This window comes from Diospyros lotus, chromosome 2 (genome assembly GCF_014633365.1).
Source record: "Diospyros lotus cultivar Yz01 chromosome 2, ASM1463336v1, whole genome shotgun sequence".
Classification (NCBI taxonomy): domain Eukaryota; kingdom Viridiplantae; phylum Streptophyta; class Magnoliopsida; order Ericales; family Ebenaceae; genus Diospyros; species Diospyros lotus.
The window spans coordinates 14,498,713-14,639,818 of NC_068339.1; the positions used below are offsets into that span (position 1 = coordinate 14,498,713).

The following is a 141,106-nucleotide window of genomic DNA, read 5'->3' on the forward strand; positions in this document are numbered from 1 at the left end:
AAGATCGTGCCTAGGCTGGAATGAAGTTTAGAGATCATAACGAGATTTTTGAATTTTGCAGAGCATATGCTTATAGTGTGAGTTTTCCTATTAGAAAAAGAACTTCAAAAAATGGTAGTGATGGGTCATTGAAATATGTGACATTTGCTTGTAGTTGAGAAGACTTGAGAAGTATTGATACAAGTAGCTCATTCAAGCCTCAACCAACCAATAAAACACAATGTTTAGCTAGGTTGACAATTGCGATAGATGTGATTGGAACATGATGCGTTACCAAACTCATTTTAGAGCATAATCACAAAACAAGTCCTTCAAAATCTAGGTTGTATCAATGTAATCGACAATTGAGGGAACAGGTGAAACGAAAGCTTGAAGTAAATAACATAGCTGGTATTTTGATGCACAAAAGTCACAATTTAGCTATTGTTGAAGCGGGTAGATATGAGAATCTATCATTTGTTGAAATGAACTGTAGAAACTAAATTAATAAGATTAGGCGATTAAGACTTGGGGATGGGGGAGATGCAATTGTGATACAAGTATACTTTTAAAAAATGCAAGCATAATATCCTGGTTTTTTCTTTAGGGTGATACAAGCATAATGCAAGAATGTATTCTAGGTGGATAATAGGTGTAGGAAAGCATATAAGGAATTTGGCAATGTTGTAACATTCAATACCATGTACTTAATGAATAAGTATGACATGTCATTTGCCCCTTTTGTTGGTGTGAATCATTATTGACAATCGATGTTGTTTGGATGTGGTTTAGTATCCAGTAAGGATACTGAGATTTTTGTTTGGCTGTTTAAGACTTGGCTGGAGTGCATGGAAGGTCAGGCGCCTGTTGGTATAATAATTGATCAGGACAGTGCAATGCAAAATGCCATTCAAATTATTTTTTCGAACACGAGACATAGATAGTGTTTGTGACACATACTTAAGAGGTTGCCTGAAAAATTTGGGGGCCACCCTTATAAGGGTTCAATACTCTTGGCTATGCATGAGGTGGTCTACGAATCACAACGTACAGAAGAATTTGAACGAGGTTGGGGTTTATTAAATGATATGTGCACATTGCATAACAATGCTTGATTGTCCAAGCTTTTCAGAGAAAGAGGCCGTTGGGTACCTTGTTATTTGAGAACAAGTTTTTGGGTTGGGATGTTAACAACGCAATTGAGTGAAAGTATGAATTTGTTTTTTGATCGGTACGTCAATTCAAAAACCTCGTTGAAGCTATTTGTTAAACAATATGAACGGGCTTTGAGATGTAAAGTTGAGAAGGAGTTCCAGACAAATTTTAAGTCATATTCACAGATGGTACCATGTGCAACTAGGTACTGTATGGAGAAACAGTTCCAAAAGGTTTACACAATTTCAAATTTCAAAGAATTTCAAGCAGAGCTCACTAGAAAAGTATATTGTGATATTATCTCTACCAAGGTTGGTTATCTTGGATCTAGGTACGAAGTCCAAGAAGATATCATATTCAATGAAACAACGAAGAAAAAGAGGTTTACGGTTATGTTTGAGGGAGAGAAGTGTCACATTATTTACAATTGTCACTTGTTCGAGTTTTGAGGGATACTTTGTAGACATGCTCTTTTAGTATTGATTTAAAACGATGTGAAATTTACTCCCGAAAGTTATATCTTGAGGAGATGTAGGAGAGGTGTGTGTAAAGCATACACAAGGGTTAATATCAATTGCAATGGTTGGGTTGGCACTCCTAAGCAGGTAAGATACGATCAATTGCAAACTTTATTTGCCAAGGTGGCAAATTTGATAATAGATGATGAAGAACGCAACCGCAGGTTCACAGAGTTGCTCAAAAATCAATTGAACAACTTGACCATATTGATACCGAGAACAAGTTGTGGCAGTAATCTCCTTTCCCAAGGCAGTGTTCAAATCTCCTCTGATTGTGGTGAAACTGTAAGGACATCATCCAGTCCCATTTGGATCCACAATGCATGGAAACAAATGGAGCTCTTAGAAAACTTCATCAAAAGGGATCATTAGAAACGAGTACCAATAAATACAAGGTATGTTTACAACTTTATTTTAGTTATCTATTATCTACTGGTAGTATCAAATGTTAGCATATAATGGCCCATACTATTTTTTTGCACATGTAACTTCAAAGTTAAGTAGAGGAAAACATCCAATGGAAAATAATGCACAACCTGGTCAAGCTCTAATACAAGCAGCAAAAGATGCAGTAAATCCTGTGCTAACCCTACTCACTTACTCACAAGAGTTGATGGTGCATGATTGTTATATCGTAAACTTATACATTATACTTTGTCATTTTTTGTAGTTAAACTAAATTATTTTATCCTCTTTGCAGGGTGCTTACTATCAAGCTTATGGAGTGAATTGGGTCTGACTTATGGGATGGGTCAACCATTTATGCTAACCTATGTGCCACATCGACATCCAGAGGAAGACGAGGTGAGGATAGAGTTGATGAACACCAATTTGCTTAAAGAGATGTTGCCTTGACCAAATTCCATCAGAAGATGAAGGAAAACAATTTTTGCTTTAATCATATCTATTATTTTTGCTCTTGCATTGTGGTTAAGATCGCTAGTTCAAATTAGATTAAATTGGTTTCCTAATTAATTTTGCAAATTTTTCTAGACAGATGTTGAAATACATGTCAATGATATCATGCCAAAGTTTTACGCTCTTGGAAACTAATTCCATACCTTTTTTTTGGCATATTAAGATGCATTTGCAGTTGTTTTCATGTGTTATACTTCTGAGTTTATTTCTATGTAAATGAACATCAATATGTCACATGTTATGATTAGAAACACAGTTATATATATGTCTGAATTTTGTAATGCACATATCCATATTGCATCCAAGTTTTATCATGAATATGCATTGTAGTTACGTCACACTGCAATCATGTTCTAGCTAGCAATGTGATGTAACTACAAAGCAAATGTTGGGTTCACAAAAATAGTTGCTAATAAATACTTAGTTTTATTATTTTTTTTCCTTGTGTTTTATTTCTATGTTGCATCCTGTGTTTGATATTTCACTCTAATACTACCTTGACCAAATTTAGAGATTGAAATTTTGGTTAACTTTTTGTCTTCATGTGCCATCACTGTAGTCACTAGAGATATTGAAGACAGTGGCAGGTTGTCAGGAGGGCTATAGTAGTGGAGGTGGAAAAAGATTTGAAAATGGGTCAATTGGAGTTGTGTTAAAATGATTGTTATGAGGGATCAAAGATGAAACTAAATTTTCTTTTTTTATTAGAATATTGTATGTTCTAAAAAATAGTTGTTTAACTATGTTGAAATGATTATCATGAGGGAACAAAATGACATGTGAGTATAATGAAGCAAAATTTGGTGTCAACTTCCATAATTATAGGATACATACTGAAGACAAAGAGGAAGTAATGTAATGGCCCACCTCCCGGAGCCCCCGTGCACCAAGAGGATCCATGAGAAAATTATTATTAAAATGATATCGAACAATAACATGATTACACTCTTACTAAAATCACAATCTTTTTATCATAGCACATCACATAATCGTCTTTACAAAATCATTCATCACTTGGGCCCACCTGAGCTTACATAACATACATCAATTTAAAAAAAGAAAGTAAACATTAACCTTAACGTAGGCACCATGACTCTCAGGATCTAGTTTCGAGAGAGCTCTGCACTTGCTACCATGATATGACGGCCTGGACCCAAACCCCGTTGTACATACCTGCTATCACAGGCATTTCTCTTTCCTGGAACGATGTAAAGCAAACATGAGTCGCGAGACTTAGCAAGCTCATGAAAGAAAGGCTAGAGGGTATAGACGAGACTCTTCTCATAACACCCCATGCAATTGATGCCAATGCAAACATCATGTCATGCCATGCCCAATACTTGCCTTATTTTCATATGCATAACATATAATAAATTTCATATAAACGGTCCTTGGGGCCCACATTAAAACGCACATCGGCACCCAAGTCCCACATACATACTTGTTGGCAGCCTTCTATAGGCTACCATTCCATTTCCCTTACACGTCCATTTCCCTGTCACCATCGTTTTATCCTGTTGTTGCCGTGGGACTCTAACCCCCGGTCTTGTTGTTGCTGTGGGTCTGACCCCAAGGTCTTATCGTGGACCACGCCGCTGTAGGTCTCACCCTAAGGTCTTATCGTGGCCACGTCCACCACCCATACTCAACACTTAAAACCGCACATTCTCATCATGCAGTGCAACAAATTGAAAATGCAACGGCTTTTGTAGCATAAACGTGATGACAAGGCCCCCATAAACCAAGCACCAGGCCCTGCTACGCCCACATAGGAATACACACATGCGGTATGCTCTAAATGCATATGCTCACATAGGGTTCCCAAGTTGGCTCTTAGACCAACCGGGTCATGCAAATGTTCACACATCCCATCACACACAAAGCATGTCCCCACGTGAATGCAACCCAGCCCCTTGTAGCACACACATCATAATATGCACAAACTAAGGCGAGAATTTGGAGTACCAGCTCTTCTGACCTGTCTAGCACTTATCGTAACAACCGATGACTGGCGCCCATATATCCAGCCATCAACTGCCACGATACACGGTCGACAGTCAGTGGCTTTGTACCCATACCCTTAAGACACACTTACTAACACTAATAACTTTATATTTTCTAAACTTAACATTACACCACATTTCCCCATAACCACATAACATCATGATACCATTCTCAATCTCATCTCTTATAAACATGGAAATGAATCACTCACTTTTTCATTTAAATTCTTTAATATAACCCCATAAGTCATATCGACTCTTCTAAGAACCTAACCCATCGGGTTCGGCATCATTCCTAAGGAAAGCGGAGCGATACGAAGCTCCATAATGGTTAAAATGAAAGACACTAAGATAATTTTGCTTAACTTATTCCATAAAAAATAACCTCATTAATAACATATAAATCATATGGTGGTTGCCACGCGGAGTATTATTATTAATGCGTGGAACCGAATCAATGTGAGGGAGGGTTTATAATATCAAAAATAACGAAGACTCTCGCAGGAAATAAAGATCATGAGGAGAGGGTTAGGAGCGTGCCTGCAAATAGCTGATCCTAGCTTCTCTCGCACTCTCACTGCAAAATAAAACGTTTAACAAAAAATAATAAGTTTACGTCCTATATTAATCAAATCTAACCGTATAAAATCCGTGATTTAAACGTATAATACTTATAATAATTTTACCTACTTACCTGAATATTTTAAACACTGATTAATCCACAAAATCCCTTAATTTTCCTCACTTTTCTTTCCATTTTTAACTGTTGAGCGCCTACTGCTCTTCTCCTTCAATTTCTCTCTTTCTCTCCCTCTTTTCCTCTCTATTTCTCAGCAGCAAAAGTGGCTGAATTAGCCTTCAAATTGCCTTCAATACTTGCTGCCCAAGCCTCCCCTGATATATATCAACTCAAGTGGCTTTTAAGCCACAAATTGAAATGGCCAAGGATGGCCACGCCATGCATACACACACACACACATATATATTAAATAATTAATTTAATTTAATTTACTTTTTTTATTATCATTGTTATTATTATTATTATTTCTATTATTATTATTATTATTATTATTATTATTATTATTATTATTTTTACTATATTTTATTTTATTATTTTCATAAATACTTCCAATTAATTTAATTAATCACCTTAATTTCCTATTTCTTCAAAATATTATAGATAAGTATTTTCTCAAAAAATTTCAAATATTCTAAAATATCCTCAAACACCCAAATTAATTATTTTTATTTGTCTTCAAATTTTTGGGATGCTACAAGTAAACTCCTCACAAATTATATTTTTAATGTGCACAACTATAACTAAAATTGCCCACACCTACAACTTTTCTTTCCCCTTCTCGTGCACAGTTCCATTAACCTTTCGAATGGTTATGTTAAGGGATATCTCCACATTGTCTTCATCACTTATCTCTGCACACATTTTCAATAGTCAGGCCAAATCTTCAATGTCGACCTTATTGCCTGATTTATTCGAGCCACATCGATTTCCCTTCATCCCACTTAAAAAATCTACAATTCTTGTCACAGGAGAAGAACAACTTCCCTTGGTTCAGTGATATCTTCTCCAACTCTAACCATCTTACAAATCATTGTCCACAGTCTAAGCAATGCCATTTTTTCAAGTAGTCATCTAACTAGTGCCCCAATTGTATACAACTGTGCCATAATCCATAGTTCTTTCTCATCATTATAGTTCTCGTTACAGTTCCTGTTGCTCAAAGGGAAAAATGGTATTTATTAACCCAAAGTAATCAAATCAGCAAACAATCTACTAATAGAAGATAAATCAATATAAACAATCTTTACCCAACAAATTTACTTGTTTTCAATTGGAGTGAAATTTTCGGGTATTGGCAAAGAATTGATATAAATAAAAAAAATACCACCGAATTCACTTCCCTTACATTATATTTACATTATGTTGTTTTTTGTTTCCCAATGAAGCCCAAGGCCATGACGAAGTTTCGGGTTTATCTTCATAGACTTCGGCTCGGGATTGAAGTACCATCCATAGTTCATACCACCCATTGGCAACCCATTAAAGAAATCGGGCCATAAGCTCTTTATTAAGCCTTTGGAGGAGAAATGGACCAAGCTCATTTGCTCAAGGCTTAAGGAAGCCCGAGCCCAAGCCAAATTGCTCCTCAGCCGTGCCCTAGCTGTGTCATATAAAAGGGCATTTGCCTTTTCTGGTTGCCCTTATTATCGGCTGATTCTCTTTCTCTTTCTCTCTCTCTTTGCTCACCCGATCGCTTCCATGTATGGCTAATCCGATGTGTTCCCATTTCTTTCTTGGTTTGATCCTTCTTTCCTTGCTGATGTTCGCGTTTTTCCTTGTGAATGACTTGGACGATCCTCGGATGTCCTCTATTAATCCATTTCGATGGCCTCCCTTAGAGGTAAGCTTTCGATCACTGCTCTTCATCCCATATCTTAGTGATTGCTCTTGTTCCTTGGTGGATCTTGCTATGAGCGTAACCTGTGTGGTTTGGGTAAGAGAGTTTGCGTTTTGGCCGAGAAGGTTTGGGGGGTCCGATTTGGGGGTTCTCGTGGCTTGGTTCTTGTGTGCTTCCGTGAGGCTTGATGTCCCTATTCCTTGGAGTTACCTGGGTGGTACACACTGGACAGATCCAAATCTGAGCCTTGAAAAGATATTTTACAAGGAGTTCTCTTTGTTTACTCTTTTGTGATCTTGGTTGTTTCGATATCTCTTTGGTTTTGCTTATAATCTATTCTAACCCTCTGCTTTGGTAAGTGATCTTCCGCAACACATTCTCTGAAAACAAACCCTAACTTGGTCTATCATAATGTTCAAGAAACATGTGTGTGCAAAATCTCTCAAACAAACCCCATTGATATCACCTCATCTATCATTATGTTCATAGGCAACTTGCTAAGTACCATAGTATCAAATCAAAAGCCAAACAAGGGACATTGTAAACTAGTGATATCAATATAACATGTGAAGTATTATTCATCTTTTTTTAGATAACTCTTAAGCCTTAACACATCATCTTTTGCAGTTCAAGTTAGGTACTCTTGCATTAATTAACAAACATTAATTCTTATTAGAACAACATAACATCTTCAAGATTATCTTATGAAAAACGTTAAAATGCCAATAATTAACCAACACAAACACTTGAGAACAATCGGCTGAATTTGAAAAATTAATCAGCTGAAGACAAATAGAAATAAAATCAATCGATTGAATCCCAAAAATTATAAATATATAATAACTAAAATTACAAATGTATAATAAACCAAACTCATGCACCGAAGGACTGAGGACGACCAGAACACTTCAAAGGGTAGCCGGAGACGCTCATGGGTGCGTTGGGGGGGGGGGAGAGAAAGAGAGAGAGCAACGCTCGTAACGAGCCTTTGGGATGCCGAAGAGAGATTGACGAGGGAGATACCGACGGCCAGAATGAGCCGAAGGCATTCTGGAGTGTACACATGAAGATCCTGACTTGATAAACTAAATTGAATACAAGAGTTTAGGTAGAAAGACAAGCCCCACTAAAAATAAATCTTTTTAAGGGTCGATTAAGAGAATAATTTATATTAAATTAAAATAAATAAATAATAAAAATAGAAGATCAAGCAAATAAAATTTTTGAAACTAAGTTGTAAATCATAAGGATTGGCAAAGAGTATTTATAGGAAATGTTTTTAAAAGAAAATTCTCAAATTATAACATAAAAACACACCTTAAAAGAGAAGGTCAAGGGAGATAAGATAAATAATAGATGGATTCAATTGAAGAAGAAAGAAGAATGATGAAGATGACAAACAAACCCATTTGAATTTGATCAAAGAAAAACGAAGAATAGACAGCAATGGATTTTTCATCCATCCCCCCCGTATTCTAAAGAGTCAATCACCGATGGGTTATCTACAAGTAATGGGTTCTTTATCAACTAGAACTCTTGGGTTCCAACTAACAATTGCTTTTATTTTTTTATTTTAAAAAAATTAATTTTTTATATAAATAATTGAATTAGTGTTATAAGGTGTAAAGGTACCCAACTTTGACTTTCACTTGTAATTAATGCCTAACTCTTAAAATTAATTAATGAAAGATGTTTGCATAAAAAAAAAAAAATCAAAATGACAAGACAGGAGAACCTTTCATATTTTATATAAAATCAAAATTTTTCTACCAATCAACATTAGCCAACAAAAAACCAATTGTGATTGAGCAGCTGAACCTCACTTGGTTATTGGCTTGGGAGGGGTTGCAAAATCCCACCATGGGGTTGTGATGGGACCAAAATGCATTTCCAATAGGTCTAGAATGCATCGGGAGGAAAGCCAACTACCATTATTGGCATTGCTGTGGGAAGAGGAGATTGATCTTCGTGGAAAGATACTGGAAAAGTGAATGTAGGGTGAGTTTGATTGATAATTTTTTTTCATGAAATTTTTTTATTTTTCATTCAAATTTTAACTTTTGAGATATTTGATTGTTTTTTTTAAGTAATTTATTTTTATAAGTTTTGTTAATGTGACCTGATTTTCCTCCAAACGCTAAAAAAACGTTTTTCACCTTCGCGTGCGACAATAGGCTGAGTTTTTCACCTCCGCAGCCCGTTGCTGCCGGTGGATAACTCTGCAACAATACTGGTCAAGACATTCTTGATACTTTATTTTCATAGAATCAAATGAGTTTTTAATTTTTTTTTTTTTGTCGTTTTTATGATAATGAGATTTGTTGTTTTCTTAAAATAAAATTAACAAACTATTATTCATAAGAACGGCATGATGAGATAAACTTTTATTCAAAACAAAAATTCCTAAATGGTGAAATTTATTAAAAAAGAATCTTTATCGAATCAACAAAAGTTATTGAATGATCGATCAAAACTCAACAATAAACATATTTTTTGAAGATTGTCAAAAAAAAATTCCCTTAATATGTCTATTCAACCAAACGAACGTAATTAATAATCGACTAAAATGAGGGAATTAGTTTGCTTTTCAAGGCTTAGTTAACACTTCACTTATAGTTGACAAAATATAAGTTCTACTCAACTAAAAAGTCTTCAGTATATAACGTGGAACTAATTATTAGAACTAATATAAAAGATTATATGTTATACTTTAGTCAATCAAAGTCCTCCAAAACTAATTTCGTTCACAATAAAAAGTTCGTTTAGTCAACCAAAGGTCATGTTGATCAACCATGGTGCTGTTACTTTTAGAAAATTGTTTCCAAATCCTATACCTATCTGTGAGTTTTAAAACCAACAATCCCCTCTTCACTCTAATTTTTTTTTTCTTTTTTTATGATATTTTTGTTGTCAAACAAATGATTTCCTCATTTGGTACATAAAACAAAACCTATATTTTTCTCTGAAGACACTAATATACATCTCATAGAAGTAGCCACCACAGTGTGAAAGAGTGCTTTTAGCCGCATATGTTCTTTTCATTCTTGTTTTTGCAAGCCAAATCCTAATTAACTCAGAAGTACACCCTTTTCATATTCATGAAATTTCTTAATGATTTGGTTTTCTCTTATCTTTTATGTTCATAACATACGAAAAATGCTTATGCTTTTCTAATAAAAGGTTGCAGACCGGCCAGCCGGCTTGGTTGTTTCTCCTCCTGTTTAAATCATTAATTATAGATGGTTTGATAATATATATTTAAGCTAAATTTCTCTGCAAAGTTGGAAGATATATAGTTCATTTCTCAAAGATCTAATCAAATTTCAAAATGATCAAAGATGATCTTTCTCTAAACAATTGGAATCTTGAGAGTTTGTATATATATACATAATCCTCAACCACCCACATTAAAGACACTAAATTTAGCTCTTATAGCGCATTCAAAGTAGAAGGTGTTCAAATCTTCTCAAAGCATTCAAGTGTGAGATTTTTTTTGCAACAAATATCATTCTTCTTTGTTCTAATTTAAATGGTTATAAGTCTATATATCTTATATTTAACTCACGAGGTGGTCTCACTTTGCGACGGTTCGTTTTTCCTTTTTTTTATTACAAATGTGATCTTGTCAACAAAATAACTTGTAAAGAAATTCTAGTTCCTGTACAAAAGTTGGTATTTGTTTCATTTACTCTAGTGAAACCTTTAAATTTTTAACTAGAAGAAAGATAACATAAGTTCTTAAAATTAAACCTATATATATAAAATCTTGTATATTTGTGTTTGATCATTTTTGTTGCTTACTATTATCCATTTAAAGCAAATCGGATATTGAACTCAACTTTGAAATATGAACAAGTAAAAAAATTATTAAATCTCATAAGACTCAGTTCACCTCTCTCTTCTTGAATTATTTTTCTAGGCAACACTTCCTTTAAAAAGAAAAAAAGATAGTGAATTGGAAACAATGAATTTCATGTAATTTTTAACCATATAAGGGATGTTGTTATCATAAAATAATTAGAGAAATAAATTGTCTCACAAATTAAGTAATCTTAGAACAATAGTGGAGAAACAAGATTAAGAAGGTGCTTAAATAATAAAAATATATACTTTAATACACAAATTATACATAAATAGCATATATTTGGTCATTAAAATAATGAGTTCCACACATATCCTATGTACCTCATGCTAGCTAGTATATGAATATACTCTCAATTAAATGTACACACATATAAATTAAATATATAAATATATTTTTAATTATATTATCTTTAATATTATACACAAACTATTTATGTTTCATATTTTATACAAATTTTTTTATTTTGTGTCTTAAAGACACAAAATATGAAGAATTATTACAACAAAATAAGTGATATTATGTTAAACGTTTTTGTTTTTTTTTACCTTAATAGTTTTTATTCTTTTTTTAATAATTTGGGTGTTTGGGTTTTGCCCGTTTAGTCTTGGAGAAGATTGGCTTTCCCTCTTAGTTCGGTCTCCGAATAAATCGGATACAGTCACAAACTTATATATTCCTAAACAGATACCCGATCAATCTTCATTAAATGAAACATTTCTGCCTCCATCAAAAATTAATCTCCCACTAAATCATATTATAATCTTTCTTATGTATGTAATTCTTCTAAGGTACAAGATAGCAGGTTCAAGGCAGGGTGACTTGTTTCAATATTATCCCTAATAATGGAACATATGTTGGAGAGGTAAAATAGTTCAAAAATAAAAACAATTAAAATAGTGATAAGTTTTATAAAAACAGTTTTTTTCGTAACTAAGTGTTTAAAAAAAATAGTTACTTTTAGAACTTTTAAATTTTAAAATTATTACAAATATTAATAACTAGGGTAAATTACATATACATCTTCTTGTTTAGCCCATTTTCATGAACATTTTCTAGCTCAAAATTGGTCCTAAAACTCCCTATAGTTACGCTTTTTTGCATACGCAACCCCTTTGTTATAATGTCATTACTCAAAAATCTTAATTAAATTAAATTAGTTAAGATTAATTAAGTTAAATTAAATGTAATTTTATTCACAATTAAATTTAAAAAGAAAAAGAAATTTTTGGCTATAAGTAAATCCATTGGCCGGATAGAAAATCAAAAAAGAACAAAAAAAAAAAAAAAAAAAACGAAGAAGATTGAAGAAGAACCCCTATAGGTTTGCTCCAGATTTGAAATGAACCCACGTAGGTTTGATTGAAGAAGAACAAAGAAAATCAAAATTGAAATCATTTGGATTTGGTCAAGATCAACAAACCCATATGAGTTCAATTAAATAAGGAATAAGAACAATGAAGATAAATTTGAATTCATTCCAAATCTAGATATGTTTTAGATTTGGAATGAATCCAGATAGGTTCTATCAAATACGAAAAGGAATAAAGAAGAACGAACCCATCTTCATCCATCTAGGTTTGTTCTAGAGATGGATTCATTTAAAGAAGGAACAAGAGATGTAATACCAAATAATTTTAGAATATTTAGATGTTTAGGGAAATAAATTTAGACTTAATTTTGAAAAAAAAAATTATGTGGCCAATTGAGTGTGTCAAATCGTTTAAATATATATATGTACAATATATATGTATTTATAATTATAGTAAAATTACTTTTAATTTAGACTATTTTTTTTTTTATAATTTGGGTCATTAAATGCTTTAAGTACCCATTAATAAAGTGTAAAGGAACAAACATTTGTTATATAGAGACATTTAAAATATTTCATAACACTGATTGTAAAAAATAATTGTAGTCCAAAGTAAAAGTAATCAATCTCATATAATAATTATATATATTGTACATAATATGAAGCCCTCTGCGTGGTGTCCCTTCCCATGAAAGTGACCCCACGGCTGGTGGGCAGCAAGAAAGAGTAGCAGCAGCTGCTCGCCTGCGCCAGGAGGCTGCCTTGGGTAGCTCCCGTTGCAACATTGGGGATGGCTTGGACCCTTTTCTTTCTTCGCTTTCTTCTTTCTTTCATGTGTATTATAAAGGTATATTTCACAATTGATCCCTTTCTTCTTTCTTTTTTTCCCTTTCTTCTTCCTGCGCCAGGAAGCCATCCCCCATTTATTCCTTCGACCCTTTTCTTTTTTCCCTTTCTTCTTTCTTTCATGTGTATCAAGGTATATTTCACAATAAATAAAGGTTGTAAAAAACAAAAATGAAACACAAATCTCTTGCATTAATTGACTTTTTATAGAAAAAAATAGGTGTTCTATAAATTGAGGGATGGTTTCCCACTTGAAGGAGTTGAAATAAGTGTAAGAGATGAGAAAAAATAGAAAAAAAATAAAGAAGAAAAAAAAGAAAAGAGAAAACTAGTATATGGAAGAGGAAGCTTGCCTCAAGATGAATAAGGAGGGGTTGGGTATTTAAGAAAAATTAGCAAAACCTTCTCCAAAAAGATCTTAAGGCAAGTTTTCTTTACCTACAAACTCTTATTTTTGTGTCTTTTACATATTGCATGAGAAATTAGTTTTGAAAATTTACTTTGTTTGACTTTTTATTTGCATCTAATGATCATATATTTGTTGAGAGAAAAACATGTCAAATCAACAATTCGATACAAGGATGTCCAAATATTTTGTTTTCTCCCTTATTGTGTGAATCTAGTAGGAGTTAAATCAAATAAATATAGAATAATATGAAATAAGTACATCAATCACTTAATCTAAAGAATATCAAAATTTTACGTGAAAACTCTCTCAATGTGAGGAGTAAAAATTATAGGACCAAAGTCTACCCAAAACTTTCACCATCAAACAAATCATGGGGATACACAAAAGTCTTCTTTAGTTTTCAATAACTAGATACACATAACAATATTTCTTTAAAAATAATCACTCTTGAAACTAAACAACTGTAATAAAAAATATGAGAGATCTCATCGAGTAAAAGTCGACAACTATTGCAGAAACCTGTTAACAGATAACTACAAAACTGATCTCTGCTGTTTAGATTATAGATTCGTGCGTTGTGAACTCGCTGACCAAATTTTAGCTAAATCAAACCACGGATCGAACCCCAAACAACCTCTTGATTAAAACTAAACTGCAATAACAACTACTACAAAAACCTATTAACAGAGAGTTCCAAAATTGATCTTCATCGTCCAGATTGTAGAGCTGTGTGTTTTGAACATGTTGAACAAATTTCAGTCAAATCAAACCACAGATCGAACTCCAAGCAGCTTCTTGATCAAAAAGGGATTGTACATATTTTTTTCAATTTCTGCACTTTTCTTCTTCCCCTTTTTCTTATATCTGACTGTCACATTAGGGGTGTCAACGGTTCGGATTGATTTGATTCTATAATAATCCAATAACCGAACCATTTTTAACAGTTCCAAAAAAATAAAAATCGTAACCGAATTATTACATATATAAAACCAAACCATGACCAATCCGTCACACTAGACTGATTTCGGTTCTATCTAATTAACATTTAACTTCTAAACATTTTGGCAAAATATAAAATTATAAACAAATTTGTTAATTAAAATAGACCCATTACTTCATTAATACTTCAAGTCTTAAAATAAAAATAGAACAAAATAATTCATAGACTACCTCAACAAATAAGATTACATTGACCATTTAGTATATATAGCAATAGCGCATAAAAGTTTAGAAATAAAAGAGTTCATAAATAATAATAAGTTAATAACCAACAACAAAAAATAAATAAACAAAAACTAGCAGATTAAAATTATAATATATATATAAGTATAATATCGGTTCTGGTTCTGTTCGAACCACGATTTGAAAAAAAAATCAATAACCAAACCAAATATATTGGTTCTTAATTTTTTAGAATCAGAACTTAACATTTGAACCATAGAACCAATGCAAAAGGCACAATTTGGTTCGATTCACCAATTTACAGATATTTTTTGACACCCCTAATTAAAAGGGTTTAAAACCCTTTAATTCTTGATATTTTATGGACGAAAATACCCCTAAGTCTTTGATATAAGCCTAACTCATATGGGCTTTACTTTACTTAATTAATGATTAAGTAAAAAATTAATAGGCTATCTCCACAAATGAGAAAACCTAGCCCAACAATATCGCCATGCTATTATGCTTTGCGCTGCTTAAGCCAAGGTGGCCTGGTTAAGGATCTTCCAATAGGCGCTTAGGGTACTAGCTCTAGTTGAGAATGCTCTTGAAATGATGCCGTCACAATCACAAGTGATATCATAGAGTAAAAACTTACATTCTTTTTCATGCACACATTTTATGTAAATATGTTATTTTGTGGGTTTTTCATGCACACATTTTCTAACTTGTGTTAATCTCTTGAAATATTCAAATGTTACAGGCAAAACAAGTAATTCAAATGGATAAGAAGTCCTTAAAGCATAGGTTTTAGAAACTTTATTATTTTTGAGCCATGACATGTATTGTAAATATTATATATGTTTTTATGTGACATGCTAGAAATATGTATAGGTTTTATTTTGGTTATATTACATGTATCAAACATGCCAAACCCGTTATACGAATTAAATTTGTATTTAAGTCATGTTATTTTATTTTGGTGGAGACAAATGACTACGTTCATATATTAGAATGTAGCCACTTATAAATCTATTTTAAGGGTTTGTAAAAATTTTTGGTCATGAGCTCGAAAAGTTTTTACTTTTTGTTTTAAACTCGATATTTTTGAATGAATTGAAAATTTAGAATGCTGTTATAAATTAAATAAGATTCGATTCGTAAAAATGAACATGCACATAAAGATCATGTCTTGATAAATTAAATTGAATACAAGAGTTTGGGTAAAAAGGTAACATTCACTAAAAATAAATCTTTCTAAGAGTCGTTTAGGAGAATAATTTATATTAAATTAAAAAATAATAATAATAAAAATAAAAAATCAAGTGAATAAAAGTTTTGAAAGTGAGTTGTAAGTGGTAAGTCTTGGATCAAGACCAAGGATCGAGTCTCGCAAGTGGCAGTGTGGGGGTACCTCTCTCCAAAGTAAGGGGGGTTCCTTGTGCACGGTGAGCCCGGGTCTACTCACTGCGTCCGACTGGGTCACCATGATTAACCTCCTCCCACGTCTTGTCGGGCCGGGTATGAGGGGCGCTCGAGATGAGCGATTTTACCTTTTGGATCAAAAAATATTTTCAAAAGAAAATTCTCTAATTATAACGTAAAGAGACACTTTAAAGAGAAGGTCAGAGAGAGATTAAGATAAATAACAAAAGGATTCTATCGTAAAAGAAAGAAGAATGATGAAAATAAAAAGCAGCAAACCCATTTGGATTCGATCAAAGCAAAACGAAGAATAGTCAGCAATGGATTTTCCATCCATCTCTTCATTTTGCCCCCATATTCCAAAGAGTCAATCGCCCGTGGGTAATCTACCAGTAAAGGGGCTCTCGGTCGACTGGAACTCGTGGGTTCCAACTAACAAGTAACAACTGTTTTCATTTTTTATTTTTCTATTTTTAAAAATTAATTTTCGATATAAACAATTTAATTAGTGACATAACGTGCAAAGGTACCCAACTTTGACTTGTAATAATAGATTAGATGCCAGTAACTCTTAAAATTAATTAATGAAAGATGTGTGAGTGAAAAAAAAAAATCATGATCACAGGACAGAAGGATCGACGTTAGCCAACAAAAACCAATTGTGATTGAGCAGCTGAACCTCACTCGGTTATTGACTTAGGAGGGGTTGCAAAATCCCATCATGGGTGGGACCAAAATGCATTTCCATTAGGTCTACAATGCTTCGGGAGGAAAGCCAACCACCATCCTGTGGGAAAAGGAGATTGATCTTCGTGGAAAGATAGTGGAGAAGTGAATTTAGGGGTATTTTAATTGCCAAGGTAAGTATGATCATCAGTCAAGGAGGAACGTGGGTGGCAGCTCTAATTGACAACATTTTTAGAGTCAAAACTGCAATAATAATAAGATATATATATATATTTGAGAACATTTTTAGAGTCAAAACTACAATAACATATATGTTTATATATATTCTCATAATATAAATCAAATATATTGATGTTAATTCAATGAGTTACAAGTTTAATTTTTTTTTATATAATAATTAAAAAATTAAATTATAATTTATCTAACTTAGTATAATTGAAAACTAATAATAAGAGAAGTTGCATAAGGGGTAATGATACCAACATATATATGTGTATATATATATAGAGAGAGAGAGAGAGAGAGAGAGAGAGGGGGGGAGGAGAACGTTCAGTAAAGCCTGCGATGAGATTGCGCTGCGGGGAAGAAAATATAAAACCACGTGCAGGCAAACGCGGTATCGTGTACGAATCTGTTGTCTGTTGATTCCGGAGGCTGAGTCTATCCAAAGCATCAAACCCTATAAAGAAGACCCCCCCGTTCCTCTCCTCATCCCTTTCAATTCCGTCCAATTTCATCTCTCTCTCTCTCTCTCTCTCTCTGCGAAACTAATCCCAATTTCATCCCCCCATTTAGGTAGGGCAATGCCATCCTTAAACATCCTCCGCCACGATGACATCTTCAGAGCCAACCCCACGGCTACGGAGCCGCCACCGCCTAAACCCTACCGGAGGTTGCTGCCTCTGCTCCTCAAGGCCATCGTCATGCTCGTTATAATCTCCCTCTTCTTCCTCTTCATGGGGATCGCGGCCTTCGCGGCGCTCCATTTGCTCATCCCCACAGGCGCCTTCCGCGCCCTCCACCGCCGCCGTCGCCTCGCCGATCCCGGTTACCCCTCCGGCGCCGCCGTACCGCCGGAGGAGCTCCTGAAGTTCCTTCCGCTGGTTAAGTTTGCAGCCGGGATGGCCGAGACGGACTGCGCCGTGTGCCTGGAGAACTTCAAGGAAGGAGATTGGTGCCGGAGCCTCCCCGATTGTCGCCACTTGTTTCACGCCAATTGTGTGGATAAATGGCTCACGAAAGCGGCCAATTGCCCCATTTGTCGTGCCCGAGTTCGGCTGAATTCCGGCGCCACCAATTCGGAGATGGGGGAAGATGAATGCAACTTTTGGTTGGCAGTTGGGTTTTGATCGGCCAATTACTAATTTGGCATTGACAAGCGCTAGACAAGCTGTGAAAAACGTCTGATAGTTGGAGGGGTTTGTAAGTTTTGTATGCTTTTTTTTTTTTTCTTTTTTCTTATGTAATTAGGAGTTTATATTTTGAGGAGAATAGCCCGAATGTTCAGGGTTCATGGTCTGTTCTCTGTTGGTCTGTGATTACATCTTCTTGATAGGTAGCTATATTTAACCTAGATAGATAGAAATATTGCAATGAGATAATTTGTATCACTCCTGCGAGTTGAGGAATTATGTGATGCAATTAAATACGTTGATTAGCCCCAAATAATGGTTTATTCATTGACGCCTTTTGGCTTTCCTGGCCAACCTCACTTAGCGGGATTCAGAGTTGTGATTGTTGTTGACATTGTTATTGCAGTTTTGGCTTTTTTTGATGTTTTGTGCAAGACCCGGTTAATTTAAAATTCGGAAGGAATAAATGAGATGGGAGGAGAAATAGTGGACAGTGCCCAATCCCTTAAAAGAAGTGGTTGATTCACTTGTCTGTGTTTTCCTCTGGAGATGTTAGGGACCTGACTTTGCAACAGACAAAAAATATGACTGTCAAATGATTTTCCCAAGATTATAGATCACCTAGTCTGCAGAGAGCAAGGAAAGGAAATAGTTACGTTTTGTCCCGAAATAGGGTTTTGGATTTAACTCACCCTAGCTCAAAGTGATGCCTCAACTGGCAGACGCATCCATGATAGACAACAATGTTTATTCATTGGCTAACCGTCTCCTTTTAATTCACTAAAACTGAAGTAAATTTGAGAATGCAATTATATTTTGAAGTAAATTTAGGAAGAACAATAAATTACTCTTATGAATCTTTTCTTTCTTTCTTTCTTTGTATTCGTCCGTCTTGAAATGAATACATGCTTGGAAGTTTTCATAATCCAAAGAAAAATAGCACAATAAGCCGTATAGATACAAAACTCTTGATGTGATTTGGAAACAACTGACTGTAAAATAATATCTACTTGACATGTCACTGTTTGTGGTGTCCGTGTGTCATAGGAGTTAAGCATTAGTTTTTTGACCTTGGAACTTGGATCATAACTTAGTTGGTATGGGTCCTTCAATTTTAGTTTTGCACATTTTGGCAGATTAGAACTTTTTTTACATGTTTACTTCTAGACACTCTCGCTGGCCTCAATATTTCAGGCATTGATTTTAATCCCTAGAAGATTAATGTTTGCTCAAGGTGTGGATTTCTCCATTCCCCCAATGGTTCAATGACATCAACCTCTTTATTTCACAGTTCAGATGATGGGGTTTGGCATGTGAAAGATCTCAGGGAACTAGCAGCTAACTGGGGTTGCAGTGTTCACATTTTGTAGTTTAGGGCTATAACAACAATCACAAGCCTTTGTGCTATTTGGTGTGGTCAGCTATATGAATTCTAGATCTTCAACTATGTTTGTCCATGGCCATGTCTTCTATAAGGCCTTTTTATCCTATGTTATGTCTTTAAGAGTTTTCACCAAGTTTGCAGCTGTCAGGGCCTCATGACTGACAATGGAAATTCTCTTCGTAAGGGACAGAATTAGGGCTGAGTGAGAGAAGAATGTGAAGAAGGAGAGAAAGAACAGAGGGAGAGACAGAAATCAGAGAGATCGAGGGAGAGAAATTGAGTGAGAGAGAGAGAGAGAGAGAGATTTAGTTGCTATGAATATTCATCAGTGCTTCTCATTCGGTTGGAAAGCCTTTTATAGCTTCTCCTTGGTGCTAACATACTGGCGGTTATCCAAGGTACAACTTCTGATAGCTGTTTTAGTACAACAGCTACTAACCACCTTACAAATATAACCCCAAAGGACAAAAATACCCCTAACACAACCATAGGGTCCCGACAATTACCCCCCCCCTAAAAAACTTTCTTGTCCTCAAGAAAGAGAAAGGAATGTGCCCACCCGAGGAAACTGTCGCAGCAGATCAGGGAGATATTCCCATGTGTTGTCAGGATGAAGATGGGTCCACTGCACTAACACCTGAGTAATAGGGGATCACCCTCCTATCCAATATTAAGGTTGGTTCCACTGGAGAAGGAGCATCGGAAATAAGTCAAGCAGAGTAGGAGAAATCTGCTGAGCTCCCATTGACTTCTTGAGCAGGGAGACATGAAAGACAGCATGTATGTGGGAAGTGGCAGGCAGTTGCAGCTTGTAAGCTGCAGTCCCAAATTTGGCCACAATAGGGAAGGGGCCAAAGAATTTAAGACTAAGCTTAGACACTTGGCCGTGAGTAAGAGCCCATTGGTGGGAGTGTCTCAACTTCAAGTAAACCATATCTCCCATCGAAAACTCCCATTCACTGTGCCTATGATCAGAAAATTGCTTTATCCTGTGCTGGGCAGTGGCTAATTCCCTTCATAATAGCTGTAACACCTCCTGTTGCTGCTGTAAGTAGTCATCCACAGCAGCTATGGATGTGGACTGCTGAGTAGCAGGAAGGAGGGGTGGCCTGTAGCCATACAACGCCTGAAAGGGAGACATTTTGATGGAGCTATGATAACATGAGTTGTACCACAAGGAAGTCATTTGTGCCAGGCCCGGGGTTGAGCAAAGCAAAGATAGTGCAGATAGGTCTCAAGGCACTAATTCACACGCTCTATTTGGCCATCAGTCTTCGGGTGGTAGGTAGTAGACATGTGCAATCGAACTCCCAAAGACTTAAACAAGTCTGCTGCAGTAGACTGGTAAAGACCTTGTCCCTATCCGAGACTATGGTCTGTGGCACTCCATGTAGGCTGATCACTTGGTCCAAAAACACGCTTGCCACCTCTTGTGTTGTGAAGGGATGAGAGAAACATATAAAGTGGGTAAATTTAGTGAACCTGTCCACCACCACCAATACGCAATCCTTGCCCTCTGACTTTGGCAGCCCTTTTACAAAATCCATAGAGAGACATCCCAGGCCTGCTCCGGTCTTTCTAAAGGCTGCAGCAACCCAAGTGTCGCCATTGTTTCATGTTTACAAATTACAACACTGACACATCTCACAAGACATCACATACTCCAGCACACTTCTCTTGAGGTTGGGCCAATAAAATAGCTGCATAACCTTGTAGTGGGTGTTCCTTATGCCCGAATGACCCCCCACAGTTGACCCGTTTAAGGTCTGCAGAATTTTGGTCTTAAGCTAGTCACAGTCCCCAATCACAATCCGGCCATGAAATCGGATTAACCAATTAGACATGGTATAACCTGGTCTGCTGAAAGGATCAAGAAGCAGCTGTTTCAGCAGCACCTTAGACCATGCAGCTAGAGTATAACTAGTTGTCACCTCCTGCAACCAATCAGGAACAACAGTGGTAATGATTGCAACAGTTCCTTCATCAAAACACCGGGATAGAGCATTTGTAGTCACATTTTCTTTTCCCCTTCTATACTGAATTGTGTAATCCAAGCCCATCAACTTACTCATCCCTCTCCTCTACAACTGAGTTGTAGTTTTTGCTGTAAAAGAAACTTCAAACTTTCATGATTAGTGCAGATTATAAAAGTTCCACTCTCCAAATAGTGCCTCCATTTCTCAACCACTATCAACACAGCCAATAATTCTTTATCATATATGCTTAGTCCCACATGTTTGGGAGCTAAGGCTTGGCTGAGGAAGGCTATAGGGCGGCCTTCCTGCATGAGAACCGCTCCAACCCCTGCATTATTACTTGCATCAGTCTCCAGAACAAAAGGCTGGCTGAAATCAGGCAAAGCCAGAGCAGGTGTCTCACTCATTGCCTTCTTCAATTTCACAAATGCTTCCTCTACCTGCAGGTTCCATGGGAAGCTATCTTTCTTTAACAATTCTGTTAAGGGCTTACTAATGACTCCATAATGCCGCATAAATTGTCTGCCCTAAGAATCCCTGCACAGCCTTTACATTAGTAGGCATAGGCCAAATCCACCATGGAAGCCACCTTTTTTGGATCAGTACTCACTCCTTGGGCTGAAATAATGTGTCCCAAGTACTCAACCTGTCTTTGAGCAAAAGCACACTTTGATTTCTTCACATACAATTGATTGAGCCTAAGGATCTCGAATGCAGATTTTAGATGGCTGAGATGTTTGGCAAAGATTGGGCCGTATACTAGGATGTTTTCAAAGAAAACTAGGATAAATTTCTACGGGTAAGGCTCAAAGATTTGGTTCATCAAGGATTGAAAAGTAGTCGGGGCATTTGTTAGCCCAAAGGGCATAACTTTGAATTCATAATACCCTTGATGTGTTCAGAAGGTTGTTTTCTAAATATCCTTTGGTTTTATTCAAATTTGGTGGTAACCGGCTCGAAGGTCTAGTTTTGAAAAAACGATAGCATGTTTAAGCTCATCCAAGAGATCTTCAATTATGGGTATAGAAAACTTGTCCTTGATAGTTATGGCATTCAATTGACGATAGTCAATGCAGAATCGCCATAAACCATCTTTCTTTTTGAAAAGGAGGACGGGAGAAGCGAATGGACTGTGGTTTAGCTGGATGATTGACTGTTGTAGCTTTTCTTTGACACGATTTTCAATTTCGGTCTTTTCCTGGGGTGGATACTGATAGGACCGAATATTGACTGGTTTGGAATTGGACCTAAGTGGAATGGCATGGTCATATGAACGTTGGGGAGGTAAGGACAAGGGTTCTACAAAGAGATCCCTAAACTCTTCCAAAAGCATATGCAAGGAATCAGATTCATGTACCTGCCAATTAGGTTGAGATGGGCAGCTTACAGTCACCAACAGCCTCCCTGCTTGCTGCTGCATCTCCTCCCAGTCATCAGTAGCCTGCAACGAAAACGGCTGCATCACCTGATCCAATTTTGTTTTTAGCAGCCTCTGCAGCCTCTTTCCGGTTATCATCTTACAAGGGCCTATGTCTGGCCTCTCTCAACCAAGGTTACTGCCTTCCCATCCTTGGTAATAGTAACCTCCAGCTTGTTGAAATTGAAGCTGATTGGGCTAATAATTTTCATCCAATCAACGCACAGCACCACAGCACAGCCCCCTAGCTTCAACAATCGCAGGTCAGTCATAAATGATTCTACCTGCATCTCCTAATGAAATTTCACCCAGGCAGATATGCTAACCATCTTCTCTCCATTTGCCATTATCACCGTCAATGGCTGCATGTTGGTACCCGAACTCCCTAGCTTCTTGCCGGTCTTTTCGTCCAAGAAACTGTGTGCTTCCTCTGTCAATAAGTACCACCAGCCTATGATTCCTGACCTTCCCTCCCGCCTTAATGGTTTTACTGTTAACCAAGCCTTGCAAGGCATGCAGAGAGATCTCACCATCCCCTGCTTCTTCCACTGCAATCTCTTCTTCCTCCAGAACTTCTTCTCTCTCCACCATTTCTTCATCTCCTTCCAGCATCAATAATTGCTTCCTACATTGATGACCAGGCACATACCAGTCTCCATATTTGTATCATTGGCCCGCCTGCCTCCTTTGCTCAAAAGTTCCTAAATCTGCCTCCCACCGGCTGATTCCCCACTGTTGTAGGTTGGACAGCAGTTCCTCTAAGAATTTGGCTGGATTTCACCATCTCGTTACCACTTCCATGATTTAGCACCACCTGACTACCTTGAAAAGAAAACTTCTGCTTCTTCGTTAAGGCTTCCACCATCATCTCCTGCAGCCGTGCACTTTCCGCAACCTGTTTAACAGACTTTGGCTGCAACATCTTAACTGTTGGCCTTAACTCATCGTTCAAGTCGTTGATAAAACTTGAAACAAAATAGGCCTCACTCCAACTGGGATTTAGCGTGATCTTAGGGACTTTAGTTCTTCAAACTTCACCTAGTGTTGCTTGACAGTCCCTTCCTGTCTCAGCTTATTGAATTCCTCCACTACATCAACCAAATTCTGATCTCTGAATCTAACACAGAATTCCTCTACAAAGTCCGGCCAATTACTGTTTGTTTGCGACCTGTTCCATCCTTGGAACCAGGACTCCGCCACATCTGAAGCTAAGGTGATCTTTTGATAGTCTAGAATCTGATATAAGGTGAACAACTTCTCATGGCGCCGGATCCACCACCGTGGATTTTGTCCTTCAAACAATGGGAGGTCCAACTTTGGCATAGGGAAATGAGGGTGAGACTGAGCAGCCTGCATTCCCTGCCTTCTGCCTGGCGCTCGTTCCTCCCAACATTTCTCCACTAACAGCAGGTTCCGCTTAAAAATCCAAGGAATCTGCTGCCCTAGGGCCTGGTCCAAGTCCTGGCAGGACTAGATCGGTCCTTTCCTTAGGAGGAAAATCAGGTGACAACCTCACCTGGTTCTGTAGAGCAAACATCATCATGAAGGATTGGATCTGTTCGCGAATCTGATTACTGACATCATCACGCATGCTGCCTATCTCAGCGCGCATCTGCATTCCTTCCACACGCATCTGATTCATCTGGTTGATCGCTGTATCGAGCTTCTTCTCCATCAACGACTCCATCACGCCTACTCAATTCTGCAACTCTGACACAGTGGTGGTCACCTGCAGCAGTTGTGACTCCATTTGCTTCATCCCAGTTCCATCTGCCATTGCTGCCGCTGATTGAGTCTACGTCTAAGCCAAGGAGCGGTGCTCTAATACCAAAACTGTCAGGTCCTCGTGACTGATAATGGAAATTCTCTTCATAAGAGAGAGAATTAGGGCCGGGTGAGAGAAGAATGTAGGGAGGGAGAGACAGACATTAGGGAGATCAAGGGAGAGAAATTGAGTGAGTGAGAGAGAGAGATAGATTTAGTTACTATGAATATTCATCGGTGCTTCTCATTAAGTTGGGAAGCCTTTTATAGCTTCTCCTTGGCGTCAACTTACTCGCAGTCATCCAAGGTACAACTTCCAATAGCTGTTTTAGTACAACTACAACTACCTACCTTACAAATATAACCCCAAAGGACGAAAATACCCCTAAAACAACCATAGTGTCCTGACAGCAGCATGATTAGTCTTTGTGCTTGTGAAATTTATAGAACTGCCTAATGCATTAGATAAATTGGATTGTGTTACATAATAATGTCCCTGAAATGCTGCAGTTAGTTCCATAGAACTAATGAATCTTTTTTTTTGTGTGTGTGTGTGTTCACTGTTCTGGTGCAACCATTGGCTAGTATCTCTCATGCAACAATATCTTTTTCTCAACTACGGTGTCTCGTTATATGTAACCAAGTGCTTTATGTTTAGTCTTTGTTCCTTTTGTGTGAAGAAGGAACTTTCTTCTGAGAACTATGAACCTGAAATGCTCTGAAAAGAGAGGAAAGGAAAGACTTGGATTCTGGTACGACTGTCTTAGAAAGAATTTGGTTTGAACTGGCAGGCTGCCTCATATTCATGTTGTCAATAGAGATCAAACATAGCGCTATAATGTAACGTATCCTTTGGTTAACTGAAACTGCCAATGGTATGTTGTGCTCTTGCTTATCCATAATGCATCTTTGGGCCATATGTTTTTAGGAGGTGGCTTGTGTTGCAAGTTTCAATGGGTTTCTGGGTTTTGCTTTGCTATGATTTTTGTTTCTATGCGCGAAGGAGCCTGCATTTTGAGCTTGTTTCTTTTGTATTTTAAGATTTTCTCACGACTATTACAGTTCTGAATGTTCAGCTGTTGCTCTGCTTCTTGGTTGTGATACCCTTTTCCTGTTGTGTTATTTTTAATATTACTAGTCAAAGGGGGTTCAAGTTGTGAAATAGAGCCTCTTCACAAAACAAACATCAATACTACTAATCTTGTGTATGGATGCAAGCCTCCCCGACCCGACGTAAAAAATTTTAGCAACTGGAGGTCCTTGTAGAAATAATTGGGTTGTGACTAATTGGGTGTTTGTTGGTTGGGATATATTGGCAGTAGCATATGGTTCTGTTCAACTTTGCTGGCTCTGAATGGCCTCACTTTTGTTGAGCTTTGGCGTTGATTCATCCATTGGAATAACAACTGTAACTGTGGTCCGCGGAAGAAGAAAGAAAAGGGGGGATGAATAAGGTAGGAGGAAAAGAATGATGATTGATGGATGGGGGATTCCAACAATTATTTTCCTCAATGATCCAGAGATTTGCTGTTCAGAAACAAAACTTCTTGATTCTCTAATCTTTCTTTAGTTCAAATTACAATTAATATTAAGTTTTCCTCTTCCTTGGTGTAGTTGGAGGGTTAATTGCATTCTATTTTTTTTTTTATTTATGATCATATTCATATGTTTAATAAAATTTTCATAATTTATATCATATTAAAAATTTATCACTAACTAATAGAAAAGCCAATTTTAGTATCAGGGAATTTTCGTGTGCTAAATAAAATATTTAAAACATGTTATTTAATGTTACAATAAAAAATGCTTTTTATTATTTCCCAAAAATGATAAATAAAATTACAAATATAATTTTTTACATTTAATAATACCTCAATTTATTTTTATTGTATCAAATATTATTGGCAAAAAAAAAAGTTATGCAAAAGTTAGAAATAATATACTAAAATAATTTTATGATTATTTTTTATGCCAAACAATCAATAACATATATGCCAAGTAAATTATATCTTAACATGTTTATTTAAAAATGTAAATATATAATTAATTAAGTTAAGAGGTATGACTAAGGGCATGAGGTTGTCCGCATCGTCACTGTTATCAGTGAACTAAAATGCGGCCTAGGCAATTGCTTAGGCAGAGCCAAGGCGCTAGGCGGTCGCTGGCCACCGCGATTATGGTCAAATCGGCTACCTTAGGCGCCAACCCGGCTAATCAATACCGGGCGGACGCCTAGCCGCTTGAACCGCCTGGCCGATTATGGCCTAATCGATCCCATGAATGGATTAGTATAAATTTATTAGGGTTTTGTTTCCCCTTACCCGTTACCCCTTCTCTCTCGCGTGCACCGCCACCGACAATCTGTTGCAGAGTCACCGTTGTCGTCGCCTCTCTCGTGCTCGCACGCAGCCACCGTCTCTTGCAGTTGCAGAGTTGCCGTCGCCGCCGTCTCGTGCTCACACGCTGTCGCCGTCGCCGTCACCTCTCTCGTGCTTGCTCGCACATCTTCCTCACTCACCCTGCGCCTCCTCTGGTAAGCAGTAAGCAAGCAGCAGCAGCAACGCTGCTGCTTGCTGTTGTCTCTCTCGTGTCGCATGCCGCCACTATCTCTTGCGTTGCTAGTTCTCGATCTTCTTCCTCCGCCGAGTGTTTTTGTTGCTGTTGCTGCTGGTTGTAATTTGTTGCTTGTATTTTGTTGAGTTGTTCTTCCTCCACCAAGTGTTGTATTTTGTTATTGTTGTATTTTGTTATTATGTCTTTATTTGATTTTATTATTTTTAATGCCTATAAATTGTGTTTCACAAAGTCTAAACTCTAAATTTAATAATCTATATTAATATTTCATAATCTTTGTTTAATTTATATGTGTATATTTGGGATAATATGAATTTTAATTTGTATGTACATTTAAAATAATATGAATTTTAATTTAAAAAATAACAATTTTTCTAGGCCTCGCCTAGGCGCTAGGCCCCAGCCTGACGCTCGACTAGCACTTAGCGCGTTTTAGAGCACTGACTGTTATCGTTAACCCTTATTATCTTTAAGCTTTATCTAAGCACGTGGTGGGATGTGGGGGGCGAAAACGAAGCCGAAATAGATTATGTCCGCACTATCACACTCGTCATTCTCGATTTTGCTCACTATCCAAATAATGAAGTTTAAATTCCTCATCTTTTTTTACTATTGTCATTGTTCACTACACCCATTGCCATCTCTTTTCACAACAGTCATCGTTGAAGACATCGCCATCACTATTGTTATCATAGTTAAAACTATCACTGTTAAAGCACGAAACTCAATCAAAGAAGATGAAGAGGACAAAGCACGTTGTAGGTGATTTGTTGTCGACTTCAAAGATAACTATTGAAGGCTGTCGGACACTACAAAAAAAAAAAAGCCCACAATTGGAGAAGAAGAGTCATGGCGAAGGAGGAGATGAACAGACGTGACAGAGATGGTCAGTCACAGCAAAACCCAATGAACGGCGAAGACGAACAAACACAGTGGAGGAGATGAAAAGTAATATTTATTATTAAATTAATAAATAAATATTAAATTTTTATAGTAGTAAAAATTATAGGTAACATAAAAAAATTAGAATTATAGTTTATTAATAAATAAATAAAATAGAGAATAGAATAGAAAGTGTAGTTGAAGTAAACACAATTTTTAAAATAAAAAAAATAAGGAGTAAATTTATTTATAATATAATAGAAAGTAGAATAGAGAGTGTGATTAAAATATCCTAAGCCTAACTCTAACGAGATTGTTATTCTGCTCGCCAAGCCAAATAATAGCGAGCCAAACACAAATTTTTACCTCCAACATTGCTCGTCATCACCAAAATTACTCGCCAAAAATTTGACAAAACTCAAAACTCTTACCAAATGCAGTGATTGAAATTTGCCAAGCTATCCTCGCCATTTCTCTCCCACAACGACCATCAATGTCGAATGAGACTCGACCAGACGCGACGAAGACGAAATTGATAGGAGAATAGAAGTTGCAGATGCGGCGACCAATAAATCTAAAGAAGATGACCAAAAAAGACAAGTTACAGGTGTGATGAAAAAGAAAATTTGGGTGAAAACCACCAAATTCAAAGGTGACGGCAACCAATAGAAGTGCCATTAACGACGACGAGCAGAATGAGCAATGAGCAGTGGGGGGCTCTTGCATGATTTGTTGTTCATCGTCTTGCACAAATTTGGGTTTGTGATTTTAGAGATTTTTTTATTTATTTGTGTATTGAATAAGTGATATTGTATATTTAGTTATTGGTTTGTATATTTGATTTTTGATTTTGTGTATGTGCATATTTAATTATTTTATATATTTGATTATTAATTTTATGTATTTATGTATCTTATTATTTTGTATATTTGAATATTGATTTGTGTATTTAATTATTTTTATAGTAGTAAAAATTATATGTAAGATAAAATAAATAGAATTAAAGTTTATTAATAAATTAATGAAATATAAAGTTAAATAGAGAGAAGCACAAGAGCGTGATGAAAATAAAAATAATTTTTAAAGTAAAATAATATGTCAATTATTTATAATATAATAAAAAATAGAATAAGGACCCGAGTAATGGAATTTGGATAATGCTATTCGGCCAGAAGTAGTACCCGAAGAAGTGCCACCCCATAACGAAATTACAATTTCACCCATAGTCCAATTAACAGAAATACCCCTGTTCTAATTTCAGTCATTCCCTCTCTCTGACGCTCAATCTCTTAGTTTCTTCTCCATTTTCTCTCATTTTCTCTCTCTGTGTTCTCTCTTGTTCGATCCTATCCATTGTAAAATCTCTCACTCTTCTCACTATCTTCTCTCTCACTTGCTTCCTCTTGTTCTCTCTAGTTCGACCTTCCTCATTACTCAAAGACAAACCAGCCGTAGTGGGAGCCTTCTTCTCGAATCAAAGAAGGGTCGTCGTCTTCTGCCCATGCGACTTTATCTCCGGCCCTCTCTTAGTCTCTTTCACTTTGAGGCACTCTCACCTTTCCATTGGCTCAGATCTACAAGGAGGGAGATAAGTCTTTTAGACATTTTAATCATCAACACATTTATGCGTTTTTTGGTTTTGACCAAGACTTTAATGTTAAATCTAGGGAGATTGGGCCGTTGGATCTTGTTGATTTTTTGGTATGATGGTTGATAGGCCCTTGGCTATCGGGTGGTCACCTATAATCGCCGGAAACCACCGGTTATGGTGGCTGGTGGTGGTTGTCAGTGCATTTTTAAATTTGACCAAAAATTAAAAATCAGATCTACTAAAATCTAACCGTTAAATATGTCCTATTTTTTTGTATGTTATCTCTTTTGACTTAGTATTTGTGATGGTAGGCTCTAATCGTGGAAAGTTTCTGCCAGCAGTGGTTGGTGGTGGCCTTGGTCGCGGCGATTATGTACATATATATTTTTACATATTCTGTTTTGTAATTATTTTAGTTTATATTGTAAATATTGATATTTAATTATGAATTTGTATTGAAGATGTTGAAGTTAAATTGAATTTGTATTTAATTTGTGATATTTGAATATTGTGAAAGTTAAAATTAAATTGATTTGTATTTGTTTTGTGAATTTTTGAATTAAAATAATTAAGCTTATTGAAGAATTGAATGGGAAGTAGTTTTTGTTAATTTTATTTGAAATTATTAATGTGTAGATATATTTTAAATTTATATTAAATAAAATTTAAAAAATAATTAAATAATTTTGTGTGATAATAGAGATTGAGTTGTACTCTTTTAAATTTGTCTAACCAGATAGATAGAGAAGGATCATGAGCGATACCAACCATTTTTGTTCAAAAATTTGTTCATTTGGGATTGGCTCTATTTTAATTTATCAAGTAAATTATGATCTCGATTAAAAGTTTATTTAATATTAAAATTCATAAATTATATATATGTACATAATGAGTATTATTAAATCATAAAAGAAGAAAGACACTTTTTTATAAATAAGGGACCTATCAACTCATTTTCCACCTTGATGGTAGAGTAATAGGTTGGTTTCCTCCTTACAGATAAATTAGGCCATGTTAAGTGACGGTAAATATAAATGAATCCAACGAGTGAATGTAAATATAAATTAGGCCATGTTAAGTGACTTTTCTTTTTACGAATAAAGAATTAATTTTTCTTTTAATAAAGTGTACAATACACTTTAAGTGTTTGTTTACTATATAATTATTATATCATTTACAAGAAAATTATTTTCACCATTAACTTTCACATTAATATAAATTTAAATAAATTATATTAAATAAATTAAAATTTAACTTTATACACATTAATAAATATAAATATAAATTTAATATTAAATTAATTTAAATTTAATTTAATAAATATCTAAATTCAAATAAAATTAACAATAACTACTTATCATTCAATTCTTAAATAAACTTAATAATTTTAATTTAAAAATTCACAAAATAAATATAATTCAATTTAATTTATTAATATTTAAACCTTCACAAATTCAATTTAACTTCAACATCTTCAATACAAATTCACAATTAAATATCAATATTTACAATATAAATTAAAATAATTACAAAACAGAATATGTAAAAATATGTATATATGTAACCGCTGCAACCAACGTCGCCGACGACCACTGCCGGCAGAAGCTTCCCATGATCAAAGCTTACCATCACAAACACCGAGTCAAGAGAGATAACATACAAAAAAATAAGACATATTTAACAGTTAAATTTTAATAGATTTGATTTTTAATTTTTGGTCAAATTTAAAAATGCACTGATAGTCATCACCGGCCACCGTAACTGATGGTTTCTGGCGATCAGAGGTGACCACCTGTTGCCAAGGGCCCATCAACCAACATACCCAAAAATCAACAAGATCCAATGGCCCAATCTCCCTAAATCTAACATTAAAGTCTCGGCCAAATCCAAAACCTATTTAAACGCACTGCCAATCGCCACCGACCACCATAGCCTGTGGTTTCCAACAATTCGAGGCAACCACCCAACACTCTTATCCCCATTGACCATACCCAAAAAGTAACAAGATCCAATAGCCGAATCTCCATAAATCTAAGTTTAAAATCTTTGGCCAAACCCAACACTCACATATACCATTACTAATAAAACTAAAGACTCACCTCTTTGTAGGTCGGACTCGGATTGAGCCGAGGCACGTCGGAGACGCTGTCACACGAGGATGGAGAGAGAGAAATGGCCGGAACATGCCCAAGGGAAAATTGGGGCTCGGTCGGACGTGCAAGAGAAAAAGAGAGTGAGATGGCCTTGGAGGAAGGGAGGAATAAGCCTCCCCGAAAGGGGAGCATGAAAGAGAGAGAGAGAGAGAGAAGGCTAGAATGATAGGAAAGAGAGTCTGGCAGAGAATATGGGGCCGGGGGGGAGAGAATTATTTTTGAAATTTCAGCTTCTTCTCTTTATTAAAGATATTGCGATATTTTGCACCAAAATTTAGCGAAAACTCTTGGGTGGCACTTCTTCGGCCGAATAGTATTATCCATGAAATTTATTCTCGGCACTAGTCAACCCTTCGCTCCATGTGTGGGTGTCTAACTGTCTATATATATACACAGAGAGACAGAGAGGGAGAGATCGGCCGAAGCATCAACAAACTACACAGGACAGCCATATATGAGCAGCAAGAGCTGCAGAAAATGTCTGGAAGAGACGACGATCTCCTCCTTCTTCCCCACCAAGCAGAAACTTGCTTTCTCCCCATTCTTTCCGCCCTTCTCCATTCCTTTCAGATCGTCTTCACAAACTTCACCTTCTTCTTCTCCATCTTCTTCCTCACCACCTTCCCCCTCTCTCTCCTCCTCTTCTCCCTTTCCCTCCTCTCCCACCCCATCAAATCCCAAATTCACTACCTCGAATCCCTGGCCATCGCCGCCCCGACCCTCTTCGAGGCCCGCCACCTCCGGGCAGAGTCCCGGCCCGCCGCCGCCGCCCTCCTCCACCTCCGAACCGTCTTCTTCCTCCCCTGCTACTCTCTCTCCCTCGTCGCGGCAGTCGCCACCGTCACCTCCTCCCATATCTCATGCTCCGGTCGGCGCCCCACCATGCACGCGGCGACGGCCACGGTTAGACTCGCGTGGAAGCGGGCACTGGCCACCTCCATCTGCGTCTACGTCGTCATGCTGGGTTTCGTGCATGCATGGCGCACTTTAGTGCCGCTGCTCGAAGCGCAGACATCCAGCCTCCTCGCCGGCTTCGCAGTCGGGATCGGTGTGGCGATGGAGACGTACTTGGCAGCGGTCCTGAGTTTGGCGATGGTGGTCTCTATACTTGAGGATCGGGCGGGGTGGGAAGCGGTTCGGATCGGGTCAGGCCTGATGGAGGGGAGGAGGATTAGCGGGTGGGTTTTGTCTGGTGGGTTGGGTTTGGTTTCGGGCATGATTAACCGGAAGCTGGAGGAGAAGATGGAGGGTCAGGATGTAATGAGGGGAGGATGGACGGCGGTGATGAAGTGGTTGGGGGAGAATGCGGGTTTGGTTGGTTGGTTCGGATTGGTAGTGGAGTGGAGCTACATTGTCACCTCTGTATTTTATTTTGAGAGTCGGAGAAGGAAGTTGGGTGTGGAAGAAGAAAAAAGTAGTGATGCAGTAGTTTAATTAAAGGAACACTTAACTTAGGGACGAAGAGAGATTACGTTTTTTTTTTTTTTTTTTATGACTTGGAACATCCTATCTGATTAGGAAGATCCTTTGTGAATTTGAATTTAATGTTTGAGGTCTCTTTAGTTTACTTTATGTATATACATATACATATATATATATGCTAAATTTTAAAGTACAATTAGTTTACATAAAAATAATTTTGGGTGCAGTTTATCATGAGCAAGTAGTTTGAGGCTTTGAGCTGATAGGAGGAGTTGTTGGACAAGCAGTAAACGAGTAAACCACATACCTGGTATGCTAAACTAAATCCCATGAGCTAGCTATCATTAAAATGACTTAAATATAGTGATCAGATATTACAGCTGAAAATACATCGAAACATATCATGAACCCAACAAAAAGTGGCCTTCATTTGATTGACATTTAAATATTTTTCTTTTTGTGTGTGTGTGTGTGAAAAGTGGCCTTCACTTGATTGACATTTAAATATTTTTCTTTTGTGTGTGTGTGTGTGTGTGTGTGTGAAAGGTCACATAGGAGCTACTCATAAGGTTTAATAGTTGGGAAGCATGAAAATTTAGACAATTAGATTAAGTCCATATTAGGTTAGAGAACAATAAATTTAATAAAAAAATAAATATTATAACAAACTTCATATTGGCATTTGGAATAGCATTTCATTAAAACTTTATAGAAGCATCATTTTAGGAAGATAAAGATGACTGATCCAAGAAAGGAAATAAAGTAAAATCATATGAGAGTGAGTGAGATGTCAGGGTTCTGAGAAGTGGGAAGAAAGAGCTGAATCAAAGAGAGCATCAGATGCCCCCTTGCTTTTTTCTTTTCTGGCCATCCAAACAAGACCTGGCTGTGGGATCGATCCGCTGGTGAGGTGTCAACCATAGACTTGGCTGCCTTTGCACGAAAAGTTCTGTTTAACTTAATCGGAACAACATATAAGTACCAGAATTTGACATCTGGGTGCAATGCCAGCAAGGATGTTACTGGTACATATAATGGTATCAAACAGGGTACATATATTCATATAACTAGAGTTGGGGCTTCATCAACGATTCTAAAGTACCACCAACATTAAACACCCAATGAAAACTTCTACAGAATGGTATTGACAAGTCACAAGAAACCACACCAACACACAAGCATCTTCATCTTCATCTTCATCTTCATCTTCTGTAGCTGATCCGGTGCATGTGGTCTTTGTCTTTCACAACTCAGCCTGGCTTCCTCATTCTCCCTGCAATAGCCCACCAGCATTGGGCTTAAAAAACTAACAAAAAAAGAAAAGGTCTTCTATTTGGTATTTTTCATACAAATTAATCCCAATAATCAGAAGAAAATTGATTTCAGCCATCAAAACCCACAAATAAACCTTCAAGATACAGATCACACTTTTCTCCTAAAGCCTATCACTGAGTAGGCAATTTAACTGTCTGTTATTAGCCAAAAATTGAAGCAATTAACTCAAACGACAAGCTTTTGTCCAATTTATATATGTGCAACATCAAAAAAGTGCAAACTCCTCAAAAAGATCTACAAAACTAAAGAGCCAAAATAAGACGATCCTAAAATTCTATGGCAGGAAATTAGAATGGCGTCCACAATGCATGAGGATCCCCATTTTAAGAGGGTCAGGGAAGTCATTTCTATATCCTGCCTTTACAAAGAGACTCTTTCCACAATCTATACCAAGAAATTACAAGGAAAAAGAAAATGCATGTGGTATCAAAATAAACTATTGCAATTGATGTGTCTTTTTAGGATTAGTATCATCCTTAGGGCTTAGGCACTTCATGCTGGAAAACCAAAAAATTAACTACTAGTCCCACATCACAATAAAGAGGAGCATAAAAAAAATGTATTCAATGCATTTTCAACTGGGTATGAATTCCAAACAGTGAGGTACAAAGTCACTCTCTTGCAGTCATTTGTCAAACTATTCAAATATTCTTATCAGCTAAGATTTTATTGCCAAATATAAACCATCTCTTCTAGTCAACCAAAAATGTAATGCTAAAAGTACTAATTAGAATATTATGGATTATGGAAGAACTAAATAAGGTAAATACTCAACCATATCTGCATACAAAAACAAAAAACAAAAAATCAATTTCCTACCACGAAGCAATGCAGACATGATAGAACTAAAAGAACCACCAAGAATTGTCAATCATTGATGTTCAAAAGAATGTTGAAAGTTACAAAATCAAGTATATCAAGCATTTTGGATCATTACCTGTCTAGGGATTGAATCATAACCCAAGACTCCATGAGCTCTATCAAGTAAATTTAGGCTTTCAATGTAAGGATTAGCAGACAGATAGGTTCCACCCCTACGAATTCCAAGATCCTGAGCCTGTTCAGCATGTGGGTCATAAGAAACTAGTTTGCCATCACTTGTTACCATCAGAAGATCCCGATTCTTCCTGATTCCAAACATTTGGGTCACTCCTTGAAATGGATCTATTTCTATATTGAAAAGTTTTGTCCAAGAATTATCCACGCCATACTTTTCCATCACCCAAACACTGTAACATCCATTGGAAGAACTTTGATGGTAGTGGAACAAAGAAAGCAATTCACCACATGCTGCAATAGAGATTGTCAGCGGACCCTTGTTGACCAATGTGTTTGGAACACTCATCTCCTTGAAGACCTCATCACTAAAATCAAAAGCCACAATCACATTAAAAAACCCACCGGTCTTGGTCAAACCGAATGCAGCCCAGTACACAACAGTATTCAGAGTAGCCTGTGATGCAAAACTATTAAATATCTCGTACTGAGGCGCACCAGCATTTATTCCCGTCCAAGTACCAGTACTCAGTTTATAAAGCTCAACTTTATAAAGCTCAACCTCAGATGGAACCTTACTCAACCCAGTTCTTCCTGGAACATAAGGCATTCTCAGCACCTTGTAATCATTAGTCTTGGAATCAAACCCAAATCCGATAATCATCCTATGTGAACCGCAGGATTTAAAAGTGATTGCAGGTGTCGGAAGGGTCAGAAATTTCCTAATAGAAGGGTTCCATATAAACAAATCACTTGCAAGGGAATCCAATTTAGATCCCACACAAATCAACCCATTACAAGAACCCAGAATTTGATAGTACCTACTAAGCCTCCTAAAAGGGTATTCAACCTCAGCACACAATTCAAATGCATCATTATCATAGTGCATGGTATAGAGCTCCGCAGGGTAGTAATTTACCAAAATGCAAGGGTTGTTCATGTTGTAATTCCTGTGAAGGGCGATGAATTGTGGGTTGCTGATTAGAGAACACCATGATTTGGAGACTGACCTGAATCGCAGCAAGGATTTCACAGGCAATCTCTTGAAGATTTCAGCCAGCACTTCTTGAGGGAAATAGGCTTCTGCCATTTTATTCATCTGTAAAAGAAGTATATTTTGAATTTAGGGCTTCAAGGGTTTTGATGGAGAAAAGCAGCCCAGAAGCCGAAACATTTTTGCTAGCCCTACTGCGATTTGGAAATTGGAATGAAAAGTCAACTTTTGCTTGAGAGAGAGAGAGAGATCGTGATATTTCACCTGAAATCAAGGGTCGAAATTCTGTCTAGTGAGAAGAATGACAAAAATAGCGCTGCTTTGATTTTGACAACGCTGATTTCAGGGGAAACATCATTATTCTTACGGGGAAAGACAAGAAAAAGTGATATTTACTTATTTAGCCTGTTATGTTGTAGCTCTTTTTTATTTCTTATATTGGCTTTAAGTTAAAATCAATAAAAATAATTATCAAATGAAATCTCTAAATCAAAATTATTTTCTCCATTCATCATCATATAAATTGAGTAGGAATCACAATGTCTCGAGTATCTCCACACCTGTACTCATATTTATCAAGTAAAACATATATTACATAATCATCCATCTATGTCCTTATCAAGTAACAAATACCTATTAAATACTGTGAGAAGAGAGAATTGGCAAAATGCCTGCGAGAAAGAGTCTCAATTTTAATATATATTTATGATAATGCGGAACATATTTACAACAGAAAATTAGGCAAAGAATTCTGCCTGAAATGCAGCCTATCAAATCAGCTAATCAATTGGGTCAACTATACCACAATTTCAATATTCAACACTCCCCCACAAGGTAGAACATACATGTCATATCATATGCACCAAGCTTGGTACATATGTAAGTTATCCTTGGCCCATGGAGGGATTCAATTAAGATATCAGCTAGTTGGTCATTAGAGTTCACAAATGCAGTAGCAATATCTTTTGAAAGAACCTTCTCTCTTAACACAATGACAATCAATTTCTATATGTTTGCTCCTTTCATGAGAAATTGGATTAGAGGCAAGTGAAGAGCTGCCTAATTATCACATATCAACTTCATTTGCCTAATGTCTCCAAATTTCAGTTTTTGGAGCAATTGCTTCAACCATACGAGTTCATAGGTTGCTACAGCCATAGCTCAATATTCAGCTTGTACACTAAACCTGGCAACCATATTTTATTTCTTACTTTTCCATGATATTAAGTTGCCTAAAACAAATACATAGTACCCAGAAGTAGAGCGTGATCCTGCCCCATCAGCATCTGAATATCCAACCACCTAAGTGTGCCCTTTTGATGTATCTCAAGATGTGAGTCACAACATTCCAATGACTATCACAAGGAGAATCCTAAAACTAACTAACAACACTCACAACAAAGGAAATGTCAGGTCAAGTTACCGTGAGATAATTCAATTTTCAACAAGTCTGCAATACCTACTAGGGTTTGCTAAAAGCTCCCCTTGTCCTAGTAGGAGTTTGGATCCATTGGAGTATCAATAGCCTCAGCATCCATCATCTATGTCTCTTCGAGTATGTCTAAGACATACTTTCTTTGTGAAATGGCAATACCAAAACTTGATTAGGCCACCTCAATGCTCAAAAAGTACTCCAATTTACCCAAGTCTTTGGCTTGAAAGTGATGAACAAGGTGTTGTTTTAGCTTTTGGATGCCTTCTTGGTCACTATCTGTAATAATGATATCATCCACATAAACCACTAGAGAATGCAGAGGTTGGGCAAGGAGTAGTGATAAAATATTGAGTGATCGACCTCACTGCGAGTCATGCTAAACTGTTGTACAACAAAGTTGAATGGCCTAAACCAAACTCATGGAGATTATTTTAGGCCATAGAGAGATATGCGTAGTCGACATAGCAATCCAAACTCCCCCTAAGCAACAAAACCTAGAGGTTGTTCCATATAAACCTCTTCCTACCATGGAAGAAGGCATTGTTAACATCCAACAAATGGAGGGGCCAACAACGGATAGCAACCATGGTGAGAGAGGCGAACAAAAGTAATCTTGGCCACTAGTGAGAAAGTATTGCCATAATCAAAAGGCCAAAGATTTGGGTATACCCCTTAGCAACCAAACAAGCTTTGAGGTAATCAATTTAACTAGTGGGGTTGACTTTGACGATATAGATCCAACAACAACCAATAGTAGATTTCCCAGGTGGCAGCAGAACAAATTCCCAAGCACCAATAGAGCATAAAGCAACCATTTCATCAAGCATTGTCTGACACCAAACATGATGGGATGCGGATTACATGTGAAACAAGTACTTTTCTGAATGGCAAGGGGAGGACTTGCATTAGGAAACATGGTGAGGGAAACCATTGGAGCAGTGCGTACATCATCAAGAATAGGTGAAGGGGTGTTATCTGGTGTAGGTACAAATCAAGGTCGTCGATGATATGTGAGGAGTAGAGGAGGGGAAGTAGAGGAAGGAGTTGTGTCAAATGGGTAGATAGGGATATTGCCAACATACAAGACAAGAAGGACATCAAGATAGTGTGGCGTGCAGTAGAGGTACGAGAGAATAAGGAGTTGGTCTCAAAGAAGATGACATCAACAAACATAACATAACGATTGAGATATGGGGAATAATACTGGTAGCCTTTTTACAACCGAGAGTAGCCCAAGAAAATATATTTGAGGGATCGAGCTACCAGCTTGTCTTTGCCTGGAGTGAGATCATAAACAAAGCAAGTACACCCAAAAATATGAGGGGGAAGAGAAATAAGTGACTGTTGAGGGAACAAGATAGAATGTGGAACCTGATTGTGTAGCACAGAAGAAGGCATGCAATTGATTAAGTAACAGGCGATAAGTACTGCATCTCCCTAGAATTCCAATGTGACATTGGTTTGAATTAGTAAAGTACAGGTTGTCTCAATCAGGTATCTATTTTTTTGTTTAGCCACTGTTTTGTTGAATATGAGGGCAAGATAATTGATGAAGGATACCCTACAAAGTCATAAGAGACTAAAAGGAAACAGAGAAATATTCATGTGCATTGTCACTGCATAAAGTTTTAATGGAAACACCAAATGGGGTTCAAATTTCAAAACAGATGGTTTGGAAGATAGAAAATAATTATGAATGATCCTTCATTAAAAACAACCAAGTACATCAAGAATAATCATCAATAAAAGTAACGAAATATCTAAAACTCAAAGTTGAATGGACACAACTCAAACCCCACACACTAGAGTTGACTAAAGAAAAAGGAGACTCAACTCGACTCGTGATACGACTTGAAAATGAACTACAAACATGTTTCCCAAGCTGACATGACTCACATTCTAAAGATGACAATTTGGATAGGCTAAGAACCATTTGATGAAGTTTTCAAAGATTGGGATGAACTAAGTGGTTGTTTCAGTGATGCAGTAATAGGACACACACACCACAAGGGTGATTGCTATGTTAAGATGGTAGAGCCCTTGTGATTCACACTCTGTGCCAATCTTTCGTCCCATACCTTGATCCTACACAAGTATAGAGTTAGCAACAAAGGTGATAGAACAATTAGCATAACGAGTTATTTGACTAATGGAAATCAACAACCAACAAAGAGTATAGAGACTACAAATAATGAAGGAAAAGGCTTGACCTTGCCAATGTCTTTAACTTTAGTCTGTGAGCCACATTAGCTAAGGTAACAGTAGGAGGCAAATCTGAATAAGAGAAGAGAAAAGGTTTTTGTTACCATATATTTGGTCAAAGGCACCAAAGTCGAGTACCCATTGTCCAAGAGAAGATTAAGAGATACAGTGAATAGGATTACTAGACTGAGCAACAGATGTTATAGATGTGGAAAGTTATTGGGTTGCTTGGAATTGTAGAAATGCATTATAATCAGTTGTTCATATGGACACTGTATCAGGAGTTTGACTTCCTAATAATTTAGAACCACATCCCTCTAAATTATTAGTGTGACCAACATTTATAGCACATGGAAGTCTCCCATGTAAAGAATAGCAATGATCTTTAGCGTGACCAATTTTGTTGCAAAAAGTACATTAAGGATGAGGGCCACGATTGTGATTTCTGTCACAGCCACCCCCATGACCTCCTCTGTCATTTGGTCTGAGTCAGAGGGACCACAGGTGTAGATAAACAAAGTAGCTGTGAGGATACATCATCAAAGGTTTGAATGAGGGAATTAGCTAGAATTTGATTTCAAACAGGCTCAAGCTCTACTGGCAAACCAAAGAGTGCAAGAACCATAAATAGCTTGCCCTGTTGTGCTAATTGCTCATACATTGGTGGAGACAGGGATCATTTCATTAAATTCCTGCATAAAAGTTTCAAGTTTACCTAAATAGATTTGCATAGCCATGTCTGCTTCTTTAAGGTAATCATGTTGGAGAAAATCGTGTAGAAACAAAGAGACATCACTGGTATATAATTTTCAGTCTTTCTCTGAAACATCACAATAGCTTTTTGTATGCCCAGTATCGGACTGCAAGGGAGCAGTTAATAGACTGCCAGAGAGCTGCCCATAATTGAGCATCATTCTTCTTCCATATTGGACGCTCTACATCAGGAATATCTTCAGCTCACTAGGTCAAGTGATCCTCATGGCCCTAGCCTATGAACCACAACTCAACAACAGCACCCCAGGATAGATAATTAGCAGCAGCCAATAATTTTTCAAAGGTAACGACAAAGGTTCCAGTAAAAACAGACGTGAAAGTGGGAAAATTCATTGCCGTGTCAATAGTAACCTTTGTGGATGTCATAATGAGAGGACAGACTAGGTTCAGGACGTTTAAAGTGTCAATAACTATTAAGTAATGACTGAAACAGGCTGGAAAAATGCTGAAGACACGAACTGGAAGGTTTGGTGGTGGTCCATTGAAGGACGCGAGGCACGTGAAGCCCAGCGCAGAAGGAAGGGGCGAAGCATGATAGAGCGTGATGAGTTCTCTGGATGTGAGATTTCAGGAATAGGTCATCTGGAATTTTCTGATGCTAATCATAGCACACCAGAACTGAGATTCTCAAGAGGGAATGCACTGTTAGTGGAGCACAATGGGAAAGCGAAGAAAGGCACCATGGGAAAGATAACACAGTGGGAAAGAATTTTCTCACACTTTCTGGAATGCCATGTGAGAAGAAATAACTGGTTGAATGCCTGAGAGCAAGACTCTCAGTTTTAAACTATATTTATAGTAATGTGAAACATATTTACAGCAGAAAATTAGGCAAAGAATTATGCCAGAAATACAGCCTATAAATCAGTCTATCAAATCACTCTATCAGCTATAAATTAGTCTATCAAATCAGCTATACATCAGCATATAAATCAACTGATCAGCTGGGTCATTATACCATAATTACAAAATTCAATAGATACTTCTACTATTTTCAACTTAAAAAAATCTATTTATTAGGGCTTGTTCTCTTTACTATTTTCAGACCGTTTTTCGTTTTCAGTTTTTTAAAACACTCAAAACGTGTTTACGTACCCATTTTCACAAAATGCATTTTTCAAAACACAAAAAAAATTTGTACACAACTCAAAACGCTGAAATCACATTTTGGCTGTTTTCAGTCAAAATAGTCTTTGAATCCAAAACACATAAAACAATCCAGTCCTTATCTCTTCTCTTCAAGGTTCGGTTGCCACCACCATCCACGCCCGCCACCGCCATCCACATCTACCATGGACAACCCATCACCTCCATCCACGCCCACCCCCCCATCACTCCCCTTGCATCCCGACTGACAACCCCAGCCACCACTGTCGTTTGAATCGTGGCTCGCCTCGCCTCGCCTTTGCCAGTCATTTCTTCCTTCTACCATTTCTTCCTCCTGTGGCTCCTTCTCTTCAGGGTTGAAATTTGGGGATTTCAATTTTGGAATTAAGATTTGGGGGTTTTAATTTTGGAATTAAGGTTTAATTTGATGGTTTGTTGTAATAATCTTGTGCAATAGGAATGAAGAAAATCAAAATATGTATGCAAGTTTTTTTGTTTTGTTTTATTTAAATATTAAAATGAATATGTAATATAGTTTTTTTGTATTGATTTTTCTTTTCAATGATATTTCCAAGATTTTGGATTATGTCTATGATAAACCAATGTTTTGTTATTTTGTGATTTATAATTTTTTTTAATGTCTATGTTGTGGGTAATCTAAATCTCAAAATTAATGTCAAATTTCAATTTGTAGACAAAAATAAATTTATCATGGAATTAATAGTTGAGTCAAATTGAAAATTGCTTTAGAAAGCACTTTGCAATTTTAATGCATTATATATGGTTAGATTATCAGCTATCTCTTGTATTATATTTTAAACCATTTGAATCAAATTTATAATTTATTAATAAATGTTTACAATTTACTTTAAATCAAATTTATTTAATAAAATATTATAAAATATTTTTTTTTTCAAAATAAACACGTTTTCCAGTTTTCTATTTTGAGAAATAATTTTTCAAAATGACAAAAAAAACACGTTTTTAGCAACCTCAAAATAGATACTCAAAATACAAGACTAAAAATGGATTCAAAACTGAAAACTAAAACACGAAGAGAACACCACCTTAGTTTCTCATCCCAAATTTTTTCAATCAAAATTTGGGATTAGGACATTTTTAAGTCAAATTGGCATAAAATATTAATTTTTTATTTAAACTAAGTTAGATCCTAATCATGAAAATATTAATTTTTTATTTAACTAAGTTAGATCCTAATTGTGAGTTGCCCATCTAGAGTTAGTGTAGACCTAACTAATAACTAGCGACCAACATTGGCTTAGATAGGGCAGTTAGACTATGCATATGCAAAATGCTTCGACAGTGCTCTAAATAAAATAAATACATATTGATTAGCATAAGTAGTTTGGGTTGACTTAGTGGCAAGGTAGATGAGGTATTGAAATCCTTAGGTCTCAAGTTTAATTCCTGCCATGTGCAAGATTTTCTTAGAATTTTCTCTATCCAAACCATAACTTCGCCAGTCTATTTTGCAACATCTTAGCCATTGAATTCGTGATCTTTCTCACCTCCTTCCACCTGCTTTTTGCAGAGAGAGCTCATCATTTAAAGAATTCACATTAAGATTGGGAATTCATCCATAAGACTAATAATCACTTCATTTTACCCCCTCCTCCCCCCCCCCCCCTCTCTGATCGGCAACATTTTCTCTGTTCAGGTCGTTTGATTCCCGATCTTTTGTTTATCACCAATTTTCCTTTCACTGTGAAAGTCGTAGCCATGGCTCTCTAGATCTATGTTGCCATCATGTTAGGCATATGGCATTTGTGATTGCAATGATCAAAGAGCATTGCTACAACCATAAAGCGGTTAGAGGGCTTGTGAAGGGGAAGAAGTTGAAGCTCCATGGCTTTGCTCTGAACTCCATTGTAATGTTTTAATTATTCCTATTTTCCAAACAAGACAAAGACACGACATCTACATGTTCTATAAAGTCAGCCACCCATCCATTGGTAAAGTTTCGACCAGAGATTGCCTTTACTAGCTTGCCTTTCATGAAGGCACTTGCTACAAATTATTCTAGCAGATGAACCTGGAAATATTCACTAAAAAAAAAAGAGGAACTTGGAAATATTTCTATAAATTTAGGGGCAAATCCATGCATAACTCACAATTAAAATTAATTTTTTAATGTAAAAAATAATAATTTTTAATAATAACTTAGTTAAAAAAAATTACAGCCCACCCCAAAATCTGCGATGTGCAGTTTTATACCTCAAAAAAAATTTTAGCCTCCCCCTACATAAATTTCTGGATCCGTCCCTATATAAATTATTGTTTTCAGGAAAAATAAAAATATCATGTGAAATTATATATCAATTTTGTTGTCAGTATAACATTCTATACCACTTAGGATTGGATCATGAAAATATGAGAAAATAAAGAAGACAAAAAAGTTTAAGATGGTTCAGCCACAAATGCCAGACATTCACAAGCTCACCATAAGGGATAATCCACTAACAATGTAGTTTTGACAAATAAGCTCTGGATCATGCCATACATGGGGGAAGACTAGGAAAAATCAAAGAAACTAATCCGCAAGTGAAAAATGCACTAAGAAAAGTTAATGTGGTTTACTACCGTCTAAAAAGGGCAAAAACGATAACTTTACATAACCGCCAATAATATTAAGCATTTATTACGCATTTATCAAAAGTTTATTCAATCGCCATGTTTTAATGTTTTATCGACAGTTTTTTAACCTCGATAATGATAAAACATTTGCAATGGTAGAATAGTTAATCATTACCCAAGGTATGTGCCACCAGTAATGATATGATATTCCTAGCAACCAAAAAAGGCCGATAATGGACGCTATTTCTGACGGTACTAAACCGCCAGTAATATGGCCTATCATTACTAGCGGTCATAAACAGGTGGGAATAACTCCTTTTTTAAAATAAAAAAAATATTTTGCATATATCGTCTTGCATCATGTTGAAATAAAATTTGCATTATTGATGCATGTTGCATCCCTGTCCCTCACTAGTTCCTTAGTAGAAGCCCAAAACAACAAAAGAAATTAAAGAAAGCAATATCATTCAGGGTAAAAATAGCACATGCACCAGACGCCCTATATCCATACACTAAAAATTAATACAAGGTCACTCAGCAAAGTAGACCAGAGATGAACACTACCAACTGGTTGTTGACAAAGCACAAATCGCAGCAGCCAGTCACATCACAAGAAAGCATATAACAAGATTATTTGAGTTAAGTCTGTCGCCTATAATTAACTAGACACATGGATGCCATTCATCATCCACAACAAAATGCGCACCTTGGATAAATACATTCTGTAATGTCATTAGGTGTGCTTCTTAAGGCTAATACTAGTGGTTGGAAGCCTATTTGAAACCAATCAGACATCCAATTGATCACTCTCCACTCAAACAAACGCATCAACCATATAAAAGCTTTAGCAGCAAATTACATCATATGGAGTATTAACATTTTTCGTATGTGGCAGCACTTTCTAAAAACCTGTTTGCTTCAGAAGCTATATAAGTGCATGCAAAACTGAAGAAGACAGCCCAAGGAAGAAATGAAAAACCAACAGCATTGATTTTTAGGCAATTCAAAGCCTAACCAACACCCCACCCCTCACTCCTTTTCTCTCACCCAACGCTGATACACAAACTGCATCACAAGAACTTATGGCAAACCCTCAAAGATAAAATAGTTTATATGAACTTATTAACCAGGAATTTTGAATGGAAAACCTATGAGCTACATAATTTGTGTTGTATATATATGGTTATATTGCCCACGATCTTTATGAGATAGTTTAAAAAACATACTCTTCTTTGTTAATGCCTATTTGAGGAGAACATAAACAATTAAAGAAATAAAGAGGAGATTTATTGAGGTAGTACAAATTTCAATAAACAATTCGTTCTAGCACATAACAATTTATAATGATCAAATCTCAATTAAAAAAGCCCTACCAACATAATGAATCTCTTTAGTAGGGTTGAGACAAAACCATTAAACAGAAAAAATAAAAGGTGGACTATGACTGGTTGATACAGATTCACTCAAACCCATTGAAGCTAGCTTCTCACTTGCTTCGCCAGATTAAAGAAAAGGAACACGCTGGAGTTAATCTCAAAGGTTTTCCATCTTGCTAGGTAGGACATCAAGTTTTCAACAATAAAAAGCAAGTGTCCAAGCACTTTGGATTTGATAAACCCTTCTTTACAATAATCAGGGCTACAAAAATATTATTTCCACAACTCAAACCTAGGACTCTCTAGGCACAAAGAATCAACTTTACCATTTCTAACAAACACACCCTGTGAAACTAAACACAAAGATTGATGCGGTCACCAATCAAGACCCAGCCCAAAGCCAACCCGACCACGCCGCCAGAATAATATTTTAATACTTCTTAAGTTTTAGAATTCTACTTGGTTTAGGATTATACTTTATGTTATTTTAATACTTCTTAAGTTTTAGAATTCGACTTGATTTAGAATTCAATTTCATGTTTCTACTTGATTTAGGATTATACTTCGTGTTGGATTAGGATTTTATTATTTTTAGGATTCTAGTTGGATTTTGTTTACAAATATTAGATGGATTTAGATTAGCCAAATACTATAAATATGCCTAAGATCTAGAGTTTGTAATCAAGTTTTTTTCAATCAAATTTCAGCAACCTATTTGGGTTTTCTTAGCACAACAGTCTTGTTTTTGTGTTTTCTTGAAAGCCAAGCTTCAGCCATTGAAGTTTACTCTTTCAAGGGCTTATTTTGGTGTGTGTTTTTACACACGCGTTATACGCTGCGTCAGGTGGTATCAGAGCGGTTAATCAACCAATTAGATGGCCAATCTTGAAGGTAACGGTAGTAACCAGCCTCGTGACGATGATCAGGGGTTGTCCGCAGTTTGGAGAGCAATTGAAGAACAGCGGAAAGTAACTCGTACTATTCAGCAGCAATTGGAGCAAATTAGCAACCAATTGGGCACCTTACTACGAGTTGATGATGATAGGAACCTGAATAATGGGGTGAATCAAGCCGAAGCGGGAAGACCACCCATTAATCATGTCCTTGTTAATCCTAGAAGACCAGTGATTGAAGATAGCGATGAAGAGGATGATTTGGTCAAGCAATAGCTAACCTTGGTGGTAGAGGGGTTAGGAGGAATGCGCATCAGCACAACCACTGGGGTAATGATGAGTATAAACTAAAAGTTGATATTCCTACCTTTAGTGGAGATCTTGATATTGACGGATCCCTGGATTGGATCACTGAGGTTGACCGAATACATAGAGATCCCAGATGAACGACAAGTAAAGTTAGTGGCTTACAGATTGAAGGGCGGTGCATCTATTTGGTGGGAGCGATTAAGAGAGACGAGATTAAGGGAAGGCCGACAGCCAGTTCAGACATGGAGACGAATGAAGTAGCTATTAAGAGGTAGGTTTTTTCCCCCTAACTATGAACAATATATGTTTGAAACTTATCAAAGATGTGCACAGGGGATGAAGAGTGTGAATGAATATACCTCTGAGTTTCTGCAATTGGCGGAGAGAAACCAATTGTCAGAAAGTGACAATCAACAAGCAACTCGTTATTTGAATGGATTGAAGCTTGCTATTCGTGATAAAATTGGGGTTTAGATGGTTCTGAGTGTGCAAGAAGCAAGGAACTTAGCTTTAAAGGCTGAGTTAATGTTGAGTGAGAGAGCTCGTAATGACAACTATCGTCGATATAGTGGGAATGAAAATAAACAAGCAGCTTTTGATAAAGGCAAGTTGGTTCAGGGAGTGCAACCCTCCAATCCACCCCATACAGTCAACCCTAATAAGGCTACAACGGGGGGAAACATTCGAGGTACTACTTCTAATCTTCTAAAATCCCCTAATCCTTATGCAAAGCCTATTCTTTTAAAATGTTTCAAGTGCAATGAGATTGGGCATCGATCTAGTGATTGCCCTAGGAGGAAAACAGTTAACATTGTAGAAAGAGAAGAGGAAGATGTTGCTGAAAAGGAAGTATATTGTAGGCCTGATGGGGAGGATGACGAAGAAGATTATGGACATGGGGAATATACCTGTGTAGTGAGGAAGTTAATGCTATCTCAAAAGAATGAAGATACTACTCAACGGCATAAGCTTTTTCGCATGAGGTGTACGATGCAAGGAAAAATTTTTGAGTTGATTATTGATAGTGGAAGTTAGGAGAACATCATAGGAAGAGACATGGTGGCAAAAATGCAGTTAACTCCTGAAAAACATCCAAGCCCTTACATGATTGGATGGATCAAAGAAGTTGGTGACATACATGTGGATGAACGTCGCAAGGTGCCTTTCTCTATTGGTAAGTACTCCGACGAAGTCTATTGTGATATTGTTGATATGAATGCTTGCCATATTTTATTTGGGAGGCCTTGGCAATTTGATGTGGATGCTAAGCACTCGGGTAGGAAGAACACATATCAGCTTGAGAAAGAAGGTGTGCGTTATACTTTGTTACCCATAGTGGAAAAGAACCAACCCAAAGCTTCTAAAGTGGAGGGGCGAAATTCTCTTACCATTACACATAAGCACACTGAGTTTGTGAGGGAGTGTAAGGATACTCGAGAGGTTCACTTATTGGTTATCAAGGGAGAAAGCGTGAGTGAGCCACTGAAGGTGAATCAAATTCCAGTGGAGGTGCAAGGATTGTTGGAGGAATTTCATGATGTGGTTCTTGAGGAGTTGCCTAATGAGCTACCTCCTATGAGAGATATTCAACACCACATTGACTTGGTTCCTGGTGCTAGCTTGCCTAACCTACCACACTACAGGATGAGTTTTAGGGAGAATGAGATTTTGCGTGAGTAGGTAGAGGAATTGTTGAGAAAAGGGCACATTCAAACTAGCATGAGTCCATGTGCAATGCCAGCATTATTGACACCAAAGAAAGATGGGAATTGGAGGATGTGTGTTGACAGTAGAGCCATCAACAAAATTACTATTAGGTACAAATTTCCAATTCCTAGGCTTGACGACATGCTTGATCAACTTGATGGGGCTGTGATTTTTACCAAAATTGATCTTAGAAGTGGTTATCATCAAATTAGAATTTGACCTAGAGATGAGTGGAAGACAGCTTTCAAGACGAGAGATAGGTTGTTTGAGTGGTTAGTCATGCCCTTTGGACTAACCAATACACCAAGCACTTTCATGAGACTAATGAATCAAGTATTACGTCCTTTCATTGGTAAATTCGTTGTGGTGTATTTTGATGATATTTTGATATACAGTAAGTCTATTAATGAGCATGAGGGGCATATTCGAGATGTGTTGAGTGTGTTGAGGGAAAACAAACTTTATGTTAATTTGAAGAAGTGTACTTTTATGAATGAGAGCTTGTTGTTCTTGGGCTTTGTTATAAGCAAAGAGGGCGTAAAGGTAGATGAGGAAAAAGTGTGAGCTATTAGAGAGTGGCCAACCCCTAAAAATGTCAGTGATGTGCGAAGTTTCCATGGGTTAGCAACTTTCTATAGGCGGTTTATCAAACACTTTAATAGTATTGTGGCTCCAATTACTGAGTGTTTAAAGAAAGGAAAGTTCCATTGGGGTGAAGAACAAGAGCAAAGTTTCACCTTGATAAAAGAGAAATTATGTACCGCTCTTGTCTTAGCTTTGCCAAGCTTTGACAAATTGTTTGAGGTTGAGTGTGATGCGAGTGGAGTGGGTATAGGTGTTGTGTTGTCCCAAGAGAAGAGACCAATTGCATTTTTCAGTGAAAAGTTGTGTGAAGCCAGAAGAAAGTGGTCTACTTATGATAAGGAGTTTTATGCAGTGGTGAGGGCTCTTAGGACATGGGAACATTACTTGATTGCCAAAGAATTTGTTCTTTACATGGATCACCAAGTTCTTAAGTACTTGAGTAGCCAAAGGCAATTGAGGAGTGATATGCATGCTAGATGGTCTGCTTTTATTGATAAATTTCCATATAAAATTGTGCATAAGTCAGGACAGCATAATCGAGTGGTGGACGCTTTGAGTAGGCGTGTGGATTTGATCAAGACCCTTAGTGTTGAGATTGTTGGGTTTAAGTGCTTGAAAGAATTATATGCGACAGACGAGGATTTCAAAACATGTGTGGGAACAATGCATGTCTCAGCAACCATCAGGAGATGATTTCTATGTGCATGATGGGTTTCTCATGAAGGGAAATCAGTTGTGCATCCTTTGCACATCTCTTTGTGAGAAAATTATTCAGGATTTGCATGGTGGTGGCTTAGTAGGGCATCTTGGCAAAGACAAGACTATTGAAGCTGTTATGGGAAGGTATTATTGGCCAAGAGCAAGGAGAGATGTTTCTATTATTGTGGCGAGGTTTTATATATGTCAAACAGCTAAGGGGCACTCTTCTAACGCCGGTCTCTACATGCCATTGCCTGTTCCCAATGCTATTTGGGAAGATTTGTCTATGGACTTCGTGCTGAGTCTACCACAAACCCAACGAGGTATGGATTCTGTTTTTGTAGTGGTTAACAGGTTTTTCAAGATGACACACTTTCTCCCATGCAAGAAGACGGCAGATGCAATAGCTACAGCCAAACTGTTTTTCAAGGAGATTGTTAGACTACATAGAGTCCCTAAAACTATTACTTCGGATCGTGATACAAGGTTTTTGAGTCACTTCTGGATTACCTTGTGGAGAATGTTCGATTCATCTTTGAATTTCAGCAGCACAGCACATCCCCAGACTGATGGACAGACAGAGATGGTGAATCGTACATTAGGAAATCTGATTCGCAGTGTTTGCAAAGACAAACCAAGACAATGGGACCTAATCATAGCTCAAGCGGAATTTGTCTACAACAATGCCGTGCATAGCTCAACAAGAAGATCACCATTCTCTATCGTATACATGAAAGTTCCTAATCATGCATTGGATTTGGTAAAATTGCCAAAGGTACCAAGTTTCAGTGTTGCAGCTAGTGACTTAGCCAAGCACATTTAAGCAGTTCAGGAAGATGTTAAGCAAAAGTTGCATGAGGCGAATAAGAAGTACAAGGCAACAGCTGACAAGCATAGAAAGCACAAGGTATTTGCGGTTGGAGATGAAGTCATGATATTCTTGAAGAAGGAACGGATTCCTGCAGGACAACAGAATAAGCTCAAGCCAAAGAAATATGGTCCTTACAAGATTACAAAGAAGATCAATGATAATGCTTGTGTTGTGGATTTGCCAAATCATATGGGTATTTTCAAAACATTCAATGTTGCTGATCTTTCTTTGTATTTGCCGGACGTTGAGTTGTCATACCCAGATCATAATTCAAGGACAAATTCTTCTCAAATGGAGGTGAATGATGCAGTCACCAATCAAGACCCGGCCCAAAGCCGACCCGACCACGCCGCCGGAACAATATTTTAATATTTCTTAAGTTTTAGAATTCTACTTGATTTAGGATTCTACTTTATGTTATTTTAATACTTCTTAAGTTTTAGAATTCTACTTGATTTAGGATTCAATTTCATGTTTCTACTTGATTTAGGATTCTACTTTATGTTGAATTAGGATTTTATTTTTTTAGGATTCTGGTTGGATTTTGTTTACAAATATTAGATGGATTTGAATTAACCAAATACTATAAATATGCCTAGGATCTAGAGTTTGTAATCAATTTTTTCTCAATCAAATTTCAGCAACCTATTTGGGTTTTCTTAGTAAAACAGTCTTGTTTTTGGGTCTTCTTGAAAGCCAACCTTCAACCATTGAAGTTTTCTCTTTCAAGGGTTTATTTTGGTGTGTTTTTTTACACACGCGCTACACGTTGCATCAAAGATGAACTCATTTCCAAGTAGGAAAAAATCCAAGGATGGACAAAGCTAGATAGAAAAAGACCATACTATCAAGGGTAGGCCACAAAGGAAAAGAAATAAAAAAAAGTCTCAGATAAGAGCAAGCAACAAGCATATGCTTTGAATGCAGACCAAAGTAATGCCAACCAAGCTACAACTCAACCAAAGCCAGGACTCATGCCTATGCCCCACAAGAAAATCAAAGCTTATAAGATACAATTTCAACCAAGAAAATCAGTGGGAGATGGTTTTGTAAAAGACAAGTAATAGAACTTGTCCTCATTCTCGGGCAAGACATATCACTTGATTATTTTTTCTTTCTAAAGATGTATTGATATATCTTCTAGAAGGTATATGGCTGTGATTGTATTCTAAATTAGTTGTGTCCTAAATTGTATAGGTTTCCAATTCTGGATTTGGAAACTTCCTAGTTTGATAGGCAACTTTGTACATAAATTCAGTAATCCCTTCAAGGGAAATAAGATTGAATTCTTTCTCCAGTCATTCTTGACAGGTTTCACCAAGCTTATTATAGCTAAAATCACCATCAGCAGCTGCAATATTGGAGGAAAATAAAAATCAAGGAGCCTTCAAAAGTTCTCCAAAAAGAAAGCAATTGCAAATGCATGTGACAACTTCATCTTCATGAAGGATACAACCCAATGTGAACCACTTGGATGTCTATATATTATTTGTAGATCCGAGAAAAGATCCAAAAAAAAAAAAGCCTTTACTGTCAGTAAAAGGAGAGTATTACAACTTTACAAAAAAAGAAGGTGGTTGTGTAAATTAAAATAAGACAAAATCATTTCACAAAAAGTCAATTCTATAAAACAGGCAGTTCCTAATGGTACATATCATGGAAAGACTACTTTGTTTTGCAGGAATTTTGGAAATTTGAGAGATAGAGACAACCGAATCTGATGAGTAAGTGAGAAAGGTACGATACAAGTAAGTATTTTAGTTAAGCAATGAACCCAATAAGGGTCTAGTAGACACCTGTGTTGTGAAATGCTCACACAAATTTGAGGATATAGGTAACCAGAATTTGTTGGAATAACAATCAGTTGGGTCCACAAAGGTCGGGGAAGTTGGGAAATTTATGATTGTTGAGTTTTATTAGTTGATATCAGAGCGAAGTTTTAGTACTCTTGATTTGACTAACTTTAAATTTCACGTTATCTGGTTGTGTGAGGACTCGGCTGTAACAATGGAAAGCTAAATTAAATAATTATGTGAGTGTATGAATGTTTGATGGAAGTCCCAATACGTTTCAGGTTAAGATCCTAGTTGCATTTTATGAGATTTCCATCACGCCCATATAGATATTATATTTATTTTGTATCACATGTCCTACCTTGGTTTGGGGCATTACACTCTGATCGCCATGTGCCTCCTCTATGGCCACAATTGAAAAAAGATGTGCCAATTGATTCCACTTCCCCTTGAATACCCTCTGTAGCCTTTTCCCAGAGATCATTTTGCAAGTTCTAGCTTCTTTTCCCCTTGATAAAGTCATCTTCCTTCCTTCATTTTCAAAGGACACCTCCATCCAGTTAAAATCAAAGCTAATGGGGCTTACCCTCTTCATCCAATCAACTCCAAGAACTACATTACAGCCCCCCCAACTATAGTAGTCTCAGATCCGCCTTAAATCTCTCCCCCCGCATTTCCCAACAAAAGCCATTACAGGCTGATTTGCAAAACACTCGATTGTCGTTGGCTACTATCACACTCAAGGGTGGTGTCCCTATGAGTTGACACTTCAACCTTTTGGTCGTACTTTCATCAAGAAAGATGTGGGCACTCCCACAATCAATTAAGATCATAAGGTTACAGCCTTTAACTTGTCCCTCCACCTTAATGATTTTATTGTTGGCTACTCCCTTCAAAGCATGAATTGATATCTCACCAATGTCCTCCCCAGTCTCCTCACCGTCCTCTTCCTCTGCCTCCTCTTGTTCATCCTCACCATCCCCTTCCAACGATAGAATTTGCCTTTTGCATTGATGTCCGAGATGGTATTTATCCCCACATCAAAAGCAGTGGCCAGCTAATCTCCTTTGCTCCTTTAATTGCTCTCCATAAGGAACTGAACTTGATCCCATTGCATTTTTCACCCCATTATTCCCCTTCACTATATCTTAGTTGTAGCACTTTCCTCCTACGTTGGATGTCCCCAAAACCATCCCTTTTGATTGTTGCCTTTGCTTCTTCATTAGGGCCTCCACTACCATCTCTTGTAGCCAGACACTCTTAAATGCCTATTCTATCGTCTAGGGCCTTGTCATCTTAACCATTGGCCTAAGCTGCTCACTAAGGCCACTCATTAAGCTTAACACAAAATAAGCTTTCGAGAGGGGAGAGGGTTGTGGTTGATTATAAAGGACCTCAACTCTTCAAACCTTCATAACTAGGCTCCCACACTCCTGGTTTGTCTGAGTTTGTTAAATTTCTCGATAATATCCACCATACTTTTCTCCCCAAAACGCTCACAAAGTTTTTCAATGAATTCTTCCCAAGTATACTCCTTTCTCACCCTCAAACACCCTTGAAACTAGGCGTCCACTACTTCATTAAAGTATACAATGGCCAAGGTCACCCTCTGCATCCTCGATATATTGTACTAATTGAACAACCTCTCACACTTCCTCAACCACCATCAAGGATTGGTTCCTTCAAAGACCGGAATCTCCATTCGAGGCATGGGAAACCCCGGATGATGGGGATTAGGTTGGTCGTTCCTATCCCTACCCATCATTCTTTCTAACTCCTCCTCCTAGTCTACCTCAATCTCAGAGGTCCCATCTCCCCTATTCATCCTATTCCCTTGTAAAATTAGTTCAATCCTTTCTCAAGGAGGGATATCAAGAGAGACCCTTACCGCGTTTTGGCAAGTAAATATCACCATGAATTGCTGTTTCTGGGCTCCCATTTCCTCTCGCAGCCTCGCGATTAATCCCTCTGGTCCTTCCATCGAACTCTCCAACTTGTGATCCACCGCCATGATCACTTCATGGTTACAAGCACTACCGAACTCCAACTAATTGATTCAGTTTTAGAACTTTGTCATAGTCGAGCTAACTTACTGTAGTTGCGACTCAAAGTTCTTCATGCAGGTTCCTTCTGCCATCTCACCAATCCAAAAGAGCCCCAGCCAAGAATCATTGCTCAAATACCAAATTTGTCACGGCCTAAGCCTGACAATTCTCTTTTTTCTAATCCAATTAGTAATAGAAAAGTTCTCACAAGAATAGAGAGCAAAAAATAGAGAGGAATAAGGGAGAGATAGAAAAAGAATGAGGGAGAAAACAGAGAAGAAGAAGAAGAAGAAGAAGAAGAAGAAGAAGGATAGTCAGAATTTTGTAATATTCTTGATTGAAAATCCATCCACGAGGGTGTGGAGAATTTACACAAGGCGCTTGGAAGAGTGGATTCTCCTACTAAGGTGGGCCCTACACCCTTCACAGCAACATTCTATTCCACAAATTCTATAGAACAGCCAACCTAGATCATAGATTTTGGGGCTTCAACCCATATGATTGGATTATCTAATTCCTACTTGACCTATACCCCATGTTCTGGCCGGGAGAAGGTTAGAATTGCATATGGTACCCTCTCTCCTATTTCTAAAAAAGGGACCATTAATTGCAACAAAAACCTCAAACGGTCATCTATTCTTCATGTTCCTAACTTTGCAAATAACTTGCTACCTGTAAGTTCTATCACAAATTCCTTAAACTGTAAAATTACCTTTTTCCCTACCCATTGTGTTTTCCAAGAGGTGAGCATAGGGAAAATGATTGGCTCTGGTACATTTGTTGATGATTTGTACTTGCTGGACAATAAATCATTCTCTCGGCCTAAAGGCCAAGCCCTAAAGGTTATCCAACTGAACTCAACTGAGAAGAAGCTAATGTAGTGGCATCAAAGATTAGGTCATCCTCCTTTTTTAGTGATAGGGAAGATTATTCCTAGTTTGAGTAAATAATGCAGTAATATCAGTGTATTTTGTGAAGCTTGTGAGTTTGGTAAACGCACAAGAAGTGCTTACCCTAAATTAATAAAAGAAGTACTAAGCCTTTCATGATTGTCCATTCAGACGTTTGGGGACTTAGTAGGGTTAAAACACTCACTCGATACAAGTGGTTTACTACCTTTATAGATTGCTTTAATCGAACAACTTGGGTTTGTCTTATGACACATAAAAGTGAAGGTGGTCGTCATTTCGAGCCCTTTCACAAGATGGTGGCTACTCAATTTAATACAAAAATTCAAGTCCTCAGAAGTGATAATGGCTTAGAATATAAGGATGCTGCTTTCTAGACTATCTCCTGGATCAAGGGATCATACATCAAACCAGTTGTGTTGACACCTCTGCTCAAAATGGTGTAGCAAAAAAAAAAAAAAAAAATCTCTTGGAGGTCACCAGGTTAATGCACTTTGCTATGCATGTTCCCAAAGTTTACTGGGACGACGCAATTCTTATTGTTGCCTATTTAATCAATAGGATGCCACTCACAACTCTCAATTTCAAAACACCTTTGGAGTTCCCAATAGGAGTCTCTTCCTACACTATCCCTCCCAAGGTGTTTGGTTACACCTACTATGTTCAAAACCACTCTCCTACAATTAGCAAATTAGACCCTTAGGCTCTCAAATGTATATTCATTGGGTATTCTGCTACATAAAACGGGTATAAGTGCTACCATCCACCTACCCAAAAGTTTTTTGTAAGTATAGATGTCATATTTAGAGAGGATGAAAGTTATTTTTAGTCCAACCACTCACCTCTTCAAGGAGAGAATATCAGTACCAAAGTACAGGAAGAGGTGTCAGTGCAGTGGACTAATGCTATTAATACTACTAGAACAATGTTGGATCTGAGGGAAGAAGGAGGAGAGACGGCTATTGATATGAGGGCATAAGGTGGAGACATTACTATTGATTTGAGGGCATAAGGTGGAGAGATTACTATTGATTTGAGGGCAAAAGATGGAGATACTGTTGTTGATCTTTATAATTCAGCTAATCTCGAAAAATCCAGGCAGGAGGAAGAACTAGGAAATACTTATCAACATCAAGGACCAAACAAACTTGGTAATGGGGAGTCTTTGACTTATTTCCAAAGGAAACAAGCCCGTCAACAAAGTCTACCTAGCCAAGAAGATTTCCAAAACCTCACTAATCTAGGTAAGCACTCCACTGAATCTGAACAACTTCCAGTTTCTAGTCAATTTCCAACAACTAACTCTGATCTTGATGTTACAATTCCTGAAACTGAACCTGTTTTTGATTCTGCATTTAAACTCTCTGATTTGTATCTTCCCATGGCTATTAGAAAAGGAGTTAGGAGTTGTACACAACATCCTATCTCCAAATATGTTACTTATAATTCACTATCAGCCTCCTATAAAAATTTTCTATCCTTTTTAGAACTTGTAACAGTACCCACAGATTGGAAGCATATACTATCAGTAGGCCATGCTGGAAACATGCTATGGTAGAGGAAATAAAAGCCCTAATGAAGAACAATACATGGGAACTCATTGAACTGCCACCTGATAAGAAACCAATTGGCTATAAATGGGTTTTTATTGTTAAATACAAAGCAGATGGAACAATTGAAAGATACAAGGCAAGGCTAGTGGCTAAGAGGTTTACTCAAACCTATGTGGTAGACTATGAAGAGACTTTTGCCCTAGTAACAAAAATGAACATAGTACGAATTCTTCTATCATGTGTAGCTATTCTAAACTGGGACCTACATCAATTGGATGTAAAGAATGCATTTTTGCATGGAGAGCTATAAGAAGAAGTATACATGGAGATCCCACCAAGTTTCAACAATTCAGAGAAGCAAGAAAAAGTTAGCAGGGCTGTAATAAGGCTTGGTTATCAGCAAAGTAATGCTGATCACACCATGTTCTTTAAAAGAAAGGAACACAAGCTAAATGTTCTTATTGTTTATGTTCATAGTAGCGACAAGAAATGACCATGAAGGAATACATCAGTTGAAGGAATACCTGGGGGAAGAATTTGAGATCAAGGATCTTGGACAGCTAAGATACTTCTTGGGAATTAAAGTAACCAGATCAGATAAGGGCATCTTTATTTCCCAAAGAAAATATATTCTAGATTTATAGATTGAGACAAGTATGCTAGAATATAAGCCTGCAAATTCACTCATTGAAATAAATTACAGACTTAGAGTAGATGAAGGCGAAAAGGCTAATAAAGGCAAGTATTAGGGAAGCTAATAAACGTGTCCCATACAAAAGTGAATATTACCTATGCAGTACAGGCTGTAAGCCAATCCATGCAGAATCCTAAGTCAATTCATATGGAGGCTGTCTACAGGATTCTAAGGTATTTGAAAACAACTCCTGGGAAAAGTTTACTATTTTCTAACCATAACCATTTGAATATAGAGGGGTACACGGATGCAAATTGGGCTAGATCTCTAGATGATAGAAGATCAACCTCAGGACACTGTACCTTTGTTGAAGGTAACCTAGTTACATGGAGGAGTGAGAAACAATTAGTTGTGGCTAGGTCTAGTGTTGAAACTGAGTATAGGGCAATGGCCCTGGGTGTATATGAATTGTTATGGGTGAATAAGGTTATGACAAAGCTAGGATTGCCTAAAAAGGAGCCACTCTTACCATATAGTGACAGCAAAGTTGCACTCAACATTGCTAATAATCCTGTTCAACATGATGGACTAAACACATTGAGATCAATAGACACTTCATCAAGGAGAAACTAGTCAATGGACAACTGTGCATTCCATTTGTTCAGTCAAGGCATCAACTGGCATATGCCTTCACCAAGGTGTTACACAGCAAGGACATCATGACTATGATATCCAAGATGGTTATGGAGGATATTCATGCATCATCTTGAGGGGGAGTGTTGGAATCTCGAGTAAAGAGGGCAAGTAAGACAACCAGGCAAGACACCTACTACAGCTATAAATACTTGGTTACTATGAAAAGGTTAACCATAGCAGTGCAAGGCTGTAAATAGTTGATTCTATGACAGTAATCAAGAAAGATAACAAAACAATCAATCTAAAATAATCATGAATGTATATATGTTGTAATTAGGATGTTTCTTGTGTATACCATCTTTATGTATTCTTTCCTTTTTTAGATTCCTAAACAATAAATTCTGAGCTATAAATAAAGGATAATCCGAAGAGGCAAGGTGTCTTTTGCCTACAATTTCAAAGCCTAGTTGCTGCTATTTTTACAAATATAATCACACTGAAAATAAAACCTCTTTTTTTTTTTTTTTCTATCAAAGCTAGGTTTTAGCATCATTTTTTATTCTTTCAATTAATTGTAATGCTTTGAGTGGCTCAAATCTATTACCAAAAGGGTTCTTATCAAAATGAACTAATCTCAAGAGAAATCAAATATGATGAGAAAGTACAAGAAGACACAACCAAATATAGGGAATCATTAATTGATGATTTGCATGTCAATCTGTGTATATAAGTAGTACTTCAGAGTAGTCATATATCTACTGAGCACATCCTTGTTCCTTCCATGGAATCCATAGAAGGAAAGTTCATGACCTTGTTTGAAGCTAGTTCAGCATGATTTCCATGCTAATTGCCGATGGAAACTAGCTTTCCTGATGTCTATCTTTTTAGTTCTACAGGCAATTATACAATAAAAAACCATTGTTTTAAATCCAACTAAGCTAATGTAGGATGATTGTAAGCATTCCTACAACGTACACATTTAGACAACTCTAAGGACAACCCAACACTCCTTTCAAGAAAATGAGAAATTTGAAATAGGTAGCAGAATGGGAATAGGATTTTCATGGGAACCAAACATTTTTGTCATATTACAGATGGGAACATACAGGGACCTCCTGATCTTTTCTTTCCATGACAAGATGCTTTGAAGAACCACTTAAACTAGAGTTTATTTCCACACTCCAGTTTTAAACTAGAGTTTATTTTCCTCCAGAGATTTCCAAGAGGTTGCTCTTTTCTATGGAACCTGTTTAATACACTCTTTAAACTATTTCAAAATTGCCACTTCATATTGTAGAAATGGTCTCCGGCAACTTATAGGTGGGTTAAATATAGTTCTGTTGGATCTTATACAATTGTTTGTTGTCGAGTGAGTTGGCATTTTCAAATTAAAATGGAGTTCCTTTCCTCCAGAAATCTCTTAAGGGAGTGTCACTGGAGCCAAATGATGATTTGTTCTTCTAAATGTTTTAGAAATTCTACATCATCTAGAACAGGTCTATGGTAACTTATAATCCATTAAGTATATGTAGATGTGAAGAAAAGTATAAGGATAAATGTCAAGAAGCATATAGTGAGCTGACAATATGTCAGGATAATTAAAAAATAAATAAATTAAAGTGTTCTCAGACATGTATAGGTATACAACATTTTTTTAAGCCAAAAGGGCAGTTTAGTACCTGAAGTATACACCAATAATCAATTTGGCACCTATGTTTTTTTTGGTGTGTGTGTGTGGGAGGGTAGGAGGGAGGAACCAACAAAATTTTTATTTTTTTTCCTAATGTGCAAATGGAATTCAGATCTTCATTAGCCACACCCCATTTCCATTAACAAACAACAAAACCAATGAAACTTAACAAAAATGGTTTCGGGCTTAAAAACTAACAAAAACAGTTTTCTATTTCATATTTCCCATGAAAATTCCAATAATTAGAAGAAATTTGATTTGAGTTATCAAAACCCATAAATAAATATTCCACTTTTCTCCTAAAGCCTAAGTTGGCAAGTTAACTGTTATTAGCCAAAAATTCAAGCAATTAACTTAAATGAGATTTTTTTTTTTTTGGCAGAGTAGGTGAATGCACTCATGAAAGAAACGATCTTTACATGGAAATGAAGAATCTAGGGTGATTAATGGACAAAATATTGCAGAATCCAAAGTGGCTCTAGTGCACAGTCAAATAAATGAACCACTAGGAGCTCATATGAGAGTTGGTTTGACTGCCCTAACTATGGTGGAATATCATGCAACATGACAAAAGTGCAAACACCTCCAAAGATCTCCTAGAAAACTAAAGATCCAAAACAGAAAATAAGACAGGCCTAAAAATTTATAGCAAGAAATTAAAAGGGCATCCATAATGCACAAGGCTCCCCACTTTGACAGGCTTAGGGGAGGGTCATTTTTGTACACAGTCTTATCCTTGCTTTGCAATGAGGCTCTTTCCACAATCTATAGCAAGAAATTAAATGGAAAAAAAAAATACATGAAGTACCTAAATAAAATACTACTATTGATACAAACTTTTTTAGGATTACTAACATCCTTAGGCACTTCATCCTGAAAAACCAAAAAATTAAGTACTCATTCCACATCACAATAAAGAGGAGCATAAAAAAATGTATTTAATGCATTTTTGACAGGGATATGAAGTCCAAACAGAGAGGTAGAGAGTTAGTCTGTTGCAATCGCTTTTCAAACTTTCAGAACATTCTATCAGCTAAGATTCTGTCCCCAGATATAAATCATCTCCTATCTAAGAATAAGGAAACCAAAATGTGATGCTAACAAATTAGAATTTTATGGATTATGGAGCAACAAAATAAGGTAAATACTCAAAACCATATCTGCTTATAAAAAAATAAATTTCCTTCCTACTGCAAAGCAATGTAGAGAGGATAGAATTAAAAGAAATACCACGAAGAATTGTGAATCTTAGATGCTCAAAAGAATGCCAAAAGCTACAAAATTATGTATATTATTACCTCAGGCATTTTGAATCATTAACTGTCCTCGGTTTCACTTCCATCCTCTCCAAGCAAACCAGGGACGGAATCATAACCCAAGACCCCATAAGCTCTATCAAGTAAATTTAGGCTTTCAATGCAAGTATTAACATGCAATGAGGTTGGGATCCTACGAATTCCAAGGTCCTTAACCTGTTCAACATCTGGGTCATAAGAAACTAGTTTCTGATCACTTGTTATCACTAGAAGCTCGCCATTTTTCCTGGATCCTAATACTTCATGCACTCCTTGCCACAATTCTATATTGAAAAGTTTAGTCCAAGAATTATCCATGCCATACTTTTCCATCACCCAAAGACTACAATATCCATTGGAAGAACTTAGATAGTAATGGAACACAGAAAGCAATTCACCACATGCTGCAATAGACATTTTCAGTGGACACTTGTTGGCCAACGTGTTTGGGAACCTCATCTCCTTAAAGACCTCATCACTCAGATCAAAAGCCACAATTAAATTAGGAAACCCGCCGTTCTTGGTTGGACTATAAGCAATCCAGTGCACTGCACCATTGATCATATTAGCCTGACATGAATAGTTACGCATCTCGAACGGAGGCACAACAGCAGTTATGCCCCTCCAAGTACCAGTATGCAGCTCATAAAGCTCGACCTCAGGTGGAACCTTACTCAACCCATTTCTTCCTTGAAGATAAACAATTCTGACCACCTTGTAATCATTACTCTTGGAATCAAACCCAAATCCAAAAACCGGCCTATATGGACCGTGGGAATTGAAAGTGATTCCAGGCGTTGGAAGGGTCACAAATTTCCTAATAGAAGGGTTCCATAGAAACAAATCACTTGCAAAGGAAACCAAATTAGTTCCCACGAAAATCAACCCATTACAAGAACCCAATACTCGATAGTACCTATTAAGCCTCATAAAAGGGAATTCAACCTCAGTATGCAACTCAAATGCGTCATTATCATAGTGCAGGGCATAGAGCTTCGAAGGGTAGTAATTAACCATAATGCGAGGGTGGTTGATGTTGTAATTCCTGTGAAGAGTGATGAATTCTGGGTTGCCGATTAGAGAGCACCATGATTTGGAAACTGACCTGAACCGCAGCAAAGATTTCACGGGCAATCTCTTTAAGATTTCAGCCAGCAGTTCTCCCGGGAGATAGGCTTCTGCCATTTTCTTCATCTGTATAAAGAAGTTGTAAAATTAAAATCTGGGGCTTTGCGATTTGGAATTGGAATCATTTTGGATTGAAAGGTCGGTATTTGCTTGACACTTGACCGGGAGAATAAAAATTAATTAATAAATAAATAAAAATAAGAGTAATATTATGTTTTTTTAGACTCCAGTTTAATTGACATTTTTTTTATTAAAAAAAACTGATATTTTCTTACTTCCCCTTTGTTTTCAATTTTTTCTCTTGCTTTTGACATTTTAATTAAAATCAATAAAAATAGTTATGTTACCATAAAATCTCTGAATCCTCTCTCCTCATATATTGCTTGTGTAAATATTGAGTCCAAAATTACAAATCACAATATATTCAGCGTCTTCTTCTTTTTTATGGGGTAAATTTTATTTATATTTTTTAAAATATTTTTTTATTTTAAATTTAACTTTAGAAATTTTTGTATTTTTAATTATTTACGAGTACAGTTGTGTTGTCAATTTTAAAGTTAATGTTGTTTATTTTGTGTCAAAACAACGTAGTTTTTTAATTTAAAATAATAAAAAATAAATTTAACTTAATTAAAAAAGTTGGAACAAGCAAAGCAAGGATCGTTCACTGTCACTTAAAACCAATGGTTTCCTCATTTATTGTTTTTGACAATTTCACTAAATCAGTTTTCAACAACACTTTCTTTAAAATCAATTTACAGAGAGGAGAAGAAAAATAAGATAAACCAAATAAGAAAAATATTAAGATATGGGTTCAATCATCTTTCATCCATTTATCTTTTGAATCATCTGTGAGATCCAAAAATTAACTTCAACAAGGGATTATTTATGAAATTATTTTTTCATCACACAATCAATAATGATTATTTCTTTTTATTTTATTCTCTATTTATTTGCGTGTGTGTGCGCGCACATTCTTATTCATTTTAAAGGGTTCAAAAAAATAAACTCAAATGAGATTGAAATCTTAAGTAATAGGTTTATTTTGGAAAAAAAAACAAAACAAATCGACACTAGATGAAAAATAAGAAGTGTTAGATGGATAGTGATTTTTGATTGACAATGAAATAAGAAAATTGAGAAGGCCATTACCCAAAATGATTTCTAGCAAGGATTTTTATTTTATTTTTAGTTAATTTTAAATTGATATAATTTAATTAAAAATATTAAAATTAAAACAACATCGCTTGGAATTAAAATTGATAATATTAATTGTTTAAATTGACTAAAAAGATGTATTTGCAAAGAATTGAAAACATAACTACTTTCAATACTAATTTTAAAGTATAGAAAATGTCTTTACAAATAAATGTATCAATCACATAAGGTGTATGAAATTTACTATTTTTTATATTAATAATTCTTCCGAATCAATATCCCTACACAAATTAGTGTTATCTTTTATTAACTTTGTCCCTTAACTAACATCTATAAATAGATTTGTTCTCCTACTCACGTCGAGCCCTGATGCTGACATATAATTAAGGAAGAGTGTTTTGGAGAAGAGGTGCCATATAATTAAGGAAGAGTGTTTTGGGGGATGGGGGATGCACACCCCTCTCTTATTTTATCTACATTAGTCAAACGTTATATTCTTCAACGCAGATAACATAATATTTTATATCTATAAGATAAATTTGACTTATTCAATTTAAATTAAGAAAAATCAACTTATTAATTTTCTATCCTAATTATGAACAAACTTTTCATAAATAAACTTCTCCAAAACATGTCACTTTCCACGATCTTGTAAACAAATTTTACAAATATAAATTTAAGTTTTAAGTTTTTCTCTTTAAGATTTGTCTACGCGTATATCATCTATATTCATACTATTATTTGTATCTATACTACTGTATAAGCGAACAATATTATAAATCAATTTTAATGAAGTATTTTTTTTAAAAAAAATACTCTTTATGTATTTTGTTTTAAAAACAAAAGTTTTAACTCATAATTTCTAAAATAATTCTATCATTATATAAAAATATATATTATTTTAAAAATTACTTAAATTTTAAATAATTACTATCCGAGGACATTAAAAATAACTTTGGCTTAAATTTTTTTATTTTTTTAACTTGTCACCAATCCTCTAGTTATCATCATATATGTAGGATTTGTTGTTCTTTCTTCCCCTCCTCTCCATTGTTTTATCCGCGTTTGTTTACTACTGATTTGTTTCCATTGACTTTACACAAAAATGACGAGACAAAGTCGCCGGCCGGCCCTTCTTCTTTACAATAATAAAGCAACACTCTCTGCCGCTCCTCCTTCCCGCAATCGCCATGGCTTTCCACAACCTTTTCGGCTTCGTCGGAATCCTGACGGAATCCATCAAGCTCGCAGCTCAAACTGGCCGAGCGATGGCCGCCATAGCCGCCGTCTCCGCCCTTCTCAACTCCCTCTTCCTCTTCATAAGTCTCCGCTCTTCCAAATCCATACTTCGTGATTTACGAGCCAAGGAATTCCTCTTACTTTTCTCCGGCCCAAGAGACCCCGACTTTGCCAATCTGCTTCACGAAATTAAAGAAGACGCTCTGATCATCTTAGCCGTCGAATTTGCAGTCTTTCTTGCTTCCTTCCTCGTCACCGTCTTCTCTTCAGCCGCCACGATTTTAATCTCCGCCGCTGCTTTTTCGGGCCAGAGCTCGCCGTTCAAAGATTTAGCATCAAGATTGGGAAATTCATCAGTAAGACTAATCGTTACTTCGTTTTACCTCTCTCTCTTTCTGATTGGCTATGTCTTCTCCGTTATGGTTTTCCTGATTCCCTATGGCCTGCTCATCGCGGACTTTCCTCTCGCCGCTAAAGCCATCGCGGTCGTTGTGGGCATAATCGCCGCGATTTTCTGGATCTACACCGCCGTTGTTTTGCATATGGCGGTCGTGGTTTCGGTAATCGAAGAGCGGTGCTACGGTCTCGAAGCGGTGGGAAAAGCGGCGGGGCTTGTGAAGGGGAAGAACATGAAGCTCCACGGCTTTGTTCTGAACTCCATCTTCATGCTGGCATTAAATGCGGTGATTTACATTTCCCGGACGGTGATAGGTCAGAAATCAGAATCGATCCAAATGATCGTGTGGTCTCTGGCCATGATTCTCGTCTGCGGGTTGGCTGTGTTTGAGAACATGAACTATACAGTGATGTATTCACTCTGCAAGAAGACAAAGGAAGAAGAGATAGAATTGCATGGGAGCGTAGAGTACAGCAAACTTCCATCCATGGCCGCTCTCGCCGACGACCCTCCTTCAGTGTGATTGGTGGATGACTTTCGTTTATGTTGACGCAAAAATTGTGTTAGTAAACTACACGTTCAGGGGATCTTATTATTGTGTTAAATATTTTGAATTTTTGCTCTGAAATCAGTCTTTTTTTATTAAAGAATAGAAAATTTTATATTATTGATGCATGATAGATCAAATCCAAGGCAAAACCTAGGCTCAAGAAGAATTTGAGAAAAAATCTTGGAATACTGTATAGTTTTAAGAAGAAAAAGAAGAAAAAAATATGATGATGTAATCTTAAAGCTTGGAGAGACTATTTAGCCTTTGAAAAATTATTAATAGTCTCAAAAGAAGGCTAACAGAGAAAGATTATGAGAGATTGGAAGATCTTTTGAAAATTTTCCTTTCTCATGAGAAAGTTTCAAGGAAAACACAAACATGATAAACTCTGATATCTAAAAATTCTCCTAGAGAATTTTATAAAGATAGACATTATCTATAAAAATCTTAATCTTAATTGATCTTAGAATATCAAAAAAGTTTATTATGAACTCCCAAACTCTTCTATAAATAGATGAGTCCTCGTTCTAAAAAAGATATAGTCTTTGATATTAGTTTAATGTTGTTTGCAAGTCTTTTACAAATTCGAATGTCTAAATTAAGTATCAAAGTGCTCACATAGAGACTGACACTCTCTATTGTGGTACCTCTTATAGAATTTAAAACAGCATGACTAAAAATTCCTCTATTACGAATTTATTATTGTGACACAGTAATAATAATTATAAATTAATTTTTTTTATATTTCTAAAATCTTTTTAAAAATATATATTATAATTTTAACATAAAATATTATGATATATTTGTAAAATGAAAAATATTTTCTAAAAATGGATGTGTTTTATTTTTGAAAAATATTATTATAAAATATTATGATATAATACAATAATAAAACTATTAACGATGTGCTCTAATATTAAATTTAGATAATTTATAATAAATATATTTGATGTATATATATTAGATGTAGGCTATTGCCATTTGGAATCATTTTGGATTGAAAGGTCAATGTTTGCTTGACACCTCGAATTTGTAATAAATTAATTAATTAATAAATAAATAGTGAAAAACTAATATTTACTTACTTCCCCATTGTTTTCAATTTTTGCTCTTGCTTTTGACTTTTTAATTAAAATTAATAAAAATAGTTATGTTACCATGAAATCTCTAAATTCTCTCTCCTTATATTACTTGCATAAATTGAGTCTAAAATTACGAATCACAATGAATTCAGTGCATTCTTTTACGGGGTAAATTTTATTTACATTTTCTTATGACTTTACTTACTTTTTAAAATATTTTTATATTTTAAAATTAACTTTAGAAATTTTTGTATTTTTAATTATTTACAAGAATAGTTATTTCGTCAACTTTAAAGTTAACATTGTTTATTTTATGTCAAAACAATGTAGTTTTAAAATTTAAAATAATAATAAAAATTAACTCAAATAAAAAGTTTGAAAAAGCAAAGCAAAGTAGTATGGATTGTTCATTGTCACTTAAAATTGATGGTTCCATCATTTTTTGTTTTGATAATTTTGCTAGATCAATATTTAACGATACTTTCTTTAAAATCGATTTATAGAGAGGAGAAGAAAAAGAAACTGACTCAAAAGAGAAAAAAAAAATGAATTATAGAAGAAGATTAAGATGTGGGTCATCAAATGTGTTGGATTTCTCATTTATATCATCGTGTGACAATTGTGATATTCTGAAATTATATTGAATGAGAGATATAAATTATGAAATCATCTCTCATGATTCATCACACAATTGGTAATCATTAGTTTTTTTTTTTTTTATCTTTTTCTTATTTTTTATTTGCGTGTCTATTTTTGTTCATTTTAAAAGATTCAAAAAAAAAAAAAAAAAAACTAATGAGGGGAATACCCTCGAATTCATAATTACTCTAATGCTCGGAGCATGCAACCGTTGACAACAGCGTCACGTGTCCACTAAAGAGGTACCTCGCCTACATTATCTTGATTGAGTCCGAGGGGAACACGTGGCAGATATATATTTTCACGACAATTGGTTTGATGATAGGTAAGAGAGTCTTTGAGTTCTCAGGGATCAATCATCCTGCCGAAGATCTTGGAGATAGGGGCTATCTCGATTCCTTCGAAGACGGTGGCAATTATGGAATCCTTATTAATAAGATTCCGAGAAGAGCGAGATAGAGATCTCTATCCCGGATCTTTATCTCAGGGCGATGATAAAAGAAAAGGAACAAAGGAGAGGTAAGGGATTCTACTCTTTTGATTTCTAGAGTATAAGGAATAATTTTGAGATTTTGGGTCCGGGATTCTGACTTGATCATCGGAGATAAACTGGGGGAGTAAGTCCAATCTCCATTGCAGGTGTTCCGGCAGAGGCAGAAGAAGGTGATTGGCTACCGAATCATCAAAAACTCAAATGAGGTTGAACCCCTAAGCAATAGGTTTATTATGGATAGAGAGAAACAAATAAGCACTATATTAAAAATAAGAAGTGTTACGGTAAATAATAAATTTTGATTGACAATAAAAAAAAGAAAAATAAGAAAGTCATTGGCTAAAAATGGTTTCTAGCTAGGACTTTTATTTTATTTTCAGTTAATTTTAAATTTATATAATTTAATTAAAGATATTGCAATTAAAACAACATCGTTTGGAATTAAAAGTGATAATATTAGCTGTTAAAATTGACTAAAAAGGTATATTTGCAAAGAATTTGAAAACACAAGTACTTTCAAGACTCATTTTGAAGCATAGAAGGTGTTTTTACAAATGTATCCATCACATGAGGTGGGTATGAAATTTACTCGTTTTTTATATTAATATTCCTTCCAAGTCAATGATAAATTTGACTTATTCAATTTACATTAAAAAAAATCAATTTGTTAATTTCTTATCCTAATTGTGAATAAATTTTTCATAAATAAACTTCTCAAAAACATTTCACTTTCCACAATCTTTCAAAATAAACAAATTTTACAAGTATAAATTTAAGATTTATCTGCATGTATATCATCTATATCAGTACATGTATGCTATTGTATAAACAAATATTATTATGAATCGATTTTAATGAAGAAAAAAAATACTCTATGTATTTTGTTTTAAAAACAAAAATTTTAACTCATAATTTCTAAAATAATTCTATCATTATATACAAATTTATTTTATTTTTAAAATTTATTAAATAATTTAAAATTTAAATAATTACTATTCGATGTCATTAAAATAACTAACTTAACATTTTTTTTTATTTTTTTAACATGTCGCCAATCCTCTAGTTATTATCATAGAAAATATAATTTTATCTTAATTAATGTGGTTGATGCATGGGATGACTGAAAGCGTCAAAATAACAAAAAAAAATCCTCACATAGGGAAAATGCTCATGCTTCTCCTCTACCCATGGCCGTCTCCTCTCTCTACCCTTTTCATGATCGCCTCATCACTTTGCCTCACGCCGACCGTTGCTACATTGCCTTATCGCCTCACCCTTTTTATGCTAATGCTAATAGTCATTGTCTTGCCCCGCGCTGAGTGTAGTTGTATTGTACGCCTCACTATTGCTACCTTGTCACTGCATCTTCGCCGCTGCCACCTTGCAATGAAGCCCAATTGGGAGGTCCGATTAAACTTCATCTCAAATGAAGTCCAATTGATCATTCTGTATGTCATGTACGTTAGGCAATGTCGGAAGGTCCTATAATCATATATGTGGGATTTGTTCTTTCTCCTCCTCCTGTCTATTGTTTTGTTCGCCCGAAGGTCCTATTATCATATATGTGGGATTTGTTCTTTCTCCTCCTCTCCATTGTTTTGTTCGCGTTTGATTACTACAGATTTGTTTCCATTGATTTGATACAAAAATGACGGCACAAAGTCGCCGGCCGGCCCTTCTTCTTTACAATAAAGCAACACTCTCTGCCATTCCTCCTTCCCGCAATCGCCATGGCTTTCCACAACCTTTTCGGCTTCGTCGGAATCCTGACGGAATCCATCAAGCTCGCAGCTCAAACTGGCCGAGCGATGGCCGCCATAGCCGCCGTCTCCGCCCTTCTCAACTCCCTCTTCCTCTTCATAAGTCTCCGCTCTTCCAAATCCATACTTCGTGATTTACTAGCCGAGGAAGTCCTCATACTTTTCTTCGGCCCAAGCGGTAACCCCGAAGCCGCCTGATCTGCTTCGCGAAATCAAAGAAGACGCTCTGATCATCTTAGCCGTCGAATTCGCCGTCTTTTTCGCCTCCTTCCTCGTCACCGTCTTCTCTTCAGCCGCCACGATTTTAATCTCCGCCGCTGCTTTTTCCGGCGAGAGCTTGCCGTTCAAAGATTTAGCATCAAGATTGGGAAATTCATCAGTAAGACTAATCGTTACTTCGTTTTACCTCTCTCTCTTTCTGATTGGCCACGTCTTCTCCGTTCTGGTTTTCCTGATTCCCTATCTCCTGCTCATCGCGGACTTTCCTCTCGCCGCTAAAGCCATCGCAGTCGTTGTGGGCATAATCGCCGCGATTTTCTGGATCTACACCGCCGTCGTTTTGCATATGGCGGTCGTGGTTTCGGTAATCGAAGAGCGGTGCTATGGTCTCGAAGCGGTGGGAAAAGCGGCGGGGCTTGTGAAGGCGAAGCACATGAAGCTCCACGGCTTTGTTTTGAACTCCATCTTCATCCTGGCATCAATGGCGGTGATTTACATTTCCAGTACGGTGACAGATCAGAAATCAGAATCGATCCAAATGATCGTGTGGTCTCTGGCCACGATTCTGGTCTGCGGGGTGGCTGTGTTTGAGAACATGAACTATACAGTGATGTATTCGCTCTGCAAGATGGCAAATGAAGAAGAGATAGAATTGCATGGGAGCGTGGAATATCGCAAACTTCCATCCATGGCCGCTCTCACAATCACCGACGACCCTCCTTCGGTGTGATTGGTGGATGATTTTCGTTTATGTTCCCGCAAAAATTGTGTTGGTAAACTGCACATGGGATTTATCTTATTATTGTGTTAAATATTTTGAAATTTTGCTATGAAATCATTGAATTTTTTATTAAAAAATAAAAAAATTATATTGTTGATGCGTGAGAGATCCAACCCATTAAAGGTAAAATCCAGGCTCAAGAAAAGGAAGAGGTAAAACTCGAGAGATTATATAATTTTTAGAAGATTAATTATATAGCTTTAAGAAGAAGATGTAAGCTTAAAACTCAAAAATTATTTAGTTTCTGACAGATTGTCGATAACCTCTAAAGGAAAGTTGATGAAAAAGGTTATGGAAAATTGGAAGTTCTCTTGAGACCTCTCTTTCTTGTGGTAAAGTTTCAAGTAAATGCAAATATGATAAACTCTAAAATTTAAAAAAAAAATCTGAGAGTTTTATAAAAATATAGACATTATTCATAAAAGTTCTAATCTTAATTTATCTCTAAAGATGTCTATCATAAACTCCCATGTTCCTCTATAAATAGGTGAGTATTATTCTAAAAAATATGCGTATACTAATTTTAATATTATTACTTTAGTATCGAAATGTTCATCTAAAGACTGTCACTCTCTATTGTGTTATCTCTTATAGAAACTAAAAATTTCTCAATTAAAAATTTATTATTGTGTCACTATAACAATAATTATAAATTAAAAATATTTTTTTCATATTTCTAAAATCTTTTAAAATATATATATTATAATTTTAAACATAAAATATTATGATATATCTGTAAAATGAAAAATATTTTCTAAAAATGGATGTGTTTTATTTTCGAAAAATAATTTCTACATTGAGTATTTATCTTATTGAATCGACCATTTTAAACTCCTCCGTTTAAAATAGTATTAAAAAATATCAATTTCAATTACTAGATATATATATATATGGAAATATTTGTTGTTTTTTAAAAAAGGCTGGTTGAATTAAGAGAAATGTCCAGCCTGACCAAGAGAGATGATTCCACTAACCAACCATAGAGGGTGTTTGTCTAAATAGCTAAATTACAAGGGTTTTTGGTGCAATTTACCCTTTACATATCTATAATACAATAATAACATATTAATGAAATATTATTATTTACTTTTAGTATTAATAAATAAATTATCATACTCAATTACCAAATATATATTACTTTTATTAATCTTACTTTCTTAAAACAAACACATGACAATATAACACAACAAAGCCATATATGCAAAAAAAAAAAAAATTAAGGATCCGTTTAGTTGTGCAATTTATTTTTTAATTTTATAATAACTAACTATATTCTAATATTTTATATTTTGAAAAATAATAATATTTGTTTATAAAAAATAGGTAATGCTAACTATTGTTCTAAAGTGTAGCAAAGACAGATTATTTTGAAATAAGATGGATTTATTACATATTATTTTTAGTTTCAAATTAATTTTTTTATTTAATAAGATATTGCAAAATACCATGTATTTATCATCAATGATCTAAGTAATTTGGATGGCCTTGGAGACAGGTGTTTTATGGGCAGTGTCAAGGTGTACTGAAGACTAGATCGCGAACTACCCTTCTAATGGATTTCGAAAATAAAAATCACTTACTTTATTGGTCTATAACTTGACCGAGATAAATCTATGAAGTCAATTCGATTATTCCTTCTTATTCGTACTAAGCCTAAATATCTTGTTACGGGTATTTCACGCTCTACTTCTTACGAGCTGAGCCTAACCCAACAAGGTCAGCCCAATCGCATAAAGACCACGATTTGAGTGCGTCGAAGCGAGCTCGAACATTGCTAGAGCTCAAACTCAGATCGCAGGACCAAGCGGGCTTTACACTAGCGAGCTCGCAGCTACATTTCGAGCAAGCTCCTAGCGACTCTTACAGTTCGTCGGTCTAACCAATCAGCTCGCATAATGAGAATGTCATATGCCAGAGAATATTAATAGGCTAGGGGCCGTCCTAGCTGGGCCATTCAGGCCCAATCTGGCCCTGTCCTCTCAGTCCATTTGATCGACTCATGTCAGTCCTATCATAGCCCCTTGCAACAACATCATTACAGCCACGTCTGGATTTTCGCGCTCCCACCTTAAATCTCATTTTCATTAATGATGGATCTCATTCACATTATTAAGGGTCCCGTCAGCACCGGATATTATGTCACATCATCTGTAGACGTATAACACATGCAGGAAGACATCTCCTCCTCCCATATATCAACCAACTCTTCCTAGAGCCCTGGTATGCTTGTTCATGCCAACTTGCTGATATTCTGCATTTCCTTACTCCCTTACTTACTTGAGCATCGGAGTATTTTGTAAGGACCAACTGGTGGATCAACAAATCGAACCACATAACCCCTTTTTCTTCCTCTCGGATTCATTACACCAGTGCGGATCAACGAATCACGGTCGTCCAATTCCAAACGTCGACACATTTGAACTATGAATTGTCCTTTTATAACATATCAACTTATAACCTATCAATCAGATAGATATATTTTTTACATGAAATAAGTATTCAAGGAACAAATGGTTCCCTCTCTTGTTACTAGTTGATCCTCAGTCAAATCTAACCCCTTGTTCCATCAACTAATCTTAATCTTATTCTTGGATCTTGCTTGTGATCTTGAGAAAATCAATAGTTTGATAGATTCTTCTAATTCTATGTAAAGGTTTTTAGCATATTGTTAACAGTCTTGTTTTGTAGGCAATGATATATTTTATATGACAAAAAGGCAACAATTGATGCTTTCAAAAATAAGAGTGATTTGTGTCCCAACTAGCACATCAGATTCAGTAAGATGTCTGGACACGGTTGTCCACTGCCATTTCTTTTCCTTATTCATTACAAAGTCCAGCTCTATTGTATTACTAGTATCTTCTAGCTGACTGTTACGGGCATTTCTTGAACCGCCTTGGGCTATTGACAGGATTGCTTTGGTCTGGGAATGGTCCAATGATAAAACCCAACCTCTCGGAGTACAACAGACCCAAGAACAAAGATGATTCTGCAAGGTCGCATAATTGCTAAAAGCACGAGCTCCGATTACGATAGCAAGCGAGCTTTCGACGATGGCTCTAGCTTGCTGGTCAATCTGATTAGCTCGCAAGGAAGACCACGAAGTAGAATAACCAGATCTGATGTCTACTTATCCTTATCTGTGGAAAGTCAGACCCCACATAGTGCTGAACTTTTACTCCCTGTTTTAATGAGATAAGAAGGGCACTTTATCCCTCACGAGGTGGCCCTACCACATTTAACTTTGTGTAAATTGTCCATATCCCGCACTATAAATAGGGGATCAAAAGCAATTGTACATGCATGATAAAAAAAAAAAAAATACATACTATGACTATGCTAAAATGATCAAAGAACAGTCGTGGACTAGGCATAATTCTGGTCGAATCACGTAAAAACTCTTGCGCATTGTTTGTTGATGGTGTTGCCATTCTCTTCCCTTCGTATTCGTGATTATTAGATCAGTACGGGCCGACGAATCTCGGTCGACTATTTCTGAATGTCGACACTGACCAACTTATTTGAATTGTTTAGTAACATGGACTTAGTATCATAAATTTTAATTTTCACATAAAATGATAATTTGAATCATAAATTTGATGAGTAATATGTGATTGACATCACAAATATTAACACTAGAGTTCAAAGCTAAAAATAATGCTTAAGGATGTGAATGAATTGACGATTTCATAAGTTTTCGTCTTCTATTCTTCTATTTTAAATCACTTAGTAATTGGGTGTTGACATCATAAATATCAACTTTCTTAGTTTGAATTATGAGTATATTTTTATATAAAATAATTATTTTTATGAGTAATCTAGGGTTAACATTTGATTTCAAATGTTAACGCTAAGGCCTAAAGCTAAAATAATTTTGAGATAAGTGAGTGAATTGATGGCATCAACAACACAGGCTACTTGGAGATTTCCTCTTACTTTGTACACACTCTCCAGGAATGTAAATATATATTAATAGTTTAAATTTATTTTTTTATAATTTTCAAATTATGGTTGTGATGGTCGAGATATGCCTAACATAATGATGTAGACAATTTGTGATTTTTTAATAAAATTATTATTTAAAAAAAATCTTTTTTATTTAAAATTAAGATACAAAAAATGTTCGTTATCTAAATATAAGACGCATATCTTACATTTTAACTATTGACAACAAGTAACATTGCCCATTATAAAAAAGAATAATAACAATACCAACCTTTCGCGTTAATATATTATTATTATTATACGAGATGCATTTATGTAGATGAAAACATCTGATTATTTTTTATATTACCATATTATTATTTTTTAAATTTAAAATCGAATGTGCTCATAAGAGTAACACTGCGCATCAACATGTCAGTGGCAAGCTAGGAAACATTTAAATTTGCTGTCGCCTCGTGTTTCCATTAAAATAAAAAATTAACCTTTGAGGGTTGTTTATTTTTTTTTTTCAAAAGAAAAACATACTTTTAATTTATTAACAGAAATTACCTTTATTAACTCATCAATCACATTATTCTTATTGAATTTTATTTAGAAATTATAATATTATTAAACATAATATTTAAAATGAGACAAGATGAACAAGAACAAAACTAAAAGTGCGTTTGATTATACATAATTTTCATAAAAAATGATCATTTTTTACTCAAATTCTCGTTTTTGAGGTGTTTGATTGTTCAAAATTTCTAAATAAATTATTTTTCCACTTTTAGTCACATGATGCATATTTTTCACTTTTGCTAGAAAATTGTTTCTCATGAGAGATTAGAATAAATTTTTCAGGAAAATGATAAATCAGCCCAAGTCTCTATCCTTTTTGTGCAAATCATTTGAAGACTCGATCTGACAAAGGAGAAGAAAGAGTGGCCAACAATCATGAGAAATAGGAGAAGTGTAGCCGGTGATCGCGATGATGAGGGAAAACGCGATCGACGGTCATGAGAAGAAGGGGAGGCTCGACGACGATCATGAGGACTGAATGACAACTATGGACTAAGCGGGAGAGATGGTAAGCAAAAGGCAACAAGCGAAATCGATGGGAAGTGGCTAAGTGGTGAACATAGATGGCGACAACGGCGATGGCAGGGGCGGCCAGTGACGGCAGTGACAGCAACGACGACCAATGATGGCAGTGATGATGGTGATGGCCAATGACAGCGGCTCTTTCATCCTTTTGCTAGGTGCATGTATATTTGTGTATATATATTTGATTTATTTTTTAAATATTTTATATATGTATATTTGATTTGTTTTTTAAATATATGTATATTTGTTTATTTTATAATTAATTATTGATTTATATATTTGATTATTGATTATTTGTATGTATATATATGTTAAAAAAATAATCATAAAAAAATATTAAAAATATCAAAAATTATAATTTTTAAGTAAAAAAATTAAGTTAATCAAACACCTTTAATTGATATTTTGTTTAAAATTTAATTTTAAATAATTTAATTATTTTAAAAATTATTTTTATACAAAATTCATACGCAATTAAACGCACCTTAAAAATCAACTCACAATAATTAATTAAAAAACAAAATAAAAGCACGCCTTTAATAAAGGTCGAAAAAGAAAGGCCGACAGCATTGGAACCCATTGGTTAGTGCGGGTCCGTGCGGGTCTGTGGTCAACCACCACTTGGCACGTGGGCTCCACCCTCGTGCCGGCGGTCTTTCCACGCGCAATGTAAGCGATTTTTCTACTTACCATGTTTGCCCTTGTTTTACCCATTAAACTACCAGCACACCCAAACTGATCAGTGGTAGGTTGGGGCGTCAATGCTTGAGTCTTTTTATTTATTTATTTATTTATTTTTATAAGCATATTTTAAATATCAATTCAATTCATAGAATTTTAAATTACATTAAATATAAAAAAAGACAACAATATGTTGAAGAAAACCCTACCAATGACATAAATTAAATCTAAGTATCATCTGATTATCAAGTTTTAAAAATATAATTACTGATATAACATTATATTTGAGTTAAGAAACTTGTTTATATATTATGACAAAAAAAATTAAATAAAAAATATATTTATAATTTAAAGAAGATTAATTATTCATTTAGCGGGTCTTTGGTACGGAAGAAATTTTTATATTCCTAAAATTCACGATTCTTGAGAATGTTTAGAAAATATTTGATTATTAGGATTTATGTAATTCTACATATGATTAGATTTAAATATTTTTAGAAATGTTAAATAATTTTTTTTAAGAATTTTACATTCGTATGTTTGGTTTAAATAGAGCATTTTTATAAATTTATTTTTTTCTAACATTATTCTTATTTAATTTTTTATTTAAAAATAATAAATTTCTTTTAGTATATAAAATATTGAAACCCACAACCTTTTAAAAAATTAAAATACATAATTTTTTATACATTATATATGTGTGTATATATATACACACATTTTATATATTTATATAATATATTATATATATAATATATATGTTTATAAGAAGGAAATTATAGCAAAAATAATCGTGAAAAGGGTTATGAGTTCTAAGAGAATAAAGGGTGTTTTAGACTTTTTATTTGTTACAAATTTTTCCAAATCTATGAGAATCCAAGATTCCTAACTTCCCTTTGAAATATTTTTGTGGAAAAGTTGATTAAAAATAAATTTTGAGAATATTATTTTTTTAATATTTTTTTTTTACAATTGTACCAAATACGAGAATGTAGATTCTCAACTTAACATTTTTAGGGATTTAAAAACTTCTCATATATCTAATGCTCCCTTAATGTTTTCTCTTTTTAGTTAACAATAACTTTATTTATTTTTCCTATATATTTAAGGGGGACAATTTTGATATTTTCTTTCAAATATTGTAGTCTACGTGCAATGTTTGCAAACTTAGAAGGGAGTAATTTTAAAAAATTCTCCAAATATTATGGTTTATATGTATTTTTTTTCAAATTTAAATTGCCTTATCAAGCGCATGTAATATTTTAAATCGGCCCAATTTTTAAGTACAATATGAGAATTTAAAAACTATCATCTTTTGAATTTAAAAATGTAAATTTGATTTGTAGTTGAAGCTGCTAGAATTTATAAATTATTGAGTACGTTGGGATGATAAAGACCAAATATCTTAAGCTGTCCTAAAAATTTGTGTGGCTTTGGCAAAAAAAAAAAATAAAATAGTTATGTAAGTTGTGTACAGAATAATCCTTCTAAAAAATAAGTTAGATATTTGGTGTAATTAAAAAGAAGAAAAAATATGACGAAAGAGTGACATTAAAGTTATCTCCAACCTATTGAGACCTTAAAAGTCTAAGAATACAAATAGTTGAAAAGAAAGCTGTCAAAAAAACACTTAAAAAAAAATATATCTAGTGGTCCACACGCTCATAAGACATATTTACAAAGGAAAAGTCAATAAATATCTCCATGGTGAGACATCTTTTCATGATTTGTCTTGATAGAAGAGATAAATAGTCTCAATATCCATCACATCCACCTCAAAATTATAAAATTATCAGTAATAATAGGATTACTAATAGAGAATTCACAAATCTATCTAAGTAAATAGATCACTAATATTGATAACAAAATTTTAATATAATATGTTTATGAGGAGAAAATATAATATTTCTTAAGTTAGTTTATTATTCTCATTGTCTAGTAAAATAATATATCAAAATTAATAACTAATCTTAAGTTATAAATTAAAAAGGTGAATGACATAATAAAGTTGTGGGTGTTGGCACGTGAAAATGAAACTGGATCCTTCTCAAACCAGAAATAATGCTTAGGGAAGCATGTATATCATCATCATGGTATTCGCATGGGAGCCTGCCTTGTACGACTGCAAGTATATTCTTCTCGTGCAGTGCCGTCCATGCTAGTTGCAATAACTGGATTTCGATGGCGACAAGCAAAGGCAAGACAAGCACTTGCATCCACAAACCAAACAAAGAATCCAGCGCTTTCCTGCGCCCCCAATCATTCACCTTATTATTGCGCGGACAAGTAGAGCCACAACAGTCACACTACACGCATGAGGTGGCACAAACGATGAAACTAACAAACAGAAAAAAAAAAAAAAAACACATTTTTCATTACTTTAAGTAAAAATAAATATTTTACATTTAATTTATTTTAATTACTTCCTAGCTAATCAGGCAACCTCGTAATTTGTTGAGAACCAGAAGGGCAGAGTTGTAAGGCAGACGCAAGCAGTGAATAAAACTTTAAAAAGTCCAGCCTGGCCGGAAGTATTCCCTCTGCTTTACTCTCTCTCTCTCTCTCTTCTACGGGTAGACTGCTCTGCCTCCGAATTTCCATATCCGTGTCGGCGAAGTAGAGAGAGAATGGATTCGTCGGCGCCGGAAGCGAGCCGGAGGACGGCTCGGGCGTCGCTGGTAGAGTCAGTAAGGGATTGCACGCTGGCGGGGGTTCGGATTTCCAAGGAGGAGCTCCGGCGGAAGCTGACGATGCCTGAGTACCTGCGGCTCGCCGTGACCGATGCTATTGAATCAAAAGACATCGATGGTGCCGCCGACCGCCACCGCCTCTCAGCCGGCGAGTCCGCCGAGTCCCCGGAATTTCCCCTCGTCGTGTTCATCAATCGGAATAGCGGTGGCCGGCACGGGCCAAAGCTCAAAGCGAGGCTTCAGGATTTGATGGCCAAAGAGCAGGTCATTTATTCTCTTTCTAGATGTATATGTGCTTATCTTTGTATAGCTGGAGTGCAAAGGAACTTTATTGCTTTTAATCTCGTGAACGAAGATTCAATTATTATTATTATTATTTTTTTTATGTTACCTTATGTGGCTCGGCTTTGAAAATTCACATGCATTTGTTTTTTTTTTTTTTAAGTTTTTCAACCTCGCTTTGGAAATTAAGTTGCCTATGAAGAACAAGTAGCTTTGATGAATTGAGTCTCTCCAGTGCAATAAAATTGGGGATTGTGATGTCCTCATCTGATGCGGACTCTTCAAATTTCCACAATTTGAAAATTGAAGCTCAAATTTGGAACTCTATTACCGACGCAATCTTATTCTTGCAATATTGGTTCTAACTGACAGTTGCGCTCATGTCGCAGTCACAACTTATTGGAGGCTTTATCTTTCTTGCTTCCAAAACATTAATAACCCCAAATTGGGCTATGATTGAATTAGGCAGCTCTTCAGCTATTTTTGAAATTAGTTATAGTCCTACTCAGAACTTTATCAAAAGTGATGGCTGTAATCTGGTCTGTCTGGTAAGTGTAATTATGATGATGCTGGAGCTTGTGGTGCTCCTTGTGCTGATTAATGACAAATTCCATGGTAATGCAGAAAACTTCAACTCCTATTCTTAACTTTTCATGAGAATAGTTTCCCCATTACTCCTTGTGCTCTTTCCAAGTTCTGGAAGAAAAATTGAATTATTTGGTGCAATGGTACTGAAAGTTTAGGAATATGACATAGCAGACAGCTTCGGCGATTGGAATAGCCTTTGCATCAAGTACCATTCATCTTTGACATGCAAAAGTTGTAGTCTGCTCTTTGTTATAGGTGCTATTAAAATTTTTATATTCTTTCTATATCTTTGTGTTGTGTGTGTGCAGCAAGTAATAATATCCATGCCCAGATCAGCTTTCATTTGCTATTTTGTTGGGTATGGTTGCTAAAGTGGAATATTTGTTGAAGAGTTCTAGTTGTTGGAGTCAGGTCATTCATGCTATTTATTTGGATGGTTAGCAACTAAAAATACGGAGAATCTTTAATTTAAAGGACCTGACACTGAAGTTGAAAACCATAATTTTGTTTTGATGATTGGAAATTTCCATTATTACTATCCCACTATGACCGGTATCATGCCTTTTCTCTTTGGAGCTTTTGTGTTCCTCCTTTCATATTGGCATTCAGTAAACCCTTATACTTGGCTTACAGACTTTTTAATTCTATAAAGTTCTGTTTAAAATATAAAATAAAATTGATTTCTTTGATAAAAAGTAAAAATTTTGATTGAGATGTTCAAAAGATATTGCAAATCTACGAGACAACAGTGCATTTCTTCCAAAACGTGTCTAAAGAACCTGGTAGCTTATAAAATTGAATACCTGATAATTTAGGCTCTGTTTGTTTTGAAATAAAATGTTTTTGGTGTTTGGATAACATAAAATAAGTAAAATATTTTTAAGTAAAAGCATTTTACATCAAAATGTAAGAAATGATTGTAGAAAATGTTGATAATTCATTTTTGGTTTTTAGACCAAAACTAAACGCCATTTTCATGATGAGGAATCACACACTTACAAAATATTTTTAGATTTTATGATTTTTGGTTTTTGTAACATAAAATATATTTTTCTACATAAAATGTTTAGTAAAATATTTTACATAAAATATTTTTTAAGCATAACTATTTTCCGTTACAAAATAAATCTAAGAGGCAACAGTGCATTTCTTCCAAAATGTGTCTAAAGAACCTAGTAGCTTATCAAATTTAATACCTGATAATTTAGGCTCTGTTTGTTTTGAAATAAAATAGTTTTGGTGTTTGGATAACATAAAATAAATAAAATATTTTTAAGTAAAAGCATTTTACATCAAAATGTAAGAAATGATTGTAGAAAATTTTGGCAAATCATTTTAAGTTTTCAGACCAAAACTAAATGCCATTTTCATGATGAGGAATCACACACATATAGAATATTGTTAGAGTTTGTGGTTTTTTGGCTTTTGTAACGTAAAATATATTTTTCTACTTAAAATGTTTAGTAAAATATTTTACATAAAATATTTTTTGAGCTTAAACATTTTCCCTAACATTTTTGTAAAATATATAGTTTTGACATATATTTTACATACATATAGAAAAATGGCATTTGAGTACAATTTTTTTTTTTGTCTGGAATCTTTTTTAATTCGAGTCAAACCCCAGAAAATAAGACGAAAAATATATACATATTTTTATGAAAATTGGGTTTCAATGCAAAATGTTCTACATTAAAACAAGAGGAGCCTAAATGCCTAAAGTTTGCTTTGGCCTGTGAGTTGCTGCCACATGTCTAAACTCACCGGAGTGGTAAGTTGTCAGCTAAATAGAGGAAAAAGAGAAACAAAATATTCAAGTTAGCCTAAAGCTGACTAATTTAGGTGACCTTCAAGGTTTGATGAGGTCAAAACTTCAGAAATATGCCCTTAATCTGAATTTCAAGTTACTAGATTTGTTGAGAAGTTTTTAACTGTTTTTACAATATATGGATGACTTAATTTCTTCTAATCCTAGCTCTTTTTGACTGCCTAAAACTTTGATTTATTTGGGTGCTATTGAAAGGACTAGTATTTAATAACTGCTTGCAAAATTTAGGTAAAACAAATGATAACTTGAGAGGGAAATAGAGGATTTTAGATTGGACCAAGCATTAAATGGCAACTGGAGCCATATGGTGCTCCAAATGCACCTACTGGCTTAGAGGTGTTTTCTTGTTCATTATTTTTGTTTTTCGGTCTGCTGTTTGGATTATGGTATGGAGAAGACAATGATAGAGGGTTGTAGAGTTCTTCTTAACAAAAATTTTCTCTTAGTAAATGGCATGCCCTTTACAGCCAGAAGTTGAAAAATGTTGTTACAGAGATAAGTGTTACTTTTGTTGTCTGCATGTCTGCTCTTCTGGATGATTATGGGGTTCATCCATTGAAGGCTTGCTGACAATGATCACTAAAAGTTAGTTCTTTTTATATATGTTTTTTTCCTTCCTTCTTAAAATATGTTCGTTTAACTCAAAAATCTCTTTGTTCCAATAAAACACCATCCTCCATTTTCAATGACAAACTGTAAGTGTAATTCTGTGTTCCCTTTTTCTTTCTTTTTTTTGTTTTTCATGTTAGGTTTTTGACCTTCAATGTGTGGAGCCCGATCAATTTGTTGAGTATGGATTGAGATGCCTGGAGAAGTTGGCTCTTGGGGACTTGTGTGCAAAACAGACTCGTGAAAAGCTAAGGGTTGTGGTAGGCATACAGGCTAATGAACTGCTCTTTTGTTTTTGTAACAACTAGTTATATTGTATTATTTGAACTTCATTTTCTCCTTGTAACCAAAATAATCATCAATGAATCATGTATGCCCTCATTTTGCTTGACCAAAAAGATTGAAAACTTTTTAAATAGCAACCAATTTTTACATGCCAAATTGTGGGTTACTAGGTTTCTTTGACAGGTTGCAGGAGGTGATGGCACAGTGGGTTGGGTCTTGGGATGCCTTGGAGAGCTTCACGTGCAAAGACGGGAGCCAGTTCCTCCCACAGCAGTTATTCCACTTGGTACAGGAAATGACTTATCTAGGAGTTTTGGTTGGGTAAGCTTTGCAATCAATTGACCTCTGTGCTGTCTTGTCTGCCAGTGTTATTGACTTGTTTAATCTCCTCACTCTTAGGGTGGCTCTTTTCCTTTTAACTGGAAGTCAGCAATCAAAAACACTCTTGACAGAGCTGGTAGAGGCCAAGAGTGCCATCTAGATAGGCAAGTATTATTTTCTTTGATGCTGGTACTTGGATTTTTATTTGATAATTGATATCATCAGATTTTCTAGCTCCTTTTGATATGTATATACACTGAGAATGCTAGTAACACTCAGTTCTATCTAATTAGAAAATAATGTGTTGCTTGAAGATTGATTATTCAAGCCATTAGTTTCCATCAGGTTCATGTGCAATCTTTGCTGTCTTTTATATGGGCACAATTGTGTGTGTTGACATATATGTTTGACATGCCCATAGGGATGTCTGAGCTGGACAAGGACTTCCACAGGTTAATGCCAAAAGGGTGACATCTGTAGCTTGGATTAATGCCAAAATGGAATATATTAAAATTGATTAATTAATTGGTATCTGGATTAAATGATAAATAGTTATAGAACCAAGTAATACCATTCTGTTGAATTAGTGATGAAAAAACCGAAAAGGAAACTACTTCTTGGATCTGCAAGATGACAACATTATTCCAATTACTAATAAATTGACTATTCTTGAATTAGTCAGCTGAAACCTAGGACTTCTATTCAAAAATTTTATTGCATAAATCAGATATCTATCGACATATTACTGTATGAAAAGATAATAATCAATAGCTTCTTTTCTTTGCTTTGTTTAAAATGCTAATCTTTCAGCAGTAGGATTGTTTAGACGAGCTTAGCATGGTGGTATTAGGCTGAGAACCACGAATGCTCCTATGGAAGTATTGTGTTGTATCAGAAACCGTGTACTGTAGCACTTGTGGACATTTCCAAATACACATTGGATTCTAGTCTAAAGACATTCAATTATTATATATTTTCTTGTTGGAGTTATGACACTCCTCTGATGTGTGGGTGAGACCTGTGTGCATAATAAGAACATGTGCATCTATTATTTAAACAAATTAGACCTACATTTCTGAGTTTAAAAGAGTAAGATGTAAGTAAATAATTAAGTAAAGATAATGAGGATTTATTATTTATTAATCCTTTTTTTTTAAATAAGTGAGCTCAATTATATTAATGAAAGCAAAGAAGATGTACATCAATGACTCGGAACAAGATAGTTCCAAACAAAACACCCCCCCCCCCCCCCCTAACAGAAGCCATAGGGGGAAACGACAACCCAAAACTAACATTATAGCCAACAAGCCTAGAAAAGGGAGAAGAACTTAGCGGCCAAGAGCAGAGCCTAACATGATGACCTGATCCACCAAGTAAGGGGAAGATGGTTCCACAACCCTCACCCATGCTACTAACCTAGCAAGCACCAAATTAAAGATATCAACTGCACCTGACCCTCGATCTTTGAAAATTAACCTATTCCGCTCCAGCCACATTGTCCATAGCGCTAAATAAAAGAGAGACTTTCATACCTTCCTTTGACCTTTACCCCGAGCAAAGAAATCCCACTGCTCAAATAAACCCCCAAGTGATCTCGGACAAACCCACTCATAGCCCCACCAACTAAAGATTTGCCGCCACAAGCACAAGATAGCCTCACAATGGACAAAGAGGTTGTCCACAGACTCCGGGGCAGAGCCACAGAAGACGCAAAGCAGATCATCCCCCTGCAGAATTCCTTTCCTACCCAGATTGTCCTTTGTGTTAATTTTACCCCATATGACCAGCCACACAAATAACTCCACTTTAATTCGAGTGTTTTGAAGGTCAAAATTTTCAATTTGTTTTTGAACTTTTTTCAATTTTCAATTTTACCCCATAGGAACTTTTTTTCTTCTAATATGATAAACCACTACTGTATCTGTTTTAAGTAATAGTTATTTTCATGTGCACATTTGAAACACGTGTATCTAATGATGTGTCCCTATATTAAACTGCTAGTGGTATCAAATTCAAAGAAAGGGTTTGGGCGGACAAAGTGATCCCCCACCTCTTGGTCTATGAAGCCCTATCTTGTTGGTTCAAGTTGCCTTGTGCAAGCAAGAACTGATTGTGAAGTTTTTACACATTATAGAGTTCTTCTTATATTTTTATTTCTTACATTTCAAGATAGAGTGTACTGCAACAGAGCAGGTATGTCCAGGGTAATACACAGTCTCATTATACTCAGGATACATTGTGTACCTGAAATATTATAAGTTACAGCTTCCTTTTATCCTCTAACTGTATGGTTTGGCATATCAGAATTGAGCCTCAAGTGGTCAAGCCTGAAATGTGAGTAGAATATGCATACTGGCTTCTAGATGGATGTAGTGTAGGATGCTTGATTGTCAATTTTGTTGATGCCTGATTGCATGTGGCTGCTCATGGTGGCCCATATATTGATTTCAAGAATTTTGGAATGGATTTGATGTTTTATTGTATTTTTGATGGCTGACTGAGGCTTATCTTTCCATTCTTTCTTGAAAAATCATTCTTATGTTCTTTTGACTCTGCAGAGCAAACATCTACATAGACATTATATTATATATATGTGTAATTGCACTGGATTCTGTACTTTTTTATAGCCTCTAAGTTTCTGGTGTAAGATCTTCATATACGTGGCAATTCTATGAAAAGTATCTTTGTTTTCTGCAGCTGGAATATTTCGATATCGATGCCTGCTAAGGAAATTGTGCATCGACCTCATTGTCTGAAACCTGTGAAAGAGTGTTACCTTGATCAGGTAGTGATTTTAGCTATTTTAAATGTGTTTTGTTTATCATTCTGCTTTTGCCAGACTATTTTTGTATTAAGTATCATTGGAAACATGAGAATCAAAAGAATGAAAGACTCTCTTGGTGGTTTAGTTCTAGTTGAGATCGTTTTTCCATACCTGTGAATGCTTTTTCCTGGGCATTGTTCTTTTATTGACTCATAGCTCTGCTTTATTTACTTCATCTGATATGTCAATATCATCCTGAAAAATCAGCTAAATTTCTTCCTTTTCTTAATAATTTTCCTTTCTTATGCTCTTGCTTCCCCAACTCGAACAGGTGACCTTTTGGTCACAAAGGAGCAACCCTACCATTGCTCTATATGAAACTACCACAGAATGTTGCATTGAGAATGTTAACAATCAATCACTAATAAATTTTTTAAACAACAATACAGCCAAACAGAGATGTATTCTGATTTCTTACACAAATTTGAGAAAGCATGGAGGTTCCTTGATAGAAAGTTGTCTACTATAGAGTTCAACTCAGTCCCTGACTTTGTGCTGTAGCTATAAACTTTAATTGGTAATAGGGCGGTGGGTGAGTGTAATAGAAGTATGTCATTCTTTGCTTGGATTAAGTTATGATGTAGCCTTCATGTTCCTTTTGCAATGCCACTAAAACATTTTAGGTTTTTGTAGTTGGACTTGCTAGACAAACACAAATAGTGAGTTTTTCCATCTAGGATCTGGGAAGAGACCAACCAATCCTCTCTTCTTCCCTTTTAAAATGAAGTCTTTTACAGTACACAGCACAACAATCACAAGCCTTAGTCCTACTTGGTGGGGCTTTGGAAATATGACAATTGAAAATGTCATAATATTTTGAATAATAAATAAATCTGGAAGATCTTAAGAGAGGTGACATTAAATTGTTTATTTGTCCAAATAATAATGTTCTTGTAATTTTTTTTTGTGCACATTAAAATTTTTAGTCATACCTCCACTTTTTTTTTTTATTCAAACTCAAGTGTATAATATTTATTTTGAGACAGAGGGAGGGCATGGATTGATCCGCTAGTTTTTGTTGGATTGACTAGGAAGGATTGAGTCTCTATCTGAAACTCATTCAAGTTCATTTTGGAAATGTGAATTCGTATAATGCACTATGTGGAAAGCTAAAGTGTCCTTTCACTTGTGAGATTGCCTTGCTTATAGGAGAAAAAAAAGTACTTATCTTTGGGTTCTGTTCTTTTCATCATTATTGCTCCTATTATATTCTAATATTTTCTGTTCGATTATTTTTTTTTCTTTGGGCTCTGGGTAAATTACCCCTAGACTCCTTGTGGTTTGGTCCATTTGCATGGAGACCTCTTGTGGTTTAAAAATGTATTTAGAGACACCTATGGTTTGCTTATTTTTTTCTCGGGCACCCTCTTTGTTACAAATGATATTAATTAGTTAATTAAATCCTAATTAAGATACATAAAGTTGACATTAAGTAAAATAAAAATTCAATAATAAAATAAATCCATCCTCTATTGGAACCCATCATCGGCAAAGCAATGCCACTCATTGTTTCTAGTGGTTGGGTTCTAAAGACACTATAATAGAAATGTTGGGTTTTGAACCCATTTTGGATGAGGTTATGATGGTAGCCACTGTGTTGTGGTGGTCACTAACGATATTGAGAGAAGTAGAGAGGGGAGAGAGAGCGATCTACAACATGAAAGAAGGCCGAAGCGATGCTGGCTAAACATATAGGCAAAGAGAGAGTTCCAGAGAGAGAGATAACAAAGGAAGGGGGGATAGAGGTGGTTGGGTCACGGTGAGAGATCAGAGAAGGGGAGAAGAGATCAGAAGGAAGGAAGATAAGGAGAGTTGGAGAGGGTTGAGAGATAGAGGGACCAACATTGCCTTCGTCATAGTTGCTATATACCATTGTGGCATCACCTCTACCATGGTCCTCCCTCAGCTTTGTTATCTATCTCTGTCTCTCCATTTGATTGACACCTCTTTGACCTTTTTCAATGTTACAAATCTCTCTCGTACTCATTCTCTACGTCTCTCAATACTGTCAACGACCATTGTGACACAATGATTGCCATCACAACCTCATCTATAATGGGTTTAGAACTTGTTTTTAGGGATGCCCATTGCTAGAAGTGCCATTGCCAGCTAGAATCGATCGCCAAGGATGGGTTCTATAGTTGGCAATGGTTATTTTCTTTTGAATTTTTATTTTTTATTTTGGTTAAATTTCACTTAATTTATCTTAATTAGGATTTAGTTAACTTAATTAGGTTTAATTTGTTTGTAACAAAGGGTGTGTCCAAACAGAAAGGACCTCCGGACATTTTTGAACTATAGGGGGTTTTTGTGCAAATGACTCAAACTACAGGCATTTTGGAGGCAACTTACCGTTAGGTTATACCTTGAATAATTTAGAACTCTTTCTGTTGTTCAAAAATTAAGGACTTTCTATGAAGCTACTATGGTGCAGTTATTTTCATATGAAGGAATACTTTGTTCAACATTGTACATCAATTATTTGTTGTCATGCATGGAACTGACTGCAAGAAATCATGATTGCTTCCCCAGGATTCTACTAACATATAATTTGTTCAATTTCAATTCCTATTCATACTTATGCTAGTGTGATGGTGTTATCAAAAGGTAGTCTGGTAAAAGTTGAAATAAAGAATGCATGTGGCAGATCATATATTTAAGTTCCTTATCATCTTAATTTGAAGTTGTTCGAAATCTAGATACAAAATTAACTTGCTTTTACTTTCTCTACTTTGCAGGGACTAGAAATAGGAGTTTTGCCTGAGAAAGTGTCTTACTATAAAGGAGTGTTTTATAATTATTTCAGCATAGGTATGCCATTTTGGCCTGGGCAAATATATATAATTCATGTTTTGCCTTCATTGATCTTTTTTATTTTTTTTTCAAAATTTTTCCCAGTTGGGGCATTGCATAAAGGACTTGTCCCCTTTTAACTTTCCAGTTTGATTCATTATTAGAGTTTAAACCTTGAGCATTGACAGGTGGAGTATTAAAATCTCAACAAAGTCGACCAAAATAGGGCTTATTCTAGCCAAAACAATATCTAATGCATGGGGTTTGGATTTAATGTTTCTCTACTTAGCATTGTCATTAGTTTTAAGGCATTGGTCTCTTTGTTTTATAATATTCTTATTTACAGAAAAAAAAATACTTATCATTGTCATTAACTCATACTTTGTGCTCTGTAAAAGCTGTTCATATGAAATTAATTTTGAGTTATGGTAGAATTACTTGTTTCTCTTGAGGATGTGTTCCCATTTTGATAGTATCATATCAGTTGTAATGAAGTACTTGTAGCTTATTGCATTGACCCAGCAAAAGCTTTATACAGGTCTGAATGGTTTGCTAACTTAATCTTCTTCCATCATGCAAGATGGTACTCTTAAAAATGCCATAAAAGAGATGGAGAGAAAGTTAAATTAATGGATATCTTTGTTAGATTTTTTAGAATATTATGCAGTCTCCTGTTCACTTGCTATGATATCCATGCTCGATATTTTGTTCAGTCTCGTGTGTTCTACTTCCTGGATGCAGGAATGGATGCACAAGTTGCGTATGGCTTTCACAATTTACGTGAAAAAAAGCCTCACCTTGCAAAGGGTCCCGTCTCAAACAAGGTCTGACTATATATCTTTCTCTTCTTGGTTAAATTTACTACTAATAAGCCTATATATTTGGAGTTTGAACTTACCAGACTTCCTTGATTTCAGTTGCTCAAACCGTATTGCTTGAGCAATAAAGACCATACAAAGAATATGCATCAGAAAAAAGCCCATTGAAGAAAAAAAATAAAGAGATAATCATTAAGCCCTGTGGAGGATGTGAATGTACCAAAAAGGATAAAAAAATAAAAAAAAAAATAGTTTACACTTTTATTGAGCAAATAACAGACTTTATTTTACTTATTTTCTCTGGGAGTGGGGGTTCAGGGGATACCAACAGGAGGGTGTTTTACACCTTTGCTATGCATGGCCCTTGAAATTCATGGGATCCATACAATAAGGGCACCTGTTACCTAATTTCGTTACCATTGTTATTTTTAACAGTTCTCATTACCCTGGAATTTTCCTCTGCTGTTATTATGCGGTACCTATTTTGTTAAAGAAGTGAAAGCACCTCTCAATCCCAAATACTTTTTGAAATTTAACCATCTATATAATCTTTTTGGTTAACATCACCTTGACATGCCTGAATTTAGGAAGGAAAAAAAATGAAATTCTCTGTAGTGTTTTTATGCCCTTCGAATTGACAAGCCACTTTGGCTTGCCATTTTATCTTTCATGAATCTGAAGTCAGAAACAATGTGTTACAGCTTGAAATCACAAAAATTGTCATATTGGCTTTATTGTTATAAGTATCAATAAATTAGAATTGTGTATCTAAATTGTTTTGTTTTGTTTTTTCTTGGAAATGATTTGTCTATAGATGAGAAAGTTATGGTGGATGTGCAGCTGTTGCACTCCCATTGTCATGAACTAATATTGGCCCTGAACCCCAAGCTGAGTCTTTGGAAACATGAAGCCTAAATCCATTCAAGCACAGTTAAACCCAATTCAATTGAAAGATCAGTCATAGCATAACCTCAATGTTCAACAAACTGATATTTACAGACCCTTGAGCAAAAAGAAAAAAAAAAAATTACAAATCAGAATTGCCATAATAGAACTCAAACTGGAGTCAATTGGCCCTACTGGTCTGTTGGACTCCAGCCTTCTGAGGCCCGATCTTGTGACCTTGCTGTGAGAGATCCTGGAGGAACTCCTTTACCTTGCCCATTGGTGTTCATATTTTACCTGTTAGCCTATAGCAGTCCCAGTTAAATTCTCAATTTGCTCAAGCACCTAGACTTGTGTGAAATGGCCATATTTATTTCATAGGCCCCATTAGTCATTAGGCTTCCTATACCATTTATTAGCGAGATTATATGCAGTTTCCTTGAAATTTTAAACCACAGTGAACTAACATTCAACAGCTAGGATCAACCTGTCAACAGCTTTCACAGGACTGTTGGCAGTTACACAATGTTTGGTCAACAGTTGTTTGACCCACTCTCATTTCCTTCTTCACTTCACCGGTTAACCACTCTTTCAACTGCCTTTAGAGCCATTTGACACTTTCTCTGAGTTTCACCGCAGACTGTTGAAAATCCTTTAAGACTGTCAACCAGCCGTCCAAAACTGTCAAGAGTTGACCCTTTATTTTGATAGTTTGGTACATATTTCAACATTCTTGCTTCTAATTGTTGATTGGGTCTCCAATCTTTCTAAATTCACCTTTCCCTTTCGACAATTAGCTTCAAGCTTTCGACATTTATGCTCATTTTGACGGTTCCTGCTCCTCATTCAGCAGTTTATGCTTATATCTTTCACACAGCTGCAATTTCCACCATTTCTTGTCAACTATTTACCAGTGTGTCCCTTCCCTAGCCTTATATATCATTCTCTGACCAAATTATTTTTGGCTTTACAATCTCTCGGACATCTCAAAAGCATGCGCCTTACATGGTATCCCTTGTCAGTTCTATGTGCTGAGTTTGACTCTAAGCATCTTGCTGATCGCCTGAATTAGGTTAGGTGGAATGGTGACTGGTGAGCTTACAGCAATAGGCAATTATTCTGGATGTATAAATAACATATATTACAGAATACTTGGAACTCATATGTTGTTGTTATTGGCTAGGATTTCAATATCCACAGAAGTATTGCTTATTCTGTTCCAGGCTGGACTAGTTGCTTTGTTCTGTATTGGATATTTGCTAATTTGGATTTGCCCTTCTTCTTTTCTGGAAATGATTTAAACTTACCTGCTCCATCTTGGTTGGATATGAATCATGGCAATTAGGGCATATTTTTTTTTTTTCAACAATAACATTTTGTTGATATGTTAAATGTATTTGATATAGAAATATTTCACTTTTGGGATGCATATATTTAAGTTTCTAAAACCTTCTACTTCCACAGTTGATCTACTCTGGCTACACTTGCGCACAGGGATGGTTCTTTGCACCATGCATGAGTGATCCAAAGTTAAGGTTAGAACACTCCAATAGAATGAGTTTGTAATATTGCTTATATCAATTATGCAAAATTTGTTGTCATTAATGCATCTGTAATTGTCAACTTTTATTGATTTGAAATTGTTTTCTTATTTTGGTTTTTTCTTTGTCAACTGGTACACTTACAGATGGGAAGATTGAATAGTAAATTTTTGCCTGCCCTTTCAACGTATGTGGTCTGAGTGTGAAGTTTTTGTATAAAGTTATTTATTTATTGTTTATAGTCTCAGTTATGAACCACATGTATCAGTTTTTTTTTTCCCCATTTTTCTTTCTTCCATTTGAAAGTTACATATTGTAAATCAAAGTTTTGATCAGACAACTCATCACTTTAAGCTACTATTACAAAGATTTGGATGGAATCAAGACATGCCAATTCTCAAATGCAAAGTTTAGAATCCATTATTTTTAAAAAAGATAACTGGTTGATATTGGTAATGAAGATGATAAAATGTGATAAACATTTTTCTTTTGCTTTATCCAAAAATTCACTTGGGGAAATCTCTAGACATGTTACTTACCTCAAGGTGCATAGTACTTAAATTTCATTCCTTATAATTATATTCTACTTTGAAAAAATATGTAAATTTCCTTATCAATTGCTCTTTATATCCATTTGGTATCAACCTAAAACCTCTTGAGTTGAAGCTGCTCTTTTGCAATCTATGTAACATAGTCATACATATATATATATATTTACTGGAGTGTATCATATTCATTTTAGTCAAGGGGTTTCTACTTTTTTCTTAGTCAAATTATTCTACTTTGCTCTTATGATATTTAGGCAAAGTCTAGATATCACTTGTGCTATTTGGTCTCATTAGTGTGTGTATATATATATGTACTTTCTGTTGTTTATTTAATTGTTACCGTTACTAGAATTTGAAGATAAAGTTGATAATATAAGTATTCTTACAGAAACTTCAGGTTCACTATATTGCTCTGCATTTAAAAATGTTAGTTACTCTAGGAAGTCTTTTTCAAGTTGAGGCGCTAGGAATGTTGCACTATGTACATAAAGAACTACAACTTTTAACAAAACATATATGTTGAGGTGCTAGGAAATTTTTTTCCAGTTGAGGGGCTAGGAATGTTGCACATGATCTTTTGGTGAGAACTGGTTAAAAATATGTTTCAGGTCCTCAAAAATGAGCTCTTATCTTTGCACCAAGTGCTGGACAAAACATGCTTATCTCCTTCTACTTATTATTTCATATTTATAGGATTTCAGATTCAAAGAGATTAAACTGCAAGTCCATGGATGTTGCTCCACCGGGCAGGGTCAAAAACACTTCATTTAGTCATGCTCTTCCATAATCCGTTATGGACAATTTTATCCAGCAATAAGCAATAATATCTCCTCCTTACATATACTGTGCTTGCACGCTATATATATATTTGGCAGGATAGTAAAATGGCAAGTTGGCAACTTCACAGTTAGTACAAGGATGATTATTTTTGAGATGATATAATTTTTTTTTTAGATATATGAAACTCATCTCTCTTTGTTGGACACTTTTCAAATAAACTGTATGAACATGTTCAACATGAAGATGCATTATAAAGCCCCAGTAATGCTCAAATGTGCAAGATTGTTCATGTCATTCTGGTAACAGAAATGGTTATACAGTTTTATCTGATTATTCCTTTCTTTCCTCTTTCTCTAATACATGTACCAGTTCCATATTAGTAATGTTTGATTACATAAGGTCAAGTAGGCAAATATGGCAATGACTCTCTCTCTGGATTTGGAAGGGTCCATATTCATCTGCTGAAATACTATTGCCAAATATATGTCTGTCTTTGTCCACAAAATTATAGCTTTTCTGTTCTAGCATGGTAAAACTATATATAACTATTTCAGTTTCCTTTCCTGTCTGGAACTTATACTTGCATAAACATTTGTACAATAGGTATCCTCCTCATTGTTCACATGATTTCTCAACAATTTATAATTGCAGGGGACTTAATAACATTTTGAAGATGTTCATTAAGAAGACCAATTGCTCCAACTGGGAAGAAGTTTCAATTCCTCCAAGGTTCAATTTGATAGTTCTATCATTTGTTGCTTTACATTTACTGCAATAGTAAAGATCATACTATACTGAATATTCTTGTTAATATAATTGTAGAATATATTTTTGTTCATGTGTAAGACCTAAAAATCTAATTTTTTTTCTGTAACTAAAAAAATTCCCCCATGGTTTAAAAATGTCTTTTGAGGTTTTTGTGGTTTATCTTTTTTCTTTTTGACAACACCCCCCCCCCCCCATGACAAACGGCATTAATTAAAGCTAAATTAAGTTAAATTTAACATTAATTAGAGTTAAAGTAAGATAAATTCAGTTAAATTTAACAAAATAATATATACAAATTTTAAAAATAAAAAACAACCCATGCTGGAATCCATTGGTGATGGATTTCGACAACAATGGGTTCCAATTGCCAGGACCCTTGGGTTCTGGAGAGAGAGAGAGTCCGTTGGCAAAGAACTCCACCCCTTGTTGCTATTGCTTGAGCCTAGTGCTGTTCTTACTTAGGGTTGCAATCGAATCGAGCTGAGCCGAGCTTCATCGAGCTCAGCCTCGGCTTGCGAGCTAGTTTCTAAACTTGAGCCTCAAAGCTTGGCTCAAGCTTAGGCTTGCTAGCAGGCTCAGGCTTGCCAAAATCTATTATTTTGCTTAAACCTAATTTGTTATTTTTCTTTATTATATATACATATATTATATTATGTTAAATGATTAAATTAATATATATAATAATTTTATTCATATTCAAATTAATTATATTATTATAATAATTTAATGTTTGATAACTTTATGTTAAATAATATATTTATAAAATTATAAATAAATATATTAATATATTTATAAATGAACTTGTTCACAAGCTATTCACGAACTTCTAATCGAGCATATTTACGAGTCTCTAATCGAGGTTATTAGTATTCACGAGCGTCTAATCGAATATGTTAGTGAGTTTTAACGAGTCGAGTTTTACTGAGTTCAAACTCGACTTGTTTACAAATCGAGATTCAAAATTAGGCTCAAATTTGGCTTGTTTTCCTTAATGAATGAACCTCCAATGAGTTTTTTGTTGAGACGAACACTGAGCGGCTCACCACTCAGCTCAATTGCAACCCTATTGCTGCTGCCTGAGCCTAGTACTGTCGCTGCCATAGCTGGAGGCCCTTTTTGCTAATTGCCACTGAAATCTGATTGCACTGTCCCCCAGCTCTTCTTGGCTGCTGCTCTGTAACAGGACGATCTATTCTTCACCATTGCCCCTCCCTGCTTTGGCGGACGTCACCAGACAGAAAGGACCCAGCTGCCATCAGCAAACACCAGATTCATTAAGTTTGAAGAAACCTGCAATTGCCCTTATATTGTTGCAGCACCAGATCATCATCCTACTACTGTTGGCTATGATTGAAGACCCACATCAAATCAGTTCAATCTGCTCTGCTCCAGATCTGCCATTGCTAGCTGGGCTTTGCTGGGTTCTTCTTCTCCTCTCTGGGATCCTGTGTCTGGAACTCATCGGCGATGGGTTCTGGCATTGGTCTGTTGTTTCTAATTTTTATTTGTTATGTTGTTAAATTTAACTTAATTTGAGCTCTAATTAATGGTAAATTTAACTCAATTTAACTGTAAGGAATGTTGCTTGTAATGAAAAGGGTGCCTGAGAAAAAAGATAAAATACAAGGGGATCTTCGTGCAAATTGGCCCAAACCATAGGGGGTCTAGGGGCAGTTTACGTAGTAATTTTTATCCAAATCTTGATGCCTTTTCCCTGAACTATGTAATTTCCATATATCTTCTTACTAGTACTTTCTTATCCAGTGTCAGGTCAATAGTTGCTTTAAATCTTAATAACTATGCAAGTGGAAGAAATCCATGGGGTAAGCTGAAGCCAGACTATTTGGAAAAGGTATCATTTCCTGTCCACCCAAAATGACATAGTTTTCTGCATAAGAAAGTTGCATTGTGTTTTTTTACAGTGGGCCTTATGAATGTCAATGAGAAGTACTTGTAACTGTGCACGCATACATAAATAGAGCCATATCAGATTCTTCATATGGGGAATGCAACACGTTCATGGTCAAATCTTTTGAAATCTCAAAAAACTTTTGAAAGATGAAGCTGACTTTTCTGTTTATTTTTTATTTATGGTTTGTGAAGTGATTTTTCTGTCATATTTTTAATGCTTCTCTATTGTTGCACCTACCTGCCATGAAATAAAGTAGTACATAAATTAGAATTAAGAGTGCCAAGTAATTTAGAATTTGTTATTGATCAATGAGAAGACTAACCAGTTGCAAAGGAATGAGATACTACCAAAAGGTAATGGTGATTGGAAAATGTAATCAATCTCAGCAAGCTTGTTTAGTAGTTCAATTATGAGTTCTTTTGGAGGAACACCTTTCTGTAAGATGGATTTTTCTGCTTGGTAGGATTTGGTGCTGCAGTTTTACATCAAATGCTTGCTCTTATATTTGGAGTTTAATATTGAATTCATCTGATAGTATTCGTAGTTACTGTTAATATATTTCTCAAAAATAAGCAATTTGAATAGAATATTGCCAAATGAACTTCATTGCGCTAGGTGGGTGAAGAATTGATTTCTAGGTTATTACAAGCTTTTAACATCCTCCCCCCCCACCCCCAAACCCAACATTGGTTTCTAGAAGCTGTAAGTTTGGCAAGGGTAATAGCTTTCTTGAAGTTCCATCTTCCTGACTTCATTTTTTTGTTAAATCATTTTGGGCCTTGTAACTTGCAATTGTAGTTCTGTCTACATTGTTTTATGTGGTTATGATACTTCCAATATTCTGTGGTTACTCCTAACTCTTCTCATTTGGTTTTTCACATTTGTTTCCTCATTTTTCAGAGAGGCTTTCGTCAGGCTCGTGTTGATGATGGTCTTCTAGAAATATTTGGCCTAAAACAAGGATGGCATGCTTCCTTTGTTATGGCTGATCTTATCTCTGCAAAACACATTGCCCAGGTATTGCACTGAAATTCTCTTACTTTCAATGAGGCATGTTATGCTCATACCTAAGGTTGCTGTAAGTCTGTAACAATGTTAAGCTGACAACAGTTATACCATGTGTTATATTATTATGTTTCTTTGCTGGGATGCAACTTGTTATGTAAGTTTATAAGAAAGGAATAATGCATGATGGTGCAATCTCATTGATAACTTGCTTTATTAACCACAGTAATAGTCCCTGCTGCAGTGTGATGGTTTTGTAACTAGTAATGTCTTAGGGTTTTCAGGAACCTGAACTAATTTTCAAGCTTTAGAAAATGGAAAAAAGTTATGTGATTCTTGTCAACATATGGTGTCTAAAATGTGATAACTATTTGTTTATGGTTAAACCTGAACTAGTTGTTTTGTTGTCCGAGTTCCTGTTAAATATGTGAGTGTATATGCAATAAACTTAAAACTACTAAGAGAGGATGGAAATATGTTATGTATATTAAAAACAGAATATTTATCAAATTGATTGTTCTTTTAACCAGCTTAAGTGAAAGTTTTGGTATCTAAAATTACATTACATGACTATAGAACTAAATGTTAGGGATGGGAATGGGTACCCTACCCTGTGGGTACCTGCCAAAACCCTCCCCTGATGGGGGAGAGTTTGGGTATAAAAAAATACACATGGGGAAGGTATCGGTTGGGTGGCGGGACCTACCCATATCCTATCCTGATATTGTTATATATGTGTGTATATATTAATTATCTAATTAGACAAACCAAAGTGGTATTTGTTTTTTATTACTTAAATGTACTGAAACAATCTAAAATATTGCAATTGTTTTTTAGATTTGGGTACTCATTATCCTACGGGTATGGGGATAGGAGGTTCAACAAAATGCCTTAAGTATTGGTACAGGACAAGGACAAGAATAGAGATACGAGCACCGGGATGGGCAAAGGGGTCCCCTACCATACCCTCCCATTGCCATCCCTGCTAAATGTAGAGCAAAAATGGTAAACAACAAAAAATTTAGACATGTCAGCAAGTGCATTTATATAAATTTTGTACCTTTATAACATGAATTTGATAATGACAATGTCTAAATAATTTAAATAGTAATGTATACATACAAATATTTAATTGCTGTGGAGTTTAATGGAGAAAATGAATAAAATAAATTAATAGTAATAAATAGATTCTATACATTGTGCCTGCCCCAAGTTCTTAAAAGTGCTCAAATAAAGTCTCAGCCAAATCTTTGTGATAATGCACGAGCTAATGAACACCGTGTGCTTTATAATGCTGCTCACAAGAAAAGATGAACGTAAATTGTTTCAAATCAGTTAGATATGCAATCGGAAGCAACTGGCCTCAATATCAAGAAACACAACTGCTTCGGATCCCAAGATCCATATTTGGCCTAGAAATTTCAGGCCCCAACTTGGCTAGACGAAGTTTTCCATGGGTGGGAGAAGTAGTGGTACCACCAAGGCCAAAAATGAGAGAACCTGAAACTTAGATCACGTGGCTCTTTCTCTGCAGAGAGAGGACTGGAAGTCTGGAACAGACATAGATATACAAATTTTGGCCTTGGGCTGTCACTATAAACTTTAACCTGAAGCTTTATATTACTTCTCTTTCTCTATGACAGTCAAATTTCAGGAATTTTATGGACATTTTGTAGGCTGCAATGATCCGATTCGAGTTTAGAGGTGGAGAGCGGAAAGAAGCTTATTTGCAAATGGATGGGGAGCCATGGAAACAGCCAATCGTTGAGGATTACTCCGCATTTGTGGAAATAAAGGGAGTGCCATTTCGGTCAGTTATGATCAATGGGACAGTTTCCAGTTAAGCCCTCTGTCCTGGGAATTCACTTTTTATTTATAAGTCTGTAAATCTTATTCATTTTCTGACTGGCTTATAGTTTAACTCAATATGATATCAGTTATGGAGGGAGAACTTTAAAGTCTGACTAGTTATTAGTGAATCCATTGTGAACAACTTGCTAATTAGCTAGTCATTTAGGAATTTGATTTAGGCGTTGACGACTCATTGGTGGTGCCTCTTCCTCTGTAATCCTTGTGAGAGAAGATTGTGAGTTGATTGAGAGGGGTCTAATAAGCCTGTAGTTGGTACTTGTGATTATGCCACATGGTGATTGCCTTGTTGAAATTTGGAACTGCAGCAGTTATGTATAAATGTTACTCTTCGGTTGTCTGATTGTGCCAAAATTGTGGCCATCTCAACTCCTCTCTCTCTCCAAAAAAAAATGTATCATAGGAAAATGTGGGACTGGAATGTGATTTATCCTGTGGTTGCATTGGTTGAACTTGTAACTACGAAAATTACCAAAAGTTCAGTATTTCCCAAATACTCGACAAATGGTAGGAAAATATTTGAACCGATGATTCTAGATGTTGGGTGTCAGACTTGAGGCCACTAGCATGAACTTGGTCATGGAAAAGAAGACCACTCAACCAGTTGCCACTTTTTAATGGTAATGGACCACTTTCACTTATCATGTGTAGTCTTAGATACAACAGAAGTCTCTTTTCACAATATATGAATAGAAACTCAAGAAGTTAACTAAAGATTCTTAGTAGAATGATATGACCATTTTGAATTTTTTTATTTTGAAATAAATAATCAATTAAATTAATTTTTAATTTTCTTATTAGTCTTCAATGGTAGTTGTAAAGTGGTTTCTTTTAGATGGCAAGAACTTATATATTAGATTGTTGGTAGAAATTTTATTTGTTAATAAAAAATATGTGAGTTTCGTCACCTTATATGTTCAGGTGACAAGCTCTTATTATTTCATTGACTAAGTTTTTTTAAACTAGCTTGTCATATCAATAATTTATAATTAAATAAAACAGAGAAGATATACACACACACACACACGTAAATGGTTGTATGAGTAATATGGGGGAGGATATATAGACAAGGACACTTATCCACCAGCATAGTGTTGAGTGGAAGAGCTTGAATATTGCAGCTATGAACTGGGTCAGCAGAAGCAAAGCGAGGTTAAAAGGAGGAAAGGGGGTGGCCTGAGATAGGGAACTAAACTACACTACAATATGCCCTGGCTGGAAAAGGATTCTGTCTATGGTGGTTGTATATGGTGGTGGCGCACACCATTAATTTGTATTTTCCAGACCACTTGTACCATCAATTTGTCTACTCACTAGGAAGCAACTGCCCTTCATGGCCCCTCTTTGTTCCCTTATCATCACTGCTACCCTTCTTTGAATAGTCGCTCACCATCCACAAATACCCTTCTTCTATAGTATCTCTTATCTTTCCTAATTTGTTTCTGTGTCTCCTAAGATATTGTGAGTACTTGAGATTAGTTTTTTTTTTGTTTTCTTGGGTTTTTGAGATGTAACTTTTAACACTTTTATCATCCATAATTATTAAAATTAGCCGTGTCATCGAATTGGCCGAGTATTTCACTTCTGAGTGTAGCTTACCAATAGAACTACTGATTTAGAAATTTATGTATACATATAATAATATCATTGTTTAAGGTATATGAATCTTCTTGGACGTCAAACAGCTAGAGGTGAAAGGTCTTACTGGGGTTATATACACACACACACCCTGCAGTAGTTGTAATTTGCCCTCACCCTAATGTTAGATATATAGTCTGCTTTTGGGGGGACAGGGCTCTTTGTGATAGGGGAGAGCGAGAATGCTTTTAGGTTGTTGGTATTATGGGGCAAGGCCACATGCTGATAATATATGTGCACATCAATATCATACCTCAACAGTGGGTCACTTCCTGTTCACAAAGAGAAGCAAAGCAATATGTTTCTCATCATAATTGCTCTTCCAGCTTCGGCATACAAGTGAGCAAAAGCTTTTGCAAGCCTAAAGGTAAGGTTTAGTGCAAGTGGTAAAGAATGAAAAGGTCAAGCGATAAATTTGACTGCTGGTTAGTGTCTATCATGCCTGAGGAGGAGGAGGTACAATAATTCCTATTTTACTAACAAGTATTATGGAAAGATTGTTTACCCAACCTTACTCTTCTTTTACTAAAAGAAAATTTATATTTAAAAATCATAACTTTTTAATAAAAAAAAATAAATATATCTATTACTATCATAACTCGGTCTCCTACATCATGAGCCCTACAGTTGCCAATTTAAAATTGCAAATGGCATAATGGCACTTGATTTATTCTTTTAGCTCCCACTTCAATTTCCTTTTGATCTCTTTGTATAATACATTCCAGCACTGCTCTATTATACCTATTGATTCTTAATTTTTCTTTAAATAAACAAGTAGATATAATACCATATTTATTCACCATAGCTTCTATTACATAACATGTAGTTGCTTTGCATTATTAAGATAGTGTTGAATTGAGAAATAAATCGAAAAAGATAAAATATGAAAAATATTATAATTTTTTTTAATATATTTGTTAAATTTATCTAGTGAGTCTTAAAAAAGAAGTCACATGATTTCTCATTTGAAATTTTTTAGATATGTTTATCTCTTCTCTTCCTTCAAATAAACATATATTGAAAAATAACGTATATATCATTCAGTGTATTTTTAAAAAATTTAATATTTAATTTGATAAAAAATTTAAAAAAATTGTTAATCTTATTTTAATAATTACAAATTTTAGTCAAGAAAATATTTTAATTATATTTTGATATAATTTTATTTTATTCATTTTAACATATGTTATATAACAATACAAATAATTTAGCCTGACATTGATATAATGATCCATCCCATCTCCTTAAGCTAAAGTTTTACAAACAAACGTGCACGTATTATACATGCATCAATGCATATGTAATGGAAAACACTCAAATCTTTTTTTTTTTTTAAATAAAAAAAGACATCATATAAAATAATTAAAATAAATTAGAACAGACACCCCTTTTTCTCTCATTAGAGTTTGGGGCATGGGTGAACCGAAGGACAGAATCCTCTGGTAAGGTTGAAGTATCAAGAGGGGATAGATTGAATAAGAACATTTTTACTAAAAATGAAAGAAAATCTCTTTATCATTTTGAAAATACATCATCATCTATATTTTTACTTAACCTCATGATTATTGGCTCTGATTTATTTATCCACAAATAATTAATGAATGAGCAAGTACCCTAGTTTTGAGGAACCGATTAGTTCTTAAATTTTATTAGAGTTTTTAATATTTAATAATAACATTTAACATTTATTTAAATCACTCACAAACTATCAAAATAACTCACCACATCACTAACTTTGTGAACCTAATAAATTCCACAAGCAAGGTGCAATTTACTGACCTAATATTATAACATGAACATGATTAAAAGTTATTTGCCATGCAAAGCTTTACCCCATAACCAATCATATTGTCTGTTTTTATAACTTCCCACTGGAGAGAGAGAGAGAGAGAGTCCAATAGTTTTTTGGGGGGTCCCAAGACAGGATGATGTTCTCTTTATCATGCATGATAATTCTAGAAGACAGAGAGGAGGTTGAAGCCATTAATAATTAATTCTGATGTATATATGTTCTCTTGGTTAGGGTTTATTCTATTGGTGTTGGACCTTCTTCTTCACAAATATTCCCTACGACATATATTCCCCACAAATTAATTATCTACTTGCATATGTATATGTATATATATATATAAATATATAGCTTTAATAATTAATTAATTAGCAAGCTGTGATTTGATATCAAGCATTCTAGCTAGCTAGGTAGCTCCTTAATTATCTAGCATTCGAACAATACTTTTACTATACTTTAAATATATAGTGACAACACATAATTAATTTATTCACTCGTTTAAAAAAGTAGTAGTGAAATGGTTGCGTCTCCTACCTTGAGAAAGGCAGAAACAGATTTTGGAAGTGTTATAGGGAAATGGCGTCACCTTCATCATCACCACTGCCCTTGTTTGTTACAGACCCAACTTAATTTCGGCAAAAGAAAAGCCAACCAAACCACAAATCCTCCAAATAGTACTACTGCTCTCTGCTATCTCTGCTCGTTGCGTGGACTTCACTGTTAACACGTTATGCTTATTTTGCCTTACAAAACCGTTTTTAAGCCAAAATCAACCCTCCGTAACTGTAAGTGTCCCCAACAAAATTACTGACACAACGAAAAAGTTGTGAGAATTCTTTTCTTTTGTTACTGATAATATTTTAATAACAAATGCTGACTCAGATAGTGTGCTTGCTGTTGCTGTACCTCAGTTTGTACCGGTGGGCCACAGAGACTCTGTGCCTGCCAATGTACAGTACGTAGATTTGCTGACACTTTGATTCTAATGCCTCGTTTGGCTGCTAACCCTTTGATCCCGACTGTCTCTACTTTCATAAATAAATAATGTCACACCATTATCCACTCTTGCTTTTATTATTATTATTATTATATCACAGTAAGATTCATTTTCCCATTTGTTTAACTTTTTGTCCAAACAGAGCCTTTAAAAGTTTATTGTATTATGAAAAAATCATTAAAGTAAAAATCATAAACAAACTATTTATCAGACAACTCATTAACCAACTGTTCTTTAATTTCACCATCACTTGAAAAACTAAGAGAGTTTAAAGGGAACGAGGTTAAAGTAAATCTTGCCACCGCTTAAAGATAAAATTTTTAATTTTACTTGAAGGTGTATAAATAGGCATCACTTTATAATATATATATATATATATATATATAGACGTGATTACTTGTAGAAAGAGTAAAAGAAAGAAGCACAGAACAGAAAGCTTGTCGTCTGTGAAACTCCAAAGGCAGTGTGTTTTAACAACTATAAAAACCAGAGCTCAAGCAATCTCTCTCCTCCTCCCAATCCGCATAACCTTTTGTCTTTCCGCCGCTTCATCCAGCGGCCGGAGCCCATTGTTTTCACTTCACATCAAACCCACATCTCCGGCCTCAAGAAAATCAAGATGATGAGCGGCGGCTATCCCTACCCATTCACAAGCTCGCCGGCGCAGAGCTCGCCGTGGCACTCGCCCGTGCCGTACCTCTTCGGCGGGCTGGCGGCGATGCTGGGTCTCATCGCCTTCGCCCTCCTCATCCTCGCCTGCTCCTACTGGAAGCTGTCCGGCTACATCGACGCCGACGACGACGACGACAACGACCGGCGCTCCGGCGAGAGAGACCTCGAGCTCGGCCACCCTAGCTCCGGCGACAAGCCCAAGTTTGAGGAGAAAGTTCTGGTGATAATGGCCGGGGAAGAGAAGCCGACGTTTTTGGCGACGCGCATTTCCAGCGTGACTTCTTTCGCAGGAAGGGACAGTTCCGGGAAGGAGGAGGGAAGTGGAGATCCGGTACAAACGGGAAACATGGAGATCCGTGAGACCGCAGATCAGGTCCCTTGATATATAGTTTCATTGTTTTCCCTTGATTTCCAGAGATTGAAGGTTCAGGTTAAATTAGTGTGGGCTTAGCACCGTAGAAGTTTCTCTTCTCCTCTCTCTCTCTCTCTCTCTCTCTCTTTTCCCAGAATTTCCCAAATGTAAATTACTAAATATCTTTTGGCAAATGAAATAGTTAACATAATTTTTTGTAATAACTTAAAACTTATATTATCAAAATTGTTGATTATTCTGATTATATACATAATAGTGTGCTGGAAGCAATTATTATGACAACAATTAAATATTATCTTCTAAATACTAATGGAAGACATACTCTGGGTCCTATTAAGTTAACTCGGTGGTGTTAAAATCAAAGCTCCCCGTCTTCAACAAATATAAATGTAATGGGAACATTTGCTACGTCACTAAGTAAATCTAATGCAACAAAGCGTACGTTCACCACAAAGGAAGGAATGGGAGCATAAGAAAAAACATGTTCACCACAGCAAGACTTAAAAAGTCCACTTCCAAGAGTGGATGAATAGATGATGTGATGTTATGTTACTAATAATCTTTTGTTTCCCTAATAATTCTCTAATAATAAATGCAATATTTTACATAGTTTCATTACAAAGAGTGCAATCATCAAATTATGTGATGATGATATTAAATTAATAAACCTCATCATTTTGTTGGTATTATAACACCCCCCATAAATCTTTGTCCAAGTACTACTTACTAATAATTAAAGGTGATTCTTAAATTGTGAGATTACGTCCTGATAACTCTCTCTCTCAATATACTATTATTAATTAATGCAAAATTGCGTTGTCATTGGGCATTTTTTTATATATATTCAGATTCTATTCAAATGTCATGGGCTGAGTTCATTCACCCTAAAAGAAAATTATGCGGTACCAATGACACTAATGTATCTTAAACAACACATAAAAGTGGCGTTGTGTGTTTTGTCCAACATGAAAATCTGATGGATGTGCAACAAGAAGAGTATATTTATTGTATAGATATTTTTCGTATTATATAACACACCTTTTATATTATACTACGCACCCTTCCCGTTATACAAAGCACCAATAGCTTTGGTACCATATAAGTTCCTTCATCGTTCCCTTTCGTTTTACGTGTTCAACTCTAGCAGCAGCAGCAGCAGCCGGCAAAGGTCGGCTGGCAATGCATATGAATTGGCCAAATGGCATTAGCTGAGCAAGTTTAGCTTAGAACAAGCTATATATATGCTTGCTTGGCTAATAAATAAGGAAGCATCCCAGAACTTAACAATATTGGCATCCATAGCCACAACAGCAATGGGAGCATCCTCGAGTTGCTGCGCTCCCCACAAGGTTGAAGAAGGGTACGTAAACTGCAACCCTCTGCATCAACTCATATATATATATGTGCGTGTGTGTGTGTGTGTGGTCGATGCTTATAAATGCATGCAGAAACCTAAAAGTTGGGTTTATGTTTGCAGAGCGATCATCAATGGAGGCAACAGTTCTTGGAGAATATTCACATACAAGGAGTTGCATGCAGCTACTAATGCATTCAGTGAGAATAATAAGCTTGGTGAAGGAGGCTTTGGAAGTGTCTACTGGGGAAAAACCTCCGATGGCCTTCAGGTACGCATCTAAATCACCACCATACAAAAAAACATAAAATTAGAATCAGGGGTATTCATAACTAGGTCAGAGTGGTTTTTATAAAAGATAAGATACATAAGACACGATTAAGATGATTTGATAAGGATATCAATAGGAGCTCCTCCTATCAAGAGAATGAAAGATCTAGTAAAGCAAAATAGGTAAGAAGACTGAAAAAACTTAATAGAAGACATTTAGGTATAATATGAGTTATAAAAGGCGTTACAAAAGATGAGGGGGTGGATAGAGATGATTGACGAATTAGAATTCATATAGTCAATCACAAAAGTATACGGCCAACGATCTAAATGCTTTTTTTTTTTTAATTTGTTTCAATGTGCAGATAGCAGTGAAGAAACTGAAATCAATGAACTCAAAAGCAGAGATGGAATTTGCAGTGGAGGTTGAAGTTCTTGGAAGGGTGCAACACAAGAACTTGTTGGGTCTCAGGGGCTATTGTGCTGATGCTGAACAAAGGCTCATTGTGTATGATTACATGCCAAATCTAAGCTTGCTTTCTCATCTCCATGGCCAGTTTGCTGACAAAAGGCTCTTAGATTGGAAGAGAAGAATGAAAATCGCCATTGGCTCTGCTGAAGGCCTTCTGTAAGCTTCAACCTATGACTAGAAAACATGTCTTTTTTGAGGAATTTAACCTTAAGGTTTAACCCAGTTGTTCTATATCAATGTCAGGTATTTGCATCATCAGGTTACCCCCCACATTATTCACAGAGACATAAAGGCAAGTAACGTGCTGTTGGATGCAAATTTTGAGCCACTGGTTGCTGATTTCGGGTTCGCAAAGCTGATTCCAGAGGGTGTAAGCCACATGACTACCCGGGTTCGGGGCACATTAGGATACTTAGCACCAGAATATGCCATGTGGGGAAAGGTTTCCGAGAGCTGTGATGTTTACAGCTATGGAGTTCTTCTACTGGAGCTCGTTACAGGAAGAAAGCCGATAGAGAAGCTCCGGGGTGGCATTAAGAGGACCATAACCAAATGGGCTGAGCCTCTGATTGCCAAAGGGAAGTTCATGGATCTGGCTGATCCGAGGCTCAGGGGGAACTTTGATGAGAACCAGCTGAAACTAGCGATCCACGTGGCTGCACTGTGCGTGCAAAGGGAACCAGAGACGAGGCCTAAGATGAAAGAAGTGGTTGGACTTTTGAAAGGGTATGATCCAAGAGGCGGGGGAATGCAGATGAGAATTGAGAGTATAAGATATGAGGAAAACTTCATGGCCTTGGATCAGGCTAGTGAAGATGAAGGTGCTGCTACTCCTTACGAAGAAAGCAGTGCCTATGGGGTGTTTGGAGCCATGGATGTGCAGAGGGGGAAAAGGCCTTACAAGGGATATGGAGACAGAAAAATGGTGTGAGATAAAGAAGAGAGTGTTTGCTGTGTATTTGGCGTGTTTATATGAATGTATTGCACCATTGTTTCCATGTAGTAGGAAACTCAGGTTTGAAGCAGAGTTTCTCACATGAATCAACTCAGAAATATTAAAACTGAAGAAATATGAACTTGAAATATTTAGAATTTGAATGAGTATTCCAAACATGCCTTACATAAACCTTATTCTTACTTAAAATGTCAAACATCTCTGGATCCCTATTGCGTTGTATTGATGTTACAATCTAGCAGCTATGTCACAGTTAAAGATTAACCTTTTATCTCATTTCTCATGCACATTAGTCCTGTTGATCATCTCAGATAGCTACAATTTCCACAATGTCTGGAATGATAGCATAAAAATTTTGGATCTCCAAGTAAACACAGTTTCGTGTCAATATGCCAAAATGAAAAGGCTAGCAACTTTAGTTAATGGAAGACATGCCCAGTGGCTATGAATGGAAAGAAACAAATAATGATACATGATAGTTTCTAATAGGAAGATCAAATGGATTACTGTGGTGAGTTTCTGGTCTCAAAAAGAGGACAAGTTGAAGCACTAAAAAAAAGAGAAAATCTGAAGCATGGAAAAATGGGCCAATCATTGCATCTCTAGTAAAATTAACATCTATATTAGTAGTTCACTCCAAAAGTCAGCAACATGAAGTAGCTGCATCCATCTCTAAAATCTCAAGCACAGACGACAAGCACCAAGTAAATAGTGTCACACCTTTCAGTTTGGCTTTTCCCAGGGCAGCACCAGCTTTCTCTCTTCTAGCAAAGCAGTTCGCTTAGCTGCCTCCTGATTTGAGTGTATTGCTCAGCCTATATAGACAAGCAACTACTTCAACAAGGCATAAAAAGCAGCAATCAAGCAGAACAGAGATCCTGAAATTCACCACGTGTGTGTATAAATTTACACTAACTAGTTGTATGGGATCCTGTGTTCTTAAATTTTCTGAATTGAAGAAACCAAAATGAACTTTGAGATTATTGTTGAATAATATTTGATTAAAAGTGCCAATCAAAGTACAAATCATGTACTACATATACAGTATTTAAGGATGCTGAACATTTGTATGCAATTATGGAAACACAAAGTCTAGAAAAATATATGAACCAACAACAATCTATCTCAGAAAAATAGCCAAGCTTACCAGTCCAAACCCTCAAATAGGCCTTCTCCTTTTATTGCAGAAGTTTTAAAAATAGCCCATTGGCGGTTTTTTATCTTGTGCAACTCTAAGGACTCAGTCACTGCAGCATCATCAAGTGCACCAGGAATATCCTGTGGACCAAGGAAATGAAAAGAAAAACCACAAGTTCAGGACATTTTGTTCCAGGAGTAAATAATTTCTGCTCCAACATATTGATATCATGCAATGGCCAAATTTCACATCCATGTGATGGGAACAACTTTATGTCTCAAGTTTTTTTTTTCTCTGATTCATAGTAAATAAACAAGAGAAAGGCAGGTGGGAAGAGGAAGGGGGGGGGGGGGGGGGGGGGAGAATAGACATGAACCTGTTTGTTTGCAAAAATGAGTGCAATAGCACCTTTCAATTCTTCTTCCTGAAATAAGATAGAAAAAAAGTAAGCTTGTGTAATAAAATTTCAGGTCACACTTAAAATGGCTGAAACCATTACGCAACAGATAAAAACTGTTCTGCTACAGATCTGGCATGTTCTGATCTCATTACACCCTAACGAAGGACTAAAATTCACACCTATTGCCTTAAAAGGTGTAGTAGTCCATTATAGTCCTAGTGGTGACATTATGGCCAGGGTAGCAATCTCTTCTAATACATGAATAAGCAGAATCATCAAAAAGACAAACAGAGAAAAAGGAGAAGGAAAAAAAAAAGATATTTAGCCTATTGTTTTTTTTGGATATCTTTTTTTTTGGGGGGTTACATTTTAGCCTATTGTTTTGGCTAGACCACATTAAGAGTTACTCCAACAAAGGGAAAGAACTCTTTTGCAATGAAGTTCCAAGGTTTAGCAAAAAATCATCCTCACCTCTCTTTCCCTCTCCCTAAGAAAAAATCAAATAAACTTATTAAATTAAGGGGAAATTACCAAAAAAATACTGAACTTTTACCATGTTTTCAATTTTAGAAATTAGAATGTGTTTAAATTTTTTCAATAGCCCTATTGAACTTTGTAAGTTGTTTTAATTTTATCTGCCACCACCTTCCATCCAATTTCACCATTAAATAATGACATAGATTATATTATCAAAATATTAAAATCGAGCTGACTAATTAGTACACTAATCCTTGACACATGAGAGAGAAGAAGATATGTCACCACTTTCACAAACCCAGCAACATTCTTTCTTGCACTTCCTCTTCTATTTTCAGACAACTTGTGGCCATCTCTTCCATCGAAGAAGATTCACTTTCACACAGGAAATTAATCTCCTTACAAATGAACGACAGATGGCCAACTACAACAACATCCATTAGGGTCATCATCAAACAGTGGATGACAGAAGCGCTGATTTCATATTGAAGATTCCTTGGTGACAGTGGATGGCAGAGATGCAGTGGTGTCGGCAACATCTGGTGCTTGTGGTGTTGAGGTCTCCTATCATCAGATTCTCAGATGGCCTGTTTCAGCGACAGGACCAGCAAGAATCTCCTCTGGTTTTCTCCATTCTCCAATCTTTGCACAAAACCAGCAGCAAAGAGCACCAGTGGTGAACATCACACAGCCTTCTCCTTTCTCATGACACTGGTGGGTCTCTCAATCTCTCTCCTCACAGGCAGCAACAACAGCAGCAAAGACAGGTCTGAAATCTTCGTGCCCCCTTCTCCCCCTATCTGTAATGACTGGTGCCTCTTCTCCAGCAGCGTCAATGGCCACAACAAGAGCTATTGATGGTGGCTGATGGCTGGAACAGATTTCTGACAAAGTGGTTCCTTCTTTCTGGTTATGGATGGTGACAAAAGGGGCTTCTCTGTACTTCTCACAGCAGCTTCTTCACTGAGATTCTCACAGAGGCTCTGCAAACTCTTCAGCAATGGCCAAATGCAGTGGATGACAGCTATACACAGCAAGTCTTCCTTCACTTCAGAGGTTTCTCCTTTGACCTCAACAGTGTTGGGTTGGTGGTGATTTCTGCTGTTCTCTCTCTATGTGTGTGTGTGTTAATAGCAAGGGTTGCTAATTATTTATTAGCAAGATTAGCTTTAGTATTTTGATTATATATATCCACATCATTATATAACAGTGAAATTAGATGGAATGTGATGGTAGCATAAAATTAAAACAATTTACAAGGTTCGGTAGGGCTATTGAAAATGCTATAAATAGTTAGTATTTTTTGGTAATTTACCCTTAAATAAACATATTAAATGACTTCTCATTAATGAAATGAATTTTACAGAGTCCATTTTCAACCCCCCCCCCCCCCCCCCCCCCCCCAAAAAAAAAGATATTTAATTACATGTACAAAAAGAAAGAGTAAGATTTTATAAGTTGTCCAAGAATAAAAAAAAAATTCAAGCTTCCAGCTTATGCCACCATTGCGCTACAGTGTATTGCACACCAAAACCACAAAGACAATTGCTACCATTACTCACATCTTGCCCCAAAGATTACCTTAAAAGGGAATACTTTCTGAAATCATTACTTTCTTCCCAATAGCAAACTGCTATTATACAAATGTACATTAATATTTCATATCCTAAGGCCCTTATCATCAACTACTGCAAAACTGATGCTTAAACAGAATATCTTGGAAATCTGAAATGCGATGAATGCCTACCATGCAGTAAGGCAAAGAAGGGCAGTACTCACATTTTTTCACAACCTTCTCTAGTGAAAAAATTATTGTGTGTAAAGATCAAACATCTATGCATACCTCCAAGATCGCATGAAACTCCTCTTTAGCAATGACAAGCCTATCAGTGTCACTTGAGTCAACAACATATATTATGGCTTGAGTATTAGGAAAATAGCACCTCCAGTAAGGCCTGTGGTAATCAAAAGTATCTATGTATTTAGCAACAAGCACACAATCTCACTTTTTCTCTAAGTAGAGGAATCAGGTTAAGTAGATTAAAGATGTGAGTACATGTACACATGGCAGAGATGGCAATGACAATGAAAGGGAAGCAACTAACTCCCCTTTAAGTTCCCAGAACACATGGAAAACTAGCAAAATGCAAAGGGCTTATAAAATCAAACATGATATCATTTAATACAGGAGAAACCCTCCACAATGGCAATTTTAACACATTAAACTGTACAGGCACTTCTCGAATGAAATCTGAAAAGAACTAGCCCATAGATAACATCATCCAGCATGCAAGCTGCTGGCTACTTTATGTTTAAGTAAAATTTTGGCAGCATCTCAAATCCTAAAATATCCATAGCCTGTCACAACATTAGAAATCAAAGACAGATGAAAAACACGGAAGAGAAGTAGAATATATCAAGAAATTGTCAATGGTTTCATCATTAATAAGTTAATTAAAGTCAATACATGATTATTTAAGTCATTAAAGCAGATCATGTTGGGTTGGTCTAGATTCCTGCAAATGCCAATCATTCTATAGAATAAGCAAAAATAGCAACAACAAACAGATCTGCATGTCAGATAATATGTCAAGCCAAATGGAGTTATAAGATAAAAGAAATGCATAAGTGAATAAGTTATAAAAAATAAAAAATAAAATAGAAGAAAATTAGGAAAATTACCTTATACTTGTCTGTCCACCTGTGTCACCAAAAACATGACAATCAGAAGAAAAATCAAATGAGAAAACAAAACAAAGTCATTCTTAGCTAACCAAAATAGTAGGCAATTACCATGTTATATCCTAGTTTGCATACAAATAAAACGGGATGAAAAGAAGAAACGTGTGCATTTACAGTATTCAAAGAAAGTACCCTCACAGTCTCACATAAATCATAAGGATGGTCAGAACCATGCTTAAACAGTAAGGATTGATGTTCATGAGTTTGATAATAGACTTTTCTTTTTATAACAAAGAAAATAGTAATAGAAACTCTTGTGACCATGTTACCTAGATGGGGTACAAAGCAAGAATAAGCAACACCATACAAGAGTACAATCCAAACAAGCAACTGAAAATTGACCTTAATCTAACAAATACAAATATGGAAATGGGCATAAAGAAGACATACATGTGAACAACAAAAGCTAAGTCATGTGTTCAACATGGATACGGGCCACATGGCTTAGGATTAGAAGTCTTTGTGATTTTCATTTTGTAGGCCTTGATCAATGAGGTATCCATCAATTTCAACAAAAAACTCATTAAGAGCTATTTCTAGTAAAAGTGCCTATGCAGGGGTTATGAATTAATGCATCCCCATAAAAATTTGATAACTTTCTGCTACTCCCTTTAAACAAAAACAATCTCCATGTATCCCAAAAATTCCCTAATTTTCGAGCTAACAAACTAAAAGGAGAGTACATCTTCAACTACCAAAAGATAAGAGATTATATATTCCTTCAAAAGAAAAAATCAATCTCTCTGTGCACTCAAAAGCTCTCCTAATTTTTCAATTTTCATGGTCTCCTATTTCAATGCATTGCTCACAGACATGTAATAGACCTAATGAGTACGAACAAAGAATCCATAGCTAATACTTTCAGTAAGCCATCAATTCCTGGTAATCTAGTTCCAGTATGTGGCTTGCTTAAACAGATTCCAACAAGTTAAGATCTTAAATCTTCAATGAACCATGACACATGAATCTCGTTGCAACAATCATCTACTGATCGCTCAGAAAGTGCTATAACTCCCAAACTTAAACTAACAGCCATGCCCAAGGCGAAGCAGCTAGACATTCATTCAGCACCAGTTTTGGGACGAAAATAGGAAAACAATTGCAATGACATAGTATTTCTGGTAATGTAAAAGTTAATGAAGTCATCAAGAAATAAGGCGGCATACCCAAGTCCCAAACTTGAAACTTTATGTTGTTGTATTGCACAGTTTCCACATTAAACCCAATTGCTGCATCAAAATATATGAACAGAGAATCAATTCACAAGCCCTATATGGCTAAACTATAACAGCTGCCCCTGTCCGGTATAAGTACCAAGACTTTCACTGGTGATAAAATGCAGTAAATGCACTAACTAACTTTTGAATTTTTAATTGATTTAATCAAATTGCAAATGAAGAATCGATTATGGAAGGCCTCCAGGAGCTGCTGTGCCCCGGGAACCTTTTGATAAAAACTCTAGCCGGATGCCTTTTTGGCTAGATTTTAACGGCAAAGAAAGAAAGATCATGCAAACATAAAAAGAACAGGAAAGAGGGCCGACTTGGAATCGTGGAGACGACCTCGCCCATCTGAAGCCGATCTGCAGGAGATTGAATTGTTTCGAACCGTTAAATTACGAATAGAAATGCAAAAACTGAAAAAGGGGCAACAATGGCAGAATGAGAGGGCCATACAAAGGATTGTGGTTTTGCCGGCATTGTCAAGACCGAGAACAAGGATACGAGCTTCCTTGTTGCCAAACAGCGAAGAGAACAAGCGAGTAAACATTATCCCCATTTTGCTCCGAATCACAAACCCTTGCCGGAAAATTCAGATCCGATCTTTAAAGCAGAACCCTGTTCTCCCCTACAACAATCAATAAAACAGACGCAATGGAAGATTACGAATAACATATAAATATATATATATGTGAGAGAGAGAGAGAGATCGATCTGTTGGGAGAGAATGGAATTACGTACAGCAGAAAAGGAGAGGTTCTGCTTAGATGCACCCAAAACCCCGAGCTCGAACCTCCGCAGAAAATACTGCTCTCTCTCTCTCTCTGTGCAAACACGAAGACGATAGAAAGAACAGCGGAATTCCTCTTCCTCGTACGAGATGCGATTACTACGAGATCTTCTTCATCAGGCTCGCGACAAGCATGTTCCTCTCTCTCTCTCTCTCTCTCTCTAGATTGCTTTTTCCGCAGATTCGAGCTCGAGCGCTTCCCCCTCACTGTTCTCTTTCCCCCACCCCCACTGGATCACCCAAACCACAAATCTTAAAATTAAACGCCCTAAAGCCCAAATTCACTAACCCCTTAAAATTTGCCATTATTACACAGATTTTACTCTTACTTTAAAAATTTATAGAAATTTATTTCACTAAAAAAAAAAGTGAAAATGACGTTTTTAACTCTTAATTTTTGTTTCCCTTATTTCTCTCCCCAACCCTCCTTTGTCTCTGTCTTTTCTCTTTCACTTCAAATCAAAAGAACCGATCTCAATTCTTGGCACCATAAGGTGAAATTCCTCACCTTAAGGGCCCTCCAACTACCCTACGCTAAGGAGAAGGTTAATCAGGTACACGTCGACCACGATCAACGAGAGGTCCAGTACTGACTACCCACAAAAATCCCACCCCAGAGGAGCAGAAATCTCACGCTGCGGCTGGCCAGGTTTAAACCTGGATCCTTGGCACCAATTTACCACCCCGCAACCACACGTGCTATGTCCTAAGGGCAAATCGATCTCAATTCTTGTTTTACAAAGAATCTGAATTTGATGTTTTGATTTGAAAGAAATATGAAAAGAAAGAAAAATGAGACAATATAATTCATAAATAAGAACTTTTTCAATCAAAGAATAATAGTAATCGATTTGGGTTCTTCAAATATATATGTGTGCGCGTGTAACATACTACTAATATCATTGTAATTGTTAGGAAAAAAAGTACTAGCACCATTCAACGAGAGACAGAGAGAGAGAGATTTGTAAGTAGAAGGGCATTCTTGACATTTTCAAACATTTAACTGTTACTTTTTAATGACAAAGACCTTGGCTAGTGCTGACTTTAAACCTCATCAAATGTCTCCTTAATTTTTTTAAATTATAAGGGACGTTCTTGTAATATATACCATAATTTACCATTTTATAAATATTTTATTTTAAATTTTCAATAAAAAATGCATAATTAAGAGTATAAAAATTAATTTTTAATTAAAAAATTAGATCATATGTTTGAGAGAGAGAGAGAGAGATTTCTTTTTGTATAATTTGTTTTATAGAACAAGGAGAGAAAATTTGAAAAGCTTTTGAACAACTGGTTTTAGGAATTTTTTCAGTTTAGTCAAATTTTAAAAAGATTGAAAATGCAACTTTTCAATTTGTATTTAAAAACTTTTTGCATTTGAATATTTTTTTTATGTGGAGTGTTATGCTATTTGTACTAGATTAGAATTTTATGTAAAATTTTGTATGCCTGCATCTGTATGTTTCTTTTATGTTTTAGGGTTATAATAAGTATTCTTCTAAAAGGCATGTTTCTAGAAAGGCAACTGACCGATTTAGGTATTTAGTTATTTTCGGTCAGGCAATCAGGTTGTTAGACAATTGTAATTCACGGCCCTATAGTCTATAAATAGGAATCGTGGGGTTAGACAATGGATGTGTTTCATTCTGAGACAATTTATCTGTTATTATCTTGTGAGTTGGGATCGATTGAGAGTAGAGATACGGACACGTTTTGTAATATCAGGGAATCCAGTTAGCTTCCAGAGTATATGAGTTGGGTTTGGATTCAAGTATTCTATGTAATCATCCTAATATTTGCTTCAAGATAGTGGATTGAAAAAAGGCTTCATCAGTATGGACGTAGGTCCCAAAATTTGGACCTGAATAGGATAAATCTCATTGTTCTCTATGTGTTTCATTATTCTTATTTTATCATTTGTGTTCTTGGAGGTGATGAGTGATTTTTTACGATTCATTAGGTTGAGAAAATCTAGAGGGATTGTTTTGTTTCTACTATAACAATAAGTAATTTTTCAAAGAAGTGAGATAATTTTATACTGTTAGTCCCTTAGAGTATGGTCACTCAAGAATGGGTGTGAATTGAGTGATTACAATTTTTCTTAATTTTACTAAATATTCTTGAATCTAAAAAATATATATATATTATTGATTAATGATTTTATTGAAAAATATATATTTGATAAATATAATAAATTATATTTGAGATTAATAATAAATGTAAGCCACAAGATATAACAAAAATAAATACAATGAGGCAGAAGACAGTTTATAGTGGTTCGGTGTCTTCACATACACCTAGTCCACTCTTCCAAATTCTAACCACCACTGAGGTTCCACTAAATCAAATCATCAAGATTTCCACATTAACTCACATTGGAAACTAGATACACACCTAGATTACAATGGGTTCTAGGCAACCACTATGCCAAAATGTTCTCCCTAACTTATATTAGAAACTAGATTCACTTAGATTTTAACGGATATAGGAAACCTATACAATACTCAATAATAATTTAAATGTTACAAATAATTTGTCCACACTTGGACAAAATAAGCAATTAAAAACAAATTATACAAGATAATAATATTTAAATAAATAAATAAATAGTAACCTCAGTTTGAATAGAGAAGATCGGATTCGGCTTTGCGATCTCTTTTTCTCTTATTGCTTTGTGACTCTTCGGTGGATGAACAATGAATTTTTGAGAGTTTTGGAATGTTTGAAAATTAGCTTGAGAGCTTTTGGAAGATTTGGATGTGCAATATGTGCAATTGATTCTCAACAAATGAGTTTGAGGGTATTTATAAGCATTTTAGCCACTAAAGAAATGATTAATATGAAATTTGAAATTCAAAAAATGTTTAGACTTTATCAAACAATAAGAAAACATGTATCACATTTAATTCAAAATAAATTTACTTTTTACATAAGAAATTAAGATTTGAAAATTCAAATATAAACTTTTGAGACATAAATGATTAAAATAAGAAAATATGTTTAAAAACAATCTCCTTTAATTAAAAATAAATTTACTTTTTACATGAGTAAGAGAAAACATGTCTAAAACTAATTCTCTTTAATTTAAAATAAATTTACTTTTTGTATGAGAAAGAGAAAACATGTCTAAAAGTAATTCTCCTTTAATTCAAAATAAATATACTTTTTACATAAGTAATAAAGGTATTTATCAATAAATAAAAATTCAAACATAAACTTTTGAGACATAAATAATCAAAAGTAAGAAACATTTATAAAGATAATATACCTTTAATTCAAAATAAATTTACTCTTTGTACCCACTTTTAATTCAAAATAAATTTATTTTTTTATATGAGAAAGAAATACATTTATATTATAAAAATATTTTTGTTAATCATCAAAACTTAATTAATATGAACAAGTTGGCTCAACATGAACAATTGGACAAAATTCAATTCTGAATAATTATTGATTCATCATTAAATTGTGCGACTTATCTTTATGGAAAGTCTTGTATTGAAAGAACACTTTGGAAATATATCTTAATGGTAGATATTTGTGTCGATGAGATTAAAATCTTGTGTTTGAGTCTTAAGAGTGTTCAACACATTTTTCTAAATTTAGTGTAATCTCATGTCGTAAATAGATTAATTATACAATCATAAAATCCTAGCAAATATACTACTAGTATCATAAGTTGTCATGCTTAATCTCGTAGGTAGACCAAAGGTTGAGTCTAATCTCAATTATATGTGATATTTTTAATATTCAACTTACCCTATATTGATAAAAAGAAAAAATAAAGGAATGTTTGGGAGGTTCAACATAATTAATTATAATTCAAATATTACCCAACTCTACAAAGCATATATTTCAATTTTTTGTTGTGATATGTTTCATAACTAATAAAAGAAAATCTTGAGCATAAAATAATAATATAAAATTATTTGTTATCTTTACATTTTTAATTGAGTTAATAATTAATAATTTCATATAATAACAAAGTCAAATAACATTGCTAATTTAAAAAGTTGTCTAAGAAATCATATCCCTCACATTTCGAAAACTCACATAAATACCTCGGAATGCACCATAATCTGTTTGGCGTACAACAATGGGTTTGTTGTAGCAAAAAATACAATAATTGAGATCTGGAAGCAGGAAGGGCTCTGAAGCAAGATTTGAACAAGGTAGGATATGTAAGCACCCCCGCCCGGATATCCCAAGCACTCGGACTACCCGAACGAAAGCGCCTACGGGAGGAGAAAAATAAAGAAACACGAGACAAAAACCACCCCGGCATGCATACTCAAAGATGAGAGCAACGGAAGCGAAGAAAAACACATGCATACACTACGGGTACCCCGCTAACACAGCGGTCACAAGATAAATAAACAAACACAAACTCCTGTGCCGAAATACACAAGACTCGAGAAAACACCTGGCACAGTAGAAAATAATAGAGTAGACCCTACACAATCATCAGAGTTGACAGGGATTGACGAGACTGCCTGTACACCACACCGACTCTGCCGTTAAAGTTGACTCCCTTGCTATGGCCCACGCCGCCACTACCTGGAATGATGGAAAGCAAGGTGAGTCGAGAGACTCAGCAAGCATAAGGAAAAGAAAGGCTGTAGGCTGAGTATAACCAAAAAACTCTTCCCAAAATAAACCCCCAGGTACACACAAGCCATGAGACGCTACAACACAACAGCTCAATAGCATAACAAAATAAAAGCACATACCGGTCCTTGGGGCCCACATAAGACACTTGGCACCCAAGTCCCATACCAACCTGCCGCTGTCCTGAAAGGCAACAAATGTCTCCACAAACCTGCGCGCGCAATCCCGGGTCGGTACTCCCGTCACCCGTATCCGTCGGTACTCCCGACAACCGAGCCATAGGCTCCCTCGGAACGGTACTCCCGTCCGAGAACTAATAACTATCAGTAGCCATGCAATGCACATAAAAATGCAATGGCGTAATGAGCATCAACGTGATACAAGGCGCCCATACATCCAGGCATCAGGCCATGCTCCGCCCACATAGTAAACCACACGCCATGCATATGCTCGCGCTGGATGCAACCTAACCAAACTAGAATGACCGTGTCCAAGCATTCTCAATAAATGGATATCCCAATATGCATCCCGTACCCATGTGCATATCAAATCATGAACAGTAATACAATGTATCTAATCATACAGTAAATCACATACCGGCAGAGCTAGTCAGCAGTGCCCGGCACCGGTCAACGGCCAGTGACTAGGGGTGTCCACCCGACGGTCCACATCAGGGCCGTACCATAGTCTACCCCAACGTCACCAACAACCGACCCTTGCCCCACTGCTCGATAGCTCTAACCGAACCATAAATAAATTTGAGAAAAACTGTAAATAAATCCAATAAAATCGTAATTAAACCCTCACGTCTAGGAACTTAGTCCCCAAACTGGTTCAGCATCATTCCCGAAAGGAGTGGGGGCGGTACAAACCCCCGTAGGCTCACAACGGATAAAATTATAGAAGCCTCGAATTTAATTTAGATTAGAACAAATGAATAATAATTTAACAAATAAGGTTAGGAGCCGAATTAAAGTAAGGGAGGTGATAAAATACAGGAAATCACGGGGTCTTCCACGGGAATTAAAGATCAGGAAGAGAGGGTTAAGAACTTGCCTTTACACGGCCGTTTCTTCTCTTTCTTGCACTCCCGCTGCGAAGTAAAACGTTTAATAGCGATTAATAAATCCATGGCTCGCATTAATTAAATCTAACCGCGTAATATAATTCGTTTAGCCGTTTAAAATCCCACGTAAGCGCACCACAATTAAAATCTCAACGAGTCTCGTATTTATTTTAAATTAATTCACACTAATAAAATCCTCGAAGCCAGCTTAATAAATTAAATTTAAATCAAACGACCCAAAATTCTATAATTAATAAACGAGCCGAAACAGACGAAGGGAGGGTATAAAATACAAGAAATCACAGGATTTTTCACGGGAATTGAAGAATACGAGGAAAGGGTTAGGAACTTGCCTGAAATTAGCTGATTCCGACCTCACTCGAGCTCCCGATGCAAATTAAATCATTTCCTAGCAAATAACACAATCGGGACTCAAATTAATTAATTTTAATCGCGAAAAATTTATAATTTAAACATGACATGCTTCGACTAATTTTTACCCACGTACCTGATCACTTCCCATGCCGAAAAAAATTCCAAAATCATTTTATTTCACTTATTTTCTTTTCTTTCCTTTTCTTTTCTTATTTTCTTCTCCTTCTCCTTCTTCTTCTTCTTCTTCTCTTCTGCGTCCCTGCTCTGCGCACCCAACTTCTTCTTCTCCTTTCCTTTCCACGTGCTCCTGTTCTTTTTCCTTCTTCCTTGGCGCGCACAGCGCCTGCGCGCTCCAACAACTAGCCACTGCCGGCCTCCGTTGCCGCCTCCACGCACCACCGCGCGCCACCGCGCACCTGCTGGCCGCTGCTGCTCGTGTCGCTCCGCCCCCTGCTGCTGCTTCCTCGCTCGGCTGCCATGGCCGAGCTCACACGGAGCTTCCATGGCTACCAGCTCCTTCTCTTCCTCGTTCCATCTCTCTTTCTCACTCTCTTAATCTCTTCCTCTCCCTTTCGATCTCTCCCTCACTTGGTCGAGCAGTCCACTGATCTCTCTCTCTCTCTGTTCTTCTCTGTTTTCATTTGACAAAATGGCCAATTGCTTAACCCCTACGCACACACGCACAGCCACAAATTAAACTTATTAATTAATTAATTTAAGTTAATTTCTTAACTCATTATTATTATTTTGATTATATTATCAATATGTATTAATTAATTAATTCAAATTAAGTTAACATAATTTACACATTTTTTATTATTAGCAGTATTATTTTTACCACTCTTTGATTACCTTAAATCCTCAAATGCCGAAATTTAATAATTAATCAAAATTTAATAATTAATATCATTACCGAAATTTCGGGATATTACAGTTCTCCCTTCCTTAATAGAATTTCGTCCTCGAAATTCGCGTTTAATCTATGTCCTCAAAATACACTCACAACTCTCATGATATTACTCAACATCACATCTAAGACATTCCATATCATCATTTTCCAGTTCTCACAAGCCTGAGCCAACTACTAGACTTATTACACTAGCAAATCTCCCAATCCGACACCTCACTTGGACCACGTTATGACCACTAATACCTTAACCGACTTAAAGAACGTCATCCCTCATATTACACACACCGACATAGTTCGCCCATTACAACATCATAACTCAATCGTTCCCCAAAGCTATCTCAAAGACGTAGGTTAGACATTCTTCTAGCTGGCATAACAAGCCATCTCATGCTTCTGTCAATGTACCACTTGACCAACACCCAGGGGAATCTCATCTCCTCAATCGGTCAATAACCGACCCTAAGGCGAGTGGTCCGTGATTAGCACCGCGCGTACTCATAGCAACTACTACCCTTACAGCAAAACCCAACAGTTACTTAACCCTATAACTAACTTCGGTCCTAGCCATACACCTTGGTATCTCCCACCACATCAAAGCTTAGAGGGTTTTTCCTTACTTCTAATTCACATTATCACGGATGCACCACGATAGCCTAAAACACCTGTTACCACCTTTACTTTACCCTATTTGTTACAGAACCTCACAGCCTTAGCTCTTTGTCACGCCAACCGCGACGTCACCTGTACTCCGCTCCACTTGTGAAAACTAAACACCTACAGACCCTAGCCAGGTCGTGATGCTAAATCTCCAAACAGCATAACCACTGTAAACTCCAAGTTCATAAGTCCATAATAACCCTCCAGTGAATTCCCATCACAGATCTCTCTTGGGACTTTGTATTAGTGTTCCGAGTTATCCATCCAGATTCGCTTAAAACTTAGGGTTGATGCCGTAAACCTCCAAGGAAATGCAAACCTCTCAGAACCTTAATTTACCTTCACACCTCCTTACGTTACATATCTCCAGTCTAAATATGTACAGACAGTTTAAATCATCAACTACCACAAGCTACCACATTACCCAACCTTCAGTTTTCCATCTCAGTACACCCTATACACATCTCGGTACCTACGGATCTGCCATTAACCATCGAACTACTACAACACATTTTCACATGGTGGGACCTTCCCGTATCACTCCTGGCAAAATTCAATCATGAACCTCCAGGTCACATTCTACCACGACCTCATTACATAATACCCTCAAATATTGCACCTGATGTTTCTCACATAATTCTCATCCTTACAAAACTCGTAATTTACAACCTTACATTTTCATTACAGCCCTTTAATAACCATACTGATTAGAACTCCTCTTATCACCTCTGGCAACCGAGGTAACTTCATCTACCAGGTACGCTAAATCCTCATTGCTAGCTATGCTAGAACTGGGTCCAACGGGTCCCTCTAGTGGCTATGACGACACCCTCACAGTGGCTCAAACTGACTGGGTGTCAGGTAGTGTTCCAATCCTGGGCACACTCTGTACCGATCCCTAGTAAGGCTCCCAAATGGTAGCTTATTGCCTCACAGCCCTGGCAAAAATATCATAATGGGAACGAAGCCTCACATCATTCATAATTACAACAGTCAGCCACCTCCATATGTCCTTCATGTGCTCACGGGCAAACAGGACTTGTCTCTCCGACAATCCCCAAAAATCTCGTAAATCGTCTCTTGAAACATCTCGTCAAACCGATACATATAACTCACTAGGTATTCCTTTTTCGTCTCGCCCGCCTTCCCATCCAAAAGCAAACTCCTGTTCCTACCCTAACGTGCACTTATCACCTTTGCACGATATTAATTGGGACACAATCTCTCACACAAATTAACAACTCATCTTGACGCAGCCTGACTCTACTCGATTCACCTTGCTAGACCTCCCTAACTCTACCCGACAACCTTGGTGTACAGGAACTCGTCCCACAAAACTGACTCAAACTACGCTCTGATACCAACATTGTAAGCACCCCCGCCCGGATATCCCAAGCACTCGGACTACCCGAACGAAAGCGCCTACGGGAGGAGAAAAATAAAGAAACACGAGACAAAAACCACCCCGGCATGCATACTCAAAGATGAGAGCAACGGAAGCGAAGAAAAACACATGCATACACTACGGGTACCCCGCTAACACAGCGGTCACAAGATAAATAAACAAACACAAACTCCTGTGCCGAAATACACAAGACTCGAGAAAACACCTGGCACAGTAGAAAATAATAGAGTAGACCCTACACAATCATCAGAGTTGACAGGGATTGACGAGACTGCCTGTACACCACACCGACTCTGCCGTTAAAGTTGACTCCCTTGCTATGGCCCACGCCGCCACTACCTGGAATGATGGAAAGCAAGGTGAGTCGAGAGACTCAGCAAGCATAAGGAAAAGAAAGGCTGTAGGCTGAGTATAACCAAAAAACTCTTCCCAAAATAAACCCCCAGGTACACACAAGCCATGAGACGCTACAACACAACAGCTCAATAGCATAACAAAATAAAAGCACATACCGGTCCTTGGGGCCCACATAAGACACTTGGCACCCAAGTCCCATACCAACCTGCCGCTGTCCTGAAAGGCAACAAATGTCTCCACAAACCTGCGCGCGCAATCCCGGGTCGGTACTCCCGTCACCCGTATCCGTCGGTACTCCCGACAACCGAGCCATAGGCTCCCTCGGAACGGTACTCCCGTCCGAGAACTAATAACTATCAGTAGCCATGCAATGCACATAAAAATGCAATGGCGTAGTGAGCATCAACGTGATACAAGGCGCCCATACATCCAGGCATCAGGCCATGCTCCGCCCACATAGTAAACCACACGCCATGCATATGCTCGCGCTGGATGCAACCTAACCAAACTAGAATGACCGTGTCCAAGCATTCTCAATAAATGGATATCCCAATATGCATCCCGTACCCATGTGCATATCAAATCATGAACAGTAATACAATGTATCTAATCATACAGTAAATCACATACCGGCAGAGCTAGTCAGCAGTGCCCGGCACCGGTCAACGGCCAGTGACTAGGGGTGTCCACCCGACGGTCCACATCAGGGCCGTACCATAGTCTACCCCAACGTCACCAACAACCGACCCTTGCCCCACTGCTCGATAGCTCTAACCGAACCATAAATAAATTTGAGAAAAACTGTAAATAAATCCAATAAAATCGTAATTAAACCCTCACGTCTAGGAACCTAGTCCCCAAACTGGTTCAGCATCATTCCCGAAAGGAGTGGGGGCGGTACAAACCCCCGTAGGCTCACAACGGATAAAATTATAGAAGCCTCGAATTTAATTTAGATTAGAACAAATGAATAATAATTTAACAAATAAGGTTAGGAGCCGAATTAAAGTAAGGGAGGTGATAAAATACAGGAAATCACGGGGTCTTCCACGGGAATTAAAGATCAGGAAGAGAGGGTTAAGAACTTGCCTTTACACGGCCGTTTCTTCTCTTTCTTGCACTCCCGCTGCGAAGTAAAACGTTTAATAGCGATTAATAAATCCATGGCTCGCATTAATTAAATCTAACCGCGTAATATAATTCGTTTAGCCGTTTAAAATCCCACGTAAGCGCACCACAATTAAAATCTCAACGAGTCTCGTATTTATTTTAAATTAATTCACACTAATAAAATCCTCGAAGCCAGCTTAATAAATTAAATTTAAATCAAACGACCCAAAATTCTATAATTAATAAACGAGCCGAAACAGACGAAGGGAGGGTATAAAATACAAGAAATCACAGGATTTTTCACGGGAATTGAAGAATACGAGGAAAGGGTTAGGAACTTGCCTGAAATTAGCTGATTCCGACCTCACTCGAGCTCCCGATGCAAATTAAATCATTTCCTAGCAAATAACACAATCGGGACTCAAATTAATTAATTTTAATCGCGAAAAATTTATAATTTAAACATGACATGCTTCGACTAATTTTTACCCACGTACCTGATCACTTCCCATGCCGAAAAAAATTCCAAAATCATTTTATTTCACTTATTTTCTTTTCTTTCCTTTTCTTTTCTTATTTTCTTCTCCTTCTCCTTCTTCTTCTTCTTCTTCTCTTCTGCGTCCCTGCTCTGCGCACCCAACTTCTTCTTCTCCTTTCCTTTCCACGTGCTCCTGTTCTTTTTCCTTCTTCCTTGGCGCGCACAGCGCCTGCGCGCTCCAACAACTAGCCACTGCCGGCCTCCGTTGCCGCCTCCACGCACCACCGCGCGCCACCGCGCACCTGCTGGCCGCTGCTGCTCGTGTCGCTCCGCCCCCTGCTGCTGCTTCCTCGCTCGGCTGCCATGGCCGAGCTCACACGGAGCTTCCATGGCTACCAGCTCCTTCTCTTCCTCGTTCCATCTCTCTTTCTCACTCTCTTAATCTCTTCCTCTCCCTTTCGATCTCTCCCTCACTTGGTCGAGCAGTCCACTGATCTCTCTCTCTCTCTGTTCTTCTCTGTTTTCATTTGACAAAATGGCCAATTGCTTAACCCCTACGCACACACGCACAGCCACAAATTAAACTTATTAATTAATTAATTTAAGTTAATTTCTTAACTCATTATTATTATTTTGATTATATTATCAATATGTATTAATTAATTAATTCAAATTAAGTTAACATAATTTACACATTTTTTATTATTAGCAGTATTATTTTTACCACTCTTTGATTACCTTAAATCCTCAAATGCCGAAATTTAATAATTAATCAAAATTTAATAATTAATATCATTACCGAAATTTCGGGATATTACAGGATATCTGCGAATTCTAAGTTACTTGGCGAAAAATGGCTTTTTCGAAAGGATTGGGTTATGTGCAGAAGGGTCTTTCCGAAAAGAGTTGAGGACTTCAGAAAGGACATGTCACACTTCGTTGGTCTGTTACTTCAGAAAGAAAGGTAGTCGAATGGGTCATTTCCGAAAGAAATTGGAGGTTTTTCGGAAAGAAAATTTTGAAAGAAGAAAGTTTTGATACTGCGGCTTGGCTGATGGCCTTCGGGGAGAGTCTGAAACGTCTCTTGAAAAGAGGAAGGTTGGCCTTCAGACAAAATCTGAACTTCTTTCCGAAGGGGGATCAGGTGCCTTTAGAGAAGGCTAGGATACAGAGCCGGCTCAACGAAATTAGGGGCCCTAGGCGAAAAAAAATTTTGAGGCTTTTTTTGAGAATATTAATTTTTTATAAAAAATAAAAAATATACCTTTTTATGAGAAAATTTCATCATTTTCTTAAATTAAAAAAAATTAAAATTCAATCAACTACAAAATTCGATAATCTCTTAACGACAATGAATTTTTAATTAAAATATAATATCTTAGAAATAAAAAAAAAACCAAACAACCTATTACAATAAATAAAAAAAATAAAACTATTTTTTCTTAAAACTCTAAGAAGGTCGGTGCAAGTCGAGCAAAAAATTATATATTCCTAATTTTCCTATAGAAGGAAACAAAACGAAACATTAAACTAATAGTATTAAAAAATAAAATTCATCAATAATGATCAAATTTTAATTCTACAAACATGTGTTGAACTATGTTCAACTTTATATAAAATTAATTTTTCTTGCCTTTTGAGATGCAAAATTATTTATTAAATCTTCATAATCAAATTTATCTAATAAATCATGTTCAATGGATAATATAGCTAATTCATTTAATCTTTCTTGTGAAATAGTTGACCTCAAATATGATTTTATCAACTTCAATTTTTGAAAAACTTCTTTCTACAGAAGCTACTGAAACTGGAATTGTGAACAATATTCTATAAGCAATATATGCATTCGAAAAACAATCGACTCTTTTGATGTATTGAAGAATTTTCATTGAACTATTTTTTTCCACTTTAAATGTTTCTCTTAACACTCTTAATTCTAAAAATAAATCTAAACCATCTATATCAGAAAGTTTATCAAATTTAAAAATGTTTTCAAGATTCAAACAATACTCTTTTAAAACATCTTCATCCATTGATTTTAATTTATTAAAATTGCATAGAAATCCAATTTTTTTTCATATATTCCAAATTGCTCAAACTTATTTCGAAGTGAAGAAATAACTTGATCAATCATGTATATAAAATAATCAACTCTAAAAGATTTTTCAGCAGATTGTGTTTTATCATCATCGATGTTTTCATTAAATTGTTTTTTCCTACGAATAACACGTATTTCACGAAATATGGGTTCTACTTCCATCTCATTTGCAAGTTTTTTGGCAGAAATCATAGCAGATTGAAATCCATTTTCCATATAAGTTTCAAAAAAAAGAAAGAAGACCTTTTAATTGATCTATAGTAACATCAATATGCATATCTTCACTTTGAAAGCTCTTACTGTAACATCCCGTTCGAGCGATAGGAAGATCCGGAACAACTTATCCTGATGGGCCTACACGAACTTCCCAGGGAGGTCACCCATCTCTGGATTACCCCAGGTCAAGCACGCTTAACTTGAGAGTTCTTTGCCAACATTCAGCCCAAAAGGTATCCAGCTGGTGTCGTTTCATTTCTTACACTATCCTCGATATATACTAACTTCTCTGGGCTCTTGGGGTATTACATTCTCCCCCCTCAAGCACATGACGTCCTCGTCATGCGACCTCACAACCGGTCCCAGATCTCTCCTCGTTGCATGGCCGATGTGGGATTCGCCTAAGGTGCCTACACGTACCCCCATAGGGGCCTACACACACCCCTTCGGGACTTAGCCTCCTCGTTGAGGTTTGCCCCACCACCGCGCTCAGAGGCTCGGGGGTCGGCTCTAATACCACCGGTAATATCTCGTTCGAGCGATAGGAAGATCCGGAACAACTTATCCTGATGAGCCTACACGAACTTCCCAGAGGGGTCACCCATTCTTGGATTACCCCAGGTCAAGCACGCTTAACTTGGGAGTTCTTTGCCAACATTCAGCCCAAAAGGTATCCAGCTAGTGTTGTTTCCTTTCTTATACTATCCTCGATATATACTAACTTCTCTGGGCTCTCGGGGTATTACACTTACTAACTGAATTAACTGCATACAAAATATCATACCAAATAGTCATGCCTAACAAAAATTCAAAATTCTCTAATTCATACATTTGAAGACATTTAGCTTCACTCTTTATTTTAGGATTATCACTACTTTCTGCTAATTCAAACAAAACATCTCGTATTTTTGGAGCTTGAAATCTAATTGCGTTGACATTTTCAATACGACTTTCCCAATGAGTTTGTGACAATGATTTGACAATTAAATTAGATATGTTATCCTTTAATATTTTCCATCTTTTGGGTGAAGAAGAGAATAATGAATATATACGTTGTAGAACTCCAAAAAAAAAAAGATACAGCTCTAACACAAGAGGCAGCAATATTAGAAATTACTAAATTAAGACTATGACAACCACATGGTGTATATAATACTCTAAAATTTATCTCTAATAGTCTTTTTTGCACTCCTTGTTGCTTTTCCTTCATGTTAGAACCATTTTCATATCCTTGCCCTCTTATATCATTGATATCGAGATTCAAATTTTTAATTTCTCTTATAAGTTCACTAAAGAGACATTTTCTAGAAGTGTCATCCATTTTTAAAAATCCTACAAAGTATTCTTCAATTATTATTGGACTAGTTGAAATATCCACACACCTTAATATGAGAGACATTTGTTCTTGGTGACTTAAATCTGGAGTACAATCAAGTATAATAGAAAAATATTTTGCCTCTTTAATTTTCTTCAAAATCATACTCTTGACTTCATGTGTTAACATCTGTATCAATTTATTTTGAATATTATGTCCCAAGTAATGATTATGAATTTCACTATTTTGAATACGCCGAACATGTTGTTATAATATTGGATCAAATTTAGCTATCATCTCAATAAGACTTAAATTTTTTTCATTATTTACATGATAGATCTTTTCATTAATTCCACGAAATGGCAAATTATTTTTAGCTAGAGCTTTTACCACAGCAATGATTCTTTTTAAAACATTTCTGCAATGTTCTTTTTCTTTACTAATTCTTACTTGAACATCCCTGTCAATTTCTTTACTCTTAGAAAATCTCAATTCTAAATCAAACCAAGCATTCATGTTAAGTAAGTGTTCATTACATGTTTCATGACTTTTCAACTTATTACTAAGATTTTTCCAATCTTTACTTCCTTCATTGACAAATTGGCTCCCACTAGGTTTTGTACCAAATAGTTTGCAACAAAAGTAATAAACTTTGTCAAAATCCTTTGAATATACTAACCATCTTCTATCACGAGTTTTCCCATTTGATAGTCTCTTCGTATAATAAAAAGTAGAGAAATGTCTAGAAGTTTCATCCTTCGAAAAATCTATATCACTTTCTCTAATTAGACCTTTTTCGACTAACAAGTCTCTTAATTTAGTATCAATATTTTTCCATCTTCCTGGATCATAAATATTAATAGAAACATTACTCGGGTTATTGTTAATATCCTTAGTTTCCACGTTAATTTCTTCATCTTCTGTATTTTCTTGACATTCTCCACCAACCATATTATTATCACAGTTTTTATCGTTATAATTCTCTATGGTTTGATTTACCATCATCTCATTATCTCATATTTCATATAAAGTTGTGTGTTCAGTTGTTTCATTATTTTGGTTATTTAGATCTCTCTTATTACTCGTAATAAATTTTTCAAGAACACATTTTTGAGATTGAATCAAACTATCTATTCTTTTTTTTTTTTCTTAAGTTTCTCATACCCTGATGTATATTTTCTATTAGACATATTAATTTGGTAATAAAAATTAAGCAATTGAGTAAAAAGAAAGATATCACCTGGAAAGTCTTATAAGCTCCAAGTAGCAATTTTAGACTCTTCAAGTGATTTTCCCCAATGAAGATCAAATCAATTGAATCCTAACATGAATAAAAATAAATTTTTAAGTGTTAATTGAATGAAAATCAATTGAATCATAGCATTCAATTTTATAGAATAATATAAATACAAATTGGAATTCAAAAAAAAAAAAAATTGACAATAGACAAAGAGGGTTGATGATATCTACACTCTTCCAAAGTTCTTAAATTTAAATCATAATACTATAATAGTTATTTTTTAACAAATATCAAATCCTACATTTAAACCACAATAGACAGTCTTTATAACATAAAAGTTAAATTATAGATTATTTGATTTACACACAATAGACAAATATATATTTACATACATTTATATATATGACTGTTTCAACCATATTGAGCATATATACATTATATATATATATAGTCCCATTATAATGTCTCGTTGTTCCACCTCATTTTTATTTGCTTAGAGCTTGCTGCTTGCCTTATTGAAAAAATATGCATAATTAATTGAAAGAAATTGCATTTTGATCCCCTTAAAAATTATATATGAATGGTCCTGAGAATAAAAAATATACAACATTAATTATATTATATATACTATTTTTGTTTTTTATCATCCATAAGCAAACCTATTCAACTTTAATATCATATATAATGCTATATATTTTTGCCTTTAAATGCTAGCTAATAACTATCTCCCAAATTTACTACACCAAATGGCACTGAGTATGTAAAAATATAAAGCAAAAATATTAAAAATTGGATAACATCTAATTCAAACAGTAAACACCCAAAACTGAAAACTTCTCCTTTCATTCTCATCTCTCAAAGTAGTTATCACAAACAGAATATAAACAGAGCATAGACATACACTAACAATTCAAAATCAGTGAATCACATAACCAAAATGAAACACAACTAATCACAAGTTCACAACAAATCAAAGTCAAAAAAAATACCCACACAAGAACACAAACACTTAGAAAGTCTAAAAAATAAAAAACTCATAAACAAAAATTAAAGTAAAAAGAAATCAAAGACTCAAAGTGCGTATCGAACAAGCAACATAGATGCTGAATCTTGTTGCTAAATCGGTGAGGCCTGAAGGCAGAAGAAGTGAGAAGAACAAAAGTGATCCTTGCGTCTTCAACAGCTGGCCCAATAGTCACACTGAGTCACTGTAAGCAAGAAAGAGATAGAGAAACAGATTACAGAGATGTTGAGCACTTGAGCTTAGTGTTGATTCTGCTGAAGCTGATGAAGGATTTTCGGAAGTGGTAGCCGCACGTTCCCTTCTTGCCTCTCTGAATGTACCTGCAATGGAGACGGGGCTTGCTCCCCCGGTCGATCTCCGATGATTAAGTTAGTTCTTTGATCTAGGGTTCCTTGTCCCTTTTAAACTATGTTAATTGATGAAAAATAAGAAGAATCCCCCACCTTCTTCTCTTACCTTTTCTCGGGATAGGGATCATGAGGGATCTTCGGGATCTTCCTCCCGCCTTCTTCGGGACTTTCCCGATAAGGGTTTCGCGATAGCCTCCATCTCCGAGGAGTTCGGGATAACTGTTGCCTCCGTGATCTTCGGTGGGTTAGCCTACTCCTGAGGTCTCGGGGGTTTCTCTATTGAGTGCTTATCTGGTTGACGTGGCGATGCTTGTCTGCTGTGTATCTTTTGACCGCTGTTAGGTATTCGTCTTGGCGTAATTATGGGACCGAGGGCGTTCTCCTCATCACTTGCCCCCCCACTCTTTGAGCTCTTCGGCTTGAAGGGCCCGAGGAGTAGTAAGGCCCCTGAGGCTCTTCACTTTAACTCCCCTTTTTTTTTTGCGCGTCTGACAGATGCGAAAATCAATCGGTTTTGACGGCGGTATCCCTTCCCTATGCGCTGTCCGAGGCCTTTTCGTCTTTCGAGCTCTGTCAGTGCGGGGTGATCAATGCTCATTATTGCTCGTCCTTTGGTCTCTTATCCCCGCAGTTTGATCTTTTAAAATGGGAACCCTTCAGTCTCTCTACTTCTCTTTCCGTGCGACTTTCCTTCAGTTTTAGCTTTTCTTGTGCCCGCAAGCGTTTTCCTCCTCTTTCGCCTCTCTTTCTTCTAGCTCTTTGCCATGGCGATAATCGGTTCTGGGAGGTTTAATCCCGCTGGTGTAGAGCTTATTGAGTGGGAAAAACATCCTGCTGCGTCGATTCCATGTCAATGGATGAGCCAAGCGGAATGTCAACAGTTCAGAGAAAAGTACAACGTCCCCGAAGAGTGGGAGGTAGAGTTCAACAGCCATCTACGAGCATGTCATCCCGTCGCCGGCCGCCTTTGCATTTATAAGTGTGCTTTTGACAGGGGCTTTCGGCTCCCTCCCCGGAGAAGAGTGATGACCTTACTTCAACATCTTACTATCGCTCCCGCCCAACTGTCTCCCTTCGGATGACGATACTTGATGGGGTTCCTCCTTATTTGTCATTCTGGCAAAATTGAGCCAACTGGAGACCTCTTTGACTATTTCTTCACGACCAACCGCGACCCCGGAGGGTGGATCTCCATCTCCCCTCGGATCGTGAAAGATAGCCGTCTTCTCGCCTGCAAGGGATACTCCAATCTTGAGATTTCTGCTTCGACTCTCATGCAATCCGGCGGGTCGAAAGATTCTGATGATTGGAAGGAGCGTTTTGTCTTCGTCCGCCCCAGGCCATCCGGCTCTTCTCAAGAGATCTGGTCTGTCAGTAACGAGTGGACTCTGGACACTAAGCACAAGCGTCCGAGTGTCGAGACCATTGAAGATTTCGCCTGCCGTCTTATGAAGAACAGTCGGAACTGGGAAGAAGGATGGCTCTCCAATCCCAGCCTTTCCCAAGCGGGTTTGGACGGCGAGAACTGTGAGCTCTTTTTCCTTCATCTTTTTCTTTTGCTCTCTCTTTTTCCTTTGTCTGTATTTGATTTTCGTTGTTATCTCTTTCTTAGTTGAAGAGGTCTGGGAAATATCTTATTCTGCTATCACCAAGGGAATGATTTTGGACTTCCCTGGGAGTAAGGGCCCTTCGGCACCTTCCGGCAACCAGAGGGTGTTGGAGAGGACTGCGCCTCCTGAGCGAATTCCAAAGAGCAAGAAGAGTAACAAGAAGAACTCATTACCGTCCAGGTCGCGAAGAGCGGTGGAGGAAGACCCCGGGACCTTCCAAGAGGCTTCCAAGAGGAGCATTGCTGGGGGTTCGGGGGACCCATCTTCCCAGCTTCTCCCTTCTCAAACCAGAGACTCTCCGACCGCGCGGCGAGAAGCCTCCACCATGCCCGCGCGCTTGCCAATCTCTCACGAAGACGATTCGGCGACCATCGCACAGGTGCTTGCTGTAGCTCGCGCAGAGGCCCAGAAAAGGCAAACCATGGCAGGTACGGAGTCCAGTGCTACGCCTCCCATCATCCCTATCAGTTCGATTTTTAAACGAATTTTAACGCCATTGGCACCAGCGGGGCGTTCGGAGCTGACGGGAGAGGCTTCGCTGGAGGAGGCTTCGGTGTTGTCGACGAAGGAGATTTTAGCACGCCGGACGAAGCGTCGCAGGATGGAGGCCGCCTCCCCAACTGCTGCTCCCTCCGAACCTTCGGCTCCTGAAGCCACCAATGCTCCTTCAACCGCTTTAGTCTTACCGGAGACTCTACGAACTCCGAACGAAATCGACTATTGCGCCGAAATTCTAAGGGTGCGACCGTACTCCTTCTTCTTTTGACTTTTCGCTTTTTCTATGCGAGTAGGTCTTAATCTATACTCTGTTTTTACTTCCTCAGAACCTTACGGAGTTCCAAGGTCTGGTCTCTCGACGAGAATCCGAACTTCAAACCCGGATCATCTCCCTGGAGTCTGAAGTGGAAAGGCTTCGGGGGTTGGAATCTCTTTCTTCCCAACTGTCGGGTCTCGAGCACCGTGTTCATATTTTAACCAAGTCTGTGGAGCTGGCGCAAGAAGATGCCCGACTTGCCAACGAAGCCGAAGCTCAAGTTCGCGAGGATTTGGAGTTGGTCCAGAAGAACATGCTTGAGGCTAATCAGGCCAATTCCCGACTTGGGGAGGAGCTGGATTCCACTAAGGTTGTTAATCGCCAGCTTCAGGAGGATATAAAAAGACTTACTCTAGGGCTGAAGGAGGCCAAGAAGGGACAGGTCGAAGCGTTGGAGTCTTATTCCCGGTGCAAAGAAGACCTTCGTACCGCTCATGCCCAACTTCAATCTACCCTCAAGGATGCCCAAGTGGCTTTTTAGAATGGTCGCGAGGATTTCCGAAGCTCTGAAGCTTATGCTGCGGAATTGGAAGGAGTTCTTCGGGGTGGGTTTGAGCATATGAGAAAACTCATCAAAGAGCGCTTCCCGAACCTGGATGTAGACTCCATCCCTTTCGATGTTGTCGCCGCCTTGTCTTCTTTAGAGTAGACATTTTTTGTATTAAACCTGTTGTTGTAATAATATAAGTGTTTAGATTTTTCACACAATTTTCTTTTGAAAAACAAGAAAAAGAAGGCCGCTTGGGATCAGGCTTGATTCTTCCTTTTTTTACCACTCCTGCTCATCGCAAGACTTGGTCTTCGTCGCTTGCTCAGAAGGGGGTTCGGCTCCGGTCCCCCAAGGATCGCGCCTGATCCTCGCAATCTTAAGCCTTTCGAGGATCATATCTGATTCTTTGCCTCTTCCGGGGGTTCGGACCCTCCAAGGATCACATCTGATCCTTTGCTTTTAACGGAGGTTCGGGCCTCCCGAGGATCATATTTGATCCTTTGTTTTTGTCGGGGGTTCGGGCCCCCCGAGGATCATATCTGATCCTTTGTTTTCGTCGGGGGTTCGGGCCCCCCGAGGATCATATCTGATCCTTTGTTATAGTTGAGGGGTCTAGCCCCGTTGAAGGTATGTCAATTCTTTCCCTTCGCGCTGATGTGCCTTCCCAGATATTTGGAAATGATGAGTTTTTACGCATAGGAGAAAAAATGAATTTATTCCTGGATAGCATACGCAAAGCAATAAAAAGAAAAGATGCCAAGACATATAATGTAAAATTATTACTAACAGATCATATGAAGATAATAAAGAGCTATCACTGATAGAACTTCCTCAAGTTCTGCACATTCCATGCGTTTTTCACCGTTGTACCCTCGAGGGTCTGTAGTTTGTATGCCCCTGGGCTGAGGACTTCTGTCACTTTGTAAGGACCTTCCCAATTTGGTGTCAACTTATCTGTTTCTCGGGCTCCCTGAACGTCTGCTCGCCTTAGTACCAAATCTCCTGGTAGAAAGTTTCGTGTTCTTACTCGTCGATTGTAGTATCTCTCTATGCGCTGATTATAAGTAGCTTGTCGAATCCTCGCCTGATCACGAAATTCATCAAGGAAGTCTAGGTTGTCCCTCAAACTCTGCTCATTGGATTCAGGGTCGAACAGCTCTACTCGTAGCGTAGGCACTCCAATTTCAACTGGGATTAATGCTTCCGAGCCGTAGCATAGACTGAAAGGAGTCTCTCCTGTGGAGACCTTCGCCGTAGTTCGGTAAGACCACAGAATGCTCGACAGTTCTTCTACCCAGCTACCCTTCGCCTTATCTACTCTTGTTTTTAAACCGCACAACAGAGTTTTGTTAGCGAGTTCGATTTGGCCATTAGCTTGGGGGTGAGCTACCGAGGTGAATTGTTGCTTGATTCCCAACTCCTGGCACCATTCCTGAACGGACCGGTCAGAAAATTGAGTGCCGTTGTCTGAGATCAGCACCCGAGGAACTCCGAAGCGACAGACTACATGCTTCCATAGAAATTGTTTCACCCGCCGAGAAGTAATAGAGGCCACTGCTTCAGCTTCAACCCACTTTGTGAAGTAATCGATAGCAGCCATGATATACTTGACCTGTCCAGCTGCTGGGGGAAAAGGTCCCAGGATGTCTATACCCCATTGAGCGAAGGGGCATGGTGTGGCGAGATGAGTTAGCGCGACTGCCGGCACATGGACCAAGTTAGACGTTTTCTGGCACCGATCGCAAGTTCTAACCAGCTGCTCGGAATCTCGCACCATCGTTGGCCAATAATACCCCTGCCGCAGGGCCTTTTGACTAAGCGCCCGAGCCCCGATGTGGTTTCCACATATTCCTTCATGAATCTCCCGTAGGATGTAGTCTGCTTCGCGAGGTCGGATACATTTGAGCAATGGTTGTGAAAAAGACCTTCTGTATAGTTCCTCACCGACTAACACGAAATTTCGGGCTTTTCGTTTGACCTCCCGTGCCTCCGAGTCGTCTTCGGGGAGCTTTTCCTCTCTCAAATATGACAACAGGGGGTCCATCCAGCTAGGCTCGTCATCGATACAAAATTGGTCTGCGGCTTCTTCGATACTCTTTTGCGGAAGAGATTCGATCCGAATTTCCAGAGAGCTTGTAGGGAAAGAGGAAGAGGCGATTCGGGACAGCAAGTCCGCCTCTGTATTCATGGCTCGAGGGACGTATTCCACCTTTACGTGTTGGAAACGCGCCATCAGCTCTTTGGCTAGGGTCAAGTATTGCGCCATGTGACTTTCTCGGGCTTCATATTCTCCATTCACCTGCTGCACCACTAAGTTAGAATCTGAACTCACCTCAATGTTTTGAGCTCCCAACTGTTCAGCCAACCTCAGCCCAGCCAATAAGGCCTCATATTCTGCTTCGTTGTTAGATGCTCGGAATTCAAAATGCAATGCATAAGGCCATATTTGCCCTTCGGGACTCTTTATCATTAATCCTGCTCCACCGCCGCCCGAGGTCGAGCTTCCGTCTACCGCCACTAACCATGGCTTCTGATTTTCTTCGGGACCTTCGGGAGCTCCTATCCCTTCGGCAATGAAATCTGCTAGCGACTGCGCCTTAATGGCCGGTCGCGGCCTATACTCAATGTCGAAGGCGGTGAGCTCTACTGCCCACTTCAACATCCGGCCTGAAAGCTCTGGCTTGCTAAGAACCTGCTTCAAGGGTTGGTTAGTAAGCACTATAATCGTATGAGCTTGAAAGTAGGGTCGGAGTTTCCTCACCGATGTTATTAAGGCGAAAGCCAGTTTTTCCATAGGAAGATACCGAACCTCGGCTCCCGATAATCGTTTACTCGCATAATAAACGGGCCTCTGGATCCTATTTTCTTCTCGAATCAATACTGAGCTTACGGCCTCATTGGCCACCGCCAGATATATGTATAATGGTTCTCCGGGCTTCGGTTTAGTAAGAACCGGAGGCGTGGCTAGGTGCTCCTTCAGCTTTTCGAAAGCTCGCTGGCATTCAGAATTCCATTCGAAGTTATTTGCTTTCGATAAGACCTTGTAGAAAGGAAGGCCTTTTTCTGCCAAACGAGAAAGGAATCTGCCAAGGGCTGTCATCCTACCCGTGAGGCTCTGTACTTCTTTCACATTCCTCGGGGCCGGCATATCCATGATAGCTTTGATCTTCGCAGGGTTTACCTCGATCCCTCGGTGGTGTACTATGTAGCCTAGGAACTTTCCTGCAGAAACGCCGAAAGCACATTTGACAGGATTAAGTTTCATATGGAACTTACGAAGGGTTTTGAAGCATTCCTCCAGATCCTCTAGATGACATTCGGCTACCATACTTTTTACCAACATGTCGTCGACGTATGCCTCCATATTTCTCCCGAGTTGTTGGTGAAAAAGCTTATTTACCAGGTGCTGGTAAGTGGCTCCTGCGTTCTTTAATCCGAAAGGCATTACGGTGTAGCAGTAGGTTGCCTTGTTGGTGATGAATGCCGTTTTCTCCTGGTCCTCCGGGTGCAATGGAATCTGGTGATATCCCTGAAAAGCATCTAGGAAACTCATGAGCGAACATTCAGCAGTTCCATCAATTAGGGCGTCAATCCTCGGGAGTGGGTAGCTATCCTTGGGGCAGGCTTTGTTAAGATCGGTGAAATCGATGCAAAGTCTCCACTTGCTCTGCCCTTTGGGCACCAGCACGACATTCGCTAACCAATCTGGATAATCCACCTCCCGAATGTGGCGCGCAGCTGCTAACTTTGCGATCTCCTCCTCGATTGCCCGTGCCCTATCAGGGGCGAAGCTTCGTTTTTTCTGCCTGACAGGCTGAAAGCCTGATCGGACCCCCAGCCTGTGTGTCATTACTTCTGGATTTACTCCTGGCATATCCCGGGCTGTCCACGCGAAGATGTCTGCATACTGTCTGAGGAGTGATATTATTCGACTCCTTAGCGGATCTTTTAACTCCATACTCACTCTTACACATCGACTTGGGCAATTTTCTTCCAGAGGTACTTCTTCTAATTCGTCCACCGGCTCCGCTGTTTTGGGATCTTCAGGTCCTTCTAGTAGAAAACTGACCTCCTTCGGGGGGTCAGCATCCTTCTGCAACCCTGCTTCTTTACTCTTCGCCATGCCTATAGAGGCCATGTAACATTCACGGGCCAAGCGCAAATCTCCCCGCACTTCGCCCGTCCCCCTATCCGTGGGAAACTTCATCATCATATGATATGTGCTTGGGATGGCTCGAAGGGCATTGAGGCCCGATCTTCCCAGAATCATGTTGTAAGCCGAAGGCACGTCTGCTACCAGGATATCTAGCATAACACGAGAAGTTCGGGAACCTCTCCCTACCGTCAACGGGAGTTGAATAATCCCTTCTGAATATACTGCTTCACCATCAAATCCCACCAAAGGGACCCTCGCTGCCCTTAACTGTGTCATTTCATACCCCATGCCTAAGAAGGCTTGCCGATACAAGATTTCTGAAGAGCTTCCTGGATCCACAAGGATCCGCCGAAGTTCCCACTTCCCGAGTTCAGCCGTTATCACCAGGGGGTCATTTCGAGTCGGGTACCCCGGGAGGTCGCTATCTGAAAAAGAGATTGGATCCACGTTCCTCGATCTTTTCAGCCGGGTCGCATTACTTTTTTCGTCCTTCATGACTGGGACCTCCCCAGCCCTGAGTGTGTGGAATATCGGAGGCTGAGGATGATCATCTTCTCTTCGATGTGATCTCTCCCGCTGGGCCCGATTTCGATCCTCCGCGCGGTCTCTCTTGGGGGGGCTTCTTGATCGCGACCGTCGATCCTTTCTCCCCTGAGAATCACCTGTTTTTGCCACGTAGCTCCTCAGGAAACCCCGATTGATAAGTTCCTGAATCTCCTCCTTTAATTGGTGACACTCCTCCGTGTCATGACCATGATCTCGGTGGAATCGGCAATATTTACTTCTGTTCCTTTTGTCAGATGGTGCCTTCATCGGTCGAGGCTTTTTCAAATAATCTTTTCCCTCAATAGTAGCCAGGATTTCTGCCCTCGGGGCGTTCAGAGGAGTGAAACCCGCCGAATCCCACCGAGGGCGATGTTTTTTCCTTCGGTCGTCACTCCTCCTTTCCTCGGGATGCTTCTTTTTATCCTTCTTCTCCACATGCTCCGCCCTCTTAGCCTGCATGACCTCTTCGGCATTTATGTACTTCGTGGCCCGGCCCAATATGTCCGTGAACGCGCTCGGAGGCGTTTTGGCTAATGATTGGGCGAAAGGGCCGGGCCTCAGGGCGTTCTGGAATGCCACCATAGCAACATTGTGATCAAAGTTCTCAATGCTCAGGGCTTCCATATTAAATCGTGAAACGAAATCCTTCAAGGGCTCTCCTTGGTTTTGCTTCATACTCACCAAGGCCATGGTGGACCTTCGGTGTCTTCGGAGAGGTGCAAAGTGCGCCAGAAAGCTGCTCCGGAGTTGCGCAAAACTTACGATGGAATGATGAGCCAGGTTTGAGTACCACGCCCGTGCGTGCCCCTCCAGAGTGGCCAAGAAAACTCTACACCACATCGCGTCTGAGGCGTCCTGTACCATCATATGCGAGGTAAAGAGATCCAGGTGATCCATCGGGTCGGTGGTCCCTGCGTAGGGCTTAATGGCCGGGATACGGAGACGTTCTGGTGGTATGGCCGCCATGATCTCTGGGCTAAGGGGCTGATTTATCCTTGGTCCCTGAGCCTCTCCGGTCCTTGGCTTTAGGGCGGCCATCTCCTCCTTCAACTGCCGCAATCTTCTTTCCTGCCGTTGCTGCACAAACGACAAGTCAAGAGACTCGGCCGCCTCGCCGTCATCTGGCCCTGGCCTCTGCGGATTCTCGTCCCGTCGATAGGATTCCTCTTCTCTTGGGGGCTCGCGCCTTTCTTCCGCCCGAGAGTGCTGGGCTTGCTGATGCTGGCCGTCTAGAAAACCCATGAGTAACTCCGTCAATCGTTGCACTTGACCCTCCAGAAGTGCTATCCGATCAAGAGGAGACGGAGGGCCCTCCGGACTCCGAGCCCTCCCCGGCGGGCTTCGGGGAGGGTTCTGCTGACTCGGTTCTGGAACGGGGTTGCCCCCCGCGGCTCTAGACGGCTGTCTTCTGGTTGCCATTCACGGTTGAGAAAAAGGCAAGATTGTCCGCTACACTGGAAAGACAGAAGGGAAGGATGTCGGCCCCACGGTGGGCGCCAATTGATGAAGGATTTTCGGAAGTGGTAGCCGCATGTTCCCTTCTTGCCTCTCTGAATGTACCTGCAATGGAGACGGGGCTTGCTCCCCCGGTCGATCTCCGATGATTAAGTTAGTTCTTTGATCTAGGGTTCCTTGTCCCTTTTAAACTATGTTAATTGATGAAAAATAAGAAGAATCCCCCACCTTCTTCTCTTACCTTTTCTCGGGATAGGGATCATGAGGGATCTTCGGGATCTTCCTCTCGCCTTCTTCGGGACTTTCCCGATAAGGGTTTCGCGATAGCCTCCATCTCCGAGGAGTTCGGGATAACTGTTGCCTCCGTGATCTTCGGTGGGTTAGCCTACTCCT

General features: G+C 36.9%; 8 protein-coding genes across 24 annotated transcripts; 6 read left to right on the forward strand and 2 right to left on the reverse strand.

The window, feature by feature from the left end:
- Positions 1-17,495: 17,495 nt before the first annotated feature.
- On the forward strand, positions 17,496-18,041 carry LOC127794659 (RING-H2 finger protein ATL56-like). Its single transcript, XM_052325907.1, has one exon. It carries the CDS (start codon positions 17,496-17,498, stop codon positions 18,039-18,041), a length of 546 nt encoding a protein of 181 aa, XP_052181867.1.
- Positions 18,042-32,667: 14,626 nt separating this feature from the next.
- Positions 32,668-33,219, forward strand: LOC127794660 (uncharacterized). Its single transcript, XM_052325908.1, has one exon. It carries the CDS (start codon positions 32,668-32,670, stop codon positions 33,217-33,219), a length of 552 nt encoding a protein of 183 aa, XP_052181868.1.
- A 655-nt stretch (positions 33,220-33,874) lies between these two features.
- Positions 33,875-62,890, reverse strand: LOC127795174 (F-box protein CPR1-like). Of its 13 annotated transcripts, none has more exons than XR_008021755.1 (4): positions 61,643-62,890; positions 40,178-40,241; positions 36,549-36,637; positions 34,353-34,480 (listed from the first exon to the last, which is right to left on the reverse strand). XR_008021755.1 is itself a non-coding variant. In XM_052326683.1 (3 exons), exons 2-3 carry the CDS (start codon positions 36,635-36,637, stop codon positions 34,472-34,474), a joined length of 1,167 nt encoding a protein of 388 aa, XP_052182643.1. In that variant the 5' UTR covers positions 62,745-62,879; the 3' UTR covers positions 33,875-34,471. The 13 variants fall into 13 exon arrangements, 7 of the variants coding, with proteins under 7 accessions (XP_052182643.1, XP_052182642.1, XP_052182637.1 ...); XR_008021753.1 differs by lacking the exons at positions 34,353-34,480; positions 36,549-36,637 and adding exons at positions 36,803-40,052; positions 40,885-41,158; XM_052326683.1 differs by lacking the exon at positions 40,178-40,241 and having other exon boundaries at positions 33,875-34,480; positions 35,480-36,637; positions 62,745-62,879.
- A 2,102-nt stretch (positions 62,891-64,992) lies between these two features.
- LOC127795375 (uncharacterized) lies at positions 64,993-66,249 on the forward strand. The gene has a single exon (XM_052327018.1). It carries the CDS (start codon positions 65,116-65,118, stop codon positions 66,082-66,084), a length of 969 nt encoding a protein of 322 aa, XP_052182978.1. The 5' UTR covers positions 64,993-65,115; the 3' UTR covers positions 66,085-66,249.
- A 13,076-nt stretch (positions 66,250-79,325) lies between these two features.
- LOC127794496 (diacylglycerol kinase 7-like) lies at positions 79,326-99,497 on the forward strand. 3 transcript variants are annotated; one of them, XM_052325645.1, is made up of 13 exons: positions 79,328-79,751; positions 82,935-83,054; positions 83,263-83,400; positions 83,479-83,564; positions 86,098-86,185; positions 88,963-89,035; positions 89,759-89,841; positions 92,185-92,255; positions 94,241-94,318; positions 95,514-95,840; positions 96,122-96,209; positions 97,170-97,286; positions 98,951-99,497. In XM_052325645.1, the coding sequence occupies exons 1-13, from the start codon at positions 79,425-79,427 to the stop codon at positions 99,116-99,118; spliced, it is 1,764 nt and encodes a 587-aa protein (XP_052181605.1). In that variant the 5' UTR covers positions 79,328-79,424; the 3' UTR covers positions 99,119-99,497. The 3 variants fall into 3 exon arrangements, with proteins under 3 accessions (XP_052181606.1, XP_052181605.1, XP_052181607.1); XM_052325646.1 differs by lacking the exon at positions 82,935-83,054 and having other exon boundaries at positions 79,326-79,751; XM_052325647.1 differs by lacking the exon at positions 95,514-95,840 and having other exon boundaries at positions 79,331-79,751.
- A 4,501-nt stretch (positions 99,498-103,998) lies between these two features.
- LOC127794497 (protein GLUTAMINE DUMPER 3-like) lies at positions 103,999-104,792 on the forward strand. Its single transcript, XM_052325648.1, has one exon. It carries the CDS (start codon positions 104,187-104,189, stop codon positions 104,619-104,621), a length of 435 nt encoding a protein of 144 aa, XP_052181608.1. The 5' UTR covers positions 103,999-104,186; the 3' UTR covers positions 104,622-104,792.
- Positions 104,793-105,845: 1,053 nt separating this feature from the next.
- On the forward strand, positions 105,846-107,829 carry LOC127795394 (PTI1-like tyrosine-protein kinase At3g15890). The gene is made up of 4 exons (XM_052327043.1): positions 105,846-105,972; positions 106,090-106,237; positions 106,602-106,864; positions 106,952-107,829. Exons 1-4 carry the CDS (start codon positions 105,854-105,856, stop codon positions 107,637-107,639), a joined length of 1,218 nt encoding a protein of 405 aa, XP_052183003.1. The 5' UTR covers positions 105,846-105,853; the 3' UTR covers positions 107,640-107,829.
- LOC127795395 (ADP-ribosylation factor 1) lies at positions 106,102-114,682 on the reverse strand. 3 transcript variants are annotated; one of them, XR_008021788.1, is made up of 10 exons: positions 114,382-114,680; positions 114,097-114,268; positions 113,964-114,002; positions 113,587-113,649; positions 112,361-112,379; positions 111,522-111,633; positions 109,178-109,225; positions 108,811-108,941; positions 108,384-108,478; positions 106,102-106,245 (listed from the first exon to the last, which is right to left on the reverse strand). XR_008021788.1 is itself a non-coding variant. In XM_052327045.1 (9 exons), exons 2-9 carry the CDS (start codon positions 114,197-114,199, stop codon positions 108,445-108,447), a joined length of 549 nt encoding a protein of 182 aa, XP_052183005.1. In that variant the 5' UTR covers positions 114,200-114,258; positions 114,382-114,682; the 3' UTR covers positions 108,026-108,444. The 3 variants fall into 3 exon arrangements, 2 of the variants coding, with proteins under 2 accessions (XP_052183005.1, XP_052183004.1); XM_052327045.1 differs by lacking the exon at positions 106,102-106,245 and having other exon boundaries at positions 108,026-108,478; positions 114,097-114,258; positions 114,382-114,682; XM_052327044.1 differs by lacking the exon at positions 106,102-106,245 and having other exon boundaries at positions 108,026-108,478.
- Positions 114,683-141,106: the final 26,424 nt, after the last annotated feature.

What these genes read in the sequence shown, in the direction of transcription:
- LOC127794660 (XM_052325908.1), top strand. Translation starts at nt 32,668, where the DNA reads ATGCACGCGGCGACGGCCACGGTTAGACTCGCGTGGAAGCGGGCACTG.
- LOC127795375 (XM_052327018.1), top strand. Translation starts at nt 65,116, where the DNA reads ATGGCTTTCCACAACCTTTTCGGCTTCGTCGGAATCCTGACGGAATCC.
- LOC127794496 (XM_052325645.1), top strand. Translation starts at nt 79,425, where the DNA reads ATGGATTCGTCGGCGCCGGAAGCGAGCCGGAGGACGGCTCGGGCGTCG. An exon ending in GTGAAAAGCTAAGGGTTGTG is followed by an intron (nt 83,055 to 83,262) that starts GTAGGCATACAG and finishes TTTCTTTGACAG; the next exon opens with GTTGCAGGAGGTGATGGCAC. An exon ending in TATCTAGGAGTTTTGGTTGG is followed by an intron (nt 83,401 to 83,478) that starts GTAAGCTTTGCA and finishes CCTCACTCTTAG; the next exon opens with GGTGGCTCTTTTCCTTTTAA.
- LOC127795394 (XM_052327043.1), top strand. Translation starts at nt 105,854, where the DNA reads ATGCTTGCTTGGCTAATAAATAAGGAAGCATCCCAGAACTTAACAATA. An exon ending in CCCCACAAGGTTGAAGAAGG is followed by an intron (nt 105,973 to 106,089) that starts GTACGTAAACTG and finishes TTATGTTTGCAG; the next exon opens with AGCGATCATCAATGGAGGCA. An exon ending in AAACCTCCGATGGCCTTCAG is followed by an intron (nt 106,238 to 106,601) that starts GTACGCATCTAA and finishes TTCAATGTGCAG; the next exon opens with ATAGCAGTGAAGAAACTGAA.
- LOC127794659 (XM_052325907.1), top strand. Translation starts at nt 17,496, where the DNA reads ATGCCATCCTTAAACATCCTCCGCCACGATGACATCTTCAGAGCCAAC.
- LOC127795395 (XM_052327045.1), bottom strand. Translation starts at nt 114,199, where the DNA reads ATGGGGATAATGTTTACTCGCTTGTTCTCTTCGCTGTTTGGCAACAAG. An exon ending in AGTTTCATGCGATCTTGGAG is followed by an intron (nt 109,226 to 111,521) that starts GTATGCATAGAT and finishes ATCTTATTTCAG; the next exon opens with GAAGAAGAATTGAAAGGTGC. An exon ending in TCATTTTTGCAAACAAACAG is followed by an intron (nt 108,942 to 109,177) that starts GTTCATGTCTAT and finishes CTTGGTCCACAG; the next exon opens with GATATTCCTGGTGCACTTGA.
- LOC127794497 (XM_052325648.1), top strand. Translation starts at nt 104,187, where the DNA reads ATGATGAGCGGCGGCTATCCCTACCCATTCACAAGCTCGCCGGCGCAG.